The sequence below is a fragment of the Balaenoptera musculus genome, chromosome 16 (genome assembly GCF_009873245.2).
Source record: "Balaenoptera musculus isolate JJ_BM4_2016_0621 chromosome 16, mBalMus1.pri.v3, whole genome shotgun sequence".
Classification (NCBI taxonomy): domain Eukaryota; kingdom Metazoa; phylum Chordata; class Mammalia; order Artiodactyla; family Balaenopteridae; genus Balaenoptera; species Balaenoptera musculus.
The window spans coordinates 67,894,043-68,038,221 of NC_045800.1; the positions used below are offsets into that span (position 1 = coordinate 67,894,043).

The window sequence follows — 144,179 nt, forward strand, 5'->3', positions numbered from 1 at the left end:
GCCCACACAAGCCCCTCTTGCTGTAGCACCACTCCCCTCTGGAGTGAAGGTACTGTGGCTGGGAGCAGGGAGAGGATAAACTTAAAGCAAACAGAGTCAGCTTGGACCTGACCCTCAGGGCTACTGCTCCAGGTACTTAAGACTCTCTCACGCTACCAATAGGGGAGTGACAAACACTGAGCAGAAGAGAAATCCTGGTTCACACGTGGCTATAGCCCTAGCTTCTCTATCTCCAACCCTAACTCCTACCAACATGACAGCTGCCAGCACATGCTGATCAAGATGTGACTTGTGTTCACAACAGATCCAGCTCTGTAACCGAAGTCACTGGGCACATGCAGACTGTAGAGGAACTTTCCCACAGAAGTACACCCCTTCAAGACCACAAGAGGGAGTTTTTTTTCACTTAATTTCATAGAGAAAGAGAAAGTTAAGCAAAATGAGAAGACAGAAGAATTGGTCCCATTTGAAAAAACAAGAGAAGACCCCTAGAAAACATGAATAATGAAACAGAAATAAAAATTTACCAGAGAAATAATTGAAAGCATAGTAATAAGAATATAACTGATTAGGGAAAAAGAATAGATGAACACAGTGAGAATTTTAACAAGGAAAAAGAAAATATAAAAAAGAGCCAGTAGAACTTAAGAATATAATAACTGAAACAAAAAACACACAAAAGAAATTCATAGCAAACCAAGTGATACAGAAGAACGTATAAGTGATTCTGGCAGATAGAATAATGGAAATCATGCAATCAAAAAGCAAAAAGAAAAAATTTTTAAATAAAAACAATTTATGGGACCTGTGGGATAACATTAAGTGGACTAACATATGCATCATAGTGTCCCAGAAGGAGCAGACAGATAGAAGGTCAAAAATGTATTTGAGGAAATTGTGGCTGAAAAATTCCAAAACCTGTAAAAGGAAACAGATATCCAGGTACAAGAAGCACAGAGAGTCCCAAACAAGATGAGCCCTGAAAGAAAAAAACATCAAGACATATAATTAAATGCAAAGTTAAAGAGAGAATTCTAAGGCAGCAAGTGAAAAACAAAGAGTTATATATAAGAGAACCCGTGTAAGGCTGCCAGCCAATTTTTCTGAGAAACTTCACAGGCCAGAAGGGAGTGGCCTATTATCTTCAAAGTGCTGAAAGGGAAAAACCTACAACCTAGGGTACTCTACCCAGCAACATTATTATTCAGAATTGAAGGAGAAATAAAGAACTTCTCAGACAAGAAAAAAACAAAAAGAGTTCATCAATAGTAAACCTACCTATAAAGAAATGTTAAAGGTCTTCTCTAAGTGGAAAAGAGAAGGCTACCAGAGAATGAATCCATAGGAAATAAAATATCCCACTAGTAAAGGCAAATACATAGTAAAGGCTGAAGATCAATAACTTAAATTAGCTAGACCAAAGATCAAAGGCAAAAATTGTAAAATCAAATATAACTTCAATAATCAGGAAAGGGAAAAACATGAAGATGTAGAATACAGCATCAAAAAAAGAAACGTGGAGGAGGGAAATTAAAATTGTAGATATTTTAGAATGTGTTTGAAATTAAAGTGCTACCTGTTTAAAGCAAGTAGATATAGTGAGAGGTCGATATATATAAACCCCATGGTAACCACTATCAAAAACCCTCAATACATACACAAAAACTAGTGAGAAAGGAACACAAGCATACTACTGAAGAAAATAATCCAAAAAAGTGGAAGAAATAAGAAGAAAAAAGAACTACAAAAAATGACCAGGAAAACGAATATTAAAATGGCAATAAGGACATATCTGTTAATAATTACTTTGAATGTCAATGGACTAAATGCTCCAATCAGAAGACATAAGGTGGTGGTGATTTGATTTAAAAAATAGGACTTATCTATATGCTACTTATAACAGACTCATTTCAGAGCAAAAGACACACACAGACCAAAAGTGAGGTAATGGTAAAAGATATTTCATGCAAATGGAAATGACAAGAAAGTAGGATTAACAATACTTACAAAGTCTATAACAAAAGACAAAAAAAAAAGGCATTATACAGTGATGAAAGAATCAATACAAGAAGAAATTACACTCATTAATATATATACACCCAAAAGAGGGGCTCCTAAATATGTAAAACAAATATTAAACCTAAAGGGAGAAATTGACAACAAAATAATAACAATAGGGGACTTTAAAACCACACATCAATGGACAGATCCATCTGTCAAAATCAATAATACAACAATGGTCTGAAATGACACAGTTGGACTTAACTGACATCTACATGACCTTCCATCCCAAAACAGCCTTATACATGTTATTTCATGTGCACATGGAACATTCTTCAGGATAGATCACACGCTAGGCCAGAAACAAGTCTCAACAAATTCAGGAAGATAGAAATTATGTCAAGCATATTTTCTGACCACAACAGTATGAAACCAGAAATAAATTATATATATAGGAAGACAACTGGGAAAAGCATAAACACATGGGGACTAAACAACATGTAACTAAAAAGGAAGGGATCAATGAAGAAATCAAAGAGGTAATCAGAAAATACCTAAAGACAAATGAAAATGGAAATATAACTTTCCAAACTGTGGGATGCAGTGAAAGCAGTTTTAAAAGGGAAGTTTATATCAATGCAGGCCTAGCTCAAGAAACATCTCAAATAAACTACTTAACTGACTGTCTAAAGGAGTTAGAAAGAGAAGAACAAACAAACCCAAAGTTGACAGAAGGAAGGAAATAATAAATACCAGAGTGGAAAAAAAAATAAAGATCAAAAAAGGAATAGAAAAGATCAATGAAACCAAGAGTTTTTTTAAAGATAAGCAAAATTAATAAGCATTTAGTCAGGCTCATTAAAAAAAAGAGAGAGATAGAGAAGACCCAAATAAACAAAGTAAGAAATGAACATGAGAAATTACAACTGATATCACAAAAGCACAAAAAAAAAAATCAGAAGAGAATATTATTAACAGTTAAATGTCAACAAATTGGACAACCTAGAATAAATGGACAAATTTCTAGAAAGATGCAATCTTACAAGACTGAATCGGAAAAAATAGACAATCTGAACAGACTGATCACTAGTAGGAAAATTGAATTTATAATTTAAAAACTTACAGTAAACAGAAGTCCAGGATCAGACAGATTCACAGTGATGTCTACCAAACATAAATAAGAGTTAATACCTTTCCTCCTCAAACTATTCTAAAAAATAAAGAGGAGGTAACACTTCCAAGATTATTCTATGATGCACAATTACTCTCATACCAAACCAAAGACACTTCAAAAAGAAAATACAGGCCAATACCTCTAATGAATAGAGGTGCAAAAAGCCTCAACAAAATACTACCAAAACTGAATTCAACAATATATAAAAAGGATTATAAACCACAATCAAACAGTATTATTCCAAGGACACAAGGATTGCTCAACATTTGCAATTCAATGTGATTTACCACATTAACAAAATGAAGGATAAAAATTACATAATAATCTCAAAAGATGCAGAAAAAATGCATTTGACAAAATTCAATATCCATTCATGCTAAAACTCTCATCAAATTTGGTATTGAGGGAACATGTTTCAACATAATAAAGGCCATTTATGACACAACCACAGCTAACACCATACTCAATGGAGAAAAGATGAAATTCTTTCCTACAATGTCAGGAACAAGAAAAGGATGCCCATGCTCACCATTTCTATTTAACAGAATATTGGATACCTAGGCACAGCAATCAGAGAAGGATAAAAGACATCCAAATTGGAAGGAAGAAGTAAAACTGTCACTATTTGCAGATGACATGATACAACATATAGAAAACCCTAAAGTTTCCATCAAAAGACTAAGAAATCAATTCAGTAAAGTTGCAGAATAAAGATTAGTATACAGAAATCTGTTGCTTTTCTGTACATTAATAATAAACTATCAGAAAAAGAAAGCAAAAAAAATCTCATTTAAAATTGTATCAAAAAGGAATACCTAGGAATAAACTTAACCAAACAGGTAAAAACCTGGTATTATGAAAACAGTAAAACACTGATGAAGAAATTTGAAAATGATACAAAGAAATGGAAAGATATCCTGTATTCTTGGATTGGAAGAGTTAATATTGTTAAAATGTCCATACTACCCAAAGCTATCTACAGATTTAATGCAATCTCTATTAAAATATCCATGACATTTTTCAAAGGATTAGAACAAATAATACTAAAATTTGTATGGAACCACAAAAGACCCTGAATAACCAAAGCAATCTTGAGGGAGAAAAAAAAAAACACCAAAAGACAAAGCTGGGCATATCACACTCCCTAACTTCAGACTATACAACAAAGCTACAGAAATCAAAACATCACGGTACTGGCACAAAAGCAGACACATAGATCAATGGAACAGAATAAAGAGCCCAGAATTGAACTCACACACTTATGGTCAATTAATTTTTGAGAAAGAAGGCAAGATTTGCCATGGAGAAATACAGACAAATAAGTGGTACTAGGAAACTGGACCGCTATGTGTAAAGATTAATATTAGAACATTACCTCACACCAAATACAAAAATTAACTCAAAGTGCATTAAAGACCTAAATGTAAAACCTGAAACCACAAATTCTAGAAGAGTACATAGGCGGAACACCCTCTGACATTAATCATAGCAGTATTTTTTGGATCTGTTTCATAAGACAAAATAAATAAAAGCAAAAATAAACAAATGAGACATAATTAAACTTAAAAGTTTTTGCACAGCAAAGGAAACCATTGACAAAACAAAAAGACAAGCTACTAAATGGAAGAGAATATTTGCAAATTATATGACCATTAAGGGGTTAATGTCCAAGATACATAACAGTTCATATAACTCAATATCCAAAATAACCAAACAACCCAATTAAAAAATGGACAGACTTGAATATACATTTTTCTAAAGAAGACATACAGATGGCCAACAAACACATGAAAAGATATTCAACATTGCTAATCATCAGAGTAATGCAAATCAAAACCACCAGATAGAACCTCCCACCTGTCATAATGGCTATCATCAAAAAAACCCACAAATAACAAATGATGGAGAGCATGCAGAGATAAGGAAATGCTCATGCACTGTTTGTGAGAATGTAAACTGATGTAGTCACTATGAAAAACAGTATGGATGTTCCTCAAAGAACTAAAAATAGAACGACCATATGATCCACTGATTCCACTTCTGGTCATATATCCAAAGAAAACGAAAACACTATTTCAAAAAGATACATGCACTCAAATGTTCATAGCAGCATTATTTACATTAGCCATGAAATGGAAGCAAGCTAAATGTCCATCAGCAGATGAATAAATAGAGTGGTATACATATACCATGGCATATTACTAAGCCATATAAAAGAATGAAAATTTGCCATTTGCAACAACATGGATGGATCTAGAGAGTATTATGCTTAGTGAGATAAGTCAGGCAGAGAAAGACAAATACTCTATATTATCACTTATATGTGGAAATCTAAAGAATAAAACAAATGAAGGTAGGAAAAAACTAAACAGACTCACAGATACAGAGAACAAACTAGTGGTTATCAGTGGGGAGAGGGAAGGGGGGCAAGATACGGGTATGGAATTAAGAGGTACAAACTACTATGTATAAAATAAACTACAAGGATATATTGTACAGCACACAAAAATATAACCATTATTTTATAATAATTTTAAATGGAGTATAATCTCTAAAAATATTGACTCACTATGTTGTACACATTAAACAAATATCATATTGTAAATCAACTATACCTCTACAAAAACAAGCACACAAAAAATTCCCTGTAAGTAAACTGTGGCTTTCACTCTTTTCGTGTCTGAAATGGTCCCTTGGATCTTAAAGTCTAATGATGAAAATTAAATTTTTTTCTCCTTGTCTTCCTCCTATGTAAAAAAAAATAAAAAATTCTGAGCCCTTGATGCTATGTGGGGAATGCAATAGGAAAGGGTGGCAAACAGGAAAGTTTTAAAAACGGTTTATCAATATATTTTAAAATAATATTTTCATACAGTCTTTTTTTTTTTTTTTTTTTTTTTAAATGAAATGCGAAGTTTTTTTGTTGTTTTTTTTTTAATTATTTATTTATTATTTTTATTTATTTAATTTATTTATGGCTGTGTTGGGTCTTCGTTTCTGTGCGAGGGCTTTCTCTAGTTGTGGCAAGTGGGGACCACTCTTCATCGCGGTGCGCAGGCCTCTCATTATCGCGGCCTCTCTTGTTGTGGAGCACAGGCTCCAGACACGCAGGCTCAGCAATTGTGGCTCACGGGCCCAGCTGCTCCGCGGCACGTGGGATCCTCCCAGACCAGGGCCCGAACCCGCGTCCCCCGCACTGGCAGGCAGACTCCCAACCACTGCGCCACCAGGGAAGCCCCTTCATACAGTCTTAATGTTCACCTAGGTAAAATTTACCTCTTTCTAAACTTAATGCTACATTTATCATCAATTTAAAACGTACTGATATACTATATTCTCTAAAATGTTTACATCACTGTCTCAGTGTCTCTTTTTTTTTTTTTTTTCTTCAATCCTAAGTCTTATATTCCAAACTGAGTGTAAACATTTAGAAGACTAGAGCAAAAACTTGCCTAGAGTCTTCCATGAAATACAAGCTCTACTCACTGATCTCTAAAAACTACCCATCAACGTCTTGCTAGAACTGAGAGACAATGGCAGTTTAGATGATATCTACTGTGCCAAATAATTTATTAAAAAATATTAGGTACAAACTATATGCCAGACTGAGGCTCTAAGATACAATGGTAATTAGGCCTGGAGTTTAGACCTTGAACTTTATAGTCTGATATAAGGTATTTCTGAAATGTCATAGGTGGCGCCTTCGTAAGTTTGGAAGTTGTATTACACTGATGCATTGATGTATATAACAAACTAGAATGAAAATTGATGTATATACCAAACTAGATCAAAAATGAAAAGAAACTGTCAAATGCCATAATTTATTTCAAAGTGTAGAAGAGCTTTTACTATTCTGGGTAAAGTGCTAATTGAAAGGAACTCCTACAGCTGGGCCAAAGCAATATCATAATGAATTAGGACTGTAAACAAGGTTTCTTATTTCCCCAATTCCATACAAAAGCTGTAATATCCAGGCACTTGGGGGCTTGAACTTACTAATGCAATGTAGATTCAATTTTCTCTATAAACATTGCCAAGATGTGAATTTAAAACTCAGTATTTCAGCCAGCAATCTACATCTAGACACCAGAGGAAAATCCAGAGCAATTCAGAATCAGGGAAGAGTAAATATTTTAAATAATTAATGGATTTTTGCCAATGTAAACCAATGGTGATTATCTTCCTTGACCTCCTAAATGTTTAACCTATACAATTATGTTTCACTTGGTGCTATAACCACAGAAAAAACTTAGTGAAAAACCAAATGATTATTTGTGGGTTGTGACTATAAAGTAATGGTACTTGTTCACTGTAAGACTTTTGGGAATTTTGACTTGAGTTTCTGTTTTTTTTTTTTTTTTTAATATTTATTTATTTAATTTATTTTTTATTTTTGGTTGTGTCGGGCCTTAGTTGTGGCATGCAGGATCTTAGTTGCGGCATGCAGGATCTTCATTGCAGTGCACATACTTCTCTCTAGTTGTGGTGTGTAGGTTTTTCTCTCTCTAGTTGCGGCACGTGGGTTTTCTCTCTCTAGTTGTGGCACACAGGCTCCAGAGTGCATGGGCTCTGTAGTCTGCAGCACGCAGGCTCTCTAGTTGAAATGTGCGGGCTCAGGAGTTGTGGCTCATGGGCTTATTAGTTGCCCTGTGGCATGCAGGATCTTAGTTCCCCTGTGGCATGTGGGATCTTAGTTCCCTGACCAGGGATCAAACCCGCATCCCCTGCATTGCAGGATGGATTCTTTACCACTGGACCACCAGGGAAGTCCCAGTTTGTGTTTTTTTTTAAAACAAGAATTAGAATTTATTCAACATGACAGAATGAATTAAGAAAGTTTTGATAATGATCTGTATTTCTCTCATTTCTGAAAAGGCAGGATTTTGGTCTTCTAAAAGAATAACTTCTTTCTGCCATGTTCTAGCTGTATGAATCCGGATAAGTCAGCTACCTTATCTGTGTCTTAATTTATTTAACAGAAAAACAAGGATATATTACTTAGTTCTCCCTTACTGTCAGAGATACTAGGATGATTAAAGGTTATGTGAAATGTCATTAGAAATTAGAAATCCTAAAAGGTAGAAAGTGGTGGTAAAGTAAAACTGTTATCTCCTTTTGGTGTGGACATGCATTAAATTATGACAATTTGGATATATGCAAACATTAATAAAATGAAATATCTAGATTCAGCTCCAATATGTAAAGAACTTGGAAGTCATTACTCTCATCCTTGAAACCTGATTTTCAAATTTGTTTTAAAGACACTGTAATCAAGACAGCATTATACTGGCAAAAGAATAAACACATTGATCCATGGAACAGAACTGAGAGCCCAAAACAGACTCACTAATATAGTCAACTAACTACTGATAATGGCACAGAGGCAATTCAACAGAAAGAGAATGATATTTTCAAAAACTGGACTTCCATATGCAAAAAAATAAGCCTATACAGAGACCTCACACTTCACACAAAACTTGACTCAAAATGGATCAGAGGCCCAAATGAAAAATGCAAAACTATGAAACTTCTAAAATGAAACGTAGGTGAAGATAGGCATAAACTTGGTTTGGAAGATGAGTTACTGGTACAACACCAAAAGATCTAGAAGAACTAAAGAACAAACAGAGATGAAAAATACAATAACTGAAATGAAAAATACACTAGAAGGAATTAATAGCAGAATAACTGAGGCAGAAGAATGGGTAAGTGAGCTGGAAGACAGAATCGTGGAAATCACAGCTGTGGAACAGAATAAAGAAAAAAGGATGAAAAGAAATGAGGACAGTCTCAGAGACCTCTGGAACAAGATTAAACATACCAACATTCGAATTATAGGGGTCCCAGAAGAAGAAGAGAGAAAGAAAATGCCTGAGAAAATATTTGAAGAGATAATAGCTGAAAAATTCCCTAACACGGGAAAGGAAATAGTCATCCAAGTCAGGAAGTGCAGAGAGTCCCATACAGGATAAACCCAAGGAGAAACATGCTGAGACAGAAATTAATCAAACCAGCTAAAATTAAATACAAAGAAAAAATATTAAAAGCAATAAAGGAAAAGCAACAAATAACATACAAGGAAATCCCCATAAGGGTATCAGCTGATTTTTCAGCAGAAACTCTGCAGGCCAGAAGGGAGTGGCATGATATATTTAAAGTGACGAAAGGGAAAAACCTACAACCAAGAATATTCTGCCCAGCAAGGCTCTCATTCAGATTCTACAGAGAGATCAGAAGCTTTACAGATAAGCAAAAGCTAAGAGAATTCAGCACCATCAAACCAGCTTTACAAAAAATACTACAGGAACTTCTCTAGGCAAGAGGGAAAAGAAGAGGCCACAACTAGAAACATGAAAATCACAAATGGGAAAGCTCACTGGTAAAGGCAAACATACAGTAAAAGCAGGTGTGATATCAAAACCAGCAACTGTGAGAAGAGGAGATGCAGGAAATAGGAACTGCACTTGAAGTTAAGAGACCAGCAACTTAAAACAACTTTGTGTGTGTGTGTGTGTGTGTGTGTGTGTATATATATATATATATATATATATATACACATACATACTTTTATCAAAACCTCATGGGAAGTGCAAACCAAAAAGCTACAATAGCTACACACACACAAAAGAAAAAGCAACCCAAACACAACACTAAAGATGGTCATCAAACCACAAGAGAAGAGAACAAAAAAGGAAGGGAAGAAAAAAGACCTACAAAAATAAACCCACAACAATTAAGAAAATGGCACTAGGAACATGCATATCAATAATTACCTTAAATGTAAATGGATTAAATGCTCCTACCAGAAAACACAGACTGGCTGAATGGATATAAAAACAAGCACTGTATATATGCTGTCTACAAGAAACCCACTTCAGATCTAGGGACACGTACAGACTGAAAGTGAAGGGATGGAAACAGGTATTCCATGCAAATGGAAATCAGAAGAAAGCTGGAGTAGTGATACTCATATCAAACAAAATAGACTTTAATATAAAGACTACTGCAAGAGACAAAGAAGGACACTACATAATGATCAAGGGATCAATCCAAGAAGGAGATATAACAATTGTCAATATATATGCACCCAACATAGGATCACCTCAACATATAAGGCAAATGCTAACAGCCATAAAAGGGGAAATGGACAGTAACACAATAATAGTGGGGGATTTTAACTCACAGCCACCCCGGATATGCATAGGCACATCAGTGCATAGGCACTAGAATGGGGCCGGCAAAGCCCTCCAGCCAGAGAACCCAGGACCCATCTCCACCCACCAGTGGGCAGGTATCAGCCCCAGAATCCCCGTGCCCCAGCCCTGCCTGCTAGGGCATCATCTCTAGCCTTGGGTCCAGCCTCATCCACCAGGGGCAGACAGCAGCTGCAAGAAAATGCAGACCCATAGTCTGTGGACCAGGCCTGCCTATGAGCAGGCCAAACCCTGCCTTGGGATCAGCTAGACCCTGGCCCTGCCCAATAGCGTGGCTGCTCTACCCTCAGACACAGCTTCACCCACCAGGGAGCAGAAACCAGCCTTAAGAAAACTGCAGCTGTGCATCTGTGGAGGAGCCCAGTCACCAGGGGGCCAGACCTGCCCTAGGACTGGCTGGACCCTGGCCCAGCCCACTAGTATGCCAACACAAGTTTTGGGCCACCCTTGAAACTGCAGCCAACTGTTTCAGGAACCAGTCCCTCCCACCAGCAATACAACACCAATTCTGGGACCCTGGGCCCTGCAACCAGACCCCAGGACTCAGCTCTACCAGTCATTAGGTTGGCACTAGCCCTAGGTACTTATTTCAGCCACCAGTGGGCAGGCAGCAGCCTGAGGGCCACCTGCACCCTGACACTGTCCACCAGTAATGCAGCACTAGCCCCATGGCCCCCCAGGGTCCCACAGTCAGCAGCCTTGTGACCCAGTCTTGCCAACCAGCAAAAGACAGCTTCCACACAAGTTAGGGGCTAACTACCAACTGGACTGGGGCCATGAAATTCCACCAGACCACCCATATAGTCAGCCCAGAAAGACCCACACAGCCCTCATAGGAGGAACCCCTAAAGTAAGTAGTACTGGTGAAGAAAGGGGAGTGCACTGATAGGAGGCATAGGTCATCTCCAACAAAGGGCCACTTCTCCAAGGTCGGGAAATGTAAGCAACCAACCAGATACATAAAAATAAAAACAGCAACTTAGGCAAAAATAGGGTGACAGAGGAACATGTTCGAAACGAAGGAACAAGATAAAACCCCAGAAGAACTAAGTGAAATGGAAATAAGTAATCTATCTGATAAAGAGTTCAGGGAAGTGACTGTAAAGATGACGAAAGAACTTGGGAGAAGAATAGATGCTCAGGGTGACAGGTTAGAAGTTTTAACAAAGAGTTAGAATATATAAAGAACAACCAGAGGTGAAGAATACAATAACTGAAATAAAAAAATATACTAGAAGGAATCAAGAGTATACTATGTGAAACACAGGAATGTATCAGCAGGCTGGAAGAGAGTAGTGGAAATCACTGATGCTGAACAGAAAAAAAGAGGAAAGAATGAAAAGTAATAAAAACAGTTCAAGGGACTTCTGGGACAACATTGAGCACACTAATATTTGCCTTACAGGGGTCCCAGCAGGAGAAAAGAGACAGAAGGGGGCTGATAACATACTTGAAGATATAATAGCTGAAAAGTTCCTTAACCTGGAAAAGGAAACAGACATCCAAGACCGAGAAGGGCAGAGAGTCCCATACAGGATGAACCCAAAGAGGACCATACCAAGATACATTGTAATTAAAATGGCAAAAATTAAAGATAAAGAGAGAATATTAAAAGCAGCAAGGGAAAAGCAACACGTTACATACAAGGGAACTCCCATAAGGCTATCATCTGACTTTTCAGCAAAAACTCTGCAGGCCAGCAGGGAGTGGTATAATGTACTTAAAGTGAAGAAAGGCAAAAACCTACAACCAAAAATACTCTATCCAGCAAGGTCTTTGTTCAGATTTGTTGGAGAACTCCAAAGCTTTACAGACAAGAAAAAGCTAAAAGAGTTCAGCACCATCAAACCAGGTTTACAAGAAATATTAAAGGAACTTCTCTAAGTGGAAAAGAAAAGGCCGCAACTAGAAATTTTAAAAAATTACAAAAGAAAAAAGCTCATTGGTAAAAGCAAACATACTGTAAAAGTAAGAAATCAGCCACACACAAAGCTAGTAGAAAGGTTAAAAAACAAAAGTAGTAAAAGTATCTATATCCACAATTAGCAGTTGAGGGCTACACAAAACAATTAGAGATAAAATATGATGTCAAAAACAGTAATTGTAAGGGGTAGAGAATACAAATGCAGGGTTGTTAAAATACAGTTGAAATTAAGAGATCAGCAACCTAAAACAATCACATATATACATATATGGATTGCTATATATAAACCTCCTGGTGACCAAAACCCAAAAATCTATAATAGATACACACACACAAAAGAGGAAGGAATACAAACATAACACTAAAGATAGACATCAAACCACAAGCAAAGAGAACAAAAGAAGAAGAAACGAACAAAAACAAACTACAAAAACAACCCCAAAACAGTGAACAAAATAGCAACAAGAACATATTGATACATATGGATAATTACTTAAAATGTAAATGGAGTAAATGCGCAAAGACCTAGAGTGGCTAAATTGATACAAAAACAGGCCCCATATATATGCTGCCTACAAAAGACTTACTTCAAATCTAAAGACACACACAGATTGAAAGTGAGGGAATGGAAAAGGTATTCCACGTAAATTGAAATAAAATGAAAGCTGGGGTAGCAATACATATATCAGACAAAATAAACTTTAAAACAAAGACTGTTACAAGAGACAAAGATGGACATTACATAATAACCAAGGGATCAATCATAGAAGAAGACATAAGAATTGTAAACATATATGCACCCAACAGAAGAGTACCTAAATATATAAAGCAAATATTAACAGACATAAAGGGAGAAATTGACTATTACATAATAATAGTAGGGAACTTCAACATCTCACTTACACCAATGGACAGATCACCCAGACAGAAAATCAATAAAGAAACCACTGGCCTTGGGGGAGGAGAGAAGATGGCGGAAGAGTAAGACGCGGAGATCACCTTCCTTCCCACAGATACGGTAATACATCTACACGTGGAACTGCTCCTACAGAACACCCACTGAACGCTGGCAGAAAACCTCAGACCTCCCAAAAGGCAAGAAACTCCCCCCGTACTTGGGTAGGGCAAAAGAAAAAAGAAATAACAGAGACTAAAGAATAGGGACGGCACCTGCACCAGTGGGAGGGAGCTGTGAAGGAGGAAAGATTTCCACACACTAGGAAGCCCCTTCACGGGCGGAAACTGCGGGTGGCAGAGGGGGGAAGCTTCGGAGCCACGGAGGAGAGTGCAGCCACAGGGGTGCGGAGGGCAAAGCGGAGAGATTCCCGCACAGAGGATCCATGCCGAGCAGCACTCAGCAGCCCGAGAGGCTTGTCTGCTCACCCACCGGGACGGGCGGGGCTGGGAGCTGAGGCTCGGGCTTCGGTCGGATCGCAGGGAGAGGACTGGGCTCGGCGGCTTGAACACAGCCTGAAGGGGTTAGCGCACCACAGCTGGCTGGGAGGGAGACCGGGAAAAAGTCTGCAGCTGCCGAAGAGGCAAGAGACTTTTTCTTGCCTCTTTGTTTCACGGCGCGCAAGGAGAGGGGATTCAGAGCGCCGCCTAAATGAACTCCAGAGACTGGCGTGAGCCGCGGAGATCAGCAAGGACCCCAGAGACGGGCGTGAGACGCTGGGGCTGCTACTGCCGCCTCCAAAAAGCCTGTGTGAGAGCACAGGTCACTCTCCACACTGCCCCTCCTGGGAGCCTGTGCAGCCCGCCACTGCCAGGGTCCCGTGACCCAGGGACAACTTCCCCGGGAGAACGCACTGCGCGCCTCAGGTTGGTGCAACGTCACACCGGCCTTGACGCCGCAGGCTCGCCCCGCCTCCTCTGTACCCCTCCCTCCCCGCGGCCTGGGTGAGCCAGAGCCACCAAAGCAGCTGCTCCTTTAACCCTGTCCTGTCTGGGCGGGGAACAGACGCCCTCAGGCGACCTACACGCAGAGGCGGGTCCAAATCCAAAGCTGATCCCCAGGAGCTGTGCTAACAGAGAAGAGAAGGGGAAATCTCTCCCAGCAGCCTCAGAAGCAGCGGATTAAAACTCCACAAACAAGTTGATGTGCCTGCATCTGTTGAATAACTGAATAGACAACGAATCATCCCAAATTCAGGAGGTGGACTTTGGGAGCAGGATATATTAATTCTTCCCCTTTTCCTTTTTTTGTGAGTGTATATGTATATGCTTCTGGGTGAGATTTTGTATGTATAGCTTTGCTTTATAATAGCTTTATTTTACTTCACTATATTATAGCCTCTTTCTTTCTTTCTTTCTATTTTTTCTCCCTTTTACTCTGAGCCGTGTGGACGAAAGGCTCTTGGTGCTCCAGCCAGGCATCAGGGCCGTACCTCGGAGGTGGGAGAGCCAACTTCAGGACACTGGTCCACAAGAGGACCTCCCAGCTCCACGTAATACCAAACGGCAAAAATCTCTCAGAGATCACCATCTCAACATCAAGACCCAGCATCACTCAATGACCAGCAAGCTACAGTGCTGAACACCCTATGCCAAACAACTAGCAAGACAGGAACACAGCCCCATCCATTAGCAGAGAGGCTGCCTAAAATCATAATAAGGCCACAGACACCCCAAAATACACCACCAGACGTGGACGTGCCCACCAGAAAGACAAGATCCAGCCTCATCCACCAGAACTCAGGCACTAGTTCCCTCCACCAGGAAGGCTACACAACCCACTGAACCAACTTTAGCCACTGGGGACAGATACCAAAAACAACGGGAACTATGAACCTGCACCCTGTGAAAAGGAGACCCCAAACACAGTAAAATAAGCAAAATGAGACGACAGAAAAACACACAGCAGATGAAGGAGCAGGGTCAAAACACACCAGACTTAACAAATGAAGAGGAAATAGGTAGTCTACCTGAAAAAGAATTCAGAATAATGATAGTAAGGATGATCCAAAATCTTGGAAATAGAATAGACAAAATGCAAGAAACATTTAACAAGGACGTGGAAGAACTAAAGAGGAACCAAGCAATGATGAAAAACACAATAAATGAAACTAAAAATACTCTAGATGGGATCAATAGCAGAATAACTGAGGCAGAAGAAAGGATAAGTGACCTGGAAGATAAAATGGTGGAAATAACTACTGCAGAGCAGGATAAAGAAAAAAGAATGAAAAGAACTGAGGACAGTTTCAGAGACCTCTGGGACAACATTAAACGCACCAACATTCGAATTATAGGGGTCCCAGAAGAAGAAGAGAAAAAGAAAGGGACTGAGAAAATATTTGAAGAGATTATAGATGAAAACTTCCCTAATATGGGAAAGGAAATAGTTAATCAAGTCCTGGAAGCACAGAGAGTCCCATACAGGATAAACCCAAGGAGAAACACGCCAAGACACATATTAATCAAACTGTCAAAAATTAAATATAAGGAAAACATATTAAAGGCAGCAAGGGAGAAACAACAAATAACACACAAGGGAATCCCCATAAGGTTAACATCTGATCTTTCAGCAGAAACTCTGCAAGCCAGAAGGGAGTGGCAGGATATACTTAAAGTGATGAGGAGAAAAACCTACAACCAAGATTACTCTACCCAGCAAGGATCTCATTCAGATGTGATGGAGAAATTAAAACCTTTACAGACAAGCAAAAGCTGAGAGAGTTCAGCACCACCAAACCAGCTTTACAACAAATGCTAAAGGAACTTCTCTAGGCAAGAAACACAAGAGAAGGAAAACACCTACAATAACAAACCCAAAACATTTAAGAAAATGGGAATAGGAACATACATATCGATAATTACCTTGAATGTAAATGGATTAAATGCTCCCACCAAAAGACACAGGCTGGCTGAATGGATACAAAAAACAAGACCCATATATATGCTGTCTACAAGAGACCCACTTCAGACCTAGAGACACATACAGACTGAAAGTGAGGGGGTGGAAAAAGATATTCCATGCAAATGGAAATCAAAAGAAAGCTGGAGTAGCAATTCTCATATCAGACAAAATAGACTTTAAAATAAAGACTATTACAAGAGACAAAGAAGGACACTATATAATGATCAAGGGATCGATCCAAGAGGAAGGTATAACAATTGTAAATATTTATGCACCCAACATAGGAGCACCTCAATACATAAGGCAAATACTAACAGCCATAAAAGGGGAAATCGACAGCAACACAATCATAGTAGGGGACTTTAACACCCCACTTTCACCAATGGACAGATCATCCAAAATGAAAATAAATAAGGAAACACAAGCTTTAAATGATACATTAAACAAGATGGACTTAATAGATATTTATAGGACATTGCACCCAAAAACAACAGAATACACATTTTTCTCAAGTGCTCATGAAACATTCTCCAGGATAGATCATATCTTGGGTCACAAATCAAGCCTTGGTAAATTTAAGAAAATTGAAATCGTATCAAGTATCTTTTCCGACCACAACACTATGAGACTAGATATCAATTACAGGAAAAGATCTGTAAAAAATACAAACACATGGAGGCTACACAATACACTACTTAATAACGAAGTGATCACTGAAGAAATCAAAGGGGAAATCAAAAAAAATACCTAGAAACAATGACAATGGAGATACGACGACCCAAAACCTATGGGACGCAGCAAAAGCAGTGCTAAGAGGGAAGTTTATAGCAATACAAGCCTACCTCAAGACACACGAAACATCTCGAATAAACAACCTAAACTTGCACCTAAAGCAATTAGAGAAAGAAGAACAAAAAAACCCCAAAGCCAGCAGAAGGAAAGAAATCATAAAGATCAGGTCAGAAATAAATGAAAAAGAAATGAAGGAAACAATAGCAAAATCAATGAAACTAAAAGCTGGTTCTTTGAGAAGATAAACAAAATTGATAAACCATTAGCCAGACTCATCAAGAGAAAAAGGGAGAAGACTCAATCAATAGAATTAGAAATGAAAAAGGAGAAGTAACCACTGACACTGCAGAAATACAAAAGATCATGAGAGATTACTACAAGCAACTCTATGCCAATAAAATGGACAACCTGGAAGAAATGGACAGATTCTTAGAAATGCACAAACTGCCGAGGACTGAACCAGGAAGAAATAGAAAATATGAACAGACCAATCACAAGCACTGAAATTGAGACTGTGATTAAAACCTTCCAACAAACAAAAGCCCAGGACCAGATGGCTTCACAGGTGAATTCTATCAACATTTAGAGAAGAACTAACACCAATCCTTCTCAAACTCTTCCAAAATATTGCAGAGGGAGGAACACTCCCCAACTCATTCTACGAGGCCACCATCACCCTGATACCAAAACCAGACAAAGATGTCACAAAGAAAGAAAACTACAGGCCAATATCACTGATGAACATAGATGCAAAAATCCTCAACAAAATACTAGCAAACAGAATCCAACAGCACATTAAAAGGATCATACACCATGATCAAGTGGGGTTTATCCCAGGAATGCAAGGATTCTTCAACATACGCAAATCAATGTGATACACCATATTAACAAATTGAAGGAGAAAAACCATATGATCATCTCAATAGATGCAGAGAAAGCTTTTGACAAAATTCAACACCCATTTATGATAAAAGCCCTGCAGAAAGTAGGCATAGAGGGAACTTTCCTCAACATAATAAAGGCCATATATGACAAACCTACAGCCAACATTGTCCTCAATGGTGAAAAACTGAAACCATTTCCACTAAGATCAGGAACAAAACAAGGTTGCCCACTCTCACCACTATTATTCAACATAGTTTTGGAAGTGTTAGCCACAGCAATCAGAGAAGACAAAGAAATAAAGGAATCCAAATCAGAAAAGAAGAAGTAAAGCTGTCACTATTTGCAGATGACATGATACTATACATAGAGAATCCTAAAGATGCTACCAGAAAACTCCTAGAGCTAATCAACGAATTTGGTAAAGTAGCAGGATACAAATTAATGCACAGAAATCTCTTGCATTTCTATACACTAATGACGAAAAATCTGAAAGTGAAATTAAGAAAACACTCCCGTTTACCATTGCAACAAAAAGAATAAAATATCTAGGAATAAACCTACCTAAGAAGACAAAAGACCTGTATGCAGAAAATTATAAGACACTGATGAAAGAAATTAAAGATGATACAAATAGATGGAGAGATATACCATGTTCCTGGATTGGAAGAATCAACATTGTGAAAATGACTCTACTACCCAAAGCAATCTACAGATTCAATGCAATCCCTATCAAAACTACCACTGGCATTTTTCACAGAACTAGAACAAAAAAATTTCACAATTTGTATGGAAACACAAAAGACCCAGAATAGCCAAAAGCAATCTCGAGAACGAAAAATGGAGGCAGGGGGAATCAGGCTCCCTGACTCAGACTATATTACAAAGCTTCAGTAATCAAGACAGTTTGGTACTGGCACAAAAACAGAAATATAGATCAATGGAACAGGATAGAAAAGCCCAGAGATAAACCCACACACATATGGTCACCTTATCTTTGATAAAGGAGGCAAGCATATACAGTGGAGAAAAGACGCCTCTTCAATAAGTGGTGCTGGGAAAATTGGACAGGTACATGTAAAAGTATGAATTAGAACACTCACTGACACCATGCACAAAAATAAACTCAAAATGGATTAAAGACCTAAGTGTAAGGGCAGACACTATCAAACTCTTAGAGGAAAATATAGGCAGAACACTCTATGACATACATCACAGCAAGATTCTTTTTGACCCAGCTCCCAGAGAACTGGAAAATAAGAACACAAATAAACAAATGGGACCTATGAAACTTAAAAGCTTTTGCACAGCAAAGGAAACCATAAACAAGACCAAAAGACAACCATCAGAATGGGAGAAAATATTTGCAAATGAAGCAACTGACAAAGGATAATCTCCAAGATTTACAAGCACTCAATGCAGCTCAATAACAAAAAACGAACAACCCAATCCCAAAATGGGCAGAAGACCTAAATAGACATTTCTCAAAGAAGATATACAGATGGCCTACAGACACATGAAAGAATGCTCAACATCATTAATCATTAGAGAAATGCAAATCAAAACTACAATGAGATATCATCTCACACCGGTCAGAATGGTCATCATCAAAAATCTAGAAACAATAAATGCTGGAGAGGGTGTGGAGGAAAGGGAACACTCTTGCACTGTTGGTGGGAATGTAAATTGATACAGCCACTATGGAGAACAGTATGGAGGTTCCTTAAAAAACTACAAATAGAACTACCATACGACCCAGCAATCCCACTACTGGGCATATACCCTGAGAAAACCATAGGTCAAAAGAGTCATGTACCAAAATGTTCATTGCAGCTCTATTTACAATAGCCAGGACATGGAAGCAACCTAAGTGTCCATCATCGGATAAATGGAGAAAGAAGATGTGACACATATATACAATGGAATATTACTCAGCCATAAAAAGAAATGAAATGGAGGTATTTGTAATGAGGTGGATGGAGTTAGAGTCTGTCATACAGAGTGAAGTAAGTCAGAAAGAGAAAAAACAAATACAGTATGCTAACACATATATATGGAATCTAAGGAAAAAAAAAAAAAAGGCCATGAAGAACCTAGTTGCAAGACGGGAATAAAGACACAGACCTACTAGAGAATGGACTTGAGGATATGGGGGGGGGGTGGGGGTGAGATGTGACAGGGTAAGAGAGTGTCATGGACATATATACACTACCAAATGTAAAATAGATAACTAGTGGGAAGCAGCCGCATAGCACAGGGAGATCAGCTCGGTGCTTTGTGACCACCTAGTGGGGTGGGATGGGGAGGGTGGGAGGGAGGGAGATGCAAGAGGGAAGAGAAATGGGAACATATTGTATATGTATAACTGATTCACTTTGTTATAAAGCAGAAGCTAACACACCATTGTAGGCAATTATACTTCAATAAAGATGTTTAAAAAAAAAAAAAAGAAGAAACACAGACCTTAAATGACACTTCAGACCACATGAAATTAATAGGTATATATGAATATTTCATCCAAAAGCAGCAGTATACATGTTCTTTTCAAGAGCACATAGAACATTCTCCACCACAGATCAGATACTAGACCACAAAACAAGCCTTGGTAAATTTAAGAAAATAGAAATCATATCAAGCATTATTTCTGACCAATGCTATGAGACTAGAAATCAAATACAGGAAAAAAACTGCAAATAACACAAACATGTGGAGGCTAAACAATATGCTACTAAAAAACCAGTGGATCACTGAATAATCAAAGAAGAAATAAAAAAATACATGGAGACAAATGAAAATGAAAACACAATGATCCAAAATCTATGCGATGCACCAAAAGCATTTCCAAGAGGAAGTTATAAAGATACAAGCTTACCTCAGGAAACAAAAACAAACAAACAAAAAATCCCAAACAACCTTAAATCTAAAATAACTAGGAAAAGAACAAACAAAACTCAAAGTTAGCAGAAGGAAAGAAATAATAAAAACCAGTGCAGAAATAAAATAGAGACTCAAAAACAATAGAAAAGATCAATGAAACTAAGAGCTGGTACTCAGATGAGATAAACAAAATTGATAAACCTTTAGCAAGATGTATCAAGAAAAAGAGAGAGGGCTCAAATCAATAAAATCAGAAATGAAAAAGGCAAAGTTACAACTGACACCATGGAAATACAAGGATCATAAGATATTACCATTAACAACTATATGCCAATAAAATGGGCAACCTAGAAAAAATAGATGAAATGCTAGAAATGTACAATCTCCCAAGACTTAACCAGGAAGAAATTGAAAATGTGAACAGACTAATGACCAGTAATGAAATTAAATCGGTAGCAAAACAAAAACAGAAACAAAACCAAAAACCAAAAATCCAGTACCAGATGGTTTCAAAGGTTAATTCTAAGCCAAACATTTAGAGAAGAATTCATATCTATTCTTCTCAAACTATTCCAAAAATTCAGAGGGCCAGTGTTTCTGAACTTATTCTACGAGGCCAGTATCACCCTGATACCAAAACAAGACCAAAGACACACACACACACAAAATTACAGGCCAATATCACTGATGAACATAGATGCAAAAATACTGAACAAAATATTAGGAAATCAAGGCCAACAGTACATTAAAAGGATCATACACTATGATCAAGTGGAATTTATTCCAGTGATGCAAGGCTTTTTCAATATCTGCAAATCAATGTGCTACACCACTTTAACAAACTGAAGAATAAAAATCGTGATACACCACTTTAACAAACTGAAGAATAAAAATCATTTCAATAGATGCAAAAAAATCTGTTGACAAAATTCAACATCCACTTATGATAAAAACTCTCCAGAAAGTGGGCATAGAGGAAATATATCTCATTATAATAAAGGCCGTAAATGACAAGCCCACAGCTAACATCATACTCAATGGTGAAAACCTGAAAGCATCTCTTCTAAGATCAGGCACAAGACAAGAATGCCCACTTTTGCCACTATTTTATTCAATATAGCATTGGAAGTTCTAGCCACAGAAATAAGGCAAGAAAAATAAAACACACCCAAATTAGAAAGAAAAAAGTGAAATTGTCACTGTTTGCAGAGGACATGATACTATACATGGAAAATCCTAAAGATGCCACCAAAAAACCAGTTTAGCTCATCAATGAATTTGATGAAGTTGCAGGATATAAAATTAATACTACTCAAGGAAATCTACAGATTCAATGTCCTTTGTATAGGATATTTTCACAGAGCCTGAACAAATAATTTTAAAATTTGTATGGAAAAACAAAAGACCCCAAATATCCAAAACAATCATGAGAAAGAAGTACAGAGCAGGAGGAATTATGCTCCCTGACTTTAGACTATACTATAAAGCTACAGTAATCAAAATAGTATGGTATTGCCACAAAAGCAGGCACATAGATTAATGGAACAGAATAGAGAGCCCAGAAATAAACCCACACACTTATAGTCAATTAACATATGTCAAAGGAGACAAGAATGGAGAAAAGACAGTTTCGTCAATAAGTGGTTTTGGGAAAACTGGACGGTTACATGTAAAAGAATCAAATCAGAACATTCTCTAACATCGTATACAAAAATAAACTCAAAATGGATTAAAGACCTAAATGTAAGACCAGACACTATAAAACTCCTAGAGGAAAACATAGGCAGAACATTCTTTGACATAAATCGCAACAATATCTTTTTTGGCTCCATCTCCTAAAGTAATAGAAATAAAAACAAATTAAACAAATGGGACCTAATTAAACTTAACATTTTTTGCACAGCAAAGGAAATCATCAACAAAACAAAAAGCCTACTGAATGGGAGAAAATATCTTCAAATTACATGACTGATAAAGGGCTAATATCCAAAATATATAAACAGCTCATACAATTCAATATAAAAAAAGCAACCTAATTAAAAAATGGAAGAAGGCCTAAATAGACATTTTGCCAAAGAAGACATACAGATGACCAACAGACACATGAAAAGATGATCAACATTGTTAATCATCAGAGAAATGCAAATACTAACCACAACAGAATATCACCTCACACCTGTCAGAATGGTTATCATCAATGAGTACAAATAACAAATGTTGGTGAGGATATCGAGCTAAGGGAACACTCCTACATTGTTGGTGGGAATGTAAATTGATGCATCACCGTGGGAAACAGTATAGAGATTTCTCAATAAACTAAAACTACCATATAACCCAGCAATTCCACTCCTGGGTGTATATCTGAAAAAACTAAACATTAATTTGAAAAGATATATGCACCCCAATGTTTACAGCAGCATTATTTATAGTTGCCAAGATATTGAAGCAACCTAAGTGTTCATCAACAGATGAATGAATAAAGAAGATGTGTTATAATGTCTTATATTATAAATACATACAAGGTACTACTACTCATTCATATAAAATAATGAAATTTTGCCATTTGCAACACATTGATTAACCTGGAGTGTATTATGCTTAGTGAAGTAAATCATACAGAGAAAGACAAATACTATAGTTTTTCAATTATATGTGCAACTAAAAATACAACAAACATGTGACTATAACAAAAAAGAAACAGACTCAAGATATAGAGAACTAGTGGTTACCTGTGGGGAGAGGGAAGGGAGGAGGGGCAAGATAGGGGTAGATGATTAAGAGATACAAACTATTATGTATAAAATAAATAATCTACAAGGGTATATTGTACAGCACAGGGACTATAGCCAATATTTTTATAATAACTACAAATGGAATATAACTTTAAAAAATTGTGAATCACTCTCGTACAACTGAAAGTTATAATATTGTACATGACTCTACCTCAATAAAAAAAATACAAGAAACCATTAAGAGAATAAAAATACAATGCACTAAGTGGGAGAAAGTATTTGCAAAACACATATTTGATAAAAGTTTTACATCTACAATATATAAGAACTCTTAATATTCAACTATAATAAAATAAACAACCCAAGTAGTAAATGAGCAAAGTGAGGTGTCTCTAAAGAGATGCCTCAGGAAAGAAGATATACAGATGGGCAAATGATCATATAAAAATATGTACAATATCATGTGTTACTATGGATATGCAAATTAAAGCAACAAGGAATAGGGAAGAGATCAAGACGACAGAGTTGGAGGATGCTGAGCTCTTCCCCCCACTCACCCCCTGCCCAGACACATCAAAAATACATCTAGATGTGGAGCGATTCTCACAGGAAACAAACTGGAGACTGGCAGAAAGACTCTTCTACAACCAAGGTTGTAGAATCAAGTGGAGTCAGGTAGGAAGAGAAGTGATCAAATCGGGACCTGTGCCACTAGGAGGAAACATAGAAGAAGAAAGGGATTACATGAGCTCAGAGATTCCCCCCTCCCCCCGGGGATTGAGTAGTTCAAATTACATTTTGGGCACCCTGGCCCTGAGGTCTGACACTTGGAAGACCAGTACCCTTAGCTGGTTGAAAACCAGTGGGACTAACAAGATGTCTGTAAAAAAAACTTAGATTCAGCTCATGAAGAGCACGCACTGGCTTGCTTACTACCCACAGTAAGGCAGAGGGTACAGATTTTAACTGCCTGGGACTATGGGTGGTTTCCCGCGACAGCCCCAGCACACTTTGGCCCACACTAAGTGCCCACTCAAGCCCCTCTTGCTCCAGTGCAACTCCCTACTAGGGTGGAGACCGCCATTGCTGAGGAGAGTGTGCAGTTGTTGGGGACAGAGCTGGCTAGAACCCATCAAGGCATCTAAATAGCCCAAGGGCAGCTGTTACTGGCACTTGTGGAGGGGGCTTATTGGGAGCTGTCTTGAACAAGAGTTTACTGTTATGGTGGGAGAGTCCCAGCATGAGTTCTGTCCTGTACTGGGTGCCCGCTTTGGCCCCGCTTGTTCCAGGGCTAATCCCTTCAGGGGCAAAGTTGCCATTGTTGGGAGGTAAGAAACACAAAATTAGAGAGTACAAAACAGCTTGGACCCGACCTTCAGGGCTTCAGCTCTAGCACCTTGGGGCCAGATTCTGCCCCCCATAGGCAGCTGGCCACTGAACACAGGAAAAGCCCTAACACATGGCTCTGGCTCTAGCCCCCTCAAACTCCAGCCCCACCTAGTACCAAGGTGATAGTAGCAGCATTACTGGGGAAGGACGAGATGCACACTCATCTCAGAACCAGCTCTCCCACCAAAGCCACTGGGTACATGCAGACTACATAGTGATGCTCCAACACAAGGACATTCCTTCAAGACCAAGTTAGGCAAGTGTTTTACATAATTTCATAGGAACAGAGAAAGTTAAGCAAAATGAGAAGACAGAGGAATTCATTTCAAACAGAAGAACAAGAAAAAAATAACCCTGGAGAAACAACTAATGAAACAGAAATAAAGAGTTCAGAGCATTAGTAATAATAATAACTGAACTAGAGAAAAGAATAGATGAACACAATGGCAATTTTAACAATGACCTAGAAAATATTAAAAGAACCACTCAGAACTGAAGAATACAATAACTGAAATAAAAACACAGTAGAAAAGAATTAACAGCAGACTAGGTGATACAGAAGAACACGTAAGTGATCTGGAAGACAGAATAATGGAAATCACCCAATCAAAAGAGCAAAAGAAAAAAAAAATGACAACAGTTTAGGGACCTCTAGGACAACATCAAATGTTACTAACATTCACATACATAGGTCCCAGAAGGAGAGAAGAGAGAAAAGGGTCAAAAAATGTATTGATGAATTTTATGGCTAAAATTTCCCCAAATCTAAAGAAGGAAGAGATATCCAGGTACAGGAAGCACAGAGTCCAAAACAAAATGAACCCAAAGTGACCCAAAACCAGACATATCATAATTAAAATGGCAAAAGTTAAAGAGAGAATTCTAAAGGCAGCAAGAGAAAAACAAAGAGTCACATACAAGACAACTGCTGTAAGGCTATCAGCTGATTTTTCTGCAGAAATTTTGCAGTCCAGAAGAGAGCAGCATGCTATATTTAAAGTCCTGAAAGAAAAAAAAAATTCTACAACCTAGGATACTCTGCCTAGCGAGATTATCATTGAGATTGAAGGAGAGAAAAATAACTTCTCAGATAAGCAAAACATAAAAGAGTTCATCAACACTAAATTAACCCTAAAAAGAAATGTTAGAGGGTCTTCTCTATGTGGAAAAGAAAACCTACAAGGAGTAAAAATCTATAGAAAAGGAAAAAAAATCACTAGTAAACACAAATATGTAGTAAAGGTTGTGGATTTGACCACTTAAATAACCTAGTAAGAAGATTAAAAGACAAAAAACTGTAAAAAGCAACTATAACTACATTAACCAGTGAAGGAATAAACATGAAGATGTAAAATAGGACACTGAAAAGACAAAATATGGGGGAGGGGAGAAAATGTAGATCTTTTAGAATGTGTTTGAACCTGAATGACTATCAGTTTAAAACAAGTAGATACAGTTATACATCAACACATATAAACCCCATGATAATCAGAATTCAAAAACCAGTAATAAATGCTCGAAAACTAGAGAGAAAGGAACACAAGCCTCTACTAAAGGAAATCATCAAACCATAAATTAAGAAACTGAGAGAAGACAAGAACATAGAAGAACTATAAAAACAACCATAGAGCAAAAGGTCCAACCAAAAGATGGCAATGACAGACCTATCAATAATCACTTTAAATGTCAATGGACTAAATGCTACCATCAAAAAGACACAGGTGTTTGGGATAAAAAAAAAAAAGACCTATCTACACGCAGTTTACAAGAAACTCACTTTAGAGCTAAAGACACACAAAGACTGAAGTGAGGGGATGGAAAAAGACTTTTCATGCAAATGGAAATTATAAGAAAGTGGGGGATAGCAATACTCATACCAGAAAGTAGACTTTAAAATAAAGTGCATAAAAAGACATGGAAGGTCATTATATAGGGATAAAGAGATCAATATAAGAAGAGACTATAACATTCAATAACTTACATGCACTTAATATAGGAGCACTTAAATATGCAAATATTAAGTGACATAAAGGGAGAAATTGAGAAGAATGCAAAAATAGTAGGGGGACTTTAGCATCCCACTTACATCAATGGACAGATCATCCTGTCAGAAAATCATAAGACAACAGTAGTTTAAATGACACATTACAGGAGTCATACTTAATATCTATAGGACATTCAATTCAAAAACAGCAGAATATACACTCTTTTCAAGTTCACATGGAACATTCTTCAGGATAGATCACATACGAGGCTACGAACAAGTCTCAACAAATTTAGGAGTATAGAAATTATGTCAAGAATTTTTTCTGGCCTCATCAGTATGAAATTAAAATTACAGGAAAAAAATGGGGAAAACACAAACAGGTAGAGACTAAACAACATGTAACTAAAAAATGAGTTAGTGAAGAAATAAAAGAGGAAATCAGAAAATACCTTGAGACAAAAGAAAACTGAAACACAACTTTCCAAATCTATGGGATGTAGCAAAAGCAGTTCTAAAAGGGAAGTATACAGTGACACAGGCCTAGCTCAAGAAACAAGAATAACCTCAAATAATCTAAGCTACCTTCTAAGGGAATTAGAAAAAGAAAAAACAAAGGCCAAAGTCAGCTGAAGGAAGGAAGGAATTATTATCAGATAGATAATAAATAAAAGAGATCAGAAAACAATAGAAAAGATCAATGAAACCAAGAGCTGATATTTTGAAAAGATAAAATTGACAAAACTTTAACAGGCTCATCAAGAAAAGAGAGTACCCAAATAAACAAGATAAGAAATGACAGAGGAGAAATTGCAATTGATATCCCAGAGATACAAAAAAAATCATAAAAGCATAGTATAAACAATTATAGGTCAACAAATTAGACAACTTACAAGAAAATAGATAAACTTCTAGAAACAAAAAATCTTCCAAGGGTTAATCAGGAAGAAATATATCTGAACAGACCATCACTAGTACTGAAACTGAATTAGTTAAAAAAACAAAACAAAACAAACAACTCCCTGCAAACAAAAGTCCAGGACTGGATGGTTTCATAGGGGGAATTCTACCAAACATATAATGAAAAGATAATACCTATCCTTCTCAAACGATTCAAAAAATTGAAGATGCAGGAACACTTCTAACACTCATTCTACAAGACCATCTTTACCCTGATACCAAAACCAGACAAAAACACTAAAAGTAAATAAAATTACAGGCCAATATTCTGACAAATAGAGATGCAAAAATCCTTAAGAAAATATTACCAAACGGAATTCAACAAGATATAAAAAGGATCATACACCATGATCAATTGGGATTTATTACCAGAATGCAGGATGGTTCAATATCCACAAATCAATGTGATATTCCACATTAACAAAAGGAAGGATAAAATCCCATGATTCTTAGAAGATTCAACATCCATTCATGATAAAAATCTCATCAAAGTTGGTATAAATGGGAAAATATCTCAACGTAATAAAGCCTATTTATGACAAACCCACAGATAACATCATATTCACTGGTGAAAAGATGAAATCTTTTCCTCTAGAACTGAAAACAAGTCAAGGATCCTGACTCTTTCCAGTTCTGTTTCACATAGTATTGGACTTCCTAGTCAAGCAACCAGGTAAGAAAAAGAAAAGGAATCCATATTGAAAGGGAAGAAGTAAAACTATTTGCAGATAACCTGATACTACATATAAACACCCTTAAAGGTTCCCTCCAAAAACTATTAGAATAAATGAATTCAGTAAAGTTGCAGGAATTCAAGATTAATATACAGAAATGTGTTGCTTTTCTATACATTAATAATGAACTATCAGAAATAGAAAACAAAATATCCTTGTAGTTATTTTATTCCTAATATTTGTACCTCTTAATCCCCTATCACTATAGTGCTCCTCCCTGAGAACATAGCAAATATTTTGTAATAACTATAAAGGGAGTACAAACTTCAAAATTGTGAATCACTATATTGTACACCTGTTACTTATATACTATTAGACATCAACTACACGTCAATAAAAATTTTTTTAAAGGGAAATAGAAAACAAGAAAACAATTCTTTGAAAATCACAGCAGATGGTAAAATACGTAGGTATAAACTTAATCAAAGAGGTGAAAAAGAAACCATGAAAACTATGAAACACTGATGAAGGATATTGAAGATGATACAAAGAAATGGAAAGACATTCCATGTTCATAGATTGAGATAATTAACATTGTTAAAACGTCCATACGTACATGACACTCTCTCACTTTGTCCAAAGGTAAAACCTACAGTTGGTGGGAAGCAGCCACAGAGCACAGGGAGATCAGCTCGGTGCTTTGTGACCACCTAGAGGGGTGGGATAGGGAGCGTGGGAGGGAGGGAGATGCAAGAGGGAAGAGATATGGGGATATATGTATATGTATAGCCGATTCACTTTGTTATAAAGCAGAAACTAACACACAATTGTAAAGCAATTATACTCCAATAAAGATGTTAAAAAAATTAAAATTAAAAAATTAAAATAAGAAATCAGCAAAGCAAAAAAAAAGTCCATACTACGCAAAGCAATCTACAGATTTACTGCAATAGCTATCAAAATACCTATGACATTTTTCACAGAACTAGAACATATAATCCTGAAATTTACGTGGAACACAAAAGACCCTGAACTGTCAAAGCAATCTTGAGAATAAAGAAACAATGTTGGAGGTATCACACTCCCTGACTTCAGACTATATACTACAAAACTACAATAATCAAAACAGTATGGTATTGGCACAAAAACAGACACAGAGATCAATGGAACAGAATAGAGAGCCCACAAATAAACCTACATACTTAGGATCAATTAATCTACGACAAAGGAAGAATATACAATGGAGAAAGACAACCTCTCAATCAGTGGTGCTGGGAAAACTGGACAGCTACATGTAAAAGAATGAAATTAGAACATTTTTTTACATCATATACAAAAATAAACTCAAAATGGATTAAAGACCTAAATGCAATAACATAAACAGTAAAACTCCTAAAAGAAAACATAGGCAGAACACTCTGACATAAATTGTAGCAACGTATTTTTGTATCAGTCTCCTAAGACAAAGGAAACAAAAACAAAATAAACTGGACTTAATTAAACTCAAAACTTTTGCACATTAAGGGAAACCACTGACAAAAACAAAAAGACAACCTGTTAAATGGGAGAAAATATTTGCAAATGATATGAATGATAAAGGGTTAATATCCCAAATACATAAACAGCTCATTCAATAAAAAAAAAAAAAAATTGTAAAAATTAGAAGACCTGAATAGACATTTTTCCAAAGAAGGCATACAGATGGCCATAAGGCACATGAATAAAATGTACAACATTGCTTATCACCAGAAAAATGCAAATCAAAACTACAAGATATCACTTCATACCTGTTAGAAACTGCTATCATCAAAAGACCACAAATAACAAATGTTGATGAGGATGTAGAGAAAAGGGAAACCCTCCTACACTGCTGGTGGGAATGTAAATTGGTGCAGCCACTATGGAAAACAGTATGAAGCGTCCTCAAAAAACTACATATAGAACTACCATATGATCCATTAATTCCACTCCTGGGTATATATCCAAAAAAGACAAAACACTAATTCAAAGAGATTCATGCACTCCAATGTTCATAGCAGCATTAGTTACAATAGCTAAGATATGAAAGCAAGCTAAGTGTCCATCAACAGATAAATGGAAAAAGTGGTGATACACACACACACACACACACACACACAATGAGATATTACTCAGCCATAAAAAAGAACGAAATTTTGCCATTTTCAACAACATGGATGGACCTAGAGAGTATTATATGTAGTGAAATAAGTCAGACAGAGAAAGACAAATACCTATGTCATCACTTATATGTGGAATATAAAAAGTGAAACAAATCAATGAATATAACAGAGCAAAAACAGACTCACAGATATAGAGAAGAAACTAGTGATTACTAGTGGGGAGAGGAAAGGGGGGAGGGGCAAGATAGAGGTATGGGATTAAGAGATCCAAACTACTATGTATAAAATAAATAAGATACATGGATATATTGTACAGCACAGGAATGTAGCCAATATTTTATAATATCTTTAAATCCAAAACTATTAAATCATTTTGTTGTACACCTGAAACTACTATAGTATTGTAAATCAATCATACTTCAATTTAAAATTGTGTCAACCAGCCAATTCCATGTTGAAAAAATGAATAGAACTACAAGCCTATTAGAATGTTAAAATCCAAAATTTTGACAATATTCAGTTGCAGACTAGGATACAAAGAAACCAGAATTCTCATTCATTAGTAGTGGGAATGAAAAACGGTACAGACATTCTAGAAGACATTTTGGCAATGTCTTACAATGATAAGCAGTCTTACCATATGATTAAACATTTTCCCTCCTAGGAATTTGTTCATCTGAATACAAAACTGATGTTCCCAGGAAAACCTGCATGCCAATACTTATAGCAGCTTTATCCAGGCTTGCCAAAATGTGGAAGCAATGACAATGTCCTTTAATAGTTGAATGGGTAAATACTGTGGAACCTCCATACAACGGAATATTATTCAGTTATAAAAGGGGATCAGCTTTCGATCCACAAAACATCATGTGTGAATCTTAAATGTGTATTTCTAAGTGAAAGAAGCCAACTTGAAAAGACTCTATACTATATGATTTCATTTATATCACATACTGAAAATGGAAAACTGGTAGAGATGGGAAATAGGTCTATGGTTGCCAGGGATTGGAAGTTTGGGGAAGGTTGAATTGGAGAAGCACAAGGGATATTTAGGGTTGTAAAATTATTCTGTATGTTATCAAGGTGGATACATGACACTATGAGTTTGTCAAAACACATAGAATCTTACAGCATAAAGAGTGAGCTTTAATGTGTACTAATTGGGAAAAAATAAGTTAGGAGATTGAGGAACCCCAAGACGGAATGTAGATTGTAATAAAAAGATCTAACTGTATCACAAATGTTTGACATCACCTCACGAAGGGAGTTAGGGAAAAAGATGCTGATCTCATCAGTAATTTTGAAAATAATTGGAAACTGTAAGATTAAAGACAAAAAGAACTGTACTCTAGTTGATAAACTCTCCTCACCCTACCCCAAGAATGGGACACAGGTAAACAGCTCTGAAATCACTCTGCATGGATTCTGGGGTTGGATGGTGGTTAAAGGGAAGTAGGTTTCTCACTGTTGGAGTAGGGGTTACCAATAAGCAAAGGGTGAAGCTTAGAAAGAAATATATGGTAATGGATTGGAGTTAGAAATATCAGTATGAATACTTGGATAGATTTATATCCAAAAGTATAAACGTGTGTGTGTGTGTGTGTGTGTGTGTGTGTGTGTGTGAGAGAGAGAGGCAGTAATCAGTATCAAGGCTGCAAAGAAGAAAGCTTTATTTGGGTCTAGCAGGAATTATAATTCACTCTGGCACAGGAAAGGTAATATTTGTCCTTAAGGAATAGGCTGTCATGAGTTATTTTAGGGCAAGGGCCCAATAAGTATCTTGAGTTTCTGGAACATTTGGTAGATGTTCTGAATGCCTATGTTAAGACAAAAAGTGGTCAAAAGGTCAGATTCCATTCAGGCTAAGACATGTGTAAGTCACACTTCCTCACACTTCCTGGTTTCATTTTAGAGAGCTCTCTTAGCAACACTGACTCCATTTTGATATTCCTTTCACAATATATACAGATGGATACATACAGAAATATTCATAGATACATGTGTATACACAAGTTGGTACACACATATATAACTAGTTTAACTAGTTTTGCTCACTGAGAGTTTTGAAGCAATGATACACTGGTGGCAACAAACACACCCTTCACCCATATCTTGGTTTCTAGTATTCTCCAATAAAAGAAATCAAAGATCCTTGGAGAAATGGCTGATTCTAGGGTTGAGGCAGAGAATATACAAATGAACCTGGAGTATCTTGTAGCGCCAGAAAATAAGGAAGCGCTTAAAAACACAAAATGATGGAGATCTGTCAAAGAGCACAGGAACCAACTGAAATAGCCCCCAATGGCCAAAGAATTTGAGAAACAAAATAAATAGCATAGTATTAGATTATAGCCCAAAGTACAAAATAAATATCTATGAGCCCATATGGATATACATAAATGTATAAATAACTAAATAGGAAAGACAAATCTCTCATACAGAAAAATACCAAATAATTTATATAGATTCTTTTCCCTAAAAGATATGGCAAATTACTCCCCATTCCGGAGTGTGGATTGTTCATAGTGACTTCTTTCTAAAGAGTACAGTATGAAGAGGCCGCAATAGTGAGAGGCCCGCACACCGCGATGAAGAGTGGCCCCCGCTCGCCGCAACTAGAGAAAGCCCTCGCACAGAAACGAAGACCCAACACAGGCAAAAATAAATAAATAAATTTAAAGAGTACAGTATGGAAAGAAGGAAAATGAGTAACTTTATGGTAGAGAACTCTGACAAATACTACCTCAGCCAGGTGAACCAAGTTAACACTATGAGTAACGGTTCACATTGATAGTATGCACTTTTGATATAATGCGAATTATACTTTACCTTTGTGCTCTTCCTCTGAAAACCACATAACCCTGGTTAACCATGAAGAAAACTTGAGACAAACCAAACTGAGGAACATTCAGTAAAATATCTGACCAGTATTCCTCAAAACTGTCAAGGTCATAAAAAAACAATGCACTTCTGAAAAGCTCTCACAGTCTAGAGAAGGCTAAGGAGACTTGACAACTACATGTAATGTAGTATCTTGGGTGGGAATCTAGAACATGGGAAGGATATTAGCAAAAATCTAAAGATATCTCAATAATAATAATTACTGCATTTGGGAGACACAGATGTGGGTAAAATTCAAAGACTGTTAATGGGGAAGGGAGCCAAAGCCTTATAAAGGCCCTTCAGATCATAATCATGTATGAATATTGGTTTATTAGTGTGACAAATGCACCATAGTAATATTAACAATAGGAAAACTGGTTTTTGGGAACTCTCTATAATATTCTTGTAACTTTTCTGTAAGTGCAAAAGTATTCTCAAATAAAAATAGATCAATGACTTTTAAAAATAGTTAACGTGATGGGAGGAACGTCAGTTAACGAGTCGTGTTCAACACTACCACAGCCTTTATATCGATGCTAACTCTTGAGTGAATTAAAAAGCCTTTCATTATAAAACACAGACTCCAGGCAAAGAAACCTGGCCTGATGCGATGGGGAAATACTGAATTCTGAAATGTGATTCTCCCACAGTGCTTCGTCCTTGCCCTTAGCAGCCTCTGCATTTCATGCGAATGACTGTAAACTCTCTCTCTATATCACCAATGTTTGCAGATCATCAAGAATAGAAAGGCGTGGTTCCATGCCACGGTTGCTTGCCCTCTTTTCAGGCCACTGCTGTATTTTGTGAAGCCAGAGGGCGCCCTATCCTCCAAGAGGCTGTCAGCACTAAATGCCATATAGCTCTCACCTGTGTTCCTTTCGTCATCACTCTAGCATAATCTCTCAAAATTACTGCCTAGAAAAACCTAAACATATTTAATGATTTTCAATTTTTGTCAATGCTCCTTTAGGAGGAAATGTTCTCTGTGGCAGAAATGTCGAGGCTGATACCACATTTCGTAAATTCACATACTTGATTAAAATGACACTTGTTTAGAGTGTGAAAGCACTGTCACATGTAAAGAGTATATTTGGCTGCAAAATTCTCCAAAGAGTTCTGTTAAAAATAGTCTAAAGGGAAATTCTTTTGATCTTGTCTGTCATACAAATTTTCAAAGTTGCTGTTAGGTAGAAACATGAAGTTTGCTATGAAAAAACTGCAGAAAGACATCGTGTTTGTTTTTACTTTGGAATTTCAGCACGTTGTGGTTTTATGTCAAACGTTTCTCAATGGATTTTTTAAGAATTATTCATAGACAAATACTTTGCTCCCCTTTAGGTGAACAAAAAGATAGCAAACACTTGTGGCCATGGCCCCGGGCCGTGGGTCAGAGAAGCCTGCTACCATCTGCCATTCTGTTGGTATGTTTCACAGAAAAATCTTTCACATACATTACTGATAGGGCCCCAGGACACTTGGGAATGGTGGCACATTAACTCCGTGATTCAGACTTTGTTCAAATTTGCCTCTTTTTATTTCTAATGATGAAGATTCACAGCAAATAGGACATATCAAAAAGTCATCCATATAATGTTTTAAAAATGCCTTACATTTGAATAATACACAATACATTGCAAATCATTTTCATACACATAGCTTGATTCATTTTTTACAAAATCATCCGGTGAAGTAATTTACACTGTAATTTATAACTTCACAATTAAAAGAAGTTAAACAGGGCCCCTTACCCCTATCTAGAAAAAAAGTTTTTCCAGCCCTCCCACCCTTCTTATCCCACCCCTCTAGGTTGTCACAGAGCACTGAGCTGATCTCCCTGAAGCACAATCATTCTTATCCAGCTTCTACGGTGTGATAAAATTTTATGCCCTTAAGGAACCCTGAAGCAACTGACACAAGTGGGTTAGTTATCAACTTACCAGAGAGCAAACCGTGTTTAAGATGATGTCAATGTATTTCATTTTCCCTTAAGTGTTTAAAAATGGGCCCTTGATACATGATGAAAATCCAATATTTGAATAAGCAGAAAATTCTAACTCCCTTGTCCCTGCCTCCACTTCTCCAAATAAGAGTTAAGAGTGTTTATTGCATTACTGAAAATATCTTTCGACAAAAGATCTAAGAATTCCATTAGTGAACAATCCTTGGATGAAGAATCCATGAACATTATACAATTGAGATTATTCAGTATATTTCTCAGCTTGGTAAATTTGTTTTGGGGGTGTAAAATTTCATGACCAAACAAATAGCTTTAATATCTTATTGGCAAAAGCCTAGTGAATAAATTACAAGTGCACATGCTCAGTTCAATTTTGTTTTTAGTATTGAAACTTCAAGAAATATAATCATTGAATTGCTTCCCTGGACCTCAGTACTTGAACAGGATATAAACATAGGGTAGCATAAAAGCACTATCAATGAAGCTAGGAAAACTTGTTTTGAATGTTCCTGCATCATTTCATACAAAAATAAGTACAGCAGAATCCTGTATTCTTTTACAGATCATTGACTCTATGCCCCTAAAACTAATGGCCAAATTTTAAAAATACCACAAACATCATTCTCATATTTATTACCTAACAACTGAATAATAATCACACCTCACATTTCATTACAATTTTTAGATCTAAAATAAGGCTCTAACTAAAACTCTTGTTTTAAGCTTGAAAATTTGAAACAAAATCATTTATATCCTGCAGATTTTCTTCTGATCCTTAATTTAACATAAATTGTGTGACATTGGCTTATCCACTTAGAAACTCAATTTATATATGAAGACATACTGTCACTATGTAGTTTTATTTCATGAAAAGTAATGCTACCAGACTTCCCCGGTGGCACAGTGGTTGAGAATCTGCCTGCCAATGCAGGGGACAAGGGTTCAATCCCTGGTGCAAGAAGATCCCACATGCCACGGAGCAACTAAGCTCGTGCACCACAACTGCTGAGCCCGCGTGCTGCAACTACCAAAGCCCACGTGCCTAGAGCCCGTGCGCCGCAACAAGAGAAGCCACCGCAATGAAAGCCCGCGCACTGCAATGAAGAGTAGCCCCCGCTCACCGCAACTAGAGAAAGCCCATGCGCAGCAATGAAGACCCAACGCAGCCAAAAAAAAAAAAAAAAAAAGTAATGCTACCTCAGCAGCAAAGTTATGAGCAATACCCCTGCATAGCACCCCTTCCTTATTCTGATTCCTTATCACACTCCCATATCTACTCTTTGAAACCTTTTTCTCTAGGCTTCATGTCCATAATCTCATTCACCACATGCTAGCTTAGTACATGATATGTCTTGTCTTCTTGTCTTCCTTGCCACCCACTTCAAAAAAGAGATTAATGTCACCTATAAATGTTATGCATAATCTCATTTCTAATTAGCCCATTTCCCCTATACCTCTAAGTTCTAAAATGAGATTTACTGAACTCAAGTTCTGTGGTGTATAACTTGGGGAAAATGCTGGATTAACAGTACGGAATTGGCTTTTTTCCTTAACTGTGGGGTTTCTCAGGCTTTTTGATATTCTACACTACATTTTGAATTAGAAAGAGAATATAGAGGAGACAATTTCCCCAAGTCATTTTAATATCTGAACTATTTCAAGTAGCATATTAATGTTCCATAGAACATGTTTAGGAAATGTGCTTTATGTTTGTGCTTCTCAATCTTGGCTACCGATTGGAATCACTTTGGTAATTTTAAAATCACTGATTCCTGTTCCCACTCCCACAAGTTCTGATGTAGTTGGGCAGAAGTGTGACTTGAGTATCAGAATTTTAAAACTCTCTGCTGATGATTCTTGTGTGCACCAAAGGTTGAGAACTACAGCTCTAAATCTATCTTCTCATCCTTCCCTTAAGTTTAAGAAGGTCTTCCCTCATCCCCTCTAAAGCTTACTGCACCCAGACACCATCCCTTCTTGGCATTTTCATTTCTACAATTAACTATTTTAACTTTCAGTAGTTGGGGAACCAGGTAGATTTTTGATAAGGTTAAGTATACAGGACCAAATCAAGAAGCCGCTTCTCACTGAGTACCCCTTTCATCCTTTCTGCAGGTCCTAGGCAGTTTTACTAATTCTTTACTTGATCCTTCTGTCTTTGTAAGCATGTGTAATTCTGTCCAATCATGTAAACATCTTCACTATGTCCCTCATTCCCTTGCTCTACCAAACTTTTAAATGAGGGATGTGCTTTCTTTGTCTCCATTTAGTCCCTCACTTGCCATCTGGTTTCTGCTTCCAGTTTTGTTTCCAATTATGTTCCCTGTGCAAACATAATCCTGTAGCCTTGCCTCCATCTTCTTTCTTCCCATTCTCTCTCTTTTAATTACATTAATGTATTTTGATCATACTTTTTCCTTGACATCTTTTAAAAAATATTACTGAAATCATTTTTTTACTTCTCTAACCTATTCATTTTTTGACAATTTTACTAATTGTGGATGTTCATGAAAAAGATGACCCTTAGACCATCAACCCTTCCATCTAAACACTGGAATGCACTAGGACCCATCTATGTCATGTTCACGTTTTGTGACTTTTCTTTCTCCCCCACAAGGGTGTATTATCAGAATAAATGCTTTTAGCCTCTCTTTCCATCTAATTAACTCATTCTTCTTACAGGGAGATAAGAGATTTACTCTTATTACTGAGCATCTAACATTTATACTAGGAGTTAAGGATTGCTGCATTAAGACAGTGTGTGACCCTTTCTCCCTCCTTTCTGCTCAGTGTCTTGCCAACAATTATGTGATGAAGTAAGTCTAAAATCTTCAATGTCAACAGCTATAATATCTCTGCAGACCCAGTTCTTTCCATCAATGATAACTGAGTTCTAAATGTGGGGAGATAGTAAGGAGCCCTCCAGTTTGATTATTGATTCAAGCTGCATTTTACAATCTAACTTTATTAGATGGCCTTATTCTTTCAGAGTACTGAGCTACTGGGAACCTTCCTGACCAGTTATTAAAACTAACATGTTGATCCCCAATTTAAATCCATTCTAGGCCTAGTTCACTGGGTCTATTCTTCATTGGTTATACTCCAAAGCAAGGAGGAATGAGTATTAGGCTTACTCTTATATCTCCCCATGCCACTGCAAATATTGAGAGATTAACAAGAAATCCTTATGAATAAACATGGACACTGGTTTGGGTTTTATCAAAGTACTGTATAGTGAATCAGGCTTTAGGTGCCAGTGCTGTAACTGGCTTTAGCAGATCTAGGGCAAGCAAGAAATAAACTGCACATTCAGTAGCTTCTTATACTGTGACCATGGATATTCCTAAAGGCCTAGATGGTCTAGATACTAGATTATCAGGAATTTTTTTTTGTTAATTTCCAGACAAGGCTCACCTCAAAGGAAGAATAATATCACTATATAGGCTATTTAAGTATAGTTGGGTTGGCTAGGGAAGTGTGTTTTGTTTTGCATTCTCTTCTTTTATTATGCCATCACCAGAATGCAGACAATTATTTTCAATCACATGTAGACAGTATAAATTTTGCTCTATTTTATAAGCTCTGATTATTGTTGTTTAATTCAGAGACATAGCTTGTAGGTTAATTATGCTCAAATAGTACATCTCATTAAATAACAGAGAAAAATGAGGATCCTTATTATATGGAAATATGTCATTTTCATAGATTGAAGTAGAGGAATAATTTAATGTAATTTTACAAAAATAAAATCTTGGAAGGAAATTAAAAAGACTTACGTAGGGACTTCCCTGGTGGCACAGTTGTTAAGAATCCACCTGCCAATGCAGGGGACACGGTTCGAGCCCTGGTCCGGGAAGATCCCACATGCCACAGAGCAACTAAGCCCGTGCACCACAACTACTGAGCCTGTGCTCTAGAGCCCGCGAGCCACAACTACTGAGCCCTCATGCCACAGCTACTGAAGCCTGCTTGCCTAGAGCCTGTGCTCCACAACAAGAGAAGCCACTGCAATGAGAAACCCACGCACCGCAATGAAGAGTAACCCCCGCTCGCCACAACTAGAGAAAGCCCATGCACAGCAACAAAGACCCAACGCAGCCAAAAATAAATAAATAAATAAACTTAAAAAAAAAAAAAAAGACTTACTTAAACCCAGATCTTCTAGTTGCCATGTTTGTTCAGCAGAAGAATGAATGGTATAAATTGAAATCCAAAATGATCTTACAGTTCAAATAGAAACATGGAAAAAAGACACATGGTTTGCCTGATGGAAAGAAGTGATTTTATTTTGAGAAAGATTGAGATCTTAGAGACCAAGCTATTAGTATATCTACCTGTCTATCTACCTATCTATCGATCAATTGATTGATCACTCTATCATCTATCTATCAAATGGGAAGAGAAGGCCTACCTTATAGATAGAACTAAGAAGAATAGGAGAAAATTGAGCTGTTATTGGTTAGGAGGGTCACTAGAGCTGAAAATAAAACAAACAAAAACAAAAATAGAAAAACCAAGAAAACAACAAAACAAGAGGAAAACAACAAAACAAAGAGGAGATCTCAGATGCCTAATTGATTCCTCCAGAGGAACCAAGACCCCCGAAATCTATAATAAGGACTCCTTTTTAAGCTGTTAATCAAAAATCAATTATGAAAGCAATTGAGAAACAGCTCCATAATGATTAAATTACCTATGAGATGATTCAACATTTGGATGAATTTGAATGAAGTAGTCCTGAGAAAATTAATGTACAATACTTTTGAAAGTATGAAATGCATTTTAAAGTAATAGAGTTAATATGAAGGATGGATTGGGAAATTTAAATAAATTCTAAATAAAAGCACAGAGAGATGAAAAATCAAAATCAAGTATTCATGAGAGAGAAGGTGATGTGAATTTACTTAAATGGTGTATGCTTTTGAAAAATTCAAAACTCACTGTTTTTATATGTCTCACTACAGGAGATTCTGCAAGACAGAATCTGGAGTACAAGATAGAAGGTAAAGGTTGGACCTGAAAGCAAGAAGAAGGAGAGTCTCTAAGTCCAGTGAAAAGTATGAGTGAGGTGGGGAAGGAAAGAACTAAAATAAGTAGTCTGAAATGATAAACATATAGCTGGACTTATTTACAATAACTGGGAGGGCGGAAGTAAGACATTAGAATTATAGATAATTATTTGAAGAGAAGATGTATAAAGAAAGTATGTTTTGGAGGAGAGGAGAGAAGATGGCGGAAGAGTAAGACGCGGAGATCACCTTCCTTCCCACAGATACAGTAGAAATACATCTACACGTGGAACTGCTCCTACAGAACACCCACTGAACGCTGGCAGAAAACGTCCGACCTCCAAAAAGGCAAGAAACTCCCCCCGTACTTGCGTAGGGCAAAAGAAAAAAGAAATAACAGAGACAAAAGAATAGGGACGGCACCTGCACCAGTGGGAGGGAGCTGTGAAGGAGGAAAGATTTCCACGCACTAGGAAGCCCCTTCGCGGGCAGAGACTGCGGGTGGCAGAGGGGGGAAGCTTCGGAGCCACGGAGGAGAGCGCAGCCACAGGGGTGTGGAGGGCAAAGCGGAGAGATTCCCGCACTTCCCGCACGGAGGCTCGGCGCTGACCAGCACTCACCAGCCCAAGAGGCTTGTCTGCTCACCCGCCGGGGCGGGCGGGGCTGGGAGCTGAGGCTCGGGCTTCGGTTGGATCGCAGGGAGAGGACTGGGGTTGGCGGCGTGAACACAGCCTGAAGGGGTTAGTGCACCACAGCTAGCCGGGAGGGAGTCCGGGAAAAGGTCTGCAGCTGCCGAAGAGGCAAGAGACTTTTTCTTCCCTGTTTCCTGGTGCGCGAGGAGAGGGGATTCAGAGCGCCGCCTAAACGAACTTCAGAGACGGGCGCGAGCCGCGGCTAACAGCGCGGATCCCACAGCAACAGGGGCGCAGAGGGAAAAACGGAGAGACTCCCGCACAGAGGCTCGGCGCCGAGCAGCACTCACCAGTCCGAGAGGCTTGTCTGCTCACCCACCGGGGCGGGCGGGGCTGGGAGCGGAGGCTCGGGCTTCGGTCGGATCGCAGGGAGAGGACTGGGGTTGGCGGCTTGAACACAGCCTGAAGGGGTTAGCGCACCACAGCTGGCTGGGAGGGAGACCAGGAAAAAGTCTGCAGCTGCCGAAGAGGCAAGAGACTTTTTCTTGCCTCTTTGTTTCGCGGCTCGCAGGGAGAGGGAATTCAGAGCGCTGCCTAAACGTACTCCAGAGACTGGCGCGAGCCGCGGCTATCAGCGCGGACCCCAGAGACGGGCGTGAGACGCTGGGGCTGCTGCTGCCGCCTCCAAGAAGCCTGTGTGCAAGCACAGGTCACTCTCCACACCGCCCCTCCCGGGAGCCCGTGCAGCCCGCCACTGCCAGGGTCCCGTGATCCCGGGACAACATCCCCGGGAGAACGCACTGCGCGCCTCAGGCTGGTGCAACGTCACGCCGGCCTCTGACGCCGCAGGCTCGCCCCGCCTCCTCTGTACCCCTCCCTCCCCGCGGCCTGGGTGAGCCAGAGCCCCCGAAGCAGCTGCTCTTTTAACCCCGTCCTGTCTGGGCGGGGGAACAGACGCCCTCAGGCGACCTACACGCAGAGGCGGGTCCAAATCCAAAGCTGATCCCCAGGAGCTGTGCGATCAGAGACGAGGAGGGGAAATCTCTCCCAGCAGCCTCAGAAGCAGCGGATTAAAACTCCACAAACAACTTGATGTGCCTGCATCTGTTGAATACCTGAATAGACAACGAATCATCCCAAAATCAGGAGGTGGACTTTGGGAGCAGGATATATTAATTTTTCCCCTTTTCCTTTTTTTTGTGAGTGTATATGTTTATGCTTCTGGGGGAGATTTTGTCTGTATAGCTTTGCTTTATAATAGCTTTATTTTACTTCACTATATTATAGCTTCTTTCTTTCTTTCTTCCTTTCTTTCTTCCTCCCTCCCTCCCTCCCTCCCTCCCTCCCTCCCTCCCTCCCTCTCTCTCTCTCTCTCTTTCTTTCTTTCTTTCTTTCTACTTTTTCTCCCTTTTACTATGAGCCGTGTGGACGAAAGGCTCTTGGTGCTTCAGCCAGGCATCAGGGCCATACCTCGGAGGTGGGAGAGCCAACTTCAGGACACTGGTCCACAAGAGACCTCCCAGCTCCACGTAATACCAAACGGCAAAAATCTCTCAGAGATCTCCATCTCAACATCAAGACCCAGCATCACTCAATGACCAGCAAGCTACAGTGCTGAACACCCTATGCCAAACAACTAGCAAGACAGGAACACAGCCCCATCCATTAGCAGAGAGGCTGCCTAAAATCATAATAAGGCCACAGACACCCCAAAATACACCACCAGACGTGGACGTGCCCACCAGAAAGACAAGATCCAGCCTCATCCACCAGAGCTCAGGCACTAGTTCCCTCCACCACGAAGCCTACACAACCCACTGAACCAACCTTAGCCACTGGGGACAGATACCAAAAACAACGGGAACTACGAACCTGCAACCTGTGAAAAGGAGACCCCAAACACAGTAAGATAAGCAAAATGAGACGACAGAACAACACACAGCAGATGAAGGAGCAAGGTCAAAATACACCAGACTTAACAAATGAAGAGGAAATAGGTAGTCTACCTGAAAAAGAATTCAGAATAATGATAGTAAGGATGATCCAAAATCTTGGAAATAGAATAGACAAAATGCAAGAAACATTTAACTAGGATGTAGAAGAACTAAAGAGGAACCAAGCAATGATGAAAAACACAATAAATGAAATTAAAAATACTCTAGATGGGATCAATAGCAGAATAACTGAGGCAGAAGAAAGGATAAGTGATCTGGAAGATAAAATGGTGGAAATAACTACTGCAGAGCAGGATAAAGAAAAAAGAATGAAAAGAACTGAGGACAGTCTCAGAGACCTCTGGGACAACATTAAACGCACCAACATTCGAATTATAGGGGTCCCAGAAGAAGAAGAGAAAAAGAAAGGGACTGAGAAAATATTTGAAGAGATTATAGATGAAAACTTCCCTAATATGGGAAAGGAAATAGTTAATCAAGTCCTGGAAGCACAGAGAGTCCCATACAGGATAAACCCAAGGAGAAACACGCCAAGACACATATTAATCAAACTGTCAAAAATTAAATATAAGGAAAACATATTAAAGGCAGCAAGGGAAAAACAACAAATAACACACAAGGGAATCCCCATAAGGTTAACATCTGATCTTTCAGCAGAAACTCTGCAAGCCAGAAGGGAGTGGCAGGATATACTTAAAGTGATGAAGGAGAAAAACCTACAACCAAGATTACTCTACCCAGCAAGGATCTCATTCAGATGTGATGGAGAAATTAAAACCTTTACAGACAAGCAAAAGCTGAGAGAGTTCAGCACCACCAAACCAGCTTTACAACAAATGCTAAAGGAACTTCTCTAGGCAAGAAACACAAGAGAAGGAAAACACCTACAATAACAAACCCAAAACATTTAAGAAAATGGGAATAGGAACATACATATCGATAATTACCTTGAATGTAAATGGATTAAATGCTCCCACCAAAAGACACAGGCTGGCTGAATGGATACAAAAACAAGACCCATATATATGCTCTCTACAAGAGACCCACTTCAGACCTAGAGACACATACAGACTGAAAGTGAGGGGGTGGAAAAAGATATTCCATGCAAATGGAAATCAAAAGAAAGCTGGAGTAGCAATTCTCATATCAGACAAAATAGACTTTAAAATAAAGACTATTACAAGAGACAAAGAAGGACACTATATAATGATCAAGGGATCGATCCAAGAGGAAGGTATAACAATTGTAAATATTTATGCACCCAACATAGGAGCACCTCAATACATAAGGCAAATACTAACAGCCATAAAAGGGGAAATCGACAGCAACACAATCATAGTAGGGGACTTTAACACCCCACTTTCACCAATGGACAGATCATCCAAAATGAAAATAAATAAGGAAACACAAGCTTTAAATGATACATTAAACAATATGGACTTAATTGATATTTATAGGACATTCCACCCAAAAACAACAGAATACACATTTTGCTCAAGTGCTCATGGAACATTCTCCAGGATAGATCATATCTTGGGTCACAAATCAAGCCTTGGTAAATTTAAGAAAATTGAAATCGTATCAAGTATCTTTTCCGACCACAACGCTATGAGACTAGATATCAATTACAGGAAAAGATCTGTAAAAAATACAAACACATGGAGGCTACACAATACACTACTTAATAACGAAGTGATCACTGAAGAAATCAAAGGGGAAATCAAAAAATACCTAGAAACAAATGACAATGGAGATACGACGACCCAAAACCTATGGGACGCAGCAAAAGCAGTGCTAAGAGGGAAGTTTATAGCAATACAAGCCTACCTCAAGACACACGAAACATCTCGAATAAACAACCTAAACTTGCACCTAAAGCAATTAGAGAAAGAAGAACAAAAAAACCCCAAAGCCAGCAGAAGGAAAGAAATCATAAAGATCAGGTCAGAAATAAATGAAAAAGAAATGAAGGAAACAATAGCAAAAATCAATGAAACTAAAAGCTGGTTCTTTGAGAAGATAAACAAAATTGATAAACCATTAGCCAGACTCATCAAGAGAAAAAGGGAGAAGACTCAAATCAATAGAATTAGAAATGAAAAAGGAGAAGTAACCACTGACACTGCAGAAATACAAAAGATCATGAGAGATTACTACAAGCAACTCTATGCCAATAAAATGGACAACCTGGAAGAAATGGACAGATTCTTAGAAATGCACAAACTGCTGAGACTGAACCAGGAAGAAATAGAAAATATGAACAGACCAATCACAAGCACTGAAATTGAAACTGTGATTAAAAACCTTCCAACAAACAAAAGCCCAGGACCAGATGGCTTCACAGGTGAATTCTATGAAACATTTAGAGAAGAGCTAACACCTATCCTTCTCAAACTCTTCCAAAATATTGCAGAGGGAGGAACACTCCCAAACTCATTCTACGAGGCCACCATCACCCTGATACCAAAACCAGACAAAGATGTCACAAAGAAAGAAAACTACAGGCCAATATCACTGATGAACATAGATGCAAAAATCCTCAACAAAATACTAGCAAACAGAATCCAACAGCACATTAAAAGGATCATACACCATGATCAAGTGGGGTTTATCCCAGGAATGCAAGGATTCTTCAATATACGCAAATCAATCAATGTGATACACCATATTAACAAATTGAAGGAGAAAAACCATATGATCATCTCAATAGATGCAGAGAAAGCTTTCAACAAAATTCAACACCCATTTATGATAAAAGCCCTGCAGAAAGTAGGCATAGAGGGAACTTTCCTCAACATAATAAAGGCCATATATGACAAACCCACAGCCAACACTGTCCTCAATGGTGAAAAACTGAAACCATTTCCACTAAGATCAGGAACAAGACAAGGTTGCCCACTCTCACCACTATTATTCAACATAGTTTTGGAAGTGTTAGCCACAGCAATCAGAGAAGACAAAGAAATAAAAGGAATACAAATCGGAAAAGAAGACGTAAAGCTGTCACTATTAGCAGATGACATGATACTATACATAGAGAATCCTAAAGATGCTACCAGAAAACTCCTAGAGCTAATCAATGAATTTGGTAAAGTAGCAGGATACAAAATTAATGCACAGAAATCTCTTGCATTTCTATACAGTAATGACGAAAAATCTGAAAGTGAAATTAAGAAAACACTCCCGTTTACCATTGCAACAAAAAGAATAAAATATCTAGGAATAAACCTACCTAAGGAGACAAAAGACCTGTATGCAGAAAATTATAAGACACTGATGAAAGAAATTAAAGATGATACAAATAGATGGAGAGATATACCATGTTCCTGGATTGGAAGAATCAACATTGTGAAAATGACTCTACTACCCAAAGCAATCTACAGATTCAATGCAATCCCTATCAAACTACCACTGGCATTTTTCACAGAACTAGAACAAAAAATTTCACAATTTGTATGGAAACACAAAAGACCCAGAATAGCCAAAGCAATCTTGAGAACGAAAAATGGAGCTGGGGGAATCAGGCTCCCTGACTTCAGACTATATTACAAAGCTTCAGTAATCAAGACAGTTTGGTACTGGCACAAAAACAGAAATATAGATCAACGGAACAGGATAGAAAGCCCAGAGATAAACCCACACACATATGGTCACCTTATCTTTGATAAAGGAGGCAAGCATATACAGTGGAGAAAAGACAGCCTCTTCAATAAGTGGTGCTGGGAAAATTGGACAGGTACATGTAAAAGTATGAAATTAGAACACTCCCTGACACCATGCACAAAAATAAACTCAAAATGGATTAAAGACCTAAGTGTAAGGGCAGACACTATCAAACTCTTAGAGGAAAACATAGGCAGAACACTCTATGACATACATCACAGCAAGATTCTTTTTGACCCAGCTCCCAGAGAACTGGAAATAAGAACACAAATAAACAAATGGGACCTAATGAAACTTAAAAGCTTTTGCACAGCAAAGGAAACCATAAACAAGACCAAAAGACAACCATCAGAATGGGAGAACATATTTGCAAATGAAGCAACTGACAAAGGATTAATCTCCAAGATTTACAAGCAGCTCATGCAGCTCAATAACAAAAAAACGAACAACCCAATCCAAAAATGGGCAGAAGACCTAAATAGACATTTCTCCAAAGAAGATATACAGATGGCCTACAGACACATGAAAGAATGCTCAACATCATTAATCATTAGAGAAATGCAAATCAAAACTACAATGAGATATCATCTCACACCGGTCAGAATGGCCATCATCAAAAAATCTAGAAACAATAAATGCTGGAGAGGGTGTGGAGGAAAGGGAACACTCTTGCACTGTTGGTGGGAATGTAAATTGATACAGCCACTATGGAGAACAGTATGGAGGTTCCTTAAAAAACTACAAATAGAACTACCATACGACCCAGCAATCCCACTACTGGGCATATACCCTGAGAAAACCATAGGTCAAAAAGCGTCATGTACCACAATGTTCATTGCAGCTCTATTTACAATAGCCAGGACATGGAAGCAACCTAAATGTCCATCGACAGATGAATGGATAAAGAAGATGTGGCACATATATACAATGGAATATTACTCAGCCATAAAAAGAAATGAAATGGAGGTATTTGTAATGAGGTGGATGGAGTTAGAGTCTGTCATACAGAGTGAAGTAAGTCAGAAAGAGAAAAACAAATACAGTATGCTAACACATATATACGGAATCTAAGGAAAAAAAAAAAAAGGCCATGAAGAACCTAGTTGCAAGACGGGAATAAAGACACAGACCTACTAGAGAATGGACTTGAGGATATGGGGAGGGGGTGGGGTGAGATGTGACAGGGTAAGAGAGTGTCATGGACATATATACACTACCAAATGTAAAATAGATAGCTAGTGGGAAGCAGCCGCATAGCACAGGAAGATCAGCTCGGTGCTTTGTGACCACCTAGAGGGTTGGGATGGGGAGGGTGGGAGGGAGGGAGATGCAAGAGGGAAGAGAAATGGGAACATATTGTATATGTATAACTGATTCACTTTGTTATAAAGCAGAAGCTAACACACCATTGTAAGGCAATTATACTTCAATAAATATGTTTAAAAAAAAAAAAAAAGAAAGTATGTTTTGGGTAAAAATTCAATAGCTGAGGGACAGCGAATGTGAGTGATGTTGACCTGTCACGGATGATTTATTTTCTAGCATCACCAGTTGTTTCAATTCAACAATTTATTATGGAGATCCTCCAACTGAGGCAAAAATAACCTATGCATTTGAAAAATTACAGAAAAGGAAGAAGAATCTTCAGGTATGGAGCAACTAAAAATGTATTAAGATCACTCTGGGCACAAAGAAGAACAGCATATTGTATCTGTGCAAAATGCATGACAATAAACTGTGCTTATGGTGTTTCCTGTTATAAATATCGGACATTCTACTTGGAATGAGGAAAGGGGACGAAGCCTGTATATAGAGAAGGTCAGATATCTAAGACTCAAAGGCAAAATGTTAAGTGGTTTTAAATATGTGGGATGAGTATTAAAGGGAAAGGGGAGTCTCAGAAGATGGGAAGCTGGAGGAGGTGGGTGTCACCACTGTATATACGTTTAAAAGTTTCAAGAAAATGCAAAAGATTTCAAATGCTGCCCTCTGACAATAGAGGGTGTATGCTTATTTAGAACTACCTCCTCCAACATCACGTGGCAAGCTTAGTATTTCAATTAACTTCTTGATATGAAGAGGCTAAAAAAGATAATGAAATCTCTTTAGTGATTTTTTTTTTCTCTCTAGCTTCTTTTCAAGTCTCTACCATAACCCCTGATTTGCAGACACTGGAGATTTGTCTTGTACTCTATACTGCGTCCAAGAAAAATTATTTCTTGGAATGATTATTATATGACTTGAAAAATTATATGTGTTTTCAAAATTTTATAGATGTGTGTAGGTATTATGATAATCATATAGACATACCCATGACCCTTGAAGTATTAAGGAAATTTGGAATAAGCAAAAAGATTACTGGGTATCTCCAATGGAAGAATGTACATTGTTGGGGCATAGCCTTATGGGTTATCCATTCTAGCCATTAAATTCCTTTGAGCTATTTTACAATTTTGTAAATCACAGATAAGTGGCAGCAATGTAAAATTAATTTTGTTTGTAGGTATTCAAAAGAATCCTGTCTGGTAGTGGGAAAACTCTTTTCCCACCTTGAAAAAGTCACTTTTATATCCATTTACAAGTTTATTTCAATATTTCTAATCTATAAATGTGTTTGTTTTTTTGGATTCTCCTTTGAGCTAGTTGTAATAAGTACCTGGTTCTCTCATTAGTGTGAGTAATATAAAGATTTTAATGTGTTCATTTTATGTGAGAATCCTGATTTTATCCTCTTTTAATATTAAATCCATTAACAGTATCTATGGAAAAGGAAGACAAGCCAGGATCAGGTTGGAATTGGATTTATTCAAATTTGGAGCATTCAGAGAAGCCAAATTTATTCTACTGGGAAAAAAATGAAGGAAAATGAAACAAGGAACTGGGCTTTCATCTGCTAAGATACGTTGGAGGAAACTGAACAAACAAATGAATAGGAAAAGTGTTTGGCTTTTAATGTCTTTGAACTTCAGCTTAAGGTTATTTTATTTTATTACTTTAGTTTTTCTGTGGAAATTGAATAATATGAGTTTGATAGTGTTCAAATTCGAGTTTTTGTTCATTACATACTAGAGTTCATTGTATAATCTCTGGTGAGTTACACTGAAAAACATGGTTGGTATAATTTGAAACACAGAAAAGGCAGTAAATAACTGACCTGTGGCACAATATGACTTGACAGAATTTGGATATTTCTTGGGGCATAAACTAAATTCTCTACCAATTATCACAGAGAAATCCCAAGGAATATTGTTAGAAATCACAGGAATGGCCTTAATGAGACCCAAGTTTCTAATTAATACCATGCTTGGTTGTTAAGATAAAGAGAACAAACATGTGGAATGTTGGAGGGTGAAGAAGGGTATTCTCACTTTACCCTCATGTTTCTACCAAGCAGTAGTTCTCAGTGTGTGGTCCTCTAAGAACAATATCACATCACCCAGGGACTTGTTAGAAATGCACATTTTGGGCCCCCACTCCAAACCCACAGAATCAAAGTCAGAGGGTTGGGACCCAGAAATCTGTATTTTAACAAGCCTTCAGGGTGGTTCTAATACACTCAATTTTGAGAAGCTCTGCTGTAGATGACTCTTTAGTTTCTTTCATCAGAGTCTGCACATGTGTAATATTCATTATCATTGTTTCTACCTTATAGAATTACTGTGATAAGAGGGATAGTGTGTATATTAAATGCTTTGTACAATGAAGCACATAATAAGTGCTCAATAAAGTCACCTAGAAAAGGAGAATGTTGGAATTAGTATACATGTTCTTTTCGCCCCTCTTCTGAGGAATAGGAGTAAATAAACTAATTTGTGAGAGCTTGATATCCAGCAGCTCTTGTTTCGCTGGCTGGTGGGATTAATTAAAAGATCACACACAGTTCATGCCTTGGCTTTACAGTCCCTTGAGTCCACCTGCACCTAATCACAATGAACACCTGCACTTCCTCTCTCCCTATGGTAAGCAGACTGAGCTAATTCTGCATATTTACCATCCTTTTCCTTTCCATATTTTCTAGTGATAATAAAATAAGGTAGGTGTTTAAGGGTGTATAGATGTGACTGTTTTTCATTCCAAGGGGATGTACAATGCTTACACCTTGGCTTCAGGTCCAAACTAGCCTCACTAATTTAACTCTACTGAAGAGCTGTGGATATTGTTAGATCCTTGCCTGATCCCATTTATCAAATACACCCCAATCTGTCCCAGAAAGTTTCACTGTATCAGAACATGAAAGCACCTGTCAGTGAAGCACTTGCCTATGTGTCGGATACCGTTCTGAGCATTTTACAAGTTCTAAATCTTTTAATCAAAGCTTTGGAAAAAATGGTTTTAAATGTAAAAGAACCAGGGGAATTCTGCACCCCTGAGTCTTTCTTAAAGAAACTACTAGAGGATGAGCTTCATCCAACCTTCAGCAAAACGACTGATGGTAAACACTTTAACATATATGTGTAGACCCAAGACTAAAACAAAGGTGGAAATGAGAGTAGATGAATACACAAATAACAAAATTAATGGATACTCTAACATAATATATTTCATTAATAAATCAACGTCTACCTTCACATATCCTGTAAGGTACTTACAACCTGTAATTTAAAATTCTCCACCAATCATTTGTGATATCTGGTCATACCTTTACATTTTGCATATACGGTAAGAACACAGCACATAGCTACTATTTTTGCTTTGGACAGTTATCTTTTAGAACTATTGAATATAAGGACAATGTAAGTGTTTTATTTACCTTCATCTGTGCCATTTACAACACTTTCATTTCCTTAGATATACGTTTGATTTAAATATATTACTTTCACCTGAAGAATCCTTCAACAATTCTTTAGTTGAAGTCTGCTGGCAATTAATTATCTGTTTTTGTTTATACGAAAAAATGTCCATTTCTCCTTTATTTTGTAAAGTTATTTTCACTTAGTTTGGAATTCTGATTGACAGATTTTTTTTTTTTTTCAATTTCAGTACTTTAAAGATTTACTCCATTTTCTTCTGGCTTGCATGGTTTTTGATTAGCAACCTATTGTTACTATTATATTTTTTATTTGTATGTCATTTTTTTCTGGTTGCTAAGATTTTTTGTCTGTGTTTGGTTTTCATCAGCTTGAATATGATATGTTTAGTTTTGTGTGTGTGTGCGCTTTTGTTCGCATTTATCCTGCTTTGGTGACTTATGAGTGTCTTTGATCTGTGATTTGGTATTCGTCATTAATTTTGGACAATTCTCAAACAGTATCTTCTAAAATATTTCTTCTGTTCTGATTTCCCTCTCTTCTCTTTCTAGATTCCATGATCTACAAATGAACCTAACTGCATTACAGATTCATGACATAATCACAGTGAAGAATGTTGAATAGAAAATAACTCATCTAAGTAACTTTGAAAAAGGAATTTTGACTGTATAATGGAAAGTTAAAAACAAAAAGAAGTATACAAAATACTCCATTTAGCCAATACGTTTTTCAGAGGGTTAAATAGGTTAACAATTTTGAAGGTATTTAACAAAAAATATAAAGTACTCCAGGATTGAGTAAATAAGGAAATACCTGAGGAAATGAGAGTCAGGTTTCTCATTTTCCATACAGGAGTTATAAATAAATAAAGGTTAGAATAAACCCTATGGAGTTAGACTGCACTCAGAGCTATCAGTATGAACTCATGTCTTGTATATATAGATAGATAGATAAACAGATTTAGTTATATGTATGTATATCTGCTTAGAGGGCCTGGAGGCAAAATATACATGAGTGGTAATGAGAATATCTAGTGTTCATATCTTATTTTCTAAATATAACTGACTAATATAAAGACTGCTGGGACAGGGAAAACACAAGGTGATCCTGGAATATCTTGTAGTCATGGAAAGTAAGAAATGCTCAAAAACTGGTATTATGTCAATAGCCAACAACTTGAAGGGGCTGCCAATGGAGAAATCTGAGATAATGTAAACAAAATACCCATGATTTCATTCTAATATAAATAGAATAAAATAATACTAGTATAAATAATTGAATTGAGAGGAGAAAAGTCTTCTTAATAGTAAAAATTCAATTTCATAAATATGGAAAGAATGTCAGAAATTGAAAAAGCGTCTTTTGGCAAACAGTACAGTAATAATTGTTTCCACCAAGAATCATGACTGTATTCTAAAATTGGTGAGCAAAAATATGATAAGCAGGATGTTTGCATAGTCTCAAAATATCTTCCCATAATATACTTAATAATACAGGGCAAAATAGTAACTTGACAATGGAGAAAACTGGACACACATCACCTTAACCAAATTACTAAGGTTAGCATCACCAATACTGATGCATATTGATGTTATGTGCCTTCCGATGCGATGTACTGAGAAGGTGACAGCTCAGAACATCACTTGGTGGCATTTCTGCTAAAAACACATTACCTGAATTTAGTCATGAAGAAAAAAAATCAGTCAAACCCAAACTGTGGGACATTCTACAAAATAACTGGGCAATATTCTTCAAAAGTGTCCATGTCATGAATGAAAAAAGACTGAGGAAATGCCACAGACTGGGGAGGACTAAAGGGACGTGACAATGAAATATCAGAAAGGGAATGTAAACAAACAATCCCTTTTAAAATCGAATCAAGGGAAAAAAAAAAACAAAAAACTTAGGAATAAACCTCACCAAGGAGGTGAAAGACATATGCTGAGAACAACAAAACATTAATAAAGGAAACTGAAATTGATTCAAGGAAATGGAAAGATATCCCATGCTGTTGGAGTGGAAGAATTAATATTGTTAAAGTGGCCATACTGCCCATAGCAATCTACAGATTTAATGTGATTCCTATTAAATTACCCATGACATTTTTCACAGAACTAGAACAAAGAATCCTAAAGTTTATATGGAATCATAAAAGACCCAGAATTGCCAAAACAATCCTGAGGAAAAAGAACAAAGCAGGAGGTATAACCCTCCCACAATTCAGATAGTACTACAAAGCTACAGTAATCAAAACAACATTTGTTACTGGCACAAAAAACAGACATATGGATCAATGAAACAGAATAAAGAGTCCAGAAATAAACCCATACACCTGTATCAATTAATCTCTGACCAAGGAGCCAAGAATATACAAAGGGGCAAGAATATGCAATGGGGAAAAGTCTCTTCAGCAAGTGGTGCTGGGAAAGTTGGGCGGCCTCATGCAAGTCAATTAAGTTAGAACACATCCTCACACCATACACAAAAATAAGCTCAAAATGGTTTAAAGACTTAAACATAAGACACAATACGACAAAACTCCTAGAAGGGAACATAGGCAAAACATTCTCTGACATAAATCGTACCAACGTTTTCTTAGGTCAATCTCCCAAGGCAATAGAATAAAAGCGAAACTAAACAAATGGGCCCTAATTAACTTAAAAGCTTTTGCACAGCAAAGGAAACCATCAACAAAATGAAAAGACAACCTACAGACCGGGAGAAAATATTTGCAAAATGATGCGACCGACAAGGGCTTAATTTCCAAAATACGCAAACAGCTCATTCAACTCAACAACAAAAAATATAGGAGTAAAAAGCAATTGAAGGGTGTTCGTCAGAGAAATCATAACATTAGATTTAAGTACTCCTTTGGGAGTGCTGGTAGAATTAGAAAAAATAAAAGCAGCGTTTAAAAGCTATGACTCATTGGAACTCACCTGGAAGCCACCATGAGTCTCAGGACTTTAGAGGGAGACGCTGAAGGCTGAAGACAGTCTCAACCTCATGCTAGAATGAAGATGGTAAATCTTAGCTTCACCAGTCCAGAGACAACCAGGTTTGTTTTGCCCAACGCGCAGCAAGCCAGGATACTGCAACCTTTGGCGTCTCAAAGGTAAGGGGCCTGGGCTACTTAACGGCATAAAGAAGAAAGAAAAAAGACGTTCTGACACGTAGGCAGCGTAGGGAACGTGGGATACGTGGGGAGCGTGGGGAAAGATGATTGGGAAAATGTGTGTAATCACCGTTCTGCGCAGGCGTAACTAAGTGACAAGGCCTCCACGTTCAATTTCAATCTTAACCAGCTCAGCTCAAAGTAGGCACAGCTGACTCCAAATTCCTGAAACACACAACTCAGGCAAACATCTTATTGTTTAGGCTACGAGCCCCTTGGAGGACATGCAAGTCTTTTGTAGCAATAATTAAAACGATCTTGATTAGCGAAAGCAGGTGAAATGGATTTGACTAATGATTACCCACAGTTTCAACAACGTGAAGCTCTAGGCATGCAAGAGTGGCCACCACTGCCACAGATTTTATTTGCCCACATCCTTAAGGGAGATGATGCTCAAGAGCTCAAACTCTGCCTATGGGTGAGTCTTTCTAAATTGTCATCAGAATTTACCCACTTGAGTGCTTCTTAATTGAAGCCTCTAAACAAGGAAAAATGCATAGAAGGAGATTCTACAAAATTTAGTTCCAGGATTCTCATGAATACAGGTGAGCATTTACAACAGATAATCAAGTAAAAGTCCGTTAATGTTTCTATGTATGAATCATTTTCTTATCATGATATATTTAATCTGATTATTATGTATTTAATGTTGTTTACACTGATATCGTGACCCAGAGTTTGATAAACACTGGATTAGTGAGTGAAATTATCTGATTATGCAAAAACAGAAATTTCAGTATGGCTTTATTCTCCATAAATTTTATATTTAACCTTATAAAACTCTTATGAAACGAGAAAGGTCAAAATGTGGCCATAGAGGACAGCTGCTTGTACTGAAGATGGAAATGAAGGGGAAGGGGAAGGGGAAAAAAAGAGGAAGAGGAAGAAGGAGAAGACAACTGATGATTAAGTGATAAGCTTTACCCATCCTCACCCAGAGATATTTCATTTGTCTGTTTTTAAATAATTTAAGAATTGGAAAGTCAGTCCCCTGTGGCCATGTCTGTGACGTCAATAAAGATACCACTCAGTTCTTTGGCAATTAAAGAAATGTGATTCATAAAAAGATAGAAGAGCTCCAGAAAATGCAGACATTTCCCATCCCATTAAAGATAGAATTTTAGCTAGGTTGAAAACTGAGGTAACCTGTTTTATAGGACTCAGCAAAGTTTCTCATATGACTCACAATAAAAATTTTAAATAAAAGAAAACCAAAGGCCTCTACAGAAATGTTTGTGACACATTAAGTAATAAATTCACTAATGCAACTATAGAATAAGGATGTTTGCTCTATTGGTCACTATGAGAATTTTATGAAGCATTTTTCTCTCTCTAAAATGAAGTTAACAGGTAAGATGGCTTCAGCTTAACAAGTTTCCTGCAATGTATTTCCTCACAATCTAAAGATGGTTTTGACTTGGACAAGTGTGAAAACATACTGAAGCAAAAAAATGGCCAAATTTAGACGGACTAACGTGTTTGTGAAAGCTTTATTGTTGTGTCAGGTTTGTTCTATAAACCTGTGTAAAAAAACACTTTTAACGCAAGAATAAAACCATGTTGGCCATATTTGAACAGTTCAATAAAAAGGTGATGCTGAGTTAATTTTATAGGTGGATTTTACCAGGGAAAAAGAAACATATTTTCCTTGACTGATTATCACTTACTCTTTCTCACTCTGTTCCTTGATTCTCTAGATGTTATTGACCTACAACCAGATTCACGTTTTCATATTCTCATAGGTTTTTTCTCTCCAAGAAATATCTACACTCCTTTCCCTGGGGCATCTCACATAAAGGATGGTTGAGAGTATATTTATTAATGTTTTATTCCTCTTTAAATTTATCACCTGAGGAAACTGCACCTAGTGCTCAATAAAATATCAAGCCACCTCACCTGGTTTAAATAATCAGATTAAAGTAAAAGAAGTTAAGAAATAGTTTAACATCGTTTTCATTTAACATAATTTTCTATAGGGGAAACAATGTTGTTATCATAAAAAAATCAAACTATTATATTGTGTCCATGTGTTTCTAAGAACAATGGGATTGCTCTTAATGCCTTTGATTAATAATAAACAATTTTTACTGAGCAATCACTATGTTCTTGGAACTGTCATTAGTATATTAAATTATTTCATGTAATCACAAAAAACATACTGATTTCTATTTACAAATAATGTAACAGACACGGTGACATAAATAACTTGTTAAGGTTGATGACTGTCATCTTCCATAAAAAGACCACCAGAAAAACTATTGATCAATCAAATTTAGTGCTTACTTTCTTAACTTACTTATTTTAAAGGGGAAAAAAATCATAATTGGGTGACATTTGTAATATAATAGTTTAGGGTTGGTAGACACAGCAAACTGAGAACTGATATGAATCCATGTAAGTAAACTATTCTGTGAAAAGTAAGTTGTTTTGTCAGATGAGTAAACTCTTTGTTCAGATAAATTGTTTTGCAGTGAAGTTACGTATTGGTTTAACTGCCTTCTTCTTGATCACAAAATCCCTAGAAAATGTTGGTCTCTACTCTCAATCCTGATAATTAAGCTATGTGCGCAGAGCTTAACATCACAAAGGAAGCTTCTTGGAAATAAAAATGTTAATGAAAAACAATAATACTAAGATATACCTTCATTATTTCTGCCTTAGATATTTGAGAAGTGTTAGGACTTCATATAACGTCAACCTAAAAACACAAAGAATGTAATTGCTAAATTATGTTTATAAAAAATAGCTCAAAAGACAAAAAGCAGCTGTGTGGTATGAAAGATAAGTCATGAACTATGTGTTGAATTAGACTAGAAACTTTGGTAGACCATCAGCCTAACACTAGACTACAACCAATATGTTCTTGGTCTAACAAGAGAATGTGAATTTGACAATGAACATGTTTCTGCTCCATTTCCACAGTATAATTTTTATAATCTATATGATACAAATAAACATATTTTCAGCCATTTATCTTGGGAGCATTTTTCTTGGAGGAATTTAATTATGGAATCCATTGAAATTGATATTGTAAAATGTTTCAAACAAATAAAGCAAATCTAAAAAAGGTAAATTGTACCTTGTAAAATATAAAACTGGTACAACCACACTTTGCTGCAAGATAGGTTATTTCAGCCCAGTCAGGTAAATGTGTGTCACTTGTCATGGACCAATCACACTTTAAGGACATTTAAACAGTAACCCAGCAATTCTTTGGTCTTTTGCCAATAATCAAACTCCATATTTAAACAAGTAATGTGAGGTATCCTTCTTTACAATGTAATCTACCTATGAGCTAAGACAAAATAGCCTTTATCAGCTATTGGTAAAATCAAGTTATCTTTAACCTTTCACCTATACCTCAGCCCCATGTCATACCTTGTGATAGCCTGACACAATCCCTCAATTATGCATTTTCCCATCAAAGCTTACTTCTCTCCCTCTGAGCAGTTCCTTCCATGTGGATTTTTGTACCATGTCTAAAAGACATAAAATGCTCAGCTTTTTCAACTTCATTAGCCTCTGGAAAGAATTCAATCGCATAATGGTTGCATGGGATTCATAACATATATTGAACATAAAAGAAAAAAATAAAACAGTTTATTAGAAATTTCTATTCTGTGAAATATTCTTTATTCACATGTACCCCATGGCTGCTCTCTTCATCTTTCCACAGCAGCCAAGAGCACATGCTTTCATAGCCCCGCTGTCATCTCTTGTTTTCTGTCATCTTTTCTAATCTCAACACTATCCCTCCTCCTAGGAGAAAACAATACCGAGTCAGCAAGCTAAAATGCATCTCTTTATTTATTTATAAACCATTTTCTCTGATGCTTTACTGGCAGCCGTCCCTCAGGCATTCAGGGTATAATTGTCTATCTTAATCACTCACTGATGAATTTCTGAAAGCAAAGACAATTCCCTCCCTAGGAGGAATTTTGGAATTGAGTTTCTAATATTGTTTACATTGCTGAGCTCAAAACACAAATTAATGGGAAAAGGTGAATTATCCAATTATTTGACCAATATCATAAAAGTTTTAACCCGCTCAGAGTGCAAGCTTTAGATGCAAATAAGAATGTTGAAACACAAAAAGTCTAAAAGTCCATTCTTTAGAAAAAGATATCTTGTCCTTAAAGGGGGGGAGGGGCACACCCGCTCTAGAACTCGGCCATAAGCTATACCTAGCATATTCCTTTTTCAGTCATGTCTCTAGAGGCCCAGGTGTTTTGTGCTGGTTTTGTTACCTGAAAACTGGGTTCATCTCTTGCTGGGTATCTAGTCAGAGGGCACAACCAAGTTAAGGAGCAAGAGAAGAGAGGATTTTATTCCTTGCAACAAGTAAGGGGAACACCAGGGATATTTCCCAAAGTAGTGTCTCACCAAATAGCAAGATCAGGGAACTTTTAAGCTAAGGGTGCATGCATATACTATATGAAGGAAAGGTATAGTCGTTCCAGGTAGAGAGACAGAGTCCTAGGGGTGCTTGCCTGGTGGAGACGAGATTTCATCATAGAATTGGGGCAAAGGTCATTCTAGGTTGAGAGAGTCCAGGCTCTGATTGAAGTCATGAGGGCCAGTAAGCGTTGGCCTCATTGATTCTCAGGCTCCAGTTAGTCTGGTGGTTGAGTGCTCAAGGGGTTTGAAATCCACAAAAGAGCTCAAGAATGTGCAATGTGCATCAGGCTGATCTGTACTTTGAAACAGAACTGGGAGTCTTTGGGACTGATTTATTGTCTCAGATATGGTCAAACTATTTTCCTAGTCTGGTAATAGATGCTTGTTCTTGCATTCTTTGTTCCTTTAAAATCATTAACTACTGAGGCCTCTTCTTCTACAGTTTCAACCAGGAAGTTTTGCAAGAAATGTGCTTGGGCAAGTATTGAGATCAGGCATAGATCACAGAATGGCTTGGGGCCTAAAATGGCTTCTCTTATGTCCAGAAAGCTATGTCTTTTCCTTCTTTTTCTGGGGACTCCTAACCCTATCTGCCTACAGTCTCAGCATATGAATAACCTGTGTTGTGGCTTGACCAACCCTTGTTCTTATGATTACAAGATACCCTCAGCAATAACCATTTGAAAACTTTTAAAGAGACAAGGTTTCTTATATACAGGTTCTGGGGCCACACAGTGAGGTCACAGAGAGCGAGACAGAGAGAACACGCAGGCCTGAAGTTCTGTATTTATTAGGTTGAATGGTGGAGGCCTAGGGTGTCAAAGAAAAATGCACAACATAGGAGTTGTGAGTTTAGGTTTTACTCAGGATCTTACCTAGGACTATAGCCCAGGAGATAACCTCTCAGTAGCTCTGAGGAAATTGCTCCAGAGAAGTAGAGGAGAAACCAGTATATAATTTTTGGCTAGGGAATATGTGCAGTCCGGCATACATCTTGGTAAAAGATTACGGCTAGTCACAAAGAATGGATATCCCAAGTTAATGATTTTAGTGCTTTTCTATGTATCGGAAGATGCAAGAATCTGGGTTCATTAGAATTCTTTCTGAGATATGCATCTAAATATCCATATGGCCTGTTTATCCAAAGCACAGAGTGCCTCATCCTGGTTTTCATTCTGAATTCTTCTCAGGGTGCACTGTTGGTTGGTGACTGCAGTGACTAATGACTCAATCCTTGTAGAACTAGTTGGTAAGCAATGCTCTTTTATTTCCCTTGTTTTATAAGGGTTTTGTGGGCTCACTTTTTATTGGTGAATTTAAAATATAAGAGTGGAAATTTAAAGCTTAGAAAGAGAAAAACAAGAGGCCCAAATGGTCAGTTGTTAAAATCAACCAAGATCTCTAAAACCAAGAGTCTGGGTATGTATGTGGGGGAGAGGGGAGTGCAGCGGGCACATCCTGGCTCTTTATCTAGCCATGTGGTTGACAGTGTGTTTATTCAGAGAGCCCTCTTTGAAGTGGATGCCACAGCAATCAAAGCTTAAGTCAGGTAACTGCATAAAAAAAAAAAAAATCAATCGTTAAGACTTATACTACACCTAGGTCATGCCCCTAATATGGCCAATAAATTATACAAAAACAGAAAGTTTAAGATGTACAATGTGATGATTTGGTACATACATGCATAGATTGTCAAATGATACATGCAATCAAGTTAATTAACTCATCCATCGCCTCACATAGTCACTTTTTCTGTTTGTTTTTGTTTTGGTGAGAACACTTAGGATCTACTCTCTTAGCAAATTTCACCTATACAATATTGTATAATTAACTATAGTCACTATGCTGTACATTAGAATTAATGATATGCTTTTCGACTCAGGGACTTGTGCTCATCCTGCCAACCCACCTGCTTTGTCACTTACGCTTTCAATGACAACCCCATTTACTACGTAATCTTGGCCTTTTTCTTCATTTTGCTTTTGCAGTTTAAATTTCAAACCTGAATTAATCCAGTTTTTTTGATAAGCAATTTGTTTGTACTTGGATTGGACTCTCAATTTATTCCATGAAATTGATGGTTTGCTTTTGGACAATTTCCCAGTAACATTCAGGGTCCCTGACTGATGCTACTCTAGATAGCTATTTCTTGGTCTCTCTATTACATACCTTTGGGTACAAGACCCCCGACCATTCCTTTTACGTCACAGGCCTCTCCTCTGTCTCCCCATTCTTGATGTACTCCTCTTCATTCTCTACACGTTCATTGAGCAATTTCAGTCCCTTTTATGCTTCTGAGTTCTAAATTTGTGTGCTAATGACTCCCAGCTCTATACCTCTAACCCTTTCAACTTCAGCCTATATACTCAATTGTCCATTGCAAATATCCCGCTAGGTTATTATAGGCATTCATCCTTCATCAAGATTCAGATCAGGCCTCAGCTCTTAGACAAGCTTTTATTCAATCCTGAATCTTTGTTAACTACCCTCCTCTATATTCCTACTGTGTCCTACAAACACCTCTATCACAAATTTTGTGTCCTGTGTCATGATTATCTGTTTTACCTGTTAATCTCCTACTGGACTGCAAGTTCTCTGGGAGCAGGAATTTTGCCTAAATCAACCTTGCATTTCCAGCATCAAATAGAGTTTCTGCAACATTAGAGGTGATAGATAGTGTAAGTAGTTTAATTTTTTTTGTTTTGTTTTTGTGTTTGTTCTTAATGTTCAGGCCCTTCAACAAAGGCCTAGTTTTCCTTGGAAAGTAATAATGTATGTTGCAATACCTTTTAAGCAGCTACTTTCCTGGGAAAATGTAGACCTGGTATATGCCTCAGGTTGGCAGTTGGACTATATAGCCTCTAAGATCTACAAGCCTGAAATTATATAAATCTAGTCTCCTGTAATGCTTCAAAAATAAATTACATAAGAAGGAAAAGATAACTTTTTTGGCACATTGTCCAAAGTTTCTAATTAATCATTTTGTCAGTACTAAATGTATTGCTTAATTGCTCAGAAATCAAATAACATTAAGACTACCAAAAGCTATTGAAAATTGGCACAAATACCATTAACAGATGAAGTATCATTTAAATTAAATGCTTCATTTATTTCATTATTTTAAAGTCATCACATGAGTTTAGAGTAAATGAGCACACAACTTACGGCAATTTACTTTTGGCAAGTATTTGGGTCTTCTAGGGACAGAATCTGTATGTTCTCACTCAGAAACAATGAAGAGTGACCTCCAATTTGGCTTTATTCTTAATGAGTTTTTCTATGTTGACAAAGAAGTATATTTGAGCTTATTGCAAAATGAGAGAAGTGAGATGCACATATTTTCATGCTGAGGCAGAATGCAAGCTCACCTTCAATAACTAGAGTATTTTTTTTAAAAAAAATCATGACTGGATTCTTTTGCAATGGTGCCAATCAGTCATCTTCAGAAAAAAAACACATTGCAAGAGAGAAAGGTGTGGAAAAATCTGGAGGTGTTTTTGAATCAGTTGTACAAATGTATAGTTTACATCTATTTTAAAGAAGAAAAAAAATAGACTCAGAAATTAAGTGACTTGCTTAAGGTTCCAACAAGAACAGAATAAGAGTTCACGTTATTCTTTCTTGTGTTTATCAGTTTATGACTACTTCTCTTCTGCTGAATGTTTATTTCTAAAAGGTCTTGTAGAGCCCATAGAGCCACAATGGAGACTACACCCTTGTGGCTTTCTGCACTTCTGTTTTGTGGGGGTGGAGGCAGGAAGTGATTATGATGAGGTGGAGATAGCAAGTTGAGATGGCAGAGATAATAAATTGGGGGATTAGATAAGATGCTCAGAGTTTGACTCTTTTAGAGAAGACTAGTGTTTGTTCTCATGTTAATAGGTTAGCTTCTTGTTTTCCTCTATCCATTCTCAGCAACATAAAATATTGGCTACCAATCACAACACTAAAAGTGTAACAGAGAAAAAATTCCCACGCTCAAGGTAGAGAGTGAAGGACTAGGCCCTGAGAAACATTTCTAGACCCTCAAATTTTCTCTGAGCTTAATTGCCTTGGACATATAGCTACCTTCATAGGCCATTTTTAAAGTTTCTATGTACTTCAAGAGCAATCTGGTAACTGTGACTTAATATTTAATTTTCTGAAGCTTCAGAGGTTTGAACTTTGTCCAATGGCAATGGTTCTGGAACCAACAGACAATCCTGAGCTCAGTAAAATTCCACTTAATGAGGGTAAAAATAGCCAAAATATTCTTCAGAAAGTATTTTAATTGTCACTGGATTATTCGATAGTTTATCCTTTTCCATCCACAAATACACATATACCAGCAATTTAGGCATTCTAAACAATGTGTTTTCTCTATTTAACTGCAAGAAAGGCATATTTTCCCAATTTAATTAATCAAGCTGAGCTCCATTTCAAGGGGCTGAATTGTATGATCATGAGGCTTTAATAAATTATAAACTTTTCAATGGGTAAAGGCAACACTTCTCAGACTTAACATAATGGAATTGGGCTAATTCATTCAGAGCTTTATTCACCAGGACTGAGATATGCTTGCCTCCAGGCAAGTGGCATGAATTTCTCAAGACATTTCTTACAAAGAAAGTACATGGTGGAATTAGAAATCTCTTTCCAAGATCCAACACAATGTTTAGTCACTTCCTAGCATCCCCACATGATGTGGCTTTAGATCTTTCATTATTGCTTATCAGGAACTGAAGAAGTATCTTGAATTTTCAGTTTACTAAGTTTAAATTTTTCTTATTGTACTTAATGGGAGAAATTATATTTGATAATTTGAGAATTGCTGAACAATATTCATATCAAACTCAAGGGTTTAGTATATAATGGTTTTTTATCAATATCAAGATATTCAGTATCAAAATATTATGGACAGAACATTAAGTAGGTAAAAGAGGACCATGATTCATCTCAGCTCCAGCACTCTTAAAATGTGTTCCTTGGAACAAATTCTAGTTCTTCAAGAGGGTAGGAACCTGAATGCCATTTCTTGACCTGTCTTTCTTATCTCCCACATCGTTGTTAAGTCCTTAAAATTTTTTCTTTTCCAGTTTTATTGAGATGTAACTGACATGTAATGTTGTGTGACATATTCCAACAAGGTGTAAAATGTGTTGATTTGAAGAAATGTCTGTTTAGGTCTTCCACCCATCTTTTGATTGGGTTATTTGTTTTTTGATATTGAATTGCCTGAGTTGTTTGTATATTTTGGAGATTAATCCTTTGTCAATTGCTTCGCTTGCAAGTATTTTCTCCCATTCTGAGGGTTGTCTTTTGGTCTTGTTTATGTTTTCCTTTGCTGTTCAAAAGTTTTTAAGTTTAATTAGGTCCTGTTTATTTTTGTTTTTATTTCATTAGACATACAGATGGCCAAGAGGCACATTAAAAGATGTTCAACATCACTAAGTATTAGAGAAATGCAAATCAAAACTACAATAAGGTATCACCTCACACCAGTCAGAATGGCCATCATCAAAAAATCTACAAACAATAAATGCTGGAGAGGGTGTGGAGAAAAGGGAACCCTCTTTCACTGCTGGTGGGAATGCAGATTGATACAGCCACTATGGAGACAGTATGAAGGTTCCTTAAAAAACTAAAACTAGAACTACCATATGACCCACCAATCCCACTACTAGGCATATACCCTGAGAAAACCATAATTCAAAAAACACATATACCCCAATGTTCATTGCAGCACTATTTACAATAGCCAGGACATGGGAGCAACTTAAATGTCCATCGACAGATGAATGGATAAAGAAAATGTGGTACATACATACAATGGAATATTACTCAGCCATAAGAAGGAATGAAATTGGGTCATTTGTAGAAATGTGGTTGGACCTAGAGTCTGTCATACAGAGTGAAGTAAGTCAGAAAGAGAAAAACAAATATCGTATATTAACGCATATATGTGGAACCTAGAAAAATGGTACAGATGAACATATTTGCAGGGCAGGAATAGAGACGTAGATGTAGAGAAAGGACAGGTGGACACGGGGGGGAAGGGGAGGGTGGGAAGAATTGGGAGATTAGGATTAACATATATATAATAGTGAAGTAAGTCAGAAAGAGAAAAACAAATATCGTATGTTACCGCATATATGTGGAATCTAGAAAAATGGTATAGATGATCTTATTGGTAAAGCAGAAATAGAGACACAGATGTAGAGAACAAATGTATGGACACCAAGGGGGTAAGGGGGGGTGGGATGAATTGGGAGATGGGGATCAACATATATACACTATTAATACTATGTATCAAATAGATAACTAATGCAAAGCTACTGTATAGCACAGGGAACCTAATGCTCTGTGGTGACCTAAATAGGAAGGAAATCCAAAAAAGAGGGGATATATGTATACGTATAGTGATTCACTTTGCTGTACAGTAGAAACTAACACAACATTGTAAAGCAACTATACTCCAATAAAAATTTTTTAAAAATACCATGTATAAAATAGATAGCTAGTGGGAACCTGCTGTATAGCACAGGGAGCTCAGCTCCGTGCATGGTGATGACCTAAATGAGTTGGAATCGGTTGGGGGGGTGCGGTGGGAGGAAGGTCCAAGAGGGAGGGGATATATGTATATATATAGCTGATTCACTTTATTGTAGAGCAGAAACTAACACAACATTGTAAAGCAATGTTTTTATACACCAATAAAAAAAATGTTGATTTGATACACCTATATATTGCAAAATGATTACAACCATAGCTAGCTTTAGCTAACATCTCCATCATGTCACCTAATTACCATTTTTTTTTATAGTGAGGACACCAAAGATTCACTCTTACCAACATTCAAGTATTTAATTCAGAATTATTAACTGTAATCCTCATGCTGTACATTAGATCCCCAGAATGTATTTATCTAATACTGGAAGTTTGTACTCTTGAATCCATAACTTTCGATTCCCCTTACCCTCCCAGCCTCTATAACCAACATTCTAGTCTCTATGATTTCAGCTATATTAGATTCTACATATAAGTGATACCATAAAGAATTTCTGTCTTATTTCACTCAGCATAATGCCCTCAAGTTTCATCCATGTTTTTGCAGATTACAGGATTTCCTTCTTTCTCATGGTTAAATAATACTTGTAATATTTAAATATATGTGAGATATATACCTGTATCTATATTAGATAGATAGATAGATTCTTTATACATTCATCTATTGACATTTACATTGTTTCCATAACCTGGCTATTGTAAAAAATGCTGCAATAAACATGAGTGCAGATGTCTCATCAAGATACTGTTCATTTTCCTTTGGGAACATAACCAGAGGTGAGATCACTGAATCCTATGGTAGTTCTATTTTTAATTTTTGAGGAACCTCCATACTGGTTAATCCCTTACATGATTTGCAAATATTTACTCCATTCCATAGGTTGGCTTTTCATTTTGTTGATGGTTTCCTTTTGTTGTGTAGAAAGTTCTTAGTTTCATGAAGTCACACTTGTTTGTTTTTGGTTTTGTTGCTTTGCTTTTGGTGTCAAATCCAAAAAAATTTGTCAAGACTGATGTAAAGAAGTTTACCACTACTAGGATCTCTTCTAGGATTTTTATAGTTTTAGGACTTATGTTCAAGTCTTCAATACTTTTTGAGTTAATTTTTGTGTATGGTGTAAGATGAGGGTCCAGTTTCATTTTTCTGCATGTGGTTATCCATAGATAATCCATTATGCCTCACCAATTAATCCTCCCTTCACATATAATCCCTGTTTATTGTCCTTACAGGTTTGCCTTTTCCACAATGGAAAAGTGTAGTATGTAGACCTTTCAGGCTATCTATCTTCTTTTACTTAAGAGTATTTACCAATATTCATCCATGTCTTCTTGTGGCTTGATACATCATTTCTTTTTATTATTAATAATATTTCATTGTATGAATGTGCCATATTTGGTTCATCCATTCAACTACTAAAGGATATATAAGTTGCTTCCAATTTTCAGTGATTACGAATAAAGCTGCCATAAACATTTATAGACAGGTATTACAGCTTTTAATTTTCCTTTCTTGTAATATCTTTATCTGGTTCTGGTGTAGGGTAATTCTGGCCTCATAGAATGAATTAGGAAATGCTACCTCTGCTTTTATTTTTTTGGAAGAAATTTAGAGAATTTGTGTCATGTCTTCCTTTATCGTTTGATAGAATTCACCAGTAATGAAATTCATATGGACCTGATTTTTTCCTATTTGGAGGTTATAAAAATCATTTAGGTGTGTCTTTCAAGAAATTGTTTTATTTGATGTATACTATCAAATTTGTGGGCCTTAAATTGTTCATGATGTTACTTATTATCGTTTTAATGTCCACTGGAACAGGTTCATCAACTTCCCTGCTTTTTTCAAAGAACTAGATTTTGATGTCATGATTTTTATATTATTTTCCTTTTTTTTGAATTTCAATAATTTCTGTGCTAGTGTTATTTTTTCTCCTTCTTGATTTAAATTTAATTTGCTCTTTTATCTCCAGTTTTCTAATGGAGAAAAGTTGGTTATTTCATTTTTATTTCATTTCTGACATGTGTATTTAAAGCTATAAACTTCTTTTTAAGCACTCCCTTTACTCCATCCCACGAATTTTGATGAATCATACTGCAATTTTATTTAGTTCAAAATAATTTTTAAAAATCCTCTTGAGATTTCTTTTATCCATACGTTTAGGTTAGATGAGTGTTATTTATTTTCAAAGACTGGAAGATTTCCCAGCTATATTTCTGTTATTGATTTTTAGTTTAAGTGAACTGCAGTATGAGAGCATACTTTGTATTATTTATATCCTTTTAAATAAGTGAATATGTGTTTTATGACCCAGAATATGTTCTACCTTGGTGAATGTTTCATGCAAGCTACAGAAGAATGTATATCCTGCTTTAATTGGATGGAGTATCCCATACATGACAATTACATCAATTTGACTGTTATTGCTGGTCAGGTCATGTTTATGCTTACTGAATTTCTGCCTGCTTGATCTATCAATTAATAATAGTGGATTTGTCTGTTCTTCCTCAGAGATCTATCAGTTTTTGCCTCATGCATTTTTACACTCTGTCATTAGATACACGTGTTATGGATTTTTATGTCTCTTTGAGAATTGAGTCCTTTAAGTAGCATCCCTCTTTATTCTTTATAATCTTACTTATTCTGAATTATGCTTTGTCTGAAATTAATATAGCTATTCCATTAGCTTTTGATTAGAGTTAACATGATATGTCTTTCTCCATCCCTTTATTTTTATGTATCAGAAACTTTAAATTAGGTTTCTTGTAGACAATGTATACTTGGGCCTTTTTAAATGTATTTTAACAAAATTTGTCTTTTACTTGATGTATTTAGGCCATTCACATTTAAATTTATTATTTGCTGTATTTGAATTGATATCAACCATGTCTGCAACTGTTTTATATTGTTGCCACAGGCTTCTTTTTCTGCTTTTTCTGGTTTAATTGAGTATTTTTTATGATTCCATTGTATCTCCTCTCTTAGCATATCAATTATATTCCTTTAAAAAAAACAGTGGTTTCCCTAGAGTTTACTATATACATTTAAAAATAATCTAATTCCATCTTCAAAAAATACTGTGACACTTCACGTACAGCACAGGTACCTTATAACAGGGTATTCCCAATTCCTCCACTTGTTCCTTGTGATATTGCTGTCATTTTTTTTTACTTATTACTTTACTATAATCACTTAACACATTGTGCCCAAACTTCCCCTTGTTTTCTAGGCATACTGCTTGATCAGTTTTCAAACATCCTAAGGTTCTTTGTGATTCAGATTTTTCCACTTGAGCTATTTCCACTCGTACACTCTTCTGTCTCCTGTTAGCCTGGTAGAATATTTATCTTTTAGTTTAAATACCACTCCTTTCAATATCAGGAGGCTTTCCTGATCTTCCAGACCATCCTAGATCATGCTTTTATATACATTCATAGCACTTTCTTACTTTTACCTTTGCGATTCTTATTGAAATTGTAATCAATTAAGTATTTATTTAAGGTCTATATCCAACACTACGCTTTAATACCCATAAGAAGAGTTATCATTTCTCTCTTGTTACTTGCTCACCCCAGAATTGGTCTGGCACTTATTAAGTACTGAACAAATATGGAATAGATAAATGTTCAAGGATGATTTATGGTTTGGTTTAAGATGTTTAGGAAATAGTATCTTCTTGGAATATATTTTGGAGTATCTAGTATGCTAGACCTTTATTAAAGAATAAAATTGGTGAAATCTTCAAATAATTTAACCAGACAAAATTTCTTTTGAGTAACATAAGATAGCAACTGATAGGTCACTACTGTTGTGAAGCATATCTTTTGAGAAATGCTCCCTTAGCCAATAAAAGCTCCTTAAGCAGGTCTAAGGTAGGAATTGGCTAACTATGGCCTGTAGGCCAAATTCGGTTTATCACCTTTTTTTGTACAGTCTGTAAGCTAAGAGTCATTTTTACATTTCTAAATGATAAAACAATTCCAAAAAAGAATATTTGAAAATTATATGACATTTAAATTTCAGTGTCCACAAATAAAGACTTTGGAACACAACAATGCCCATTCATTAGGCATTGTCTATTGCTGATTTTTGTGATAAAACAGCTGATTTGAGTAGTTGTGACAGAGACTATATGGTCCATAACTCTAAAATATTTATTGTTTGGTCTTTCACAGAATAAGTTTATCAACCCTGGCCTAAGCCATAAATAAAGATGAGGTGTTTGAGGGATATTATGCAGTTATGATGTCACTACCATCCAATAACACCATTCCAACTAAACATAAAAAATACACTTGGGTACAATGAGTGTATTTGTTGGAAACTTAAAGTAAGTAAAATGGCGTGTAGAAAGAGTACACTTCTGTAGAAAGAGTGTAAAATACTCCCTGTTAGAGTCTTAGTTTTCCCCCTAACTTAGTAATTCTGGGGGAGATGCAGAGCCTTTATTTCTTTATTTTTCACTGTCTTTAATTCATGTAAATATTCTTTAAACAGAAAGGAAGTAATGTCTTCAGAAGGAAAAATGCTTATTATAAGTCACTGTAACAGTCCTAAGTTGTTGTGTCTGTTTTTTACAAAAACACAAAGAAAGGAAATAGCCTTACTCAAGTTTCCATATAAGAGAAAGATTCCCAAGCTGTCAATCTGGAAGCATAATGAAGTCTGTCATGGCTTGTCCCCACTATTGATTATGAGACTGGACAACAGCAGTAGTGTTCAGCCATATTCACGTTCAAATACCTCACCCGTGAAATGCCAGTAAGGCCCTGTAGTGAACGTGGCTATTGGATTCTTCCTCACTTTGGGCTAGATCTTATCCAAAGGAATGCCAGCAAAGTCTGCAGTAGACAGGCGTGGCAGTGTCTTCTCTTTTTTGTTTCTGTTTGTTTGTTTGTTTTTGTCTTTTCATACTTCATTTGATCATGAGGTTTCAGAAGTTCCTTTCTTAGGATGGCAACAGGGGTAGTGCATGTATGTGCATGGGATGGGGATGTTTATTCATAAAATAGGAAATGTTTTCAGTGAAGCCAAATTGTAGAGTAGATAAAAGGCATTAAAGGAAGCATCTCCTAGTTCAAATCTGTCTATGCCACTTCCAATGTGACTTAGATTATGTCCCTTCCAGTTTTCTGAATTTTTCTCAACTGCAAAATATGGATCCAGGGCTGTATATTTAAAGGCCCTTCTTACTCTGATTCTAAGCCATGAAACAAAAGAACAGTGGTAGGATGATAGAATAAGGTGTTGTGATTTTTTGAGACAATGGAGCCAAAATTCCATATAATACAAATTAACCTGTAAATGAGAGATTTTTAAAAAGAAAGCCTTATCTTGGAACAAAATTCTAATTAGCATCTATTTGTTTCTCAATGGAAGGAAAAATGTCTGAGCTTCTCGGGGGAGGAATAGAAAAATCTGCTGCTGCTGTGAAGCATGCCCTCTCATGGAGAGAGAGTTCATGTAAGCAATATGCTTTGGCATTCCTGAACAAGCAAACAAACACACAAACACAAGAGTTGCATAGGGAAATTTAGTAGCATTGTTTGAAATGATATATCTAAATATCAAAATTAAGTGAAATATAAGGGAATTGAGGATGTTTTCCCAGACATGGCAACATAGAGCTAGGGGTTTTACATATGGGATTTCAGTGAATTCTCACAACATCTTGATTTAACAGGTACAATTATCTCCATTTTACAGATTCAAACAGTAAGTTTAAGGATAATTAACTTCTCTGTGGCATAACTGGGATTAAAATCCAAGTCTGTCCAATGTATAAAACTCTTCTTTGGAACTATAGTCATGGGAAACCCTCAGGTTTGTAGCTGAATAAATAAAAATCTCACTTGAAATATCATTGAGACCAATTTTGACTTTCAGATCAAACAGAACTTCTGTTAAATTAAACGGCATGTGCTAAGGACACATATACTATTAATAGATATATTTTGGTTTCCAGGTGGTAAGGTGTGGTATGGGGAGGTGGAAAGTGAGGGCAGGAAATATAATTGAGGAATTAAGAAAACAATTTCAACACCTTTAGAATGTAAGTGCAAACCCTGTGCTAGGAAGGAGAGCATCACACTGACATACTAACACATGAAATGTCAAGAAAACTGATGGATAAACTATTTCTCAGAAAATGTGAATCTCTGAAAATTAACCAAACAATTGGGTATGTTTAAGAATAAGATCCGGACTTCCCTCATGGCACAGTGGTTAAGAATCCACCTGCCAATGCAGGGGACACGGGTTTGAGCCCTGGTCCAGGAAGATCCCACGTACCGTGGAGCAACTGAGCCCATGCACCACAACTACTGAGCCTGCGCTCTAGAGCCCATGAGCCACAACTACTGAAACCGGCGCACCCAGAGCCCATGCTCTGCAAGAAGCCACCGCAATGAGAAGCCTGTGCCTGCAACGAAGAGTAGCCCCTGCTCACCACAGCTAGAGAAAGCCTGCGCACAGCAGTGAAGACCCGATGAAGCCAAAAATAAATTTAAAAAAAATAAATAAAAATTTTAAAAAAGAATAAGATCCATATGCAATTCATATCTCAGACCTCTGTTGAGTTGAACTAAAGTGACAAAACTATTTAATCACTAGATGAGGGTACTCCAGGGACAACTTCTTAAGCTGATCTGGAATTTAATTGCTATGTAAGTACACTTATACTATTTTAATCAAGCACAACTTTTGTTTCATGTGTGCTTTTACAAATGGCTTGCATTTTACATAAGTAATGTAAATTATATAATCATCCTTAACAATATTACTGCCAAATAATTTTACAAATATTTTTAAATAATTGTATTTTAATTAAGCTTAAATTAAAAGCCATATGCCTTTGATTAAACTACACTTAAGCCATATTGCTAAATGATTGTACTTATAAAAATGTGCTCGATACTTACTTAAGAGTTATGAAAAGGCACCTAGTTTTGTTTGCTGGCATTTCAATCTCTGTGTACATATACACACATTTAAGGACTGTAAAAGAGAAACCACAAATTAGTGATATGCAAGTAAGACATAAATTATTTTCATTGTAAGCTGTAACTGCAACAACAAAAAGTTTTATGTTACATTTTTGTCAGTAATATGAATGTTAAAGAGTTGAAAATTTATGTGTTAGGAAGCACCTTCAAATAGACTGTGAAACAACAGATCTTTGAAGAAGCTACTAGAGTGGATTGTGTCAAAAGTATGCATTCTAAAAAGTTCCTAAACATGTATTTATATAATTCAAGCTATTATAGTTTATTATATCATTTATCCATGTACTAAAGAAGAAAGAATCAACAGCTTAAAACACTCTTATTAGAGAGCCTGACAGTTAGATGCAAGCAACCCAATCTTGAGCTTTCCAGGAGGTTAAGGAAAACAATTTAGATATTCTTGTGAGGTTCTCTGTTATATCCCTAAACACAACTTCTGTTTGATAATAAAAGTACAGTATATACTTGTGATGACTATCAAATAAGAATTATAGTACTGTCATAGAAATCAAATCATATCCCACAAATTGTGTCAAGCTGTTTTGGAATAGAAAGACATGAAAGTAGGAGATGTAACCAGAGCTTTTATAAATACTAACAATGAACAGCTCTCTGATTTCATTGAATTGATATCTATATATGAAGACACAAAGGAGACATTATTTTCATGCTGTAGGGAAATCTGAAGACTAATGGGTAGCCTTTGCCCTCCAGTGGTGTTGTTACTGTTGATGTTGTTCTTGCTCTTGTTGTTTAGTGTATTTATTCTAGACTGGGAGAGAAAGGACTTCTATAGAGGAAATGCTAATTACCTATACGGAACAAAAGCACAATAAATGTAATACTGCCTTAATTGCTAAATGAGTGGTAAATCATAAATGCTACCACTTCAGAGAATGTGTAAATACATTTGCAAGAGTTAGACTGATGTTGTCAGTTTTCATTCAATGTCAATTTCCAGAGGATTTCAATGGAAAAAGAGTTTTCATTTGCAGAGACACAGGGTAAAGTTAATGCTAGTTCAGGAGACAATTTATGAACTAGCGGGCTGAATTATTACAACAAATCCCACATGACTAAAGATGATAATGATTTGATAAATACTGTCTCTTTCCCTAACCTTCTCTAGAAAGAGACCTTAGTAGAAATGACTTAGCAGTTGTTTCAACAAACACATAGGAAATCTATTATTTTCTTTCCAGTCAGGGATGGCTGATACGAATAAGAGGATGTGAGGTCTGCACCTAACTTTGCTAGTGTAGAGATAACTAATATAACCTAGACAATTACAGTTAGCCCATAAACTATTCTTAGCCATTTTCATCCCCTGGTCCATTTTCAGACACTGAAGTTCTCCCTAATGCAATATAAAAAGGTTATGATACATGGTTCCGAATTAAGAATTGATTTTTTAAAAAACATGTTCTATGTCATGACTACTTTTTCAACCACTGTATTTTTGGCTTTTATCAATATCCTTATGTAGCCCACTGATTCAATATATATTCTTAGCAAATTAGCATGAAAATTAAAATTATGTAGGAATGTTGGACATTCAATACGGAGAAAGGAAGAATTCAATAGGAGAAACCTGTCACCTACCATTATTCAACTAATTGAGTAAATAAAAAATGTTAATAATGTACATAATGCTAGTATAATTTTAGCTGAAGATTTGCCCTGACAAATATTAAAATCCTTGTCAAATTTACTTTGGTAAAAGTTTTTATATTTTTTAATTTAACAAAATAATAACAATGCTAAATATATACAAGTAAATGTTTATTGAGTGCTGTGCTCACTACTTTATATGAAATTACCCTTTACTCTCAAAGTAATAGGAGGAAAAAACCTAGAGGAGCTCATAGAAGTTAAGCAACAAACCTTCAATACACAGCTGGGAAATGATGAAACAAACAATTCTATTTGATAACGAAAAACATTATTAATCTAAATTTGATTACTCTGCTTATATATGTTGGTTCACTCTGCCCAGAATCTCCCTCAATCCCATTCCACTTTTGTATCTGCTTATAGAGGTCTTATCTATAATTCCAGAGAAAGCTAATCTATAGTTCCCTTGAGAAGTCTTCTAGAGCCCTTAACTCAGAAGCATCTCCATCACTCCAAACTCCTATTGTATGAAAATACATTTTTATTGAGCATTTATAACACTCTACCCGCTTATTAAATTATCCGTACAAGTATTTGTTCACCCTAATTGGATTATGAATACTGAGAAGTCAGGAATTATGATCTGGTCATATTAAATTCTGCACAGACCCTACTAAATTGAGCATTTGTTACATTTATGCTATCTTACTACCTCTTAGAAATATACCTTAGAGTTCAGTAAAATTTAAATTGCACCTTCATGATAACATGTAAAACAATAAAAACCTATGCACTATAGAAAAATATAATGGTTCTACTCTAATAGAACAGTTAAATGGGAAAAATGTTAATATAGATACCATGATGAACAATAATGTCAGTTAAGCACCATGATAATATAAAACAGATTTATAAAATTGAAAAAAAAAATTTACTTGGCTTGTTTCTCCAGTATTGCATCATTCAGAAAAACATAGTTGACAACCTTGTATGATATTTACTGCAATAGTAGAAGAATTCAGATAATGGCTGTGATTTTATTTTTTTGTGTGCCTGTTCCATTAATTGAAAAATCATTCAAAGAGAAAAGCATAAGCTTTAGCAGGAAAGATTTTGAAAATGCCCAGAATGTAAACCATCCATTTCAAAGAAATGACATAAAGGTTATATATAGGAATAGGTCTCATTGGGGATGGAGGATTGGTGTCTTAAAAAAAACAGTGATTAAAATATTTAATATATTTCTTTCTTTTGTTTATTTAGATAGTGACTACTTTTAAAAGCAGTGATTAGTAGATTCCACTTTATTTCTGATAAATACTAGAAAGAGAGCAGAAATCATAGAAATGATTTCAAATACCTAAATGCCATCTTTTCAAAAAAAGCAAATGGAATTTACTTGTTAAACTGTTTCTGACATTTGTAACAAGTCTTGTTGTTCAGATTGTTTTTATTAAAGTATTTGCACTTTCTTTGTGAAACAAAATTTAATACAACAGAAAGCTGTTTCTACCATTATCTCTTGAGAGCTTAAGGAGAGAGAATGTCCATCGCATAGCTCTCCTTCAACTCTTCTTTTGTATAACTATTGCAAAAAATGAGCATATATTTGGAACGTAAAACCAAAGAGAAGAAGAAAAAGCCATATTGTTGTTGTTGTTGCTGTCAATAATGATGATTCTAAAGATGGCAAATTAATTGCACTGAGATATTTGTATCTTTTAAAAATATTCCAGCCAGAGCATTCTGTTATAAGCTTTCCATATTTAAGGTATAAAGTTGAATACAATGTCAACTCAAAAATATATGTGTGGCTCAAAACAGACACTAAATGCAGAAGCAAATGTCTTAAGTGTTGAAAGGTATCTCAGTAACTGGCACATGGGTAGCTTGTCTTTAAGGTTGGTAATCTGAGACAGGCAAAGCAGATTACCAGGGTGTAGTTAAACTATAACACCCACATAACTTGTGTGTAATTAAATTATTGCTGGTAGGCACTTCTCTATTTATAACACTACTAAATGAATTTAAAAGCATATTATATTTATCTACCAAGGTTCTTTCAGCCTCTGAAAAGTGTTTGCTGCAACAGTTTAAGAAAGCAACAAAGAATTCAGGCATAATATAGTGCCATGAGTGTGAAAGGTGGAGACCGACTTCTTTGAATATCATATTGCCCATTTTCTTCAAATTTTCCATAAAATTGTCTATAAAAATGAAATTTTAGTAGAGAAAAATCAGATGTAGTACTGACTAATAAATATATGGTATGATTTAATTCTTCCTATGGAATTAGTGTTTAGTACTTACACGATATCTAATGTTTATCTGTCATATGGAGGGAGTTTTTATATGTTAGTCCAATAATAGGTCAACATTTTAAATGAATTAAGAGCTAACATAAGATCTACTGGTTGAAACAAATGGTATAACTGAGAGATGGCTGTGAGAGAGACTCAGATAATTCCACTGAGAACTCATTTAAAAAATTTTTTATCGGGAGTATAGTTGATTTACAATGTTGTGTTAGTTTCAGGTATACAGCAAGTGATTCCTTATACATATATCCACTCTTTTTTAGATTACTTTCCCATATATGCCATTATAGAGTATTGAGTAGAGTTCCCTGTGCTATACTGTAGGTCCTTATTAGTTATCTATTTTATATATAGTTCCACTGAGAACTTCTAATTTCAGAATGGCCAAGAGATCTGTTTATATGAGGAGAGCTGCCTCTTAGGAAGTGGGTGGATGGCGCTAGATGAAGTGAATCTTCGGATGCAGAATACTGATACAAAGGTAGGAAAATAATAAAAATTCAGAAGAGCTCAGATTTGTTAAGTATCTATTATGTGCACGTTTGATATTTCCCTTAAAGGGCTGTACGTCTGATATGAAAGGAAACTAATAAATATCACTATAATATGGTGAGTATAATGACAGAGATAAGGCTTTAAATGCAACGGGAGTGCCAGAGCCTTAGATTGAGAACTGCTATGGCTTAGCTCAAGTTAGAAATCTTAAAAGCAAAACCTAAAGGATCAAATTGTTTCCAAGTGACTTGGCAGCATTCCAGAACAAAGCTCAAGAGTATGTAAAAGGACATGCACCCCTATGTTCATAGCAGCATTATTCACAATAGCCAGGACATGGAAACAACCTAAATGTCCATTGACAGATGAATGGATAAAGAAGATGTGGTACATATATATACAATGGAATACTACTTGGTCATAAAAAAGAATGAAATAATGCCATTTACAGTAACATGGATGCAACTAGAGATTATCATACTAAGTGAAGTAAGTCAGAAAGAGAAAGATAAATACCATATGATATCACTTATATGTGGAATCTAAAATATGGCACAAATGAACCCATCTACAAAACAGAAACAAACACATAGACATAGAGAACAGACTTGTGGTTGCCAAGTGGGGGGGAGCAGAGGGATGGACTGGGAATCTGGGGTAAGTAGATGCAAACTATTACATTGAGAATGGATAAACAACAAGGTCCCACTCTATAGCACAGAGAACTATACCCAATCTCCTGGGATAAACCATAATATAAAAGAATATAAAAAAAGAATGTATATATGTGTTAAATGTGTATGTATAGAGATGTAAAATTATTCAGTACCCAATGAGATAAAAATCAGTGTCAGAATTCAATCAAAAATTACCAGGGATACTAAGAAGAAGGCAAATGAAGGCTAAAATGAAACAATAAATCAATTGAAACTAATTTAGAACTGACACAGATTTTAGAATTAGTAGATAAGGATATTAAACTAATTATGATAACTGTCAAGAACCATGAAGGGTCTGAAATTTTACACTAGTTACAAGCTAACAAGTTAGACTACCATGGTTTTATGGATACTCTCAGAAGACATGGGACACTTGGGTCAGGGACCAAGGAGTTTGTTACTCATAGCAAAAAACCATGAACTTATGTTGACATCTATACCTCTTGCCTCCAAATTCCAGAGTCACACAAAAGGGCCTAGGTGAATGTTGTACCTACAGTGGGTTTTATCACAGCTGAGGAACCTTAAGACAATCAGAATCGTTTATAATGAAGTGCAAATAAACCTGCCCTTTGCCCCAGAGGAAAACATTACATTTGCTATATTAAAATAAACAATTGTGCTCTTTACTCCACAGGGAGACACTATCTCTATTTTCCAAGCCTGTTTGCTCTACAACCATCCTTGAAGACATAAAGACAGTCAGTCCCTCTGCTAGCAAGATATGTAGAAACAGTTCAATAAAGAATTGTCCTCTCACCAATGACTATACTCATCAGATCAAAAATTTAAGTTGCATATTGTAAACTGTAATGTGTGAGACGAGAAATACACTAGATGAGATCAACTTCTGATTAGACATTGCAGAAAAAGAGATTTGTAAATTTGAAAAATTTAGCAATAGAAATTATCCAAAATAAAAGAGAGAAAAGAGAATGATATGATGATGATGTTAAAAAAAAAAGAGTATCAGTGATCTGTGAGAGAGGTTAAAGTGACCTAATGTACATGTGATTGGAATCCAAGAAGAGGAGAGAGGAGGAGACAGAAAATATTAGAAGAAATTCTGAAAAAATTCCAATTTGATGAAAACAAAACTCCTCGTTGCCAAGAATCCTAACAGACCTCTGTTAAGTAAGAAACTGAAGGGTCTGACATCTTACTTTACTTACAGCTAATGAATACTGACAGAATACAAAAGATCCCTGGATCAGAGAATAGACCGTTTATTGCTCACAGCCAGAAAGTACACTGAGAGCCTTCTCATGTTCCCCATGAACATTTCATGAGTTCCTCATGGCCAAAGCCACACAGGGTGATGTTGATGTGGCCAGATGTGATCTGAATTTGCAGTGTGATACACTGAAGAGGAACTTTAAGGTTTATCAGCTGTCTAGGAGGCTCCACAGGAGGTCCCTTAAGAGCCACTATAAACCTGCTGTCTGACTGAAGAATGATTTACCTAGTGGCTCCACATGATAAACATAATTTTTTCTATAAAAGCACCATCTATCCCTGGAATTATACTTGTCAGGAGACCAGGCATTGGCCTGCCTTCCTCCTGAAACATGGTGTCTTGCCCCTTGGAGGTACTTATAAGAAACCGTACATGTATTCAGGGAAACAGTACACAGACTATGTAGGGCCCAGAGAACTCTGGAGAAAATCAACGAGGATATAAAAAAATACTGACATATTAACATTTCTACACTCTCTCCTGACCCCCAAAACAACAGAATACAAATTTTTCTTACACATGTACACAACATATTCTGGGCTGTAAAACAAATCTCAATCAATTTTAAAGGATTCATGACATATAAAAAATATGTTCTCTGAAAACAATGACATTAAATTGGAAATCAATAGAAAGCTCTCTGGAGGGATAAATTGGGAGACTGGGAATGACACATACACACTACTATATATAAGATAGCTAACTAATAAGGACCTACTGTAGAGCACAGGGAACTCTTCTCAATACTCTGTAATGATCCATATGGGAAAAGAATCTAAAAAAGGGTGGCTATATATATATATATATATATATACACACACACACACACACACACATATACATATATATGGGATTCACTTTGCTGTACAGCAGAAACCAACACAACATTTTAAATCAACTACACTCAAATAAAAATTAAAAAAAAAATAGAAAGATCTCTGGAAAATGTCCAAATATTTAGGGGAAAAAAATTCCAAAATAGCATGGTCAAAAAAAAAAAAAAAATACAGAGGGAAATTAGAAAGAGTTTTGAACTGAATGAAATGAAAACATATCACAAGAAAATTGTGAGTTGCCACTAGAGCAATACTTAGGGAATATTTATAGCATTATACTTATTGTATTAGAAAAGAAGAAAGATCTCAAAGCAATGAATCTAACTTCCACCTTAGAAGCTAGACAAAAAGAGCAAATGAAACCAAGTTCTGTAGATAAAAACAATAAATGAATCAGATAAAAAATTAATGAAATATAAGCAGAAACAATAGAGAAAAATAGTTAAAGCATGAAAACTGGTTTATAAACATCTAGCCAGATAGATTAAAAAAAAAGAAGAGAAAGTAAGAGAGAGAAAGACACAGATCACCATTAGCAGGGATGAAAAAGGTGTGATATACACCAGATATCAAAAAGATAATGAAGAAATATTATTATCAACTTTATGTCAATAAATTTGAAGATTTAGGTGAAATAGACAAATTTTTTAAAAGACACAGGTACCAAAGTTCACTCAAGAAAAAATTCATAATGTGAAGAGTCCTATATCCCCTAAGGAAATTAACTTAGAGTTAAAAATCTTCCTAAAGTGAAAATTCCTGGCCTAAATGCCTTCATTGGCAAATTCAGCCAATACTTAAGAAAGAACTAATACCAATTATACACATACTGTTCTATAAAATTGAAGAAGAAGGAATACTTTCCAACTCATTCTATCAGACTGAAAAAGGATAAAGAGGGGAAAAAAGAAATGTTCAAATCGATGTCTTCATGAATGTAGATAAAAAGATTAAAAATAGCATTTGAACAAAGAAATTCAACAATATGTAAAAAAGAACATTGTATCATGAGCAAGTGGGAGATTCTCCAAGGAATATAAATTTGGTTTAACATTCAAAAATCAGTCAAGATAATTCACCACATTAGCAAGCTAAAAAAAAATTCATATGATTAACTCAGTAAATGCAGGAAGAACATTAGACAAATCCATTATTCCTTTGTCATAAAACAACCAACAAACCAAACCTACCCTTAGCAACTTAGGCATAGAAGGCAAGTTCCTCAACCTGAAAATCGATATCTTTGAAAATCCTTTAACTAACATAATACTGATAGAAAAACTCAATGATTTTCCTCTAAGAGCAAGAGCAAGACAAGAATATCCACTCTTGCCACTTCTATTCAACACTGTACTGGAGTTTCTAGCCTGTGTATCAGGTAGAAAAATATTGGGTTGGCCAAAGGTTCCTTCCGTTTTTTTCCATAAGATGGCTCTAGTAGTACTTATTTGTCTTTACTTCCTTCATTCAAAACAATTTTGTTAGATTATGACAGCTGTCATAGCGTGTATTTTAAAAAAGATTTATCAAAATTGTTGAATTTTTGTGTAGACATTTTAATATTGAAGATGGAAGGAAAAAAAGCAACAGTTTTCAGCATATTATGCTTTTATTTTTTCAAGAAAGGTAAAAACACAACTGAAACACAAAAAAAGATTTGCGCAGTGTATGGAGAAGGTGCTGTGACTGATCGAACATGTCAAAGTGGTTTACGAAGTTTCATGCTGGAGATTTCTCACTGGACAATGCTCCACGGTAGGGTAGACAAGTTGAAGTTGATAGCAATCAAATCGAGACATTAATTGAGAACAATCAATGTTATACCACGTGGGAGATAGCCAACATACTCAAAATATCCAATCAAGCATTGAAAATCATTTGCACCAGCTTGGTTATGTTAATCACTTTGATGTTTGGGTTCCACATAAGTTAAGCAAAAAAAAACCACTTCTTTACCCTATTTCCACATCCAATTCTCTACTTAAATGTAATAAAAACATTCCGTTTTTAAAAACAAATTTTGACAGGTAATGAAAAGTGGATACTGTACAATAATGTGGAATGGAAGAGATTGCAAGGCAAGAGAAATGAACCAACCACACAAAGGTCAGTCTTCATACAAAGAAGGTGATGTTGTGTATATGGTGGGATTAGGAGTCCTCTATTATGAGCTCCTTCCTGAAAACCAAACGATTAACTCCAACAAGTACTGCTCCCAATTAGACCAACTGAAAGCAGCCTTGACAAAAAGCGTCCAGAATTAGTTAACAGAAAATGCATAATCTTCCATCAGGATAATGCAAGACTACAAGTTTCTTTGATGACCAGGTAAAAACTGTTACAGCTTGGCTGGGAAGTTCTGATTCATCAACCGTATTCACCAGACATTGCACCTTTGGATTTCCATTTATTTCGGTCTTTACAAAATTCTCTTAATGGAAAAAATTTCAATTCCTGGAAGACTGTAAAAGGCATCTGGACCAGTTCTTTGCTCAAAAAGATAAAAAAGTTTGGGAAGATGGAATTATGAAGTTGCCTGAAAATGGCAGAAGGTAGTGGCATAAAAGGGTGAATACGTTGTTCCATAAAGTTCTTGGTGAAAATGAAAAATGTGTCTTTCATTTTGCTTAAAAACCGAAGGCACTTTTTGGCCAACCCAATATATGAAACGCATTCTGATTGGAAAGCAAGAATAAAATGGTCTTTATCTACAGATGGCACTAAAGTTTATGAAGAAAATCAGATAAAATCTATAAAATAGTTATTAGAAATAATAAGCGTGTTTACCAATATTGCAGGATACAAGATCAAAATAAAAAGTATTTCTATTTGTTATATTGAACAATAAGAAGTTGAAATAAAATATTACAATACCACCAAAATATGAAACATTTAGAAATAATTCTAACAAAAGATATGACAGATTTGTACACTGAAAACTACAAAACGTTGCTTAGAGAAACTAAGGATGCAAATGAATGGAGAGCAGTATATTGTTTCTGGATTGGCTCAATACTGTTATGTCAATTCTTTCCAAATTGATCCATAGTTTGATCAAATCACACTTAAAATCTTAGCTAGGGAATTCCCTGGCAGTCCAGTTGTTCAGATTCTGCACTTTCACTGTTGAGGGTCTGGGTTCAATCCCTGGCTGGGGAACTAAGATCCCATAAGCTGCGTGGCATGACCAAAATAAATAAATAATAAATAGAATAAAAATACTTTAAAAAATTAAAAAAAATAAAATCTCAGCTAGATTTTTGTAGAAACTGACAGGCTGATCCTAAAATTCAAAGAACCTAGAGTCAATCAATATAATTCATCATCAAAAAAGAAAAAAATATATTATCATCTAAATACATGTATAAAACACATTTAATAAAATGTTTCTCCCTTTTAAAATAAAAACTCTGAGCAAAGTAAAAATAATTTGGCATATTCATACAGTGGAATATGGCACAGAAATAAAAAAGAAATACAGCTATACAAAAGAACATGACACCAGTATGTTGAGTGAAGCCACATACAAAAATTACATCTATTTGACAACGCTTATAAGCAGCCAAAGAACAAGCAAATTTATCTGTGATAATAAGAATTAGAATGGCAGTTGCCTCTGTGGAAGAATGGATTGACTTGAAGCAGGTCCAGGGCAACTTCTGGGGTAACAGAAATATTATTTATATATTTATTATATAAATTACATTTACTTACATTATATCTCACCACTACTTTAGTATGCATGAACAAAGACATTAGCAGTTTTCTCTCATAGCAGTATCATTATCATATCCCCAAATCACAGTAGTGCCTAAATATCATCTGATGTTCAATTCATATTCACTTTTCTTCAATTGTCCCTGAAGTATCTTTCTACAATGAATTGTTGAGAGTTGAATATTATGTCGTTTTAACCTCTTTTAACCTAGAAACGCCACAGCTCTTCCCTTGTATTTTACTCCATGAACTTGTTGGGAGAAAATCAGTTTTCTTTTTGGATTTATCTAATTCATCCTGGTAGTGCCTTTTACATATCCCTCTATCCCCTACATTTCTTATAAAGAGACTTAACTGAATTCAGATTTAGAAATTAGTCAAGAATACTTTAGAGATGAAGCTGTATATTACATATTGGATCACATCAGTGTACACATGTGTCTTATTTATCTTTCTATTAGTTTGGATAAACTTAACTTGGGGTTCAGGTGATTATACTCTAATTCCTCCATTACAAATCTTTATATTACTCCAGATGACACTTTGGACACTATAAATATTCATTCCTAAACACTTTTTTTAATATAATGGTTTTAGCTTGAGGAAATTATTTAGTAAGAAAAGTGGTGATTTTAAAATTTTCTTTCACTGTATATTAGATGGGGTATTTTGTAAAGAAGAGTTTTTCCTTATCACTTACAGTTATTTGGTTACCTTGAAATATAGGTCCTACTAAAAAGGACAGAAAAAATACTTAAATAACCAACTCTCAGATTAAAGACTTGGTACAAGAGCTACTTCCAAAACAATGCAGAACCCTCTGGCCTACTTATTTATTTATTTCAAATAACCTAAAATATACAATGAATAATAATGATCGAGTCATTTTAATCATCAGGATCTGAATTTTGTACAAAAAGAAGGGTAAGCAGAGGTTTGCATCCTTACCCAGACTTCCTACAAAGTTGGTAATATTTTCCATTTCCCCAGAAACTTAGAGGAATTTCTCTGTAAAAACAAAATAATTCAAAATAAAAAAGACAAGAACAATGAGAAATTGTCATCCTGATAGGAAATAGCATGTCCTAGGGGAAAGTAGAGAGGAGCCATTTTTAGGACCCTCCAGGGTCCTAAAATCAGCCTGGGGAAGCTCTCATTAGAATTGAACTAAAAAAGAAAATAATGTGATTAGGATAATACTGATGTATTTATTGCAACACATATATTGTATGAAACTACATAAGGTACTAAATAATTTAGGAGTAAAATATGATGCTTGGGATTTTCTTCTTAGAAATAATTCAGTAGTGGGAGGGTATAATGTTTGAGGTGACACAAAATTGTACTTGTATTGCTATTGGTGATGTGAAGTATTCAGTGCATGAGGTTTTGTTACACTGCTCTCTTTACTTTTGTGTATTTATCTTTTTCATTAAGAAATTTATGAATTCATAATGATTAATAAAAAATGGAAAACTGCATAAAGTGTATATGTCACTTTGGAGGTAGCTATTTATTGTGGATCTGACTTTTGACAGATTCTATTACTTAAATATTTCAAAACAATGGTTTGTTTCTATAGGAATCATTAAATGTCTGTCAAAGCATTAAATTTCTATCAGTATTTTTCTCTCCTCTTTGATAGATACAGATGAAATAATCTCTTTCAGTAATTTAATGGAGTGAATTATTCTATCTGAAAACAGACCTGGAAGTGGTAAATCTACTTAGGCAAATCAGTAACACTTGACAATATGAATTGATTATTTCTTTAATAATTTTGAAAGGCGTATCTCATGAGAATTTTGAAACATGAGATCAAGGGGTAGACAGAAATGTGACATCAAAGATTGTATATGAAGACCCACTGTTGGTGAGTTGAGATCCAGGTTTGTAGTCCAAACTCTGTTATAAGAACACAGTTATTTAATGGCCTTGTTCTTTCAGATGTAAAATAGAATTTTGAATAGAGAAGCTCTCCATTTCTACAGGTGAAGGTTGGGTTAAGAGGTGTGAGTCAGTGTGAAGCACACTTCACTAACAAAGGAATATAAAAAAATCCTGCATTCACTATATCCTGTTAAGTATATTTAGTAAACAGCTCAACTATATTTTTAAACATAAAATGGTAAATAACAAAGGTAAATTTTTAGAGAAATAATGTTAAAGCATAACACAAATGACCTATTAGCTTGACTTCATTTTTATATTAACATGTTTTCTTTAATTTTAAAAATTAATTCAGTATTTCCAATAGTTTATTCCATGGAATCAGAGCTCCATTAGAGTCCTTGGAAAAACACAGGGATAGGATCCTTTGGTAAAATCAGTTTGGGAAACATATGCCTTCTTTTGAAAACTTAACAAAGCATGTTTACATTTGTGAGAAGACTTCAGGAAAGACTTGGTTAAGCTTCATTTAATCCGAATTTCCCAGCAACATCTGACTATAGAACTCTTTCTAGGTATGTAATGCCACTGTGGAAGTAGTGCTGTTTCTCTTTCTTTTAACAAGACAAATGTATTATACAATTACTCTATGACATACACTGGGCTAGGCCCAGGAACCACAAAGGTGAAGTTTTGGGGGTAAATCGTCTTATATCTCTCTTTTATGGCTCTCTATCCTTATGTTATTGTTTTCCTACTTGTGGGAGAAAATATATAACAGGGATTTCTAAATTGTTTGGGGATATTTGTCAAAATGCACATGCCTACTCCACTCATCTCCAATATTCTTCTTCCCAATATGCAAAATAATTTTCAAGGAGGAAAAGAAATGTGCATTAAAATAATACCTACTTTGATTCTAAAACTGATCATCCCATTTTATACTACTACTGCCCTAGTTGCCAGAACCCCTGAAACTGAACCATGATACCAGTATTCTATATGCTAAATCAGCTTTTCCATATCTTTTTCTCCCACTTGCCTTGCTTTTACAAACATCAGCAAGCATAGCCCTTTGTTTTAATCCCTCTCTGATAGTGATAATGGGTGGTCATGAATTTTAATCAGATAGAAGAATCCTCCTAATAGTCAGCTATTAAATCACAATGCCAATAAACCTATTATAAAACACTTTACTAAGAAATATGGATGCCTTCTCTTTGTACAAAGCATAATAGAGAATGTAAAGAACCTTAAGTCTGGGAACCACCACCTGAAAAGGCTTGAGATGTTACTTATGGACAGTTAGATAAGAGGGAAGACGTTCATTCAGTCAGTACAAATAGAAACTGAGAATGCAGCAAGAGTCACTGAGCAGGAGTTCTCTCTGGACAATCACTGTCAACTTTCATGCAATGAGAAGGGCTTCCAAATGAGAGTACAAGATAAATAAAGTCACATAGGATAGAAAGAAAGAGGCACATTTAGAATAAAGTAATATTTATAATATATTTGACTAGATCAGAACATTAAAGTGTGAAAATTTGGCAAGATATTTTAGGATTGGATTATAAAGGGGGAGGTCAATAGTGTCACAAGCAGAATGAAGAATAAGTCAGAAAAAGAGAGATTGCTTCAAGATGGCAGAGTAGAAGGACATGTTCTCACTCCCTCTTGTAAGAGCACTGGAATCACAACTAACTGCTGAACAATCATCAACAGGAAGATACTGGAACTCACCAAAGAAGATACCCATATCCAAAGACAAAGAAGAAGCTGTAATGAGACAGTAGGAGGGGTGCAAATACAATAAAATCAAATCCCAAAACTGCTGGGTGGGTGACTCACAAACTAGAGAACACTTACACCCAGAAGTCCACCCACTGGAGTGAAGGTTCTGAGCCCCACGTTGGGGGTGGGGTGGGGGGTTCCGGCAATGGAAGGAGGAATGCCTAGAGAATCAGACTTTGAAGGCTAGTGGGATTTGATTGCAGGAGTTCCAGAGGACTGGGGGAAACAGAGACTCCACTCTTGGAGGGCACAGACAAAGTAATGTGTGCATCGGGACCCAAGGGAAGGAGTAGTGACCCCATAGGAGAAGGAACCAGACCTACCTGCTAGTGTTGGAGGGTCTCCTGCAGAGTCAGGGGGTGGCTGTGGCTTACCACGTGGACAAGGACACTGGCAGCAGAAGTTCTGGGAAGTACTCCTTGGCGTGAGCCCTCACAGAGTCCACCATTAGCTCCACCAAAGAGCTGGGTAGGCTCCAGTGCTGGGATGCTTCAGGCCAAATAACCAACAGGGAAGGAACTCAGCCCCACCCATCAGCAGAGAAGCAGATTAAAGTTTTACTGAGCTCTGCCCACCAGAGCAACACCCAGCTCTACCCACCACCAGTCCCTCCCATCAGGAAGCTTGCACAAGCCTCTTAGATAGCCTCATCCACCAGAGGGCAGACAGCAGAACCAAGAAGAACTACAATCCTGCAGCCTGTGGAACAAAAACCACATTCACAGAAAGATAGACAAAATGAAAAGGCAGAGGACTTTGTACCAGATGAAAGGAACAAGATAAAACCCTACAAAACAATTAAATGAAGTGGAGATAGGCAACCTTCCCGAAAAAAAATTCGGAATAATGATAGTGAAGATGATCGAGGACCTCGGAAAAAGAATGGAGGCAAAGATCCAGAAGATGCAAGGAATGTTCAACAAGACCTAGAAGAATTAAAGAACAAACACCTAGAAGAATTAAAGAAGAAACAAACAGAGATGAACAATACAGTGACTGAAATGAAAAATACACTAGAAGGAATCAATAGCAGAATAACTGAGGCAGAAGAACGGATAAGTGACCTGGAAGACAGAATGGTGGAATTCACTGCTGTGTAACAGAATACAGAAAAACGAATGAAAAGAAATGAAGACAGCCTAAGACACCTCTGGGACAATATTAAATTCACCAACATTCACATGACAGGGGTCCCAGCAGGAGAAGAGAGAGAGAAAGGACCCGAGAAAATATTTGAAGAGATTATAGTCAAAAACTTCCCTAACGTGGGAAAGGAAATAGCCACCCAAGTCTAGTTAGCGCAGCGAGTCCCATATAGGATAAACCCAAGGAGAAACATGCCGAGACACATAGTAATCAAACTGGCAAAATTAAAGACAAAGAAAAATTACTGAAAGCAACAAGGGAAAAACGACAAGTAACATACAAGGGAATTCCCATAAGGTTAACAACTGATTTCTCACCTGAAACGCTACAAGCCAGAAAGGAGTGGCACGATATATTTAAAGTGATGAAACGGAAGAACCTACAACCAAGATTACTGTACCTGGCAAGGATCTCATTCAGATTCGATGGAGAAATCAAAAGCTTTACAGAGAAGCAAAAGCTAAGAGAATTCAGCACCACCAAACCAGCACTACAGTAAATGCTAAAGGAACTTCTCTAAGTGGAAAACACAAGAGAAGAAAAGGACATACAAAAACAAACCCAAAACAGTTAAGAAAATGGGCATAGGAACATACAGATTGATAATTACCTTAAACATGAATGGATTAAATGCTCCAACGAAAAGACACAGGTTCGCTGAATGGACACAAAAACAAGAGCCATATGTATGCTGTCTACAAGACAGCCACTTCAGACCTAGGGATACATACAGACTGAAAGTGAGGGGATGGAAAAAGATATTCCGTGCAAATGGAAATCAAAAGAAACCTGGAGGAACAATTCTCATATCAGATAAAGTAGACTTAAAATAAAGAATGTTAAAAGAGACAAGGAAGGACACTACATAATGATCAAGGGATCAATCCAAGAAGAAGATATAACAATTATAAATATATATGCACCCAACATAGGAGCACGTCAGTACATAAGGCAACTGCTAACAGCTATAAAAGAGGAAATCAACAGTGACACAATAATAGTGGGGGACTTTAACACCTCACTTACACCAATGGACAGATCATCCAGACAGAAAATTAATAAGGAAACACAGGCTTTAAATGACACAATAGACCAGATAGATTTAACTGACATTTATTGGACATACCATCCAAAACCAGCAGATTACACTTTCTTCTCAAGTGCACATGGAACATTCTCCAGAATAGATTACATCTTAGGTCACTAATCAAGCTCAGTAAATTTAAGAAAATTGAAATCATATCAAGCATCTTTTCCAACCACAAGACTATGAGATTAGAAATCAATTACAGGGAAAAATCGTAAAAACACAACACAAGGAGACTAAACAATATGTTACTAAATAACCAAGAAATCAAAGAGGAAATCAAAAAATACCAGAGACAAATGGCAACGAAAACACGATGATCAAAACTTATGGGATGCAGCAAAAGCAGTTCTAAGAAGGAAGTTTATAGCAATACAATCCTACCTCAAGAAACAAGAAAAATCTCAAATAAACAATCTAAACTTACACCTAAAGGAACTAGAGAAAGAAGAAAAAACAAAACCCAAAGTTAGGAGAAGGAAAGAAATCATAAAGATCAGAGCAGAAATAAATGAAATAGAAAAAAAACAATAGCAAAGATCAATAAAACTAAAAGCTGGTTCTTTGAAAAGATAAACAAAATTGATAAACCTTTAGTCAGACTCATCAAGAAAAAGAGGGTGAAGACTCAAATCAATAAAATTAGAAATGAAAAAGGAGAAGATACAATGGACACCGCAGAAATACAAGGCATCATAAGAGACTACTACAAGCAACTCTATGCCAATAAAGTGGACAACCTGGAAGAAATGGACAAATTCTTAAGAAGGTATAAGCTTCCAAGGCTGAACCAGGAAGAAATAGAAAATATGAACAGACCAATCATAAGTAATGAAATTGGAACTGTGATTAAATATCTTCCAACAAACAAAAGTCCAGGACCAGATGGCTTCACAGGTGAATTCTATTAAACATTTAGAGAAGAGCTAACACCCAACCTTCTCAAACTCTTCCAAAAAATTGCAGAGGAAGGAGCACTGCCAAACTCATTCTATGAGGCCACCATCAACCTGATACCAAAACTAGACAGAGATACTACAAAAGAAGAAAATTACAGACCAATATCACTGATGAATAAAGATGCAAAAATCCTCATCAAATACTAGCATCAGAATCCAACAACACATTAAAAGGATCATACACCATGATCAAGTGGGATTGTCCCAGGGATGCGAGGATTCTTCAATATATGCATATCAATCAATGTGATACACCGTATTAATAAACAGAAGAGTAAAAACTATATGATCATCTCAATAGATGCAGAAAAGCTTTTGACAAAATTCAACACCCATTTATGATAAAAACTCTCCAGAAAATGGGCACAGACGGAACTTACCTCAACATAATAAAGTCCATATATGTCAAACCCACAGCAAACAATCCTCTCAATGGTGAAAAACTGAAAGCATTTCCTCTAAGATCAGGAAAAAGACAAGGATGTCCACTCTCGCCACTATTATTCAACATAGTCTTGGAAGTCCTAGACATGGCAATCAGAGAAGAGAAAGAAATAAAAGGAATACAAACTGGAAAAGAAGAAGTAAAACTGTCACTGTTTGCAGATGACATGAGACTATACATAGATAATCCTAAAGATGCCACCAGGGCTTCCCTGGTGGCACAGTGGTTAAGAATCTGCCTGCCACTGCAGGGGACATGGGTTCAAGCCCTGGTCCGGGAGGATACCACAGGCTGTGGAGTAACTAAGCCCATTCGCCACAGCTGCTGAGCCTGCATGCCACAACTACTGAAACCTGTATGCCTGGAGCCCGTGCTCCACTACAAAAGAAGCCACCACAATGAGACTCCTGCGCACCACAACAAAGAGTGGCCCCCGCTCACCACAACTAGAGAAAGCCCGTGGACAACAATGAAGACCCAACACAGCCAAAAATATAAATAAATAAATAAATAAATAAAGATGCCACCAGAAAAATACTAGAGCTAATCAATGAATTTGGTAAAGTTGCACGATACAAAATTAATGCACAGAAATCCCTTGCATTCCTATACACTAACAATGAAAGATCAGAAAGAGAAATTAAGGAAACAATCCCATTAGCCATTGCAACAAAAAGAATAAAATACCTAGGAATAAATCTATCTAAGGAGGTAAAAGACCTGTACTTAGAAAACTATAAGACACTGATGAAAGAAATCAAAGATAACACAAACAGATGGAGAGATATACCATGTTCTTGGATTGGAAAAATCAATATTGTGAAAATGCCTATACTACCCAAAGCAATCTACAGGTTCAATGCAATCCCTATCAAATTACCAGTGGCATTTTTTACAGAACTAGAACAAAAAATCTTTAAATTTCTATGCAGACACAAAAGACCCCGAATAGCCAAAGTAGTGTTGAGAAAGAAAAACAGAGCTGGAGGAATCAGACTCCCTGACTTCAGACTATACTACAAAGCTGCAGTAATCAAGACAATATCGTACTGGCACAAAAGCAGAAATATGGATCAATGGAACAGGATAGAAGCCCAGAGATAAACCCACGCACATATGGTCACCTTATTTTTGATAAGGAGGCAAGAATATACAATGGAGAAAAGACAGCCTCTTCAATAAGTGGTGCTGGGAAAAATGGATAGCTGCATGGAAAAGAATGAACACTCCCTAACACCATACACAAAAATAAACTCAAAATGGATTAAAGACCTAAATGTAAGACTGGATACTATAAAACTCTTAGAGGAAAATATAGGAAGAACACTCTTTGACATAAATCACAGCAAGATCTTTTTGACCCACCTCTTAGAGTAATGGAGATAAAAACAAAAATAAACAAATGGGGCCTAATGAAACTTAAAAGCTTTTGCACAGCAAGGAACCATAAAAAAGACAAAAAGACAACCCTCAGAATGGGAGAAAATATTTGCAAAAATCAACGGACAAAAGATTAATCTCCAAAATATATAAACAGCTCATGCAGCTCAATATTAAAAAAAAACAAACAACTCAATCAAAAATGGGCAGAAGACCTAAGTAGACATTTCTACAACGAAGACATACAGATGGCCAAGAGGCACATGAAAAGCTGCTCAACATCACTAATTATTAGAGAAATGCAAATCAAAACTACAATGAGGTATCACCTCACACTGTTTAGAATGGGCATCATCAGAAAATCTACAAACAACAAATGCTGAAGAGGGTGTGGAGAAAAGGGAACCCTCTTGCACTGTTGGTGGGAATGTAAATTGATACAGCCACTATGGAAAACAGTATGGAGGTTCCTTAAAAACTAAAAATAGAACTACCATATGACACAGCAATCCCATTACTGGGCATGTACCCAGAGAAAACCATAATTCAAAAAGACACAGGCACCCCAATGTTCATTGCAGCACTATTTACAATAGCCAGGACATGGAAGCAACCTAAATGTCCATTGACAGATGAATAGATAAAGAAGATGTGGTACATATATACAGTGGAATATTACTCAGCCATAGAAAGGAAAGAAACCGGGTCATTTGTAGAGATGCAGATGGATGTGGAGACTGTCATACAGAGTGAAGTAAGTCAGAAAGAGAAAAACAAATATCGTATATTAACGCATATATGTGGAATCTAGAAAAATGGTACAGATAAACCAGTTTGCAAGGCAGAATTAGAGACATAGATATAGAGAATAAACATATGGACACCAAGGGGGGAAAGTGGCCAGAGGCGGGGTGGTGGTGGGATGAACTGGGAGATTGGGGTTAACATATATACACTAATATGTATAAAATAGATAACTAATAAGAATCTGCTGTATAAAAATAAATAAAATAAAATTCAAAAAATCAAAAAAAAAAAAAAAGAAAAAGAGAACACCATTAGTTTTCCTATTTTTCTCCTTTCACTACTCTTTCCATTTTTTTTTTTTTGTAGTTTAAATAAGGTAGTTTATTTCTTACACAAATAATAGTCCAGAGATGGGCAGACAGTCCAGCTTGGCAAGACAGCTGAGCTTATAAACTCATATTTCCATTTATTATTGCCAGATCACTTTGCTTAAACCTGTAAATTCCTATGATCTCTACCTGGGAAAACAAAGATTATACAAAGCTCTAGCACTCTCATAATAGTACTTCTTATTCTGAGAAGGAACAGGTATAGCCTATTTTTGATACTGTAGTTATAAAAAGATAATTTTCTGTAGTCTTGTGGTGACTGTGTATTTATCAAACCTATTATTTTACTTCAGAAATTTTCCTTTTCAGTAATTATGACATGAAACTCCAGACAGCTATCATCTGCTCATGAGTGAGCTGATTGCCTGGGGTGCCACCTTTGATAGGTTATTCATAAGTAGAAGCAGACAGCAGTCCTTCAGCTCAGCTTTCCTACCATTATTCTGGGAACACCTCCAGTTCACCTCCCTGTTATGACAGCAATGGCACCTTTTGGAATATATTTGCATATGACTTGGTGATGGGCTTTGAGAGGTACATATGCATGCCCTCAGCAAGATATGAGAGTTTACAAGAGAATTCCCTTTATCCTTAAATGTGGCATGTTCGAGAAATGTTCAATGTCAGGAAAAACCTAGAAGCATCAGCTTTGTACCTATCTTGTGGCTGGAGAAGCTAAGATGATGAGACTGTCAGCTTGTCAGTTTTAGGAATACAAAAGAAATTTCAACCAAGAGTCAACCTAAAAATGTCATTGTTTGTACAAGCACCCCTTAGACTTCATTTTCAAAGTGGATGTATTTTTGCCTTCTTGCCAAATGCAATTACATGCACACTTGCACAGGCAAATACATGGGAATATTTTCATAAGAGTAATTTACAGTAAACAACAAGTGCAATTAGAAACTGAAAAGGTTTTTCCTCCACACAGTTATGTGACTAATAGAACAGAAAATGGTATTATAGAGAATTTAGAGAACAGAGGAAAGTGTTTTGCCAGCACAATCACTGCCAATCAGTGTCTTCGTGACATCAACATATTTGGTTCCACCTATTCATTAACCTCAGTGGGGTCCCCAATAGTTTTTAAATCAGTGCACAGAACACCTTCAAAACACAAAGGAAAATGGAAAAGCAGAGAAGATATATTTACAAAAATATGAAGTAGATTTATATTTATTAACAGGATCCTCAGCTTCCAAGTTCAGAGATGTTCCTCCAGACAGAGTCCATGTCTGTCAAGAATTCTAATGGCTCTCATGTAGACAATTCTCTGTCTCAGAGCAAAATTTACCCTAAGCAATCTGTGACAAATAGTTTGCTTGTTGACTAAACATTTTCTAGGAGAAGAATCCAGAAAAAAAAATGAGCACTTGAATTCATTTCCTCTCATTAATTTTTCTGGGAAAATGGAAACGAGTAGATTTTTCAACCAACAGTCCTTCCCAATGGGCTAAAAAATTCAAATTTCATTCAGGGATAGTTATATTTGGTGTCATTCTCATCTATAATGTGGTGACAAATTGGTAACAAAAGAAAATGCTCTAACAAAACCAACTGAAAAGTCTGTAGGTTCCAACAGATTCATGATGGGACAATGAAAAAAAGTGACAAATATTAATTAATGTAAATGCAAGGAAATACACACTATACCTGTCTTTGCTTGAAGATTTACTATGCATACCTGGAGGAATTGCTAGGCTTATTACACTTATGTACATGTAAAAATTCACAAATGTTATTATAAAAGGTGAACTTTATCTCTCTGCATGACTGTGATTATTAAGTACACTTTGGTATGTAGGCATTACAGATTCCCACTCTCAATCCTAGCTTTTCCAGCTTCAGTGTTAAAAATATTGTCTAAAGACCTAAGGTAAAAATGTGGGTGGGGGAATGGATCTTGTTTGTAAGGGAGGGAGAAAATCAGCCTTGTATAATATGGGTAGTTAGTGCCATTTCTCCACAGCTAAAAAACCCAAAAAATAAGTCACATGAGCCTTCTGTAAGGACTATCGCCTCTAATTCAGAGTTCTGCTTTCTCTGCAGACTCTGTACTACTTCTGAATGTAACATGCAATTTATATATGCAACTGGAAGGAAATACATTAATCACAAGAAACAATATTTGGTTTAGTAATGGCAGTTAGAAATATGATTGCTGACCTAACAACATGAGTATCTTCAATATCATCCTGAAAAAAAAAAAAACCAAAAAAACTGTTCAAATTCTATGAGTCTTAAGTTGACTGGTAGCAAATGAAGGGTATTGAAAAATACAGGCAATTCAGAATTCATAAAAATTAATTACATTTAATCTGACAGGGAAATATATATATGTAGACATACAAAGATAAACAATGGTATAAGCTAAGCTAGACATTTAAAATATATGTTTTCAAACAGAACTTTCTATGAAGTTTTAAAGAAGAAAGAAGACATTAGGTGCTGGAGAAACGCTTTGTATTTTCATGGGATGTCAAAAAATATGACAAGAGAAAGACTTCCCAGAATTAACAGTAATGAGTGCAAATAAACCTCCAGATTCTTGATCATAAAACTTTTATATTAGTTCTAGAATAATGACAAATAATAACGTATTTATATATTGTGTGGAGCAGGAAAGAAGGGTGCATGGCAGAGAGGACAGCTAACAAGGAAACCTAAAAAGCCTTTAGTCATAAATAAAATATAAATATATTTGTTTGCTCTGCATTCTAAATTTTAGGACAGAAATTTGTCTGAGTCTTAATTTCAATTATTAAAATGCAATAAATAAATAAATAGAGTAATGCTCTTTCTTAGCTGGCCTTTGTTTCTTTATTGCTGTTACCTAGGATTGAATTTCCCAACACATGTGATAAAAAGTGTTGGTTTAGTGTGCATGCATCAGAATTACCTGGTAGACTTGGTAACCCACAGGTTGCTGAGCCCCACCCCCAAACTGTCTGATTCAAAAGGTCTGGGTGGGGCCTGAAAACTTATTTCTAACAAGTTCCCATTTGGTGCTGATATTGCTGGTTTTTGAACCATGCTTTGAAGAAAACTACTGGTATAATGGAATCTGTATTAACAAATAAAAGTTTTCATTGTGCTATGAATTGGGAACATTCTGTTAGAAACCTCAGGTAGGCTTGTTTTCTTTTCTGCAGTATTCCTGAAAACATTTAATATAAAATGTATTTTATAAATATTGCCAAAGAAATACTGCAACAGGTGGCGTTAAACAGGCAGGGAAAACTATTCAAGACTATTGAAATAGGGGCGAGAGATTGAACTCCTCTCTATTGAAACAAAAGTTAGGAGTTTTTAAGCCGTGAGGTGAGCTAGTGGAAAAGTACTAGATGACTTTAGATGGAAGGGTGGTGACTGTGCAGGCCATCTGTATTTGCTAGCGATACCTGCCCCAGAGACAGGGAGACGGGCACTTTATCTTTCCTGATGAGTACATTTCACAGGAATGGCTCCCAGATGCTTGAGAGAGACCTTCCTGGTTTGTAAAACTGGTAAGAGACTGAGGGAAGATTACATCTCAAAGGGACAGAGAAAGAACTTACAATTGCAAGTTTTCTATAGTAATTGTTCTAAGAAAAAGGGAACTGAAGATTCCTAGAATTTGACCAGTTTTTTTTTTTTTTTGGATGATATTGAAGATAATCATGTTGTTAGGTCAGCAATCATATTTCTAACTGCCATTGTTCTAAGAAAAAGGGGACTAGATTCAGGAATAAACCTATCTAATGTGTAGTCAAACTGAGGAAAACATTAAGGCTACACTGGTCAAAATCCAAAATGAAAGTGTAATATGTTGTTTCCAAAATAATTTGTCTTAGAGCTACTCTTTTGAAGGAGCACCTTCTGGTATTATTTCTCTGAAGAATATCTAAGAAACTTTGCTCTATGAGAAGGCTTCTGTCCAAGGCTAAAAAGTTCTCAACAAATGCCACTTAAGCTCTTTATGCTGTTAATTGCCAAACCAAACTGAATATTCCTCTGAGTAGCAATTGCTTAAAGGAATAAATGGCACAATAAGTCTTGAAGCCTGGACATGGGAACACATAAGGTAAAATCTGGTATTTATTTTTAGAATGATAACACATTAATTAACTTTGATGTGAATATGTTGCATATATATGGCAGTAGAAATGCTTAGCATTTAGATGTATGTATGCATTTTTAGCTACGTATGTGCTGTCAAAAGTAAGTGCTATATCGTATTCATACGCACAAATGCAACCTGGTCTTTATTCTTTCAACATTCTTTGTCTTTCTTCCCGCTGTTTATTTAAGATACAGACAAGTAGAGGTTTTATCTTTGAAACAATTTATTTTTTAATGTAGTCACAGTGTCCAAACATTATTCTAAGTTTATGATAAAATACTAGACAATTTTTTTTTTTTTTGGCTGCACCATATGACGTGTGGGATTAGTTCCCTGACCAGGGATCGAACCCAGGCGCTGGCAGTGAAAGTGCCAAGTCCTAACCACTGGACCACCAGAGAATTCCTGAAAAACTAGACAGCTTTAAAAATTATATTTATCATCTCTTTCTTTCTTGATTTAAAATATGTTTTTATTGTTTAGATTCATTGTATAAGTCAACAGTCCCCACCTTCCATCCTCCAATCTCCTTTGCTCACTCACAGAGAGAAACACATTTCTAACTATTTTGGGAGGTATTTGCACTGTATGTTTAAATTACACACTTATAATACAATGTATTTATTTTTCAGTTACACATGTTACCTACTGCCTTCCTAATCAGTAAAATGAGGGTTTAGCATTCTTAAAAAGCTCCTTCCACCTTAAAGGTATTCTTCCAATGTATTCATATCAAAATTTGGGGGGGCAAATTGTATTATATATTTCATTATTATTATGAAATACATAATAATTCATAGTATTATTCACAATTGAGATACGTACCATAATGATACATTTCCTTTCTTATGCATCTCCCCTCCTTCCACACCCAGTTTAGTTAATGCCTCATTAGGTGCTTACCTATCCATATTTTCCCCTAAAGATACTGAAAATAAAAAGGAATCTAAACACCTTGCTCTATGGTCAAACACTTCACGTGATTTTTCAGGGGCTGGGTTTTCTTGGAAATAGATTTTCTGGACCATATCATCCTCCTTCTTCAATCTCCCTGTCACCTATCTGGAGCCTTTTAACTACATAAAATAATCTATGTAGTTATTTTAACCCATCGTGGAAAAAAATCCTTAAAATAGAGATTTTTTTCAAAAATATCTATGAGGAGAAAACCTTGAGGGGAGAGGGTTCCATTTTTGAAGCTCCATCCCAGAGAAAAAAGTTCCAGACAATAAAAGTAAAATGCTCTCATATCACTTATTCTCTCATGGCCTCTGCCCAACCTAACCATCCCCTGCTGATATATACAGCTGTTTTCCTAAAACACACACACACACCAGCAACAGCAACAAAAACAACAATCATTCTCTTTTTTGAGATTTAAGGATTTCTTGGGAGCAAGCTGCTCTATCATCCGACTTTTTCTCCTTTAATGTTATTTTGTAGGTTAGTTTTTTCCAGCTTTTGAATATAAAGAGAAAATTATTTAATCAAGTGAAAACTTTTTGCTGCCAGTACTAATGAAACCAACACCAGAAACTGACTTCTAATTTTAATCCTCTACTATATGTCAACTGTTATGGTAGTTGTTCTTAGATACATTTTCTTTCTCCCTCTCAGACCCTCAGCAATCCTGCAAGTCACAATTGTCTTGAACTTGACAAAATATGAGTTTTACAAACACTCACATACATACAGAATATGTGTTTGAAACTTTGGAAAGCTCCTATGCAATGAGTCCTCCTCACTAATTTATGCAGTTTCCAATAATCTCTTCCTTTGTATTTTCTTACCACCCTCCTTTTTTCCAGTAGTAGGAGATTTAATGTGGACTTAAGCTTCAAATAGGATGACAGATTAAAATTGCCTGTATTCTTACATTTATTTCTTCAGAGTGTATTTTTAGTTAGAATTGTTCTCTTCCCTGATCTGAATCTTATTTCATGGTTCTCACCTCAGACTTATTTCCATGTCTGCTATTTCTTCAAGCTTGGGGTGCCCTTCTTTCTTATGACTTTTTCTCACTTATGTAGTGAATGCGACACATTTTCAAGAACAAAAGAAATGATAAGTAGTAAAAAAAAAAAATTATATTTTATGTTATCTAGCTTTCATTATATCTGTTTCTATATCTTTCCACCTACTAAGGGAAAAAGCAAGCTGTGCTCTTTAGGATACAATTATTATTAGCATAAAAATTAGACTAAAGTGGAACTCAGTCACACTTATTCTCTTTTTTCTGTTACTTATAGATAGCAGAATACACATTTTTGTATTAAACATGCTGTGCTTTCAAAACCCCTTGATACCTCTGTATATAGTACATAAGTTATGACTTATTGAGAAGGTCAATTGTCTGTTTTGGAAAAAAAGACACAGGGTTACATCTCAGACCTGACAGATTTGCTACTTGTGATCTTTGATTTTTGCTGACTGGATATCTCTTTGATTTGAAACACACACAAAAAGGCCTGCTATGCTCTTGGGCTCTCCAAAGTCTTTTATACAAAGAAATAGGAAGTGAAATGGAAGAACTAGAGAGGAGGAGAGTGAAAAAGAGATTGCACTTATATATACTCAGTTCTTCACCCTAAATCCTCTTAAGAGAAAGGGAGAAAAGGATCAAAGAACTCATCCATCAGACAAATGCCTATGCTTGGAATTTAACACTCCACCTTTTGTGCTCTGAACTTTGAAGGTAGTCTTTTGGATTCATTCACGAGGTACTTCTAGTCAACCTCCATAAATTGCTATCAGGAGTACAGAAAATAAAATTAGTCCTTATGATTAGCAAAGTATACCTAACCAGTTTCTTGTCAGTATTTTATAATAAGATAAATGTATTAAGTCTCAGAGTTGGGGTCCACCTGAGGCGCTTGGCAAATAATGCAACAGTTTATTTATTGAGTATTGTTATGGATTGAATTGTGTCCCCCCCAAAATTCATATGTTGAAGTCCTAACCCCTAGTACCTGGGAATGTGACCTTATTTGGAAATAGGGTCATTGGAATGTAATTAGTTAAGATAAAGTAATACTGTAGTAGGGTTGGCCCCTAATCTAACATGATAGATATCCTTATAAAAAGGAGAAATGTGGACACAGATATGCACAGGGGACGAACGCCATATGAAGATGAAGGCAGATATTGGGGGGGGGAGGCATCTATAAGCCAAATATTGCCAACAAAGCACCAGAAGCTAGAGGAGGCATGGAACAGATTCCTTCCCATAGTCCTCAGAAGGAAACAATCTGGCAGCACGTTGATCTCAGACTTCCAGACTCCAGAACTGTGAAATAATGTATTTCTGTTGTGGTGGTACTATTTTACGGCAGCCTTAGCAAAACAATTCATGTATCTGTTCACTTAGTGTTGTTGATGAAACTTCCCATTTGGGGAATCTTAATCCTAAACCCATCCTGCTATCTCATGCCATCCATAATTGCTAAAGATTTCCACTATTTGTAATGTTGAACCCATATACAACCATCTCTATCTAAATGGATATATTCTGTGGCCTCTTTCCCCCACTCTTTTCTAGGTGTTTAGATAAACTATAATTTGGCCAGTGTCATTCTATCTTTTCTTCAAATATCCCAAGTTCTTTCCTACTCTAGGCTTTCGTACATTTCATTTTCTCTGTTAGAAATACACTTCCACTCCCTCTTCACCTGCTTAACTCATACAAAGTCTTCAGTTTTTAGCTTAACGATCATCATTATATAAACACTAGGTCTTCCTGCTAATTAATTGCTGAGCACCTATATAGTTCACTTGTATTAATACCTTTATCACCAAATTAATTATTGGTATAACTGATATAATTGTTGGTATAATAATATCTGCCACCCTTCTGAACAGTAATTTCTAAGAAGGTAGAAGTGCAAGATAGTGAAGGTGTTAATCATGTAGACTGTTTGGAATCAAACTCTCTGACTGCAGATCCAGTTTTCTCATTTAACAGCTTTGGGTAACTTTGGGAACATTTTCTAAGGTAACTTAGATAAACCTCAAATTTCCTAAGCTTACTCATTTGAAACAGGATGTGCTTCACAGAGTCGTTGAGAGAATCAACAGTGATAATTCATATAAATCACTTGCACTAGTGTTCATGACACACATTGAGTCATGTTCATTTCATCAGGTCAGTGCCAGGTACATACTAAGCATTTAAATAAATATGTTGGATAAAATTTTTCTGGATTCATTATCTTGTTTTAGAGTGGTTAATAATATGATTTTAGACACCAAAATTAGTGGGGCATAAAGATCAGACAGTTTGTCCACTCAAGACATAGCACTTTGGCCATACTTTCCACTTATATATGAACTTGTATAACATGTGAACTTGTATAACAAATCCAAGAGAAATACTGATTTTCGGTGAGGAAGGAAATCTGACATCACATTGAGCTATTACTGTGTATGTGTGTGAGTGTGTGTTAGCCTGGGTCCTACTGGAAACAGATGGCACACTCAAACTGGAAAGTTCAGGGTCAATTTAATAAGGAGATGCTCTACAAAGGTGTGAGCAGCATTTGGGGAATAATGTGGCACCTGAAACGGCTACGACCCTACTTCTTAAGGGACAAAGAAAGGAAATAAATATTAGAATCTGGAGACAGGAGCCTTATAGAAGGAACATCCTGGCAGGAGCTGCGGCATGGCAAAGAGGCATCAAAAAGAATAACTACCTTGACCTGTCTTGTCTTCTGATCTCACGCTAGTGTCTCTCAATGTTCAAACCTAGAAAGAAGCTTGAGGTAAAGGAAATCTATCGATGATATAATTCTATGCAGGCTATCCTCTCAGGGCAAAGAGTACAGTGAAGAATGGTGCAAATTGGATCTGATAGAGATTTTATATCATTGTTAAATTCTGCTATATCTAAAATTTCTCTCATGCTTCTTTCTTTTTTTTTCCCTCTCTCCCTCTGTTTTTGTGCATTTTCTTCTCATCTCACACTTATCATGAAAATGAAATGTTAGACTGAATATGGAATTTCCTTGTTCCTGATCCTTCACCTACCTCATCAATTCCTTTTCTCTCTTATCCAGTTTAGGGAAGATGATGTGTCATTTCAATCAATTAATTTCACCATCAGTACTTGAGCTTTTTCTTTCTACCCCATCAGTCCTACTCAACTCCAACCCACGTTTCTCCACTTATTACTCAGGTTGCTGAGATCTGCTGGAGAAAACCATACAGCCTTACGCACAAGTGCCATTACAAATGTGTGTTCTCCAAACTCAGTTGGGCACTTGATGCCTTCCTGAATACCTCCTTCATATCTTCATATCAGTTATAACACATCACACTTTTGTACCTCCACGTTTAATTTATCTTAATCTCATGGACCAGCAAGCCAGCCAAAAAATATCCTGCTTTAAAATAATACATCACAGATCCCTGTTTTCATTTCAGCCTTTCCTTTGATTCTGTGTGAAGTGGTTCAATATTATCTGAAGGCAGACTGGAAAATTTAAAGATGCATAATGTCAACTCATGAGTAACCACCAAAAAAAAAAGGCAAGGCATAGCTAATAACAGGATATGCAGCCAATGTGGTGCTTTGAGGGAGACTTAAAGCTCCAAATGCATATATTAGGAAAGAAGAATGATCTTAAAGCATTGTTTTTATCAAGACAATAAAGGAGAAGAACCTGTGACTGAGGAGTCTGGCTCCATTTCCAAATCCTGTGTGGAATCCTTGAGCCCAACTATAGGCAATTACCAAGCTTTGCCTGACAGGCCTCATGAGTGAAAGCTGCTTTCCCCTCACCAGATTTGGTGCACAACGTTACACTGCAATTTTCTGAAGCAAGTTGCAGTCAAGGACTCAGTTTTCCCCCACCCCACTCATCAGCATTGTCATAGGCATATGGGCATTCCTAGCCCTGACCACCTCTTTTGAGGCCTCCTTCTCAGTGCCCGTGGCTGAGGCACTCTACTTCAACTCAGTACCTTCCAACTCCTACCCCTTCCTTCTTTCCTCGCCTTCAGCCCATGGTCCATGAAGACACAAGAGCCTTTTGTTAAGTCTCTCCTCAGAGACAGCTACCCCTTTCTGCGCTGCATCCATCTGACCCTCTCCTGCCATTCTATGAAGAAAAACAAAATAGCAGGGAGCCAGAGCTTCCGTTAACCTCTTGCATTATTCACTGTCCTAGTAAGTGAATAAAGGCTTGATTAGTACTTTCAGTCTTTCTGTCCAATTGACCACCTCAATACCTATTTTGTTGATAATTGTTGCAGAAAAAAACACTTGAAAAATTCAGCATTCAGGCATGATAAAAACACTCAGCAAACTTGGATCCAAAGGGACTTTTTTTTTTTCCCACTCTGATAATAGACATCAATAAAAATACTACAGCTAGGGTGGGGGTCGGTGCGGAGATTCAGCCATGATGTCGGGATGGGGACTTCTCCCGCAGCGACGTGCTGGCGAGTCTATCTGTGTTGTGGCGTCAGGCTCCCAGGTGACTTTATGGCCAGCTGCTGCTCTCCATCGGGATGCTCATGCTGTCGGCCACGCAAGTCTATACCATCTTGACTGTGCAGCTCTTTGCATTCCTAAACCTACCGCCTGTAGAAGCGGACATTTTAGCATATAATTTTGAAAACGCGTCTCAGACATTGATGACCTTCCAGCAAGATTTGGTTATAGACTTCCAGCTGAAGGTTTAAAGGGTTTTTTGATTAACTCAAAACCAGAGAATGCCTGTGAACCCATAGTGCCTCCGCCACTAAGAGACAATTCATCTGGCGCTTTCATCGTGTTAATTAGAAGACTTGATTGTAATTTTGATGAAAAGGTTTTAAATGCACAGAGAGCAGGATACAAAGCAGCCATAGTTCACAATGTTGATTCTGATGACCTCATTAGCGTGGGATCCAATGACAGTAAGTACAGATCACAAAATTGTCCAGGATAGACATAGAGCTAGAAGAAACTGACTTCGTAAAGATCAACTTAAGAAACTCCCTATACATAAATTCAAAAAAGGAGATGAGTATGATGTATGTGCCATTTGTTTGGATGAATATGAAGATGGAGACAAGCTCAGAATCCTTCCGTGTTCCCATGCTTATCATTGCAAGTGTGTAGATCCTTGGCTAACTAAAACCAAAAAACCTGTCCAGTCTGCAAGCAAAAAGTTGTTCCTTCTCAAGGTGATTCAGACCCTGACACAGATAGTAGTCAAGAAGAAAATAAAGTGTCAGAACATACCCCTTTACTCAGACCTTTGGCTTCTGTCAGCACCCAGTCATTTGGGGCTTTGTCGGAATCCCGCTCACATCAGAACATGACAGGATCTTCAGACTATGAGGAAGAGGACAATGAAGATACCGACAGCAGTGATGCAGAAAACGAATTAATGAACATAGTGTTGTGGTCCAACCGCAGCCTGATGGTGAACAGGATTACAACATAGCAAACACTGTTTGACCTTCAGAGGGTATTGGGTTATTTCCCTTTAAAATGCTTATTTAGGCATATCGTTTTTTTGCTCCCTTCAGAGATTTCTGTAGAAATAACTTATTTTTTAGTATTCTACAGGTTAATCAGATTACTGAAACAGGTTTTTTTGATCTGGTGTTTATCTGCAGGAGTGTACTTCGTTTCACTAATAGCTAATACAGACTGATACTGTAACTCAAGCATCAAATCAGCTCTTCTTTTCGAATGAAATATAGCCAAAACATTAAAAAAAAATTCCTCAGTATAGCTTACAATGAAGACCTAGATCACAGTATGCAAATGTTTCATGTTTTTACACACAAGGTCAGTGCTGTGGCCACCTAGCATGAGCTAAGCCAACTCCCATCTCCATAAAGTTACCTAGAGTTGTTGAGCTGGAATATGCTTGTTCTGGTATTTCTGCCATCATTAGTGAGAGGTGACAAGGTAAGTTCGCATTTTTCTTCCTATCAGCACCACAGAGACTCAAAGCTGTCTTTTTCCCTTCTATTGCCAAGTAGTCTTATTCTGATAGGAAACAGTGTGTACTAGGGCAGATTGCAAAAGGTTTTTTTTTTTTTTTTTTTTTTAAGGTTTTTAATACTATAGTGTTATGCATAAACTTGACCTATTAGCTAATGTCTCTGGACTTTAGTTACTGAATTTCAGTATCCTTAAGGATTTTTTGTGTTATTGTGATCAAAGCAAAAAGAAAATGCTGTATAAAAATACCAAACTTCAGTAATGGTTAATACTCAGATCATATACCTCTTAAAAAAGAGCATGTTATGCTAATTAGCCCTGCTAAACTATGTACAGAGAAAATTGTTCAAGTACTGGATTTGTAAATATTGCTTATGTTTAACAGAACTAATGATTGTATTTAAACAATGTATTATGAAAAGCTAAATTATACATTATTGTAACTATGTAGAAAATATAGACTTATGTATAGTCAAAATGTTAAGAATTTTTATATGGCCTTGTATGAAGGGAGTTTGAATGTTAATAAACACGTTTTCCACTTTAAGAACTGGCAAAAAAAAAATAAATAATGAATAAATAAAAATACTACCAGTAACATCATACTTAATGAAAGCTTCCCTGGTAAGATTTGTAAGATGGAAGAAAGACAATTCTTCCCACTTCTATTCAATGTTGAATTGATCCTAGTCAGTGCAATACAATCAAACAAACAAAAAATAACAGGCATACAGATTGGACAGGAAGAAACAAAACTGTCTTTTCTGGCAGGTGACATAATTTTATATGATATAAATCTCACAAAATTTGCAAAGAATTTATTAGAATAAGTGAGATTAGTAAGTTTCCCAGATGCAAAATAAATATACAAAATGCATTTGGTTTCTCATTGCCTAGCAATAAACAATTGGAAATTGAAAGCAAAATAACATTTATAAAACATAAAAATACCTAAAATAGTTAGAGATAAATTATTTCAAAATATTTAAAGACCTATTCAATGAAAAAATCAAAAAAAAAATTGCAGAGAAATTAAAGAACATATAGCAAATGAGGAAATACTATGTTTGTGGACGGGAAGACTCAATACTTTTTAAGATTATCCACCATTTGAATCTATGGATTTAATATAATCCTGCTCAAAATCCCAGCATACTTATTTGGCTGGAATTGACAAGGCAATTCTAAAATTTATGTGAAATTGCAAAGGACCAATAAACAATTTAAAAAGAAAATAACAACATTGGAGAACATAATATTGTCAGATTTTAAGATGGTACAAATACACACATAATATGAAAAATTGACAATTGGACTTAAAAAATTAAAATTTTCCGCTTTTTCAAAGACAGCACTAAAAAAATAAAAAAGCATATCACAGACTTCAAAGAAATATATATGACATATGAATATGTATATTTATATGTAATTCTGATAAATAAATATATATGTGTATTTACTTGATAAAAGAACTATATGCCAAATGTATAAAGAACACTAACAATTCAATAATAAGATTAAAACTCCAATAAAAAATGGACAAACTATTTAAACCAGACACTTCACAAAAGAAGATACATAGACAAACACATGAAAAGATATTTAGCCACTGTGGAAATTCAAACTAAATCACAAGCAGATAATACTACATATCAATAGATGGGCTAAGTTTACAAGAATTGGCTATACCAGTTTTGGTAAGGATATCAGCAACTGGAATTCTTATATACTGCTGGTAGAAATGCAAGATGATACAACCACTTTGGAACAGTTTGGAGTTTCTATTAATTTCAACTTACAATTACCATATGACCCAACAACTTCACTCCTAGATGTGTTTCTAGGAGAAATTAAGGTTTATATCAACACAAAGACTTTACCTGATTGTTCCTATCAGTTTTATTTGTTGTAGTCACAAACTGTAAATAGCTCAAATCTACCAACAGTTAAATGAATAAACAAATTGTGGTATAGTAAAAGAATAGATTACTTCTCAAAATAACATGAAACGAACTACTGAGGAACAAAAGAGGATTGTAAATATTACAAACACTATGAGACAAAGAAGCTAGACTCCAAAAAACTATGTACCATATTATTCTACTCACATGAAAACTCTAGAAAATATAAATTGAATGTATAGTGACAGAAGGATCGTCAGTGGTTGCCTGGAGCCATTGTTGGGAGGAGACGATTTCCAGGGAAAGGCAAATTTTGGGTGGATGAAAATACTGTGTCTTGACTGAGGTGGTGATTACTCAAAAACTTAAATTTGTCAAACTAGAATGTTTACCTAATGTCCATCGACAGATAAATGGATAAAGACATATATACAATGGAATATTACTCAACCATAAAAAGGAATGAAATTTAGTTATGTGTAGTGAGGTGGATGGGCCTAGAGTCTGTCATGCAGAGTGAAGTAAGTCAGAAAGAGAAAAACAATACCATATGCTAACACACATATATGGAATCTAAAAAAACAGTACTGATGAACTTAGTGGTAGGGCAGGAATAAAGACGCAGACATAGAGAATGGACTTGAGGACATGGGGGGGAAGGGGAGGGGTAGCTGGGATGAAGGGAGAAAGTAGCAGTGACATATATACACTACCAAATGTAAAACAGATAGCTAGTGGGAAGCTGCTGCACAGCACAGGGAGATCAGCTCGATGCTTTGTGACAACATAGAGGGGTGGGATGGGAGATGCAAGAAGGTGGGGATATGGAGATATAGGTATACATATAGCTGATTCACTTTGTTGTACAGCAGAAACACAACATTGTAAAGCAATTATACTTCAATAAAGTTGTAAAATAAATAAATAAATATAAAAACAACAACAAAAAACTAACATGGTTAAAATGGTTGTATTTTACTGTATACAAATCATATCTCAATAAACTTAATTTTATAAATTACAAAAAATCAACCCCACTATAGAAATCAAAAGTCTTCCATGATTTTAGAAAGTTCCAAGAGTTCTTTGTATTAAAACACTAGGATGTAAAATTGAATACTTCCGAGAAAGACAACATCATGCTTCTAGATTCTAAAATGGCCTTAACTATAAAAAGATCCAATGACTTTCTATTGAAATTAAAAAATACACATATTTTAATATTTACTTTCATATTGGAAAGGTTAAAAATGATAAAAAAAAAAACAGTCAGAGACAAAGCATTTGATTAAGCATGAAGCATTTAACTCTCACTGTGAATTTCTATGGTTTCAGGCTTAAAAGTCTTTAAGAGAACAGTAAAAAAGAACTGATCAACAATGTAAGAGAACAAATGAATAATGTAAGAGACAAAAGGCTTAGAGGACCAGGTCAGGTTAGGCACACAAGGTGTATCCACAAGGTCAATCCCACAGAGGAGCTGAACCCCACTTTCATCAAACCTACAATAATAAGGTCCATAGGTGACTCAGAGCCTCTCAAAATCATTGCAACTTTTCTACCCTGAAACATTTCTCACAGTTTTTTTATTTTTATTTTTTTCTTTATTTTCTTTATTTTTATACAGCTGGCTCTTATTAGTTATCTATTTTATGCATATTAGTGAATATATGTCAATCCCAATCTCCCAATTCATCCTCTCCCCTGCTTTCCCCCCTTGGTGTCCATACATTTGTTCTCTACATCTGTGTCTCTATTTCTTCCTTGCAAACCAGTTCATCTGTACCATTTTTCTAGATTCCACATATGTGCGTTAATATACGATATTTGTTTTTCTCTGACTTACTTCACTCTGTATGACAGTCTCTAGGTCCATCCACATCTCTGCAAATGACCCAATTTTGTTCCTTTTTATGGCTGAGTAATATTCCATTGTATATATGTACCACAACTTCTTTATCTGTTGATGGGCATTTACGTTGCTTCCATGACCTGGCTATTGTAAATAGTGCTGCAATGAACATTGGGGTGCATGTGTCTTTTGAATCATGGTTTTCTCTGGGTATATGCCCAGGAGTGGGATTGCTGGGTCATATGGTAATTCTATTTTTAGTGTTTTAAGGAACCTCTATACTGTTTTCCATAGTGGCTGTATCAATTTACATTCCCACCAACAGTGCAAGAGGGTTCCCTTTTCTCCACACCCTCTCCAGCATTTGTTGTTTGAAGATTTTCTGATGATGTCCATTCTTACCTGTGTGAGGTGATGCCTCATTGTAGTTTTGATATGTATTTCTCTATTAATTAGTGATATTGAGCAGCTTTTCATGTGCCTCTTGGCCATCTGTATGTCTTCTTTGGAGAAATGTCTATTTAGGTCTTCTGCCCATTTTTTGATTGGGTTGTTTGTCTTCTTAATATTGATTTCTCATACAGTTTTTGTGAAAATGTTTTTTTTTTCTCCTTTGCCTCTTAATGACATGTTTAAGCATCTTTAGCATTTAAACTTCTTTTGAGCAGTTTTCTCACAAAATATCAAATGCCATTTTCACTTTCTTATAAACTCAAAGAGAATACATTTTGCATTATTATCACATTTCTTTACTCATATAATACATGCATTGATGTTGTTACTGAGCATATTTGAATTCTCTAGCTCATAGTCAGAAAGGACAAATCAAAATCATGGTCCCACCAAATCTATCATAGGAAAGTCATGGAGTCCAGAGAGACTTGGGTCTTTTGCTTAGAATTGAAGACAATCCTAATTGGCTCTTGTCTACCTAATATCAAATTCATTCCCCCCCACCCCCCATCCCAGATCTTTCATATAATGTAAGTTTGTAGAGAGCTATATGAATTACTAGCCATCCAATTTATCACCTTACAAGTCATCATATTAGACTTGGGGGCACTCTTTCTAACCTTTCCTTGTTCAGTTCAGATAGACAATATCCCCTGATATTTCTATCAGGGATAGAGGTTAAGACAAAGCTTGACATGTTTTAATCAAACAAATCTTTGCTTTATAATGACCTTTAACCTAAACTGCTGCTCAGTTAATTTTGTTTCTTCATAATAAAACTTCTAATCTAAACACTGCATTTTGGAAAAATAACCTCAGTTCATCTTTGAATTCTACAGTCTTTGAAAACTCATTCTCAGGGAAAGCTAAATACCCGAAGTGCCTCTTTCCTTGCAATAAAAAGATCCAGCATATTCCTATTTTAAGCATAGAGTGCAGAAATTTCTGTGGTTTCTAGTCTTCAGTGATTGTTAGAGTACTTTACTTGTTTAACTCTGTTTTGTGTTAAGTAGATTAAAGTAAGAAGGGTCTTAGTGTTAATTTGAAAATAAACTGTTTCATTTATCAAGGAGAAATAGTTGTTCAAATAGGTATATATAATTATCTCCATAGAAACTGTTGGGAACATTTTCCGAACTATCAAATGTTTATAATTTTAAAATGTACTTTAATTATTCATTTAGAATATGGCCACAGTAACACTTGCCATGAGTAGTTTCAAAGAAGTTGTTTTTTTTAAAAATTTTTTTAATTTTTATTTTTTACTGACATTGACCCTGTTACAGAAACTGAGGAAATATGTTGAGGTGTGATATCTCTGTGATTTCAACATTCAAAGCTGATGGTATCAACCTTTATTTATATCTTTTAGTGTAACATTTTTCCTTATTATTATTGAAATTGTACAAAGTATAGAAACAATAATAGCATCACCTATTCTGCTACACCCTCTCCAAACAAACACTGCTTATAATACTGTAGTAGATGTTATTCAGATTATTTTGCATGAGCATGGTTTAACCTAGCTGAGATCTTACGATATTTTTAATTGTGTCTGTATTTCATCACTTCATCTTATAAGCATGCCTCCCCATCATTAAAAAACTCATAGATATTTTAAAATAATCCTTAATATACTAGAAAATTTTTAGATTTGAGATTTATTGCAAAATAGTACAGAGAGTTCCCAAATAACTTGCAGTTTCCCCTATTATTAACATCTTACATTAGCATGGTGCATGTTACAGTTAATGAAACAGTATTGATATACTATTATTAACTAAAGTCCACACTTTATTCAGAGTTACTTAATTTTCTCCTGATATACATTTTGTTTCAGTATTGGGATAGCACATTACATTTAGGCATCATATCTCCTCGGGATCCTCTTATTTATGACAACTTCTCAGACTTTTTTTTTTTTTAATGATGTTGATAGTGTGAGGATCCCTGACCAGGTATTGGATAGAATGCCTCCTAAATTGAAATATGTCTGATATTCTCTTATTATTAGATTAGTGTAAGTGATTTGGGGAAGGAGACCAAAGAAGAGGCCATTTTCATCCTACTGTATTAAGGGTACAAGCTATCAACATGACTTACATACCTGTTGATGTTAACCTTGACCACCTAACGAAGTGGTATTTATCAACTTTTGCATTGTATAGTTTACTTACTCCCCTTCCCCCACTTTCCAAACTGTACTCTTTGGAAGAAAATCACTTTGTGTAGCCACCATTTAAGGAGTGGAGATTATGTCCATCTCCTTGAGGGAGTAGTGTAGATGATCATATGATTTTTCCTCTTAAAACTATGGATTGGTCGGGTATGGTGTATAATTCCTTTTATACATGTTGGAGTCACTTGCTAATATATTGTTGAGAATCTTTTTCATCTATGAGATATTCGTCTTGGTTTTCCTTTCTTGTATGGTTTTATCTGGTTATAATGGTATTTAATGGTAGTAGGGTAATATTGGCCTTATAGAAGGAGGTAGGAAATGTTTTACTTGCTTCTATTTTTCTGAAATATTGTGGAGAGTGGATAACATTTTGTTTTTAAATGTTTGGTAGAATCCAGCAGTGAAACCATCTGGGCCTGGTGTTTTCTCTTTTGTAAGGTTATTAAGTATTGATTCCATTTCTTTAATAGAAAGAGGGAAACTCAGGTTACCTAGTTCTGGTGGTTTGGTCTTTGAAGGAATTGATACTTTATGTGTAATTTATCAAATTGATAGAACTTTTTATAGTATTTCTCTGTTATAATTTTAATGATAGTGGATCAGCGGGGATGACCCCTCTTTCATATCTGATATTGGTAAGTTTTGTCTTCTCTATCTTTTTCTTGGTTAACCCACCTACATGTGTATGAATTATATTTATCTTTTCCAGGAACTAGCTTTTTGATTTCATTGATTTTCTCTATTGATTTCCTGCTTTCAATTTCATTGATTTTTGCTCTGTTTTTTATTATTTATTTACTTCTGCTTGATTTAGACTTAATTCTTCTTTCTCTGGTGTTCTAAGAGACTGCCTAAGATGGAAGTTTAGATAGTTTTTAGATCATTTTTCTTTTCTGACATATTTCTTTAACACTATAAATTCCCTTTCAAGTGCTGTTTTCATTGCATTCCACGTATTTTGCTAAGGTGTAGTTTCATTTTCATTTAGTTAAAAATATTGTTTTATTACTTTGAGATTTCTTTTTTCTCCATGTATTATTTAAAAGTGTATTGTTTAATTTTCAAGTAATTGGTGATTTTCCAGCTATCTTTGTTACTGATTTTGAATATAGGCCCATTATGGTCTGAGAACATACTTTATAGGATTTCTGTTTTTAAAATTTATTAAGCTGTGTTTTATAGACCAGGAGTGGTATATCTTCGTGAATGTTCATGTTTCTTAAGAAGAATGTGTATTTTGATGTTGAATTCAGTACTTTATAAATGCCAGTTAGATCTAGTTGATTTACAGTCCTGTTAAGGTCAACTATTATCTTTACTGATTTTCTGCCTGCTTGATGTATCAATTATTGAAAGAGGGCTGTTGCAGTCTTCAATTGTAATAGTGAATTTACCTAGTGCTCCTTTTATTTCCAGCAGTTTGTGCCTCATATTCTGATGCTTTCTTGTTAAGAGCATATATGTTAAGAATGTTATATCTCCTTGGATAAGTGATTCCTTTATCATTATGTACTTCCTTTCTTTATATACATCATTGGTTTACTTGATCTGAGGTGTACTTTGTCTGAAATTAATGTAAGTACTCCAACTTTTTTGAATAGCATTAGTGTGACATATCTTATCCATCCTTAAGTTTTAATTTATCTATCTGTCATCTCTCTCTCTCTCTCTCTATATATATATATATATCCATCCATATATTGATCCATGATTGTATGTAACATATACCTGGGTCGTCTTATTTACTTATCCATTCTAGCAGTTTCTTTCTTTTATTTGGTGTGTTTAGCTCATTCACATTTAAAATGATTATTGATATAATGCCTTTTCTATTTTCTCCTGAAGTTCACAAGTGAAAACACTGACTAGGAGACCAAAGTCATAACATCACTGTACATTTCAACTGAGAAGACTTAGAAACAATTTAACCTATGCATGAATTCTTCTCTGCAACATCCATATAGAATGTGTCTGCCCTTATTTTCCGTTAGTAATGTGAAATTTACCTTGAGTGAGATTTTCTTCCCATAGGAATATAAAAAGTTTGATAATAATACTTACCATTTATTTAACATTTACCACATACCAGACTTTGGGGTAAGATCTTTATATGCATACCTCATTTAAGTCAATTTGAAGTATTATAAACTCATTTTAAGGATGAAGTAATGAAGACATAGTTTAGGAAACTTCCACAAGGACACAGAGCTGCTTAGTTCTGTCTGATTCTAAAGACTGTGTTCCAAATCGTTATGGAATGCCACCATCCTTGAAATATACACACATTTTGTTTAGTCTTACAGAATAAACTGATTCCATAGAGTTATCATAAAAAAGTGATTATCGATATAGCAGGATTAATATATATCACATTGGTAACTGGTTTTTAATCATTGCATTTGTTCTTTCTTTTCTCCTTTTCTCCTTTCTCTGTTTATAACTGAGCATTTTTATTGAGCATTTTATTCCATTTTACTTCCTCTCTTAGCATAGCAATTATACTTTAAAAAATGTTTTAGTGATTGCCCTAAAATTTCCAATTGCACGTTTGTAAGTAATATATGTCCACCTTGAAATAACACGACACCATTTTACATGAAGTTTCAGTTCCTCCCTTCTCTCCCTTTGATGTTACTATCATTCCTTTTACTTATCATATGCTATAATCACTGCATGAAATATTACTATTATAACTTTAAACAGTTAACTTTTAGACTAATTAAGAACAAGAAAAGTAAAAAAGTTTATTTTATCTTCATTTGGGTTTGAGTGGGTGTTTCTAGGTTTGAGTTTCATTTTTCTCTTCTTCAAACATGTTCTTTTAACATTCCTTGCAGGACAGATCTTCTGGTGAATAATTTCTTCAGTTTTGGTCTGTCTGAGAAAGTATTTCTTTTTCACTTTTGAAGAGTAATATTATTGGATATAGAATTCTCATTTGTTAGGGCTTTATCTTTCAGCACCTAAGTATTTCACACAACTCTTCTTGCTATTATGGTTTCTGATGAAAAATCCACTGTAATTCCTATCCTTATCTTAACCTATTGCTTCTTCAAGATTTTTTTCTTTGTCTTTAATTTTCTACAATGTAAATAAGATAAAAATATGTTATATTTTAGCATTATCTTGTTTAGGTTTTCTGAGCTTCCTAGGTCTGTGGTTTGGTGTCTGCCGTTAATTTTGCATAGTCATTGGTTAATACTACTTTAAGTATTTCTTTCATTTGTTCTCTCTTCACTTTCTAGTATTCCAGTTATGCATTTTTGCACTTTTTGAAATTGTTCTTGGATATTCTGTTCTGTTTTGTCAATCATTTTTTTTTCTTTGCATTTATGTCTGGGAAGTTTCTGTTGATTTATCTCAAGCTTACTGATTGTTTCTTCAGTCATGTCCAGTCTACCAATGAGCTTATCAAAGATTGCTTTCATTTCTAGTAAGGTGTTTTTATTTCTAGCATTTTCTTTTGATTCTTTCTTAGAATGTCCATCTTTCTAATAACATTACAATCTGTTCCTGCATATTGTCTACTAGTTCCATTAGAACCCTTACCATAGTAATTATAGTGTTTTAAAATTCCTGTGTGTAAAAATATCTGTGTCATACCTGGATCTAGCTCTAATATCTGCTTTGTCTCTTCCATTGTGCTTTTTAAAAAGTCTGGCTAAGAGTTGTGCCATGTTTAATGTTTGCAGTAACTGTACCCCCTAGGGATTTCAAAATCCTGTAGTGTTTTTGCTTTTGTCTCCTGTCTTGACTTTGGTCTTCCTTATATACCCTTCCTCAGAGATACTAGCTATCTACTATCTCTGATAATCCACTATTACACTGGAGCCCTCTTGGTGTGGTGGTAAGGTGTGGGAGTTGGAAGCATTCTAGGTAAATCTGTCTTTTAGTGTGTTCATGTCCTGTGGCCTGTGACCTTTACAAGTGTTTATTCTCGTAGAGTTTCCCACCCCAGTCCTGTACTTGGGTAAGATAGGAAGGATAGAAGGGGCTGCAGTGAGATGAACACCCTTCCTCCATGACTCTGGAACAAGACTCTGGTAAAGTCTTTATCCTGGAGAGAAGGCCTTTTTATAGAGAATGCGGTGGTAATATTTCAGAATGATTTCTTCTTTCTTTCTAGTGATTGAATCAAAGGTGCCCTTTCTTAGATATTCAACCATGAGAACCTAGTGGAGTTCCTGGAGTAAAGCTCATGAACATTTTGCTGCCCACATTCCACCAAGACTGTGACCTCCAGGAGTTTCTTCCTCTCATGTTAGTCTATATTCAATATAAAGCAATTAATCAAAATTACCATTCAGTGCTCCTACCATTTTATGGTTCCAATGACTTTTGCTCCAGGTAATCAGATCTCTGCTGTGACTTTCTGGATTCACCTGTCTCTCTAAATTTCATGAAAATAATGTGCCCTGAAATCTCAGTTCTCTGACGAGTCAAAGAGACATTTTTAAATTGTTGTTGTAATGATGGGAGTGACTATTTCTCTGGAGCTAAAACTGCCTCATAACTATTTTAATGGTTGAACTATTTTATCTGAATATAGGTTGTTTCACTTATTTCTTGTTAAGCATTTAGTTTTTGTTTTCTAATTACAAGAGATAATACAGAGATAAACAGTATTTTTATATCATGACAAATTAAATCCATATAATTTAAATTACTGAGTTCAAGTTTATGAATTTATTGCTTTGATACCTAAAGCCATATTGCTTTCAAAAAACTTATCATATCCTCAGGTCCTATGAGAGTGAATAAAAGTGCCCTTTTATTATTGTACTTTTTGAACAATGCATATTATCATTTAAAAAATTGATGTTTTCCAAGTGAAATATGATGCTTTTAATTGATTTATTTTATTACAAAAATGTTGAGGAATGTGTACATATATTTATATTTGTACAAGCTAATTTTCCAGCATCTTCTTTCTTGTTCTAATTATGCTCTTTACCCATCTATAAATTGAGATCTTAAAAGGCTATCAATTGAAAGCATTTTGATACATTAAGAATATTAATCCTTTGTCATATTTATTGAAAATATTTTAAGTACCATATTATTGCCTTTAATTGTGATGTGATGTTTACTTTGATATATATTAGTTTCAAGTGTTATATATTTAATATGCCTATACCTTTGTTGTAATTTCTTCTATTACTTCTAAGTTTGACTAGTTCTCCCCCAATCTAGCTAATGGCTTTTTAATAGCAATGGTGATACAATATTACTTGTGATGGTTGTTCACCATTTCAAGAATTATCATGCTACTGGAACTTCGGTGAGGATACTTTGTTAGTATTTTCATGCTCTTTAATAATCTCCATGCTGTTGACACCCACTGACACTATTCTGGTGATTTGATTTGCCTTCAGCAGTTCATAAGAAATGTCTTTATCTCTTCTGAATTATAACCATTTGGCATTTACTTGTTATTACAGAATTAAAAAATAAGAGTCAGCACAGGATCACAGTATGCAGGGTTTTTAATCTCTCATCAAACAAATGACATAATCTCTCTGGAATTCCCCACCTAGTCTGTAAATGACTCAGTTTTGGTGGCACTAAGACAAAAATCTTACTTCTGGTGATTATTTTTAATGTCAACTCTAAAATTGTCAAGTTTATCCTGTACAGTCTGATTAATATAAGGGAAGATTCCATACCCTACAGTACATATTTTTATCTTTTTATTTCCATGATACATAGATGTGTATTATGAAAATTAACTTCAAATAGAAAAGAATGAGTCCTCTCACAATCTTTACTTTTTATATTAGATTAACATGGAGACTTGCCAAATATTGAGTTGACAAGAGCCAAATGTGTAATATGTTCTATCTCCTGATGTATTAAAAATGTATACCAGATGTTTTATACATGTGAAGGCTACTAATTTCTCAACACTCTTTTTATGTTTGGGAAATCTTCCTTACCTAGGTCCCACCACCTACAACAAGTGAGGAAGAGGCAAGATGTTTTCAAGTCCCTGCTCCTCATCAGGCAGGGTCAGCTAGAGATTTGACTTCTTCAGAACTGAGTCAAAGGTATAGCAAAGTTGAGAAATTATTCACATCAGTGTCAAAGGCTGTCAGTGGCAGTAACCTAGAGAGTGGTGGTGAAGTCTGTTCATTTCTAGACCTGATTATCTAGCCTATAATGTAATTCTGTAAGACCTGATATTCTTCCAAAAATTTTCTATTATGCTTAAGCAAAGTTAATTTCTGATGATTGCAGTAAAGCATCTGACTATATAGAGAAATGCATTGATGTCTACTTGATTTCTTGTATCAGAAATAACACTCCAAAGGAGAATCTAATATTTTTATTATTTTTCTTTAACATCAAGAGGGAAAAAACTAACTTGTTACACTATGAACATTAAAAAATCACTTTTATAGCTGCAATACCACGAAGAAACATATTATGAAAGTTCTACTCTTTTAACGATGTTATACACGTCTCTTTTCTCAGTTACCATATCTTACATGTCTTTTCAATCCCTCAAATATTAATTTTTAGTTTACAAAAGGAAAATGCCAACCTACATCAATGAAACACATTTACTGGCCAAACACTGTTAGAATCATGTTTATCTTTGCCTGGGAAAGGTGATCTAAAATGACATTTTGAACCAAAGCATTTTTGCAGCATATTTGCTATGGTTTCTTTTATTTGACCAAAATACATGCCACAAAATATTATCATTAGAATTACTTTTCACATTTATTGTAAGAACCTATGTAATTCTGAGGTTTTACCCTGGGATTCAGTATGCATATGCATTCCAAGAAGAACATATGGCGATTAATTTGTTGTTTTGTTCAAGTTTCTTCAAAATCGAAGTTTCACGGGATTGAAGCCAGTGCACTCTACATTTAAAATCTGAGTGTGATATTATATCATTCTTTTAATCATTTAAAAATGTTTCCTGTTATTTTTCCTTGGAGATGTATATAAGGTGTGGTCTTTTACCATCAAGGAGTTCACCAATATAGTAGGGGTGAACTGTCAGGAGCTAAGAATTATTGGGAAATGTTTCATTGAAGAGTTTAGGCTTGCACTGATCTTAGTACTTGATTTCTGAGGGAACACAGAAAGGATAGGGGAGTCCAGGATTAAGAAAGAAAACAAACGAAGGCATGGTAATATGGAAGAACAAAACAGTTTCAGGGAATAGCAAATAAAGTGACTGAAGGTAACAGTGTAACAGAAATAACAGTGAGAAATAAGGTAGTAAGACAGCTGGTTTTTAATTTTTTTTGGATACTGAATTCCACTAATAAGCTGAGGGAAAATGTCTTAATCAGAAAAGACACATACTCTATTTGTGAAGAATTTTTCATCAATATTATGTCCATCCATGGACTCAAGATCACAGAGGACTTTTTATATTATGCTATGATGTTTACTTTTATCCTATATGCACTTTAAGATGTGAGTGATTTAAATGAAACCAGATGCATGAATGGGACCAGATACACTAGAAGACATGAGTGATTTAAATCAGAACAGGGATTAGTATGATGTCTTTCTGCATCCAATCACAGTGACACAAGCATTCACCAACATTATTTCCTAGGTTACAGCTTCTCATGAGATTAGGAACTGTTAATTGATGTAACCTTGTTACTGTCTGTATTATAGATAACATTAGCCTTATTGCAATGTCTTGGTTGGGCTATTTCCTGTTACTGATCACCCCTAATACTTTCCTCCCTAGTCTTTGGGCAAAGGGCACTGCTTTTTCCTTTGTATCATTTCATCTCAATTATGGACATAGACCCTTTCCTCTCTCCAGAGAGCAGAACAAATACCAGGCTGTAATTTTAGTCAGAGTTTAATGAAAGGGTATGGACAATGAATGGAAATTATGGCACAAGAGTAAGTAAAACTTCTGGCCAAGCCTTGGGTCTCTTAATCAATTTCAGCCAATCTTTCTAACAACTCTAGAACTGTTTCAGCCCTCCAGAGGGCTTGGAATCTGGACATTTATTCTATTGCCCAGAAAAAAAAGAAGCTTCTCTCGAGTTTGTATAATGTCTCTTTCATGAAATTTATTCCCTATCCAGGATTAACCTTCATAGGTTGCTTGACATTGGGAACACTAATTCATTTTAGGTGTGTGATAGAAAGCATTCAAAGAAAGAACTCATCAATTCCTTCCTGGGGGTGGGAGAAAAGGGGAGATATTAATCAAAGAGCACAAACTTTCCGTTGTAAGATGAATTAAGTTCTGGAGACCTAATGTACAGCATGGTGATTATAGTTAATAATACTGTATTATATACTTGAAATTTGCTAAAAGAGTAGATAGATCTCATGTTAATACCACACCCAAAACAAAAGGGGGGGTAACTACAGAATGCTATGTTAATTCATTGCTTGTTATCATTTTGCAATGTATACATATATCAAAACATCACATTGTATAACTTAAATATATACAATATTTATTTGTCAAAAATAAATAAAAACTTTAAAAGAGTAATTCCTTCTTCCTTACGTATGTGTGCCCTTGCACCCATGAAGAAGGAAGAGTCCATATCTCCACTCCTCCCACTCTGAATCTGGGCTGAATTGTTAATTACCTTGATTAATACAATGTGACAGAAATAATGTTCTATCAGTTTCTGGCCTAACCTTCAAGAAAGAGACCTCAAAGCTTCTATTTTCTTGAAAGCCAGCACCATATAGGATGTCTGACTATCTTGAGACCACCATGCTGTAGGAAATCCCAAGCTAGCCATAGTGAGAAGCCTTTTGGAGAGAGAAGAATATCCAACCAGCCTCCAGATGTTCCAACCATCCCAACTGAGGAATTAGAACAGGTGAGTAATAAAGCCACTGTTTTGGACTGAACTGTGTGCCACCCCTCACCCCCACCCCTGGAGTCATGTTGGAAATCTAACCCTCCAGGGTGACTATATTTAGAAATACAGCCTTTAAAGGAGGTAATTACGGTTAAATGAGGTCATAAGAGTAGGATCATAATCCAATAGGCCTGGACTTTATAAAAAGAGGAAGAACGAGAAATGCATAAACACAAAGAAAAAGCCACCTGAGGACACACTGAGAAGGCCTCTTGTCTGCAAGCCAAAGAGAGAGGTCTCAGGTGAAACCAAACCTGCTGGCATCTTGATCCTGTACTTCTAGTCTCCAGAACGGTGAGAAAATAAATTTAGGTTGTTTAAAACTACCTATTCTGTGGGATTTTGTTATGGCAGCCCTAGAGAACTAATACAGCCATCCTGGAAGTTCTATCCCTAACACACTCCACGTAGCAGATAAACTACCCAGCTGAGCGACGCACAAATGGCAGAATCATGAGAAATAGAAAGTTAGTTTCCTGTTAAATTTTGGGATAGTTTCTCAGCAGGGATAGATGGCTGAAACAAAGGTAAAGCCTATTCCTACCCACAGGGGTGTTTGTTGATAAAATGACACTGACCGATATTTCTTGTTCATAGATAGTCACCAAGATCAGGGTCATTCAGTGCTACTCATGAATACCTAATTACATCCGCCTACCTCCAGACTTTCCCATAGTCACTCCCTATTCAAATAACCACATTTGACAATGTGATAAATTATAAAAATAATTCTTCATTTGTAACATCCTTGCAACTTTTGGGGGGATACTGCCTTCTAAAATAGGACAAAGTATGAATTGAAGAACTGTTGAATGTTATTTGCTAACATTTTATTTATGATTTTTTAATTCAATTTAGTAAATGAAATTGGAACAAACTTTTTGTGATGAGAAAAACAGCTGTGGAGGAAAAACAACTTTTGTTTTTCTGAGTTGCCGCCTAGGCATTTTACAATATGATAACCTTGCTCACACCCAGAGTCTGGACATTTAGATAAGAACTTGAATTTAGGATGCCTATCATAAATTCTTGCTTTCCTTTTTCCTGGGCACTTTTAAAAATAGTAACCACTCAGAGTTAAGCCTGGGAACAGTTAGTAACCCTCACCCCAACCATCTTTGCTTTCTATTCTGCTCCTTATCTTCTGCTCACTTCTGACCCTGGAGGAAAGACTCAGCTCATTGAGCCTCTTTGCTTCTGGGATCTTGTGACTATTTCTTTTGTGTCAGTGTATTGAAAATGTGACTTGAATCAAAATGATCCTGTGGGTTTCACTTCCCCAAAGGGGGAGCTTGGATGCTGAGGGAGCTACCCGCTGACCACGTGTGGGTGGCTTGTGCCACCTTCTTCAGCAGATCAGAATCTGCATATTCTTAATGTAAAACACCAGTTGTGGGCCCCCCAGTACACTTCTTATGGGGGCTAACATTAATCATTGTATTATCAACATAATTTAGTGTCATAAAATGAATTTGGGGTTTTCCAATTTTTTTCTGTACTAAGAGACAAAGAGTACATTAACTACATATTCCTTGGATATTACAGAGAGAACTTTAATTGACTTTTCAATTAACTTGATGATTTTTTTTTTTTTTAGATTTCTTGGGTCAATAGCAGTAATATTTATTTTCCCCAAAACATTTATTTCACATTGATATTCAAATTAATTGACATAAGCTGTGTGGGCTATTTCTTTTGTTTTCAGTTTTACCGGCATACGTCTGTTTCTTCTCTTCTTTTATTTTCCCTTTTTTTCCAACTTTATTGAGGAAAAATTGACAAATATAATTGAATATATTTAAAGCGTACAGTGTGTTGATTTGATATACAAGTATGTTGTGTAATAATTACCAAAATTAAGATAATTACACATTCACCACCTCACATAGTTAACTTTTACATTTTTTTGTGCGGTGAGAATGCTTAAGGTCTAGTCTCAGCATCTTTCAAGTATATAATACTGTATCATTAACTATAGTCACCATGCTGTACATTAGATCCCCAGAACTTATTCTTCTTATTGCTGAAAGCTTGTACTTTTTGAGACCTTCAAATTCCCCGTCCCTCCTTTTTTCCCTTCCCACCATTGTATTCTCTATTTCTATGAAATTTGCTTCCTCTTCTTTTTTTTTTTCTTAATAGATTCCCACATAAGTGTGAGATCATACAGTATTTGTCTTTCTCTGTCTGGCTTATTTCACTTAGCATAATACCCTCCAGGTTCAACCATGTTGTCACAAATGGTAGGATTTCCTTGTTTTATATAGCTGAATGATAGTCCATTACGTATTTATATCTAGATAGATAAATAGATAGGGGTAGACAGATAGATAGATGTCCATTTATCCATCAAAGGACATTTAGGCTCTTTCCATATCTTGGTCATTGTGAATAATGCTACAATGAACATGGGAGTGAAAATGCACACTCTAATTGAGATTTGAACTCAGCAATTGCTCCAAAGATTCTGATTTTCCTGGGCAATCTCTTCTAGCAAACAGTAAAATTAACTCTCAAAGCAGAGGTGCTTCCCAATCTTCATGTAAGTGACATTGTCATCTGAGGTACATTTTATTTGTAAGGATTTTAAATTTCTCATTTCTACGAAATGCCAAATGTCCTTACCTGAAAACTCTTTAAATTCTAAGAGACAGGCTGCAATCTCGCATTCAGGAACTTGGGGCTTAAAGTGGGCTTTTTATCCAGCACGGCAACACTGATCTGCAAGCAGAATGTGTCAATGCATCAGTCAGATTTGGTTCCTGGAATGAGGTCTCCTGATGAAAATCAGTATCATAAAATTACTCTTACTTTGTGCTGACCTATTGTGGTATCTTCCTAAATCTTTTAATTAAAAATAATGTTTTAGATGCCACTGACTCCCGAGGTTTATAATCAGCCCTCTTCACAAACAAAATGTGGTATGTATACACAATTTAGAAGAAAACTGATGAGAATACATAGCCCTCAAATAAAATATATTACATCCAGATATTACTATGAAAGCTTGCCAACAAGATCAAAAGTGTAAGAGTCAGGGAGATGGAAAGGGAGAATTAAGAACACTAAATGCAATCTTAAGAAATTGTTAACGAGCAGAAAGAGTTTAAGATACTGAAATAAGATAGAATTGGACTAGAATTCTACCATTTTATCAGTAGCCTGACTTTGGGTGAATTATAAAATTGTTTTCCATATTTAAAATTGGGATAATAATATCTATCCCCCATGGTTTATAGAAGGTATATTTAAATTACGTGCATCTATATTTTGCTCAATCTGAGCAAAAAATGAACGTTCAGAGAACTGAGAGCAAGGCAGATAACACTAGTTAAAAAGCAAAATATTACCAGGAACAGAGAGACTTATCTTCACTAGCCAGGTGGGGACAGGGCCCAGTCTTAAATTAGCCAAATATCTCCAAGAAAACTGCTGAAAACAGACTAAACATCCCTTGCTTCATGGATAAGAAATCTCTGATATCCCTACCAATTGGGAAATACTGAATATGGAGGTAGGGCAGCAAAGTATCAGAAGAGGAGACGGAAGCAGGAAAGGAGAGGAGAGTGAATGTCTCTATTCTACATAAAACAGATCCATCAGAGAAATGGAATTAACCCTGCCTGAAGCTGGTCCGCTGGCTCTCCTGAGGACAAAGAGTCACAAATGGAGTTAAACTGAAGATGGTTGATGTTCACAAGCTGATATGACTAGAGTTCCCTAATGCTGGGTAGTACACAACTTCTGGAAATATATGCAGGGGGGCCTGACTTCCTGGGGGATAACTGGGAAACAATAATCCTTAATGTCAATCTTGATTTGCTGCTAATGATTTGGGATCTTGAGGTTTCCAGTATTGCCTGGCTAGATATTGATACTTGGGGTTTGGGTTATTAGTAGGTGCTCAAATAATGTTTTTTCATTCCTTTTTAATTACTGGTGATCTAAATTCTGTGGCTTCACAAATTAATCAGGTGGAAGTAAGATAAATCCTAAGAAACATCCCTTAGGTATTTGGCCACATATATTAAAGAGTAGGTTCCACTTAAAATAGGATTAATGATCACTCATAAATTATATGAAAATATTAATAAAAGTATTTTCATATATATGTGCATATATACATATATATAGAGAGATACACACACACTCTCACACACACACACACACACACACACACACTCACATACAGACACACACAAACATATAGCACTCCCATCATCATTTATTAGCTTAGAATGTAGGAAGACCAAAACCCTTGATCAATGTTATTAAATTGCTTATCATCTGTAAAAAAGGAAATGACTTATTATATGGAATACCTGCAGCCAAGTTGAGATATATATGAGTCATTATAAAGAGCTTGTTTTCATAAGTGGGAATCAAAATTGTGATTGATAGAATTCAACTTACAAAGGAAAATGACATATGGTTAAGCTGACATATCAAAAATGTTTGCTCAGCCGCATAGCACAGGGAGATCAGCTCTGTGCTTTGTGACCACCAGAGGGGTGGGATAGGGAGGGTGGGAGGGAGGGAGACACAAGAGGGAAGAGATATGGGAACATATGTATATGTATAACTGATTCACTTTGTTATAAAGCAGAAACTAACACCCATTGTAAAGCAATTATACTCCAATAAAGATGTTAAAAAAAAATGTTTGCTCAAGTATTGAGTGTGGAATGTGGAGTTTCAGCAAAAGTAAAAGATTTCTGCTTTGCCACACTAATTGGCCCAAGCTCAGCAGTCCCCAAATTGCAAATTAAACAAATACTTTCTGCATGTTCACTGTAGCAGTAAATTACTAATGCATTATAAATTATAGTAAAAGGGCAGTTTTCCTTTGAAAGTGGTGATACAAGGCCAGAAAGGATGAGAAACAATCAGCATCCTACTGTTTCCCTCTTTGCAGAAGAAATGTATTTAGAACAGTTAGTGAAGGAAATGGATCTCACTAGTATAATGGCCAAACCACCTGCTATTCAAACAATTTCAGGTTCTTTGATTGCTAAAATTCCTAATGTTTTTTAGTAACATGTTATCTTCATGTAAACATGCCAGTATTATATAATCTTTTTCAGGTTTGTGTTTGGGAGTATTAAATTTGTCTTTTTCTTTTTGCCAGCTGCATTTTTCCTGTCTCCCATTAGTTTGAGAGAGGTAGTTGCATTATCAGAAGTCCAAGCGGGACTAAAGATTAGAAACATAATCTAAGTCCCATCCAACCCAATTAGAAATTTGTAAAATGAATTCCTGATGTGGTGACCCAAGCTCTATACATGGCATGCAGTGTTCATACCATGCATAGAATTTCCTCAAATGAATTATTGAAGAGTAACACAAATTCATTGCTTATATGAACGTTGATTAAACATATGTTGTCTCTGGTCGAAGGATATATCAACGTGTTATAAAATACGTAGTATGCTCTAAAATTATATATTCTCACTAATATTTTTTTCACGTGGAGTAAAAAAAGACACTGTTGCTGTTCTTCACCACAGAATAAATCATGAGAAAAGATACCAAGGGGAGATCACAGTTGACATTTAAGTTGTGTGCTACCCAAAGCCTGGACCTTAAAACTGAAATAGAAAATTAAGAAAACCCAGAATTCTAAGTATAAAGGTTAATATAACAAAATCTGAAGTATATACTTTCTATCCTTTCTTTTTTCAGCTGCTTTAAAATACATAAAATTATAGAAAGTAATAATTATAACTATATATTGTTGGGTGTGTAATATAAATAGATATCATATGCATAACCATAATAGCACAAAAATGTGGATGAGATAACAGAACTTTATGAATAATGTTTCTATATCTCATTGGAATAAAAGTGATGTAAATATGAAGTAGGTTCTGATAATTAAGTTGTATATTGTTAGCCTTAGAGCAATTACTAAAAAAAAAAGTTTTAAATGTAGTGTATATCATTAATGAATTAAATATTACACTAAAAGATACTCCATTAATGCAAAAGGAAAACAACATAAAAGAGGAACAAAGGAACAAAAATAAATAAGATATAATAAAAAAAAAAAGCAGCCAGATGCAAATTCAGCTATTTTAATAATAGTATTAAATGTGAATGGATTAAACAATCCAAAGAAAAGAGAGTCAGATTGGATTAAAAGAAACATACACAATGCTAGGTCCAATATACCATCTAAAAGAGACATGCTTGCTATTCAAGGGTACAAGTAGGTTGAAAATAAAAAGATGAATAAAGATATACCATGGAAACAGCACCATAAGTGAGGTGGAGTGGCATTACTAACATGAGACAAAATGACTTTTAAACAAATAAATGTTACTAGAGATAAAGAAGAACATTAATAATAATAATTAGGTTAATACATGAGGAATATTTAATACAACATACAATAATATTTATAGTTAGAAACATTATAAACAACCATTATAAATAATAATTATAAGCAAGCACCTACAACAGAGACTTAAAAATACGTGAAGCAAAAATTGACAGAATCTAGCTGAGACATATATAATTCAATAATATGGCTCAAGATTTCAGTACCCCACTTTCAAATGGATAGAATAACTACACAGAAATAAATGAAATGCTTGAATAGAATTATAAGCCAACTAAACCTAACAGATCTTTGTATAACACTCAACAAGCAATAGCCTAATATACATTATTTTCAAGTGTACATGAAACATTTTGCAGGATAGACTGTATACTAGGCCATAAAAATATTAAATATTAAAAGATTGATATCATATAAAGTATGTTTCTCTGACCACCATGGAGTGAAACTAGAGATCAGTAACAGAAAGAACTTTAGGAAATTTGCTAATATGTGGAAAGCAATCAGATACCTTCCCAATAACAGATAAATCAAGGAAGAAATCCAAAACACATTAGAAAATACTTTGAGATGAATGAAAATAAAAATAATAAACATATTGTGTGTAGCTAAAGCAGTGCTTAGAAAGGAATTTGTAAGCATAAATACCTATATTACAAAGAAGATCCCAATCAATCACCTAACCTTCCACCTTAATACACTGAAGATAGAAGAGTAAACTAAATATAAAGCAAGCAGAAAGTGGGAATAATGAATACTGGAGCAAAAATTAATTAGAGTAGAAAAAACATTTGAGAAAATCAATGAAACAAAAAATTTGATCTTTGACAAGATCAACAAATTAACAAACTTTCAGCTAGATTAACCTAGAGAAAAGAGAAAAGGCTCAAATTACTAAAAGGGGAATGAAAGAGAGGATCACTATCAACCTTACAGAAATTGAAAAATCACAAGGGAATACTATGAACAACTGGATGTCAAAAAATAAATAATTTAAATAAAATGGAAAAATTTCTACAAAGACATAAACCACTGAAACTGACTCAAAAGGGAAGTGAAAATCTGAATGGAGCTTTAACAAGGAAAGAGGCTGAATTAGTAATGAAAAAGCATCCCGCAAAGTAAAGTTCCAAAAGAAAAGGACCAAATGGCTTCACTGGTGAATTCTACAAAATATTTAATTAAGAATTTATACAATTTTTTAACATACTCTTCCCAGAAAAAAAGAAGAGGAAACCCTTATCAATTCATTCTCTGAGGCCAGTATTATCTTTATATCAATAACAAGGAAAATAACGTGTTTTTTTTTTTTATCTCACAGGGAAAAAAACTATTTACCAATATCTCATAAACATAGACACAAAAATCCTTAGCAAAATACCAAAACCAGCAACATATTAAAAGGATTATACACCCTGAGGAAGTGGGATTTATCCCAAGAATGCAAGATTATTTTAACAGATGAAACTAATGAATGTTATATATAGCATCAGTAGATAAAAGTACAAAAACCACATGATCATCTCAATAGATGCAGAAAAACATTTGAAAAAACTAACACCCTTTCATGATGAAAACGCTGAAAAAATTAGGAATAGAAAGTATATTTATGTAATTGTTAGAGGGCATTAACATGATAAAGGCCACTTATGAAAATACACAGCTAACAGTATACTTAATGGTGAAAGACCAAATATTTCCCTTTGCAATCAAAAAGAAGACAAGGATTTCTGTTTTTATCACTTATGTTAACCACTTCTATTAATCATTATACTGGAGTTTCCAGCCAGAGCAATTTGGCAAGAAAAGCAAATAAAAGGCATAAAGATTGTATAGGAAGAAGTAAGACAATTTCTATTGGCAGATAAGATTATGTTGCATACAGAAAATCCTGAGGAATCCACTAAAAAATATTAGAAAAAAGTGAGCTCCATAAAGTTGCAGGGTACAAGATCAGTGTACAAAAATTAATAATTTTATATCTATACAAAGCTATAAATAATCAGAATATGAAATTTTAAAAAAACAATTCAATTTGCGATAATACCAAAAAAATTAAATACGTAGGGACAAACATAACAGAAGAAATGTAAAATTTGTACTGTGAAAACTATAAAATATTGTTGAAATAAATTAAAGATCAAACTATGTGGAAACACCCCCACATTTATGAATTGAAATATTTAATACTGCTAAGATGGCAATATTCCCTAAATTGATCCATAGATTCAACAAAATCCTTATCAAAATCTTACTTGCTTCTTTTTCAGAAACTGACAAGCTACTACTAAAATTCATATGGAAGTGCAAGGGACCCTGAATAACTAAAGCAACATTGAAAAAAAAGAACAAAGAGGATTCATATTTCCTGATTTCAAAACTTACTGCAGAAGTATGTAATCATAATCAAAACAGTGTGGTATTGGCATATAGATAGATATATAGAACAACTGAACAGAACTGAGAGTCCAGAAATAAATCTAAATTATTACAGTCATTTGATTTTCAACAAGGGTTCCAAGGCCATTCAATGGAAGAATAATTTATTTTGCATCACATTTCACAATAAACATTTAAAATAATGCTACAGTATACATGGAACTCAAGAATCAGTCAGTTTGAAAGATAAGTGGAAAAATGAAAAGGAGAAGAGAGTAAAATGTTTTGCATGCGTTTGGCAGAAATGCATTTTTCTTTAATCTGTCATGGGAAGAATTACTGAAAATTACTGCAAATCTATATATGAGAAATAAGTCTCCTAGTAGACTACTGAAAAAATCTACTCATGGAGTTAAAAGTGAAGCCAAATACTAAAATATTACTCTGCTGAAAGAGAGTGGAAAGTTTTAAAAATTAAGTATTATGGTCATATTTTTATTTTAATTTTTAGATGTGGCCCTTTGTGATGGCAGCCTCTTTAATCAGTGGTCTGCAAATTAGTTTGATTATATTATGTCTGTCTAAAATAATTTAGAGTACTCACTCCTTATATACCTGAACTAATATTCCATGTGTATTATAAGGCATATAAAATATAAAAGTAAACATTTGAGATATAATAATTTTAAATGTCTTGTTAATTGTTATAGTATTTTAGTATCAATAGATAAAACCTTAAAGCATTATACATAATTAAAGCAAGCTAGTTAATGTTATTGGATGAAAATCTATTATTTCACATAATCTATTTTATAACTATCATTTTTATGGGGGTACATATTTGAGCTCATCAGGGCTAAAAATTTATGACACTCAGATCCAGTATATCCTGCTTATAAACTTTTACCTTTCCATATCCTTTCTCTGAATCTGCTGTTTAGAGCCAAGGAGGCCTATGCTGTTTCAATGACCAAAGGCATGTTCTGATCCTGATTATCTGGGAAAACTATACAGTTTTAATTTAGAGCATGGTCTTTAAATTTCCAAAGATGTTTTTGCTTCTTGAACTCAAGTCCACCTCTTACAAGTTGTGAACATTATCCAGGATCTTTACGATTCAGATTCCTCACCTATAAAATGGGGATGATAGTAAGCAGTGCCTTCCTATAAGGAATTAGTTGCAACTATATAAAATAATGCCTCCCAACTACTTATCTTAGCCCATAGCACTTAATTCAACTTTATGAGTTGTAGCTGTAATTATTTTGTTATAACTATCTCTAGTGTAAAAGATACAAATTAAACTCCATTCTCAACTCCACATTTTAAATCTAATTCACCTCACTTAAATGTAACTCCTTTCAAATAGTGTCCCAACCTCACAATCCAAATATTCCCTTAATCCTTCTTGAAGTCCCTCTACAGAAGGTAATAACATCTTCATGCAAAATCCTTCTAATATTTTGGAACATTTTATGTATTCTGCATACATTATATTCATGTTCCTACCTAATCTCAGGATTGTTCTCTCACCAAACCTGCCACCATACTGAAATATCTTTCAAAGCAGAGACTGTGTTTTTAGATATTTCAAACACAATGACTGCCTTGCACACAATAGTTTTGCAAAAACATTGTAAGAATTAAGAGAAAAATGGTTTTCAGTTACACTGTGAACTAGAAGCTGATCACTTATACCGGTAATTTCACATTTTGTTCGAAATTATTGCATTTCTCTATGAGCTGCAGCAACCTTCAGATTTTCTCTAAAAGCAAGTATCATTTAAAGAGTTTTAGAAAAATGTTAGTAGAATTATCTTTCTGACATCTATTGTTATGTACAATAAGCTGGTACAAATTACACAAAGAAATACAAACATTTCCTTAAGAAGTTACAGTGTATGAAGCTTTCTTTTTGGTACACACTTGTTTAGCTTTTCAAAACACTCACATGTGTGCTACATGCACACACACACACACTCACATCCTTCTAGATGTTTTGAATGAAATCATTAACAGCAATACCTTAAAACTCCTATTAAACTTTTAAAAAATACCCATATAGTTTTATTATTTATGTTAAATATATAGCTATGTTATCAAGATTTTCTAAATGGTTAAACAGTGTTATATGTATCTAACCAGTAGATTATCAATTATTTGATTGCTATAGATAAATCAGTGTTCCAAAATGAAAAATAGCAGTAATCTTGTAGTTGGGACTATTTTGTATAATTTTATGTTTTTCAACTATTCACAGATTTCTATAATGTACAAATGATGCAATTTTTATTTGTGATTTTCATTTTGCAAACATAATACACTATATCATAATCTTCAAACTGCTATACAACAGTTGCTATAGATAATAATAATCCAGACCTTAGGAAATTATCAACTTTGGAATGTGTTATGATATTTTGGCAGGACCATAAAGCAAGCATGCATAATGGGAGGGTGGACATTTGCCTTCATGGAATGTGCGGTCCTGGTGCCAATCATCTTGGAAAAAACAGAAGGGGCAAAAATAAGAACTTCTGGAAGCAAGCCTTAAAAATCTGCTTAAAAAAAAATTGCCTCTATCTAGAACCTGAGGTCAATTTATCCAAATTTCCAAGCCTTGGTGTAAGATGTAATGAGCAACATAGGGAAATAAGATTAAGGCCTCTTAAAGTAGTGTGGGTTTATGTGGCAAATTTAGGTTACTTTGTAAAAAAGTGTGTGTGTGTGTGTGTGTGTGTGTGTGTGTGGTGTGTGGTGGTGACGTGCTTTGGTTTATCCTCAAATCCTTAGTAAGGTCTTATTAATTGTATATCCAAACTTCTTTTGTAGAAGTTAGGTCTACACCAATTTTTAGGTGATGAGGAGATGAGTGCACCATCTCACCACAAACACACTCTCACTACCCTCGAAACAATTGAGAAGAGTGTGAGGGATAGCAGTAGTCACTAATGAGGGACAGCTCTGGGCAGCAAGATGACAGCATCTCAAGGATTCTGAATTGCAAAGTCAATATTGTCAAGGTAAGAATCAGAAGGCCTTCTTCTGAGAAACTCAGACATAAATGAAAACCCATTAATTGGGGGCTAAATTCCAGAAAATTTGTTGGTAGGATATTTTGACATAATGGTTCAGGTATAATTTTTTTTTAAAAAGAAAGAAGTTATATTTTTAGTAAATTTAGGATGAACTACAACTATGAGTTTTGCTTGTATAACAGCTACAAGTATTGACATGCATTTAAGCACTACTAGGTAGATAACGAATTGAGCTACTTTTTCCATTAAAAAATAGAAGCTGTTATGAATTCAATAAGTACTAGTAAATATGTACTCTTTCCAAAATGCAAAAGAAATCTTTTCCCATTTGCTCACAAGCCTCACAATGGGCAAGATCAAGTTGCCTTAGACTACCACAAACATCCCACAAACTTGAACTTGCTTTCCCACTTTAAAACTGGAAACTTGAAAATGCCAAGGAGATAACGTACTTCATAAAGAAGAAAGTGAAATACTGAATTTTCTGGAGAATTTTAATCAGTAAACGTTATAATGTATTTGTATTTACATTTAGTGATATTTCACAGTTCAAAGATTATGCTATGTAACTTACATTTACTTATTAAATCTCACATGTAGGAGGCAACGTAGTTAGGGTTAACCAATACATGCATTCTTTAGCTCTTTCTTAGCTTTGTCAGTTGTTTCATTTAGTCCATACTTTTTCTTACTTATTCTTTGAGTGGGGAAGCAAATTATAAGAGAGAGGAAAGTTCAGTCATTTCAAAACATAGTTACATGAGATGTGAATCAATTTCTTTAATAGAACAGGACTCTAAAAATAGGTGTGTGAAGCATATATTTAAAATAATTCAAATGAACTCATGTCCTGTAGAAAAACACATTAATTTGAAAAGAGAGAGCAGGTGTTTGAGGAGATGCTTTACACTGGGCTGTGTTTACATCATCTGAAATCTAATTGAAGCACTTTCTCTACACTAGTTTACAATCATCTGAAATCTAATTGAAGCACTTTCTGGTTACACACTAGTAGCTTTGAAGCCTTTACAAATAGCAGCTAACTCCTCTATCACAACACATAAGTGAAAAATGAGATGGAAGCAAAGAGGTTAACTTCCTTTTCCAATGCAGCACATAAAAGTAGCAGCAAGCAGGCAAGTTTCCAGTATTTCCTGCATCGTTTTAATTCTCTGTGCTTCTGTATGTGTATTAAAAGCTTCAGTAGATGGGAGAGGGATAACTACCATTTAAGATTTGCACTTTTAACTGATATGTCAAATCAGTGTGTAATAAAAGATTATTTCCAAATTGCAAAGTTCAAAGAAAGGGTTTTAATTTTCTTTTCCTCTACAGCCCATCAACAAGTACAAGATATATATATCTGATTAGCTATTGAATCTCAGTGAGAAGAAATTTTTTTTAACTGAACATTACCTCAGGCGTGAAAAAACGAGGAAATTTGTATTACCCCAGTTGAGTATACTAGACATTTTGTCATAATATTTGGTGTAACTTATTGGCATTAACACAGTACAAGATTGGCATGCTAGAAAAATAAAATAGATCCTGTGGAACATATCAAAATATACTAAGACCTAAGGGCCATGTCACCCTCCAGTACAAAAGCAGAGTGGCTGGTTTCTTCCAGTGCATAACTTAAATGTCATTTGTCCTTAAGGCTCTCTTCATGTTACCACAAATATATGAAGAACTAACACTGCATCTAGTACAAAAAATATGCATCCCAGGTTGAGGGATCTATGTATAATCTTATATATAGATTATATATAGTTGTGCTAGTTACATCTCAATATCTATTATTTTAATTTTCCTTTAGTTATGGATATCCCAAATTTTCTTGGATACATTGAAAGGTAAGTAATGTAATAGACAAACACACACACACACACACACACACCCTCTACAAAAAGCATACACACAATATTTACTTCTTCGGTTAAAAAGTTAATTTCCATTAGAGTTAAAATAATTGTTCTCTAAAAATTTAAATATCCATCTGAAACAGATATTTCAGAAATATTTTATATATTTCATCTAATATTAACTGTGATGTCAATCAAATTGGCTAATTTAAGGGATAACACCTTTAATGCCTAAATATAACAGATCATTCTTTGCATGGACCATTTTATAGCTCACACCCAAAATAAAAGAAAAAATGGTCAAGAAAGGAAAATTTTAATATTTTTGAAAGGCATACAACTAAATGAATCTATTTATGTTTAATATAAACTGATTAAAACTGTGAAGTGTAGGTGTGAAAATCCTTGATGTAATAATAGCATATAGAAATGAAGAGTATATTTAAAGGTGATCCTCTAGGTAGGGTTTACCCAAATACACAAGGAACATTGGGATATATAGTAGTAAAGTGTATGATTCTGAAAGGTCAGATAAAATAATTAATGCATCAATCTTATTCTTAAATGTTTGATAAAATCCAATACTCATATTACACAATTATTAGAGAAGAAAGAGGTAAACATTTTAGTGTGCTAAAGTATGTTTACTTGCAATTACCATTCATTATTATAATTAAGAAGTCAGCACATGTTATTTACATTAACAATTTTATTCATATATTCATTCAGCTTCTCTAATTCATCGATCGTACAAATATTCAGTGTGTTATAGTCTGTTTTAGGTTCTAAAAGTTCTTGGCCTCATAGGTTTTGCATTCTACTGAGGGGAGAAATACTACAGTAAGTGCTCTGACGAATATAAAAGCCAGCGGTGGGACAGAGAGCGCATGGACAGATACACTGGACAAAGGGGTCCATGAACTTGTGTCTCAGGAAGTGATATTTAAGCAAAGACTTTGGAGTAAGATGCTGAAGAGTGGTTATAGATGAGATTTTGGGGTAGGTCACAATCAGTTCAGGTAACATTTTCAGAAAATGAATAAGAGGAAAACAAAATGCCCACTGGTAATTTAATATTGGGATAAGATATCTGTTCAATGAAGCAATATTTAAAACAGAAAAATGTTGTCAATATTAGAAACAAGTTAATCAATCAAAATGTAAGCAAAATGTAGTTCCAATACACAAGGTCAACTATAATTGGAACCAGTGGAGGAACAAGCTCTCTGTTTTGAGAAAAAAAATCTCAGCCCTCTTCAGTGGTATAATGACTAGACACTCACTCAGCAGCTACTATCTACTTTCACAAGAGGATAATAGACCATGTTATTTATTCATATAATTGTAAAGTATATAAATTTTCTTTAATGAACAACATAGACCAGGCCAAAGATTGTGATTTCAAAGTGTTTGATTTTTAACTTTTGTTAAAGGTCAGGTTGAAAGAATTGATATATTTGTAAGGCAGCTTGCGATTCACAGTTCATCTACTCTATATCTTCTTGTTATTATCTGAATCAAGGCAAATGATTAGAAAGCTGGGTGCTTTGGCCATTCCGTTTTGCTCCCCACCCAAAATCGTGATAACAGACCTATACTTTAACACCATCACATTGACCAATATTGAAGATTGCGGTAACAATCTGTACAGCTTTGGTTATTCCATTTATTAAACGGATATAGGCGCCAACACTTCTCACATCGTCAATTTTGCCTGCACGATGAGATTCATGTCCGAAATTTCATTTCTTCCTTAACAAAAGCCTGGGAAATGATCCTTTTCCTCTGAGAAATCAGTATGTGTGGGCCTGATGAACAAAGTGAGTCACATAGCTGAAAGTGTATCTATTTTATTTGAGCCGGATTTGCAGTTCAACCTTAATTCTGTAGAACTTTGGTTATATATATATATATATATATATAAATTTCATACTGCTCCTCACTTTTGATCATTTCCTCCTTTTGTATTTTTCCTGATCCTGATTTTTATCAAATTTTCCTCCTAAATTACTTTAATTCATTCAAGACTCCTCATATCTTATGCAAAATCAAGTGGAACAATAATTGAATAAATAAAGTGGAAAACTATTGCAACTTCCCTTTTAATTTTTCTGGCATAAAGGAGAATGCATGAATTATATCTCTCATGGGAAAAATACAAATAAATATTATGAAGATAATGTTTCCAATGCCAAGGCTACTTTTGAAGGACCTGAGTATTATGTAGAATTCAAATCTCACTTTTGTGGAGAAGGATCCTGAAATATAATATACTAATGCAACTAGGGGAAGAACTTCTCCCAGCTAACTTAGAAACTGACACTCTTAACAGTGTTTATAGAGAAAGAAGATACAGTCTTTCCTCCCCTTGCAAATTTTCACAGTCCACTCTCCTCCCATGATTGCCAAAATGTGGGAAAATATATGACACTCTTATGACAGGAAAAGTAAGCCTTGTACTGTGAACCTTGCTTTTTGCTCATTAATGTTTTTGCAACATTCAGTACTACATCCCAGTGCTTAATTGTTCCTCATGTCCAGCATCATGACTAGTGAAATCATAGGGGATGACTAGTGAAAGTCTCATAATTCCTACATATTGGAATATTCACAGGGACTGAATGGTAACATTTAATAAATAAGAAATGCTGAATTACATGGATTAACAGTAATATTTATAAATCTTGGAGGATAATGGTGAAGAAATATTGAACAAATTAGTTTTGACTACTAATCCTCATAAACTCAGTGATGAATTCAGAATAGCTTCCTTAATTTGGGTTGAAGCCACTTTTAGACAAATTTTAACTCCTATTCACTAATGGATTTAATTCAATTCTACAAAAAAACAGTAGAACTTATTTTGGAGTTTTGACCAAATGATTTTGAAGCTTATCAAGAAAAAAAGCAGACAAGACTAACAAAAAGAATTCTAATATAGAAGGGCAATGAGAGGGCACTAGCCATTTTATGCCTGATTTTAATAGTATGAAACAACATAAAATTAGAGAAACAGCAATAAAACAGAGTTGACAGCCAGGAAACAGGACCTATTACATATCAGCTTATTATATGATAAAAGAGAAAGCATAAATCAAGGAGGGATGGAATTTATATTAAACAGTGTAGAGACAATTGATAAACCACTTGGAAAAATGATAGAGTCCTATCTTACAACACAAACCAAAACATTCTAAATGGATAAATATATAGTTATTTTGGATAGATTAATTTTTATTAAAATAATAGGAGATATTATAAAGCAGAAGATGGATAGATTTTAACTTTACAAAATTTTGAAAATTGGATATGTAAAATAGTAACCAGAAGCCACAGATCAAAAATAGGGAATACATTTATTGTCATTATGACATATATTTATATTTTACTAAATAAGAAATGTATACAGCAATAAGATGCAACATTGTGACCCTAATTAAAAAGTAAGTAAAGATAAGGAACTGATAATCCCTTTGGCATACAAGTATGAGGCAAATGTGTAAAAATTGTCTGCCTCCTTAGTAATAAGAGAAATACAGTTTAAAACAAAATTAGAAAAAAATTACCTAGGCTGGTAAGTATTCATAAGACCTTTTATTGAGAGTGTCAAGTGAGTTTATTTTTTTATAAAGCAGTTTGGCAATATATACCCTTGTATCAACACACTTAAAATGTTTATGTGTCTATCCCAGAAATTTTACAGCTGTTTATTCTAGAAATAATTATGAATTGGAAACACTGATAAGCACAAAGATACTAAAGGTAGTGTTTTTTTATAACTGTACAATTCTGAAATAACTTACATTTCCAAACATAGGGGAAAGGCTAAGTAAATGGTGATGAATCACTTAAAATTGTATGTGGCCATTGAAAATGTTATTAGGTAATATTATTGGAATACACTGGGAAAATATTTATTAGTTGAAGATAAGAGAAGAAAAAATCAGCATTAAAATCATATTTAATATTTCAATTGTCTACAAAAAGAAAACTTGAAGGAACTACACACATCATAGAGAATAGTTGTGACTGAATAGTTATACTTCAGATAGCATAGTTTTTAATATTTATGTTTATCTTTTAATTAATATATAAAAATTCACTTTAGAAAGAAAAAAAATATGGAATCTACAGCATTTCTATATTACCTCTGAATATTTTTGTAAAACAATAATGAATTTTTCAAAATGTCACCTCTATTTGTTGCTGTTTGTTATTCAGTTATAGATGTCAGTGCATTTATTTCATAAAAGACATGTTTTTGATACTTTGAAAGTATCAAGCTATTCTGCACACATTATTATAAAGAAGATAATGCCGTAGCAATCCAGAGCACCAATTAGTGTCAGTTGTAACCTATCTTAACTGTCACCCTAGCATCCTTATGAGAATAGCTACAGAACTTCGCTTCTTTTCATGTCCTAGAATTGAGGGATTTCATTGTTATGTGAGTTTGAACCCAGTCATTATATGAACATAAATGTTAAATGAGGGCTGTACAAATTAAGACATCATAGATCACGGTGTTTTCTAAAATTCCTTTTACCACTAAATTTTCAATATGTGACATTGAAAAATATACATATAAGATTACATTTATGGGCACCTGTAAAGGTTTAGAAATGTGCCAACTCTAAAGGGAAGTGTAATTTAATGTTTTTTAGATGTTGATGTTTGAATAAAATTTCTATAAATGAATTCTGACTGTGTTTATACAAGTTTTCATAGCATGTTCTCAATTGAACTGATGCTGCTTTTGAAATAAAATTAGATAAAGTCACTTTTCCATGCAAAGATATCATCTTTCACAAGATATTTTTATGAAACTTGTTTTAATGAAAGCAATAATAGTCATTTACTCTGAATTATGATAGAATATTTGTCTACTCATTTAAATTTCTTTGTTGAGACATGTTTCTTTTACTGCTTTTACTTTTGAAGAAATAAAAGATAAATTAGTGAATATTGTAGATATACACATATTCTAAGGGGAGAAAACAAATTATTTCAAGTCTAAAAACATTAAAAAATAAACAGACACATCTATTAAATCCAACTAAACAGCAATGATACCGTCTGTGTATCCAGTACTATAGTGTCTCAAAGGGCCTCAAAAACATTCCTTTTGTGTGTGTGTGTGTGTGTGTGTGTGTGTGTTTGGCCAAGCCTCTCGAACATGATTTTCTTTGTAGTCCCACTACATTTGTCAATGCTCATACTTCCTATTTTCCAAAATTCTCTTTTCTTAAATTTATTGGACATTGTCCTTCTCTGGATGTTTTTCTGCCTGCCCGATATGCATCAGCTGAGATTCAGGGCACCCAGACTGAAACAAGGAGTAAGCCAAGAGTCACTTTCAAGAGAGCTATAAGCTAGTCCAGGAGGATCACGGACAACATAATATGGAGTCAAATTCACAGAGATGACAGGTGTCAAAATCACCCAGCTCTAACCTTCCTGTCTCACCTAAGGTAAGAAGAAGAGGGAGAAAAAAAAAAAGGTAAGGGAAACTCGTGAAGGTCACAGCTCTTAGGAAGAGGCCCACTTAAAGACTGAGGTTTAATTGTAAGGCCATAGAACACTTTCCCTCTACTACTCTTTAACACCTCTGAGGAGTGCTCAGAGGGAGATTTATAACTATGAATGCCTACATTATGAGAGAAGAAAGATGGCAAATCAATAACCTAACTTTAATCTTAAAGAACTAGAAAAATAACAAACCAAACCCAAAGCAAGCAGAAGGAAGAATATAATAAAGATTAGAATGAAGATAAATGAAATAAAATAGAAAAACAATAGAAGGAATGAAACCAAAGTTAGTTCTTTGGGAAGAGCAACAAAATTGACAAACATTAGAGTAGACTGACTATTACAAAAAGAGGGAAGATAGAAGTAACTGAAATCTGAAATGAAAGTGAAGATATTACTATTAACCCTACAAAAATAAAAACAATATTAAAAGAATACCATAAACAATTGCATGTTAACAAATTAGAAAAAACTACGTAAATGGAAAAATTACTAGAGACATACAAATTACTAAAACTAACTCAAGAATAAATAGTAAATCTTAGCAGACTTATAAAGAGACAGATTTATTCATCAAAACCTCACAACAAAGAAATAACTAGGACTAGATTACTTCACTAGTGAATTCTATCAGAGATTTTTAAAAGATTTAACATCCATGCTTCTCAAATTTCTTCCAACAAACAGAAAGGGAGGAAACATTCCCTAAATCATTCTATAAAGTCAAAATTATCCTGATACCAATCTAGACAAAGATTCCACAAGAAAAGAAAACAACAGACCACATAGGAAGATAGATGTGAAAATTCTCAACAAAATAGTAGCAAACCAAATGCAAAGTATTCAAAGGATTTTTCCTCATGGCCAAATGGGATTATCTCAAGAATGCAAGGGTGGTTCAAGATATGAAAATCAATAAATATAATATACTACATTAATGGAATGAAGGGAAAACTGACACAATTCTCTCAATTGACATAGAAAAAAGCTTTGGACAAAATCCAACATCCTTTCATAATAAAGAAGAGGGAAGTTGGAATATACAGGAATTTTCTCAATATGATAAAGAACATTTATGAATAACCCACAGCTAACATACTACTAAATGGTAAAAGACTGAAAGTTGTACCCCTAAGATCAGGACCAAGAAAAGCATCACATTTTCACACTGTTATTCAATGTTCTACTGGAAGTTCTAGTGAAAGAAATTAGTCAAGGAAAAGAAACAAACAGCATCCAAGTTGGAAAGGAAAAAGTAAATTTTTTTCTATTTATAGAAAACATGACCTTATTTATAGAAATTCCTAAAGAATCAATGAAAAAACTATTACAGCTAATAGAATTCATCAAAGATGCTGAGTACAATACAACATGAAAAATTTAGTTGTATTTCTATACACAATGAAAGAAAACAGTTCCATTTACAATTAGCATCAAACAGAATAAAATACTTAGAATAAATTTATCTATGGAGCTACAAAATATGTACACTGAAAACTACAAAATATCCTTGGAAGAAATGAAAATAAACAAATGGAAAGACAACTGTATTTATGAATTGGCAGATATAACACTGTTAAAATGGTGCTACCACTCAAAGCTATCTATGTTTTCAATGCACTCTCCATCAAAATCCCAACAGCCCCTGCTCTTTTCTTTTGCAGAAATGGAAACGCCTATTCTAAAATTTGTATGGAATTGCAAAGGTCCCCAAATAGCCAAAACAATCTTGAAAAAGGATGTTAGGGGACCCACACTTTCCAATTTCGAAAGTACCTATAAAGCTACCATAATTATAACGGTTTGATATTACAGAAGGATATACATATAGGTCAATAGAAGAGAAGTGACTGTACAGAAACAAACCCATACATTTATGATCAAGTAATTTCTGGCAAGGGTGTGAAGACCATTCAATGGGGAAAGAACTGTCTTTTTAACAAATTGCGCTGGGAACGTGCAAGGGAATGAGGCTGGATCCTTACTTCAAACCATATACAAGAATTAACTCAAAATGGATCAGAGTCCTGAATATAATAGTTAAAACCCTAAACCTTTTAGAAGAAGATATTAGGGGTAAATATTCACAACCTTGGAATTGGTAATGGTTAATTATACACGACATAAAAAACACAGGTAAAAAAGAAAAAATATATCTGGCTCTATTAAAATTAAAAATTTCATGCACCAGAGAACACTATAAACAAAGTGAAAAGACAACCCATGGGATGGGAGAATATATTTGTGAATCATATATATGATAAGGAATTAGTATCCAGAATATAAAAAGAGCTATTACGACTCAACAACAAAAAGGAAAGCAAACCCAATTTTTAATAAATGGATGAAGGATATAACTGAACATTTCTCCCAAGAAGATTTACAAGTCACAAGCAAGCACATGAAAAGATACTCAACATCATTAGTCATTAGGAAAATGCAAATCAAGCCACAATGGGATATCAATTTACACCCATTACAAACTCTATTGTAAAAGAAAAAGTGTTGACCAAATTATGGAGAAATTGTATGTTGCTGATGCAATGTAAAATGGTACAAGCACTCTGGAGAATAGTTTAGCAGTTCCTCAAAAGTTAAACATAGAATTACCATATAACCATTTGAGTCTACTCCTGGGTAAATACCTAAAAGAATGGTAAACAGGAACTCAAACAAAAACTTATACACAAGTGTTCAGAGAAGCACTATTCCCAATGGCCAAAAGTGGAAACAACCCAAATGTTCATCAACTGATGAAACGATATATACTGTGAAATCTTATTTGGCAATACAAATGAAGTACGCGTACATGCTACTACTTGGATGAACCTTGAAAATATGCTAAGTGAAAGAAGTAAGACACAATAGGTCACATATTAAATGATTTCATCTCTATGATACATTCAGATTAGACTATCCATGGAGACAGAAAACAGCTTAGTGGATCTGAGGAGCTAGTAGGAGGCGGGAATGGAGAGTGACTTCATAATGGGTCTGAGATTTCCTTTTGGGATGATTAAAATGTTTTCAAACTCAACAGTGGTAATTGTTGCACAACATTGTGAATGTACTAAATATAACAAATGGTAACTTTTGTTATGTGTATCTTATTCCAAAATACCCAAAAAACAAAAATAGGCAATGGACAAGAGCAATTCATGTTCTCAGACAAGAAAAAAAAAATATGTATGCAAACATGTGGGGAATTTTATAGCATCAAAAAAACTAGAAGAAGTAAATTAAGACTTCTTATCTGCTTAGTCATCTCATAAAGGTACTCTCTATTAGGAGCTCTAGAAAGGAATTTAAATAAAATATTTTTATTTTCAAAGACATTATCATACTTCGTTCCCTTCTCAATTCTTACTTGCTCTCACATTGCCCTTAAAATGTGAAAAATCTGATTATGTTAGTAAGTAATACCCTAGAAAGCAGTATCACTTCATGTTGTATTAAACGACCGACACTTACCAACAGACTCCTAGATTTCCGGCCCATGTATTTATTGAACCATTCTAATTAGCATAGCTGTATTATCCCACCATCGGAGTTTTTCAGAACAGCAATTTACTTAGAGCTTTCCTAGTGGTCTGAAATAGTTAATGCATTGAGCCTAAGCAAGTAGGCAATTTTGCTGGTTCCATCTGTTCTCAGTTCTGCGCCAACTGGGAGTTTTCTTTAAATAAAATATGTTTGTGCTCATCATCTGAAGATAATAATTTTGTTCTCTACTCACATCATGAGTCCAGCCTTTATATACATAACAAGGTTCAGAATAGATTTACTTGGCAGAACAGCTCTTGGGAAATTCCATGAATTACATATATGTATGAATTATGATTGGTTGGGATACAGGCCCAGATCTGTTCTAGGCAGATCTCAAGCTCTGGACAAATCCTGATGATAAAGAATCAAAAACAGTAAAATCATAGAAGATTGTTCCATAAAGTGGCTCAAAGGACTTCACTTAACAGTTAAGGATTTCCCTGGTGGCACAGTGGTTAAGAATCCGCCAGCAAATGCAGAGGACACGGGTTCGAGCCCTGGTCCGGGAAGATCCCACATGCCATGGAGCAACTAAGCCCATGTGCCACAACTACTGAGCCTGCGCTCTAGAGCCCGTGAGCCACAACTACTGAGCCCACGCGCCTAGAGCCCGTGCTTCGTAACAAGAGAAGCCACCGCAATGAGAAGCCCATGCACCACAACGAAGAGTAGCCCCCACTCGCTGCAACTAGAGAACCTGTGTGCAGCAACAAAGACCCAACGCAGCCAAAAAATAAATAAATAAATAAATTCATTAAAAAATAACAAAACCAGTTAAAAAGCTGAGACATCTCAATGCAGTGAAACTCTCATTACATTTGTAAGCAGTACATTTT

General features: G+C 35.5%; 1 pseudogene; it reads left to right on the top strand.

Moving 5' to 3' along the window:
• Nucleotides 1–50,932: 50,932 nt before the first annotated feature.
• On the top strand, nucleotides 50,933–104,930 carry LOC118882417 (annotated as a pseudogene).
• Nucleotides 104,931–144,179: the final 39,249 nt, after the last annotated feature.